Source organism: Raphanus sativus, chromosome 6 (genome assembly GCF_000801105.2).
Source record: "Raphanus sativus cultivar WK10039 chromosome 6, ASM80110v3, whole genome shotgun sequence".
Taxonomy (NCBI): Eukaryota; Viridiplantae; Streptophyta; class Magnoliopsida; order Brassicales; family Brassicaceae; genus Raphanus; species Raphanus sativus.
The window spans coordinates 21,112,106-21,231,921 of NC_079516.1; the positions used below are offsets into that span (position 1 = coordinate 21,112,106).

At 33.5% G+C, this 119,816-nt stretch overlaps 14 protein-coding genes, 5 long non-coding RNA genes and 2 pseudogenes across 35 annotated transcripts; 13 read left to right on the plus strand and 8 right to left on the minus strand.

Annotated features, from left to right (window-relative positions):
• The first annotated feature begins 4,769 nt into the window (after nt 1-4,769).
• On the plus strand, nt 4,770-9,286 carry LOC108832280 (disease resistance-like protein CSA1). The gene is given in 6 exon segments (XM_056988284.1): nt 4,770-5,263; nt 5,661-5,796; nt 5,798-6,829; nt 6,888-7,214; nt 7,452-8,348; nt 8,423-9,286. Coding segments are annotated over 6 exon segments (3,489 nt in total). The 3' UTR covers nt 9,026-9,286.
• A 307-nt stretch (nt 9,287-9,593) lies between these two features.
• Nucleotides 9,594-10,151, minus strand: LOC130495639 (uncharacterized). The gene has a single exon (XM_056987064.1). The coding sequence runs from the start codon at nt 10,149-10,151 to the stop codon at nt 9,594-9,596; it is 558 nt and encodes a 185-aa protein (XP_056843044.1).
• Nucleotides 10,152-17,058: 6,907 nt separating this feature from the next.
• LOC130496526 (uncharacterized) lies at nt 17,059-17,877 on the plus strand. Its single transcript, XM_056988634.1, has 3 exons — nt 17,059-17,189; nt 17,311-17,425; nt 17,522-17,877. The coding sequence occupies exons 1-3, from the start codon at nt 17,184-17,186 to the stop codon at nt 17,707-17,709; spliced, it is 309 nt and encodes a 102-aa protein (XP_056844614.1). The 5' UTR covers nt 17,059-17,183; the 3' UTR covers nt 17,710-17,877.
• Nucleotides 17,878-20,418: 2,541 nt separating this feature from the next.
• On the minus strand, nt 20,419-21,701 carry LOC108832281 (transcription repressor OFP15-like). The gene is made up of 2 exons (XM_018605769.2): nt 21,689-21,701; nt 20,419-21,048 (listed from the first exon to the last, which is right to left on the minus strand). The coding sequence occupies exons 1-2, from the start codon at nt 21,699-21,701 to the stop codon at nt 20,534-20,536; spliced, it is 528 nt and encodes a 175-aa protein (XP_018461271.2). The 3' UTR covers nt 20,419-20,533.
• Nucleotides 21,702-28,180: 6,479 nt separating this feature from the next.
• Nucleotides 28,181-29,993, plus strand: LOC108806472 (protein PHLOEM PROTEIN 2-LIKE A6-like). The gene is made up of 3 exons (XM_018578602.2): nt 28,181-28,528; nt 28,624-28,802; nt 29,128-29,993. The coding sequence occupies exons 1-3, from the start codon at nt 28,241-28,243 to the stop codon at nt 29,834-29,836; spliced, it is 1,176 nt and encodes a 391-aa protein (XP_018434104.1). The 5' UTR covers nt 28,181-28,240; the 3' UTR covers nt 29,837-29,993.
• Nucleotides 29,994-38,979: 8,986 nt separating this feature from the next.
• LOC108849284 (uncharacterized) lies at nt 38,980-40,033 on the minus strand. Of its 2 annotated transcripts, XR_008934883.1 has the most exons (3): nt 39,422-39,892; nt 39,163-39,330; nt 38,980-39,089 (listed from the first exon to the last, which is right to left on the minus strand). It is a non-coding gene; the product is annotated as an uncharacterized LOC108849284 (long non-coding RNA). The 2 variants fall into 2 exon arrangements; XR_001949156.2 differs by having other exon boundaries at nt 38,980-39,330; nt 39,422-40,033.
• A 1,834-nt stretch (nt 40,034-41,867) lies between these two features.
• LOC130496444 (uncharacterized) lies at nt 41,868-43,259 on the minus strand. Its single transcript, XR_008935589.1, has 3 exons — nt 42,703-43,259; nt 42,273-42,617; nt 41,868-42,092 (listed from the first exon to the last, which is right to left on the minus strand). It is a non-coding gene; the product is annotated as an uncharacterized LOC130496444 (long non-coding RNA).
• A 7,695-nt stretch (nt 43,260-50,954) lies between these two features.
• Nucleotides 50,955-54,333, plus strand: LOC108805745 (cyclin-T1-5). Of its 4 annotated transcripts, none has more exons than XM_056989265.1 (7): nt 50,955-51,191; nt 51,728-51,967; nt 52,261-52,342; nt 52,529-52,663; nt 52,754-52,929; nt 53,025-53,176; nt 53,271-54,333. In XM_056989265.1, exons 2-7 carry the CDS (start codon nt 51,741-51,743, stop codon nt 54,137-54,139), a joined length of 1,641 nt encoding a protein of 546 aa, XP_056845245.1. In that variant the 5' UTR covers nt 50,955-51,191; nt 51,728-51,740; the 3' UTR covers nt 54,140-54,333. The 4 variants fall into 4 exon arrangements, with proteins under 4 accessions (XP_056845245.1, XP_056845246.1, XP_018433185.1 ...); XM_056989266.1 differs by having other exon boundaries at nt 51,733-51,967; XM_018577683.2 differs by having other exon boundaries at nt 50,955-51,186.
• Nucleotides 54,334-56,404: 2,071 nt separating this feature from the next.
• On the minus strand, nt 56,405-59,031 carry LOC108811727 (regulatory protein NPR3). Its single transcript, XM_018583813.2, has 4 exons — nt 58,266-59,031; nt 57,226-57,982; nt 56,943-57,146; nt 56,405-56,851 (listed from the first exon to the last, which is right to left on the minus strand). Exons 1-4 carry the CDS (start codon nt 58,809-58,811, stop codon nt 56,598-56,600), a joined length of 1,761 nt encoding a protein of 586 aa, XP_018439315.1. The 5' UTR covers nt 58,812-59,031; the 3' UTR covers nt 56,405-56,597.
• A 3,954-nt stretch (nt 59,032-62,985) lies between these two features.
• Nucleotides 62,986-63,874, plus strand: LOC130496017 (uncharacterized). Its single transcript, XR_008935044.1, has 2 exons — nt 62,986-63,536; nt 63,684-63,874. It is a non-coding gene; the product is annotated as an uncharacterized LOC130496017 (long non-coding RNA).
• A 4,489-nt stretch (nt 63,875-68,363) lies between these two features.
• LOC108839220 (LRR receptor-like serine/threonine-protein kinase EFR) lies at nt 68,364-71,758 on the plus strand. Its single transcript, XM_018612030.2, has 2 exons — nt 68,364-71,057; nt 71,212-71,758. Exons 1-2 carry the CDS (start codon nt 68,396-68,398, stop codon nt 71,568-71,570), a joined length of 3,021 nt encoding a protein of 1,006 aa, XP_018467532.2. The 5' UTR covers nt 68,364-68,395; the 3' UTR covers nt 71,571-71,758.
• A 1,133-nt stretch (nt 71,759-72,891) lies between these two features.
• Nucleotides 72,892-74,086, plus strand: LOC108805737 (cytochrome c6, chloroplastic). The gene is made up of 6 exons (XM_018577670.2): nt 72,892-73,035; nt 73,133-73,268; nt 73,383-73,480; nt 73,568-73,599; nt 73,699-73,762; nt 73,831-74,086. Exons 1-6 carry the CDS (start codon nt 72,973-72,975, stop codon nt 73,966-73,968), a joined length of 531 nt encoding a protein of 176 aa, XP_018433172.2. The 5' UTR covers nt 72,892-72,972; the 3' UTR covers nt 73,969-74,086.
• Nucleotides 74,087-74,421: 335 nt separating this feature from the next.
• On the minus strand, nt 74,422-76,144 carry LOC108805738 (uncharacterized). Of its 2 annotated transcripts, none has more exons than XM_018577671.2 (5): nt 75,991-76,144; nt 75,668-75,890; nt 75,388-75,564; nt 75,091-75,315; nt 74,422-75,010 (listed from the first exon to the last, which is right to left on the minus strand). In XM_018577671.2, the coding sequence occupies exons 2-5, from the start codon at nt 75,878-75,880 to the stop codon at nt 74,648-74,650; spliced, it is 978 nt and encodes a 325-aa protein (XP_018433173.1). In that variant the 5' UTR covers nt 75,881-75,890; nt 75,991-76,144; the 3' UTR covers nt 74,422-74,647. The 2 variants fall into 2 exon arrangements, with proteins under 2 accessions (XP_018433173.1, XP_018433174.1); XM_018577672.2 differs by having other exon boundaries at nt 75,668-75,886; nt 75,991-76,134.
• A 1,903-nt stretch (nt 76,145-78,047) lies between these two features.
• LOC108811420 (uncharacterized) lies at nt 78,048-79,007 on the plus strand. The gene is made up of 4 exons (XR_001943302.2): nt 78,048-78,507; nt 78,629-78,709; nt 78,792-78,824; nt 78,940-79,007. It is a non-coding gene; the product is annotated as an uncharacterized LOC108811420 (long non-coding RNA).
• An 899-nt stretch (nt 79,008-79,906) lies between these two features.
• Nucleotides 79,907-82,561, plus strand: LOC130495641 (zinc finger BED domain-containing protein RICESLEEPER 2-like). The gene is made up of 3 exons (XM_056987065.1): nt 79,907-81,982; nt 82,068-82,395; nt 82,479-82,561. The coding sequence occupies exons 1-3, from the start codon at nt 79,907-79,909 to the stop codon at nt 82,559-82,561; spliced, it is 2,487 nt and encodes an 828-aa protein (XP_056843045.1).
• A 2,606-nt stretch (nt 82,562-85,167) lies between these two features.
• On the plus strand, nt 85,168-86,228 carry LOC108808057 (TIR domain-containing protein-like). The gene is made up of 2 exons (XM_056988262.1): nt 85,168-85,671; nt 85,816-86,228. Exons 1-2 carry the CDS (start codon nt 85,202-85,204, stop codon nt 86,060-86,062), a joined length of 717 nt encoding a protein of 238 aa, XP_056844242.1. The 5' UTR covers nt 85,168-85,201; the 3' UTR covers nt 86,063-86,228.
• A 1,717-nt stretch (nt 86,229-87,945) lies between these two features.
• On the plus strand, nt 87,946-90,339 carry LOC108838581 (uncharacterized). Of its 12 annotated transcripts, none has more exons than XR_008934706.1 (5): nt 87,946-88,326; nt 88,599-89,018; nt 89,331-89,437; nt 89,553-89,612; nt 89,715-90,339. XR_008934706.1 is itself a non-coding variant. In XM_056986816.1 (4 exons), the coding sequence occupies exons 1-4, from the start codon at nt 88,160-88,162 to the stop codon at nt 89,906-89,908; spliced, it is 495 nt and encodes a 164-aa protein (XP_056842796.1). In that variant the 5' UTR covers nt 87,957-88,159; the 3' UTR covers nt 89,909-90,339. The 12 variants fall into 12 exon arrangements, 2 of the variants coding, with proteins under 2 accessions (XP_056842796.1, XP_056842795.1); XR_008934707.1 differs by having other exon boundaries at nt 88,599-88,968; XR_008934708.1 differs by lacking the exon at nt 89,553-89,612 and having other exon boundaries at nt 87,949-88,326; nt 88,599-88,807; nt 88,903-88,968.
• Nucleotides 90,340-90,849: 510 nt separating this feature from the next.
• Nucleotides 90,850-91,471, plus strand: LOC108838582 (uncharacterized). Its single transcript, XR_001947543.2, has 2 exons — nt 90,850-91,034; nt 91,124-91,471. It is a non-coding gene; the product is annotated as an uncharacterized LOC108838582 (long non-coding RNA).
• A 160-nt stretch (nt 91,472-91,631) lies between these two features.
• Nucleotides 91,632-93,672, minus strand: LOC130496096 (sec1 family domain-containing protein MIP3-like; annotated as a pseudogene).
• A 2,357-nt stretch (nt 93,673-96,029) lies between these two features.
• On the minus strand, nt 96,030-98,567 carry LOC108812118 (heat shock 70 kDa protein 1). The gene is made up of 2 exons (XM_018584286.2): nt 98,269-98,567; nt 96,030-97,957 (listed from the first exon to the last, which is right to left on the minus strand). The coding sequence occupies exons 1-2, from the start codon at nt 98,480-98,482 to the stop codon at nt 96,219-96,221; spliced, it is 1,953 nt and encodes a 650-aa protein (XP_018439788.1). The 5' UTR covers nt 98,483-98,567; the 3' UTR covers nt 96,030-96,218.
• A 7,390-nt stretch (nt 98,568-105,957) lies between these two features.
• On the plus strand, nt 105,958-107,541 carry LOC108809451 (uncharacterized protein At4g15970-like; annotated as a pseudogene).
• Nucleotides 107,542-119,816: the final 12,275 nt, after the last annotated feature.

Consider the following 119,816-nt stretch of genomic DNA (forward strand, 5'->3'; position numbering starts at 1 on the left):
CTTTAATTCTATGTGTTTTCAAAACTGTTGAAATATTTTGAATAACATAAACTATTATTTCTATATCATATTTTAAATAATAATAAACTTTGATAATTTATAAAAATCATTAATATAAATTATTTTAGTTGATAAAATAATTATTTTATATTTACATCACATATTTTATTTTGAAATATCTACAACATTTAACCTACAACTACAACAAATTTAACTACAGCAAAAGTCTCTACAAAAAAATCTACAGCAACAACCTTACAGCTACAACAAACTTACCTATAGCTAAACTATTCCAATTAAATTTTCATAGCCACAGTCGAACCAATCACCCCTCCCATGTAAGATTCTATCTCCGAACCTTGTAAAACCAGTATATTAGTTTCCACCTGTACTTAAAAATACTAGAGGGAATGTTCTTGGATTTGATCCAGTCATATCTTGATTTAATTAATAGCATGATAAAAAAATTTTAATTATCCAATCATATACTTCTGATTCATGCAATCTAACTTTATTCTAAAGCAATTTTTCAAAATTTAAATGCAAATTTTTGTTGCATTATTAAAATATAAATTCTTATTTCATGTGGATAAAAATATACATCGAAATATAATTCAATGCAGTGTAAATTCTTAAGAACTTTTCTAGATAACTTTTTATAGAAAGAAATAATATGACATCTCTATAATATTATTTGAGAAGTCAGTTTCCTATGTGTCGCACTCACGTTAACTCTCACGGTGGTTGTTTACATTGATACCCTTAATGAATTAAAAATATTATATTTAAATATTATTATTGAATTTTTTTATTTAGTTTCCTTTATAAAATTTTCCAAATAACTATATAATAGAAAGTAAACGTTTATAAAGTTAAAACAAATTTAAAAACGAAATTATATGTATAAATAATAAGATTTCATTAAAAAGGAAAGTTCACAAAATAGTAATATTCTATTTTTCTAAAAAACAAATTTGATAACATAAAATATACTAATAAAATACTTTCTTTATAATTATATTTTCACAGATAATCTTGATATTATAAAAAGAAATGATATTTCTTATAAAACACAATTTTAATAAGTACAACCATATATTTTCAAAGTAATAGAAATATTTTTTATATATCTATCTATTGTTTTAGATGATTGCATAAAATAATTAAGTAACATAAACTGATATATATGTTTAGTTGACTAAAAATAATTTATAATTAGTATTATTGAAATGTTATTTTTCTTATATTTAGTTGATTGTAATATCTTTCATTTACAGCAAAAAATATAATTTAATAAATATTCATATAATTATTTAGAAATTATAAAAATATTTTAACTATTGTAAATATTGATATGTCTTCATGAGCTTCCAAAAAAATATCAGTTACTTATGTATATAATTTTCTATAGACCTTCACTTTATTTTCTAATATGTATTTAAAAAATAACATTTAGTTTGATATATATTATGAAAATACATAATGATAAATAAAATTAATTGACTTGGATTAATTATAATAAAAATAATCATACTTCCATTTTGAATATAAAAGAATATTTGTAACTCAATATACTCATAATATGAGTGACTCGACTAATCCAACTTAGATCTAAAATCATAGATTTAACTACAATACGAAAATAATTTTTTGTAATAATAATAATTTATTTTATAAATACAAATTATAGAAAGACTCAAAACACATTAACAAATGAAAATAAAATATTAACCAACTGCTACAATTTAGTTCTTTTGTAAAATTATATATATGCATGAGACTTGAGAATAATATCATTATACTAATTTACGTAATTTGGAATCAAACATTTTAGTTTATTCTTTATTTTATTCTAAGCATAATATATCTTAATTTATACATAATCTTCCTAATATATATTTACATATCTAAGAAAACAACCAACCTAAATGAAAATAAGAAAATTAATCAAAATATTAATAGATTTAGAATAAAAAATATTATAGTTGAATTCAGATAAATAGATGTAATCCAATATACCCAAATGATAGGTAAATCAACTAGATCTAATCTAACATATCTAAAATCATATATCTAACTAAAATAATATAATATTATTAATATATATTATGCATAAAAATTATAAATTAATTTAAAATTAAAATTAAATAGCAATAAATTATTATATATTTACCTTATAAATATTTATTTCCGTGCATGAGCATAAGAAAATCACCTAGTATCTAATATGTTCAAAGAACTTTCTTACTAAATTAATCTTTGTAAATCCTAACAAGGTCGGAGGTGTTATTAATATTACCCTCAAGAGACGTATCACATGGAGTCAAAAAAATATTACCCTCAAGAGACGTATCACATGGAGTCAAAAAAGATTCGATCATTACTAAAAAATAACTCTAAATTATTCATACTGTAATTTTTTTTTACGGCAAACGGCTATTTTATTACTCAAACTTGAAGTGGTATGAGTAATCAGACCGGAATAGAACAACCAACAAAATGTAACTTCCTATGGAAGGATCTAGCTGTCTTAGCTAAAAAGTCTGAAATCTGATTACGCGTTCTTGGTATGTAAGAAATCTTAAAATCCGGGAAGCATATGAGCAGTGTCTCTATCCTCTCTAGTTCCGTAGCAAAACTTGGCCAAGCAGGAGGTTCCTTGATCATTGCAATCAGTTCTTTGCAGTCTGTCCCGAAGTTCTGACATGTTGAGTGCTGAAACATATTCTCCATCGCCCATCGCAGTGCTTCCACTTCTGAATGCAGTGCTGATTCTCTTTTTGGAAAGTTCTGTGATCCTACGAGTTGCATCTTTCCCCCATTGTCTAACCAGACCCATCCACACCCACTAAATTGTTCATGAGATGTCCATGATCCATCCAATAAGCAAATATTGCCCAAGCTTATGACTTGGGGTTCTTCTATAATAATCTCTTGTACTACTGGCGGTATCATCTCATTGGCATTAAACCAAGCTTGACACTCACTCTCAGCATATCGGACTAGTTCCAGAGGATCTCTGTCTATTCCCCGAAAGAGTTTGTCATTTCGAGCCTTCCAGATATACCAAATTAGCCAAGGATAAGGATCTCTGTCTTGCTCTGGTTCAAGTGAACCATCTTTCTCCCAGAAGAGGTAGTTCATATTCGTGTAGATACTTGATGTTGGAAAGACGCCAGGATTAGTTGGAGTCGATGAGTGTAACCAAACTTGTAGAGCAGGCGGACATTCAAAAATAGCATGTGTTACTGACTCCTCTGGTTCACCACAGCGTGGATAGTAGTTGTCACATCTCATATTTCTCCTTACTAAATTTCTCGTTACTGCCACATGACCAGTTAACAATTGCCATACCAGATGGCCCATTTTCTTTGGCGCCTTTATCTTCCAAGCAAAGGCTTGAAGCTTTGTAATACTTGGCTCTAACACTTGCTCTTCATCTGCCTTCTTCAAAAGGTTTTGAGCAACCCAATATCCAGACTTGACCGTATATTATCCATGTCTTGTGAAGTTTCAGCAAAACATGTCAGACCTATGAATTGTGCTTATGGCTAAATTCCGTATAAGAGGTAATTCATACTGTACTTAAAAAATAAATCTTTGTAAGAAAAATTCTCTTCTCACCGTCCTCATAATGTATAGACAAAGGTATGCATTTTAATTAGGATCATATTCTATGGTTACGATAATACCATATATGTCTTTTGTAAACATCTAATGCAAACTTCAAAGTACGGCATCTTGGTGACTTATTTGTCAAAAAAAAAATAAACATTTTATTTTTTATTTTTGAGAATTGTATGAATATTCCAGAACTCGTCTGGATTCACTATGGACCAAATATTGCTATTTTCACCTATATTGCTAGATTATATATTACTATTGTTTTATATATATATATATTAAAAATAACATTACTCTACTATAATTTTATTCTTTTTATTTTCAGAATGATCTTTTAACTTTTAAATTTTATAGTTGTAGCTAAAATAAATATTTTAAGAAATATAGAGTTCTATAAAAATAGAATCACACTTTTTTACATAATAGTTTCTTTAAATTAAGAAACCTTAGCTTAAATAAAGTCAATCTTTTTATGGTAATGTTTCAAAAATTAAAAGTAAATATGTTAATTTTTAACTTCCATATATAAAATGTTCCTGTAAAATAAAGATAAAAATCTTTTTAGAATATTTCTCTTATTTTTTTGTTCAAAGAGAGAATATTTCTCTTATTTTTTTTGTTCAAAGAGAGAATATTTCTCTTTAGAGGCAAAATAGAGATATACAGTGTATGATTTTTTTATTATTATTATAATGGAACTCTGTTTTAGAGGAAAAAACTAAGAAAAATACATTAGAAATGAACTAAGATATACATTTAAAGACGGCAGAGTTGTGTTTGACATTTGTTGTCATATCAAGTACTTAAGATCAATTTATATGGGTATTCTCAACTTGAAATAAAAAGTAAACCAAATAGACAAGTGGTCTAATCAATAATTAATTTGTTTTGTTTTTGAACATTCAATAATTAATTTTCTGAGTTAGAATCTGTCTTCGAGAATAATTTAAGAGCGTTGGGGTAAGAATCGGTCTAAAGAATAAACTTTGTTCAATTGTCTTGAGGAAGAACGTACGCGGTCGTTCGAATTGGTTAGGGTATAAATAACAGCACGTCAAACATTTTATTTGTTACAAATCGATAAGAAAAAGTTCAGTCAAAGTAACAACAAACTCAAAAAAAAACACCTAACAAAAATGTTCAAGATGGTGACATCTTCTTCATGTTCCAACGTCAACGTAGGACCAGAAGTGTTCATCAACTTCCGAGGAAAAGAGCTGCGCAAGAATTTCGTCTCCCATCTCTATAAAGCATTGCGCCAGAGTGGGATCAATGCTTTCATAGACTCTGATATGGTTGTGGGCGATAAACTCACAACCCTTTTCAAAACAATCGAGGAGTCCAAGATAGCGTTGGCGATTTTATCGAGCAAGTACACGGAGTCACAATGGTGTCTGGAGGAGCTGGTGAAGATAAAAGAATGTAGTACCAATGGGGAAGGATGCAAAAATCTAGTGGTCATTCCAATCTTCTACAAGCTAGACATATCTATCGTGAAAGAGCTTAAAGATGATTTCGGTGTTAACCTATTGAATGTGTGGAGGGAACCAGGTGGCGTTCGAGACGACCGGATTGTGAAGTGGAACGAGGCTTTGCAGGATATGCTGAGCAGAGCGGCTTTGATATATGACGGAAGCATGTACGTAAAACAATTTGAAGTATTTAATTTTACTTTTACAAAATGATGATTGTTCTAGCTTTTAGTAATTAATCTTTGGTAGAATAGAAATGATGGAATGTGAGGAGTAAACAAACTGCAGTCCTGCTAACTTGAATAATCTTAGGGTTTAGGGAATATACGTTTACTTATAATGGATTTATTGGACGTTAGAATAACCTAGGGTATTTTTGGGTAATTTGAACAACTTTAGGTATTTTTAATGTTTTAGTTAATTTGCATTATAGGATGTTCCAAAATACACAAGGCTATCGCCAATTATCATTGTGGCATTTTCAGTAAAAGAATCGGATAGAAAAGACTAACGTCTTGTTAGTCAAACCACTATTAACTCCATTATTATATTTTTGTTTAACAGAGAGGAGAATGCTTTCGTGGCTAAGATCGTCAGAAAGGTTAATGATGCCCTATACCTAATTTGGGAGCAAAGTCAAGCAAACCCTAAAACACAGGAGGGAGGAGCAGAAGAAATCTCTAACCCTCCGAAATTCAAGAACATATATAGTATTGAGCAGTGCTGGAATAGGAGAAAAACGCCTGAAGCAATTGGAAGAAAAGTTGGATGTGGACTGCAATGAAGATGAAACTCGTTTTCTTGGAATTGTCGGGATGGCTGGAATCGGCAAAACCTATCTCGCCAAGAAGCTCTTTGTCAAGCTTGAGATGAAGTTTGGCCGTGCCTTGATTATTGAGTTCGACTGCGATAACTCGAATTGGTTGGAGAAGAGACTTGTGGAAGGTTTATTGAAGAAAGATGATCCCAGTTTAATATTCGCCGATGGGAACTCGCTTGAAGACTGGAAGAATCTTCTAATTGAGAAGAAAGTCGTGGTTGTATTCGATAACGTGAGTGACAAGAAACATTTGGAGCCGCTAATGGGGGTCTGTGGTTGGATTAAGAGGGGGAGCAGGATCGTTATCACAACACGGGACAAATCATTGTTGACCGAGGGATTAACTGAGTGTAATCTATACGAGGTCCCTGGATTGACTGAGCGAGAGGGTTTAGAGCTTTTCAGGGACACAATCGGCACTACTCTTGAGGAGAACTTCATGGAGCTATCAAGAAAGTTAGTGGGTTTTACAGGAGGCAACCCATTAGCTCTCGAGGCATTCGGTGAGGAGCTTCGTGGGAAAGACGAGGATCACTGGGAAGCAAGACTTACAACACTCACAAAAGTTTCCAGTGAGAAGATTGGGAAGCTGTTGAGAACCTGCTTCGATGGTCTAAACCAGAAGCTGAAAGATGCGTTTCTTGATATAGCCATTTTCTTTAGATCACAAGATGAGAAATACGTCAGAAGCTTACTTGAATCTTTCGACACTGACACATCCAAAGCTGGCACGGAATTTAGAGAGCTTGTAGACAAGTTCTTGATTGGCGTATCGGATGGCCGAGTTGAGATGAATAATATACTATCGACAATGGCTATGGAACTTGTTGAAACAAGTGGAGGAAAATATTTGTCACTTCCATCAGATTCTGCAGGATCTAGTACTGATGCCCTGAAAAACAAACAGGTAAGCGTTAGACTTTATTCTTTTCAAGAGTTTCATATGTGCTTGCAATAACTTCTATTGATTACTTGATCAACAGGGAAAAGAAGGGGTTAGAGGTATTATCTTAGACATGTCTAATATGGAGGAGAAGCCCTTGGACAACCAAACTTTTGTAAGTATGAGTAGTCTACTCTACCTGAAAGTCTACTACTCTCTCTGTACTATGCACTCTACAGCTGGGTGCAAGTTGAACTTACCAGACGGAGTTTACTTCCCAAAAGATAACATCCTCAGATATCTTGACTGGATGAGATTCCCGGGGAAGGAACTTCCATCAGACTTTGAACCGACGAATCTTATCGATCTTAGGTTGCCTTACAGCAAGATTAAGTGTGTGTGGGACTGTGCTAAGGTTTGTATCTCTCACTACTTAGAACATTTCCAATTCACTTCCACTTTGTTGTTCTTTATGACTCTATTCAGAGGTAGATTTCTTTCCAATGTATTTTTTAATAAAAAAACGCTATATGTTCTTATTTACAGAAAAATAAAAAAAAAAGGTGGATCGAAGATGGTCTTAGTTGTATACTAAAAAATAGGTTTCTATTTTTTTTATTGATGGTATAGAACTCTGCTTTTGTTGTGACAGGTTGCACCGAAACTGAAGTGGGTCGATCTAAGTCACTCCAGTGAGTTAACTTCCATTTCAAGTCTATCAGATGTGCCAAATCTTATAAGATTAAACCTGGAAGGTTGCATAAGTTTGAAGGAGTTGCCTGAGGAGATGCAAAAGATGAAGAAACTTGTTTTCCTGAACCTAAGAGGATGCACAAGTCTCTTGTCTCTTCCAAAGATCAGTCTGGATTCCCTGAAAACTCTCATTCTCAGCGGCTGCTCTAAGCTTCGGGCATTTCAAGTGATTTCAGAAAGTCTAGAAACTCTGTTCTTAAACGGAACTGCAATAGATGAACTTCCTCCAGCCATTGGTACTCTCCACAGACTCGAATTCTTGAATTTGAAAGACTGCGCAAATCTGGCGACTCTTCCTGATTGTCTAGGGAAGCTGAAGTCTCTTCAAGAACTCAAACTCTCTCGTTGCTCAAAGCTTGAGGTCTTCCCTGATGTAAAGGAGATCATGGAAAGCTTGCGGGTATTACTGCTTGATGGAACATCAATAACGGAGATGCCAAGTAGTGTCATCTACTTATCCTCTCTGCGGCGTCTATGCTTGAGCAGGAATGACCAAATCAGAAGCCTACAATTTGACATGGGTCACATGTTCCATCTGAAGTGGCTGGAGTTGAAGTATTGTACTAATCTCACATCTCTTCCGAGACTTCCCCCTAATCTTCAGTGCTTAAATGCACATGGCTGTAGTTCGCTAAGGACAGTCGCCAGTCCCCTAGACCTTCTGATGTCTACTGAGCAGATTCATTCCACCTACATTTTCACAAACTGTCATGAACTTGAACAAGGCTCAAAGAATGATATCATATCTTGTATCCAGAAGAAAAACGAGTTGATGTCAGATGATCGATATAATCAGGTATTTTTATATCATTTTATCTCTATTATCTATCCCCATATATCCACATTTTATTGACAACTTTTATTTTGCAGGATTTTGTTTTCAAAGCCTTGACCAGTACTTGCTTTCCTGGAGATGACATACCTGCATGGTTCAACCACCAAGTACTGGGGTCAGTCTTGAAGCTGGAGCTTCCTCAACATTTGAATACATGCAGGTTTACCCGGATAGCTCTCGCTGTTGTAGTCTCGTTTAAGGAGTACAGATACCAAAACAACAGTACTCTCCAAGTGAAATGCACCTGTGAGTTCACTAATGCATCCTTGAGTCCGGAGAGTTTCATTGTTGGTGGTTGGTCGGAGCCAGGCGGTGAGCCTCATACGGTTGAATCGGACCATGTATTCATTGGCTACACCACGTGGTTCAATATCAAGAAACGTCAACAGCTTTCATCAGCTAATGAAGTTTCCCTTAGATTTGAAGTGACAAATGGTACAAGTGCGGTTGCAGAGTGCGAGGTGATGAAGTCTGGCTTCTCTTTGGTTTATGAGCCTGAAGAAGCTGAGAATACATCTCGGGATGCAACTTCAAGTTTGGAGAAAAGAAGCTCTTACACAGAAGATGATTACCCAAGTGGTAGTCCAACCGGATTTGACTTTAAAAGGTACTTCAGTTTCTTAAGAAGAGCGCAATGACCTGCCAAATATTATATGGCGGTAAATGTCTGGGTATCAAGCCCAACAATAGAGATCACTTTAGACCAGAAAAAAACCCAATAGAGATCACATTTTGCGAGCTCTGTTTGAAGAAGTTTGGGTTTCGGTACTGCTCTGCTTACAAGTTCGACGTGGGTGCGTGAAGGTACATTTGAAGATGAAAAAAACAATGCCAGAGTTGAGGCTCTGAATCTTGAGAAAGAGACTTGGCTCGCTGAGTCATGTGCTCTGCTGATAACTTTTGATTCCCGTATGTATTCTTGAAAACTCATCTCCAACGTAAAAAAAGTAATCAAAATTGTTGTAACTTTTCTTTTAATAATATCATCGATATTGCTAGAGTTCCAACCGCTTTTTTCTTTTTTTTTTGGCTCGAAAGTTATGTTAGTTTCTTTGATCCCTTCTGCATTAAGGCAGTGTTTTTTTTTTGACATCAAAAAGCTATTATATTACTCAAACTTGAGGTGGTCTGGGTAACCAGACCGGAATAGAACAACCAAAGTAGCATAACGATCTATGGAAGGTACGAGCATTCCTAGCTGATGAATCAACTATCATATTTTCTGTTCTTGGTACAGCAGATCTTGAAGTCCGAGTAGCACAACTTGATCGTTTGAATCATCACCAATTCAGTTGAGAAGTTAGGCCATACTTGTGGTTCCGTCAGCATTGTAATCAGGTCTTTACAGTCTGTACTAAATCTCTGACAATCTGAGTGTTGTAACATTGTTTCCATTGCCCATTTCAAAGCTTCCAATTCCGAGTGTAGAGCAGACTCTCTCCTCCTCAAGTTCCTCGTCCCCATTAGCTGGATATTCCCCCTGCTATTTTTCCAAACCCATCCAAGTCCACTAAACTGATCCATAGAGGTCCATGAACCATCTATCATGCATATATCACCCAAGCTTAAGACTTGGGGCTCTTGAATAACTTGGACAGTATTCATATTCTCTCTAGCATTATGCCAAGCTTGGCATTCGCTCTCTGCATGCCTGACTAGATCACCTGGATCCCTGTCTATTCCCCTGAATAACTTATCATTGCGAGCCTTCCATATGTACCAGATAATCCATGGATAGGGATCCCTATCATTTTCTGGCTCCATGATGCTATTCTTCCTCCAAAACAAATAATCCATATTATTGTATATGCTCGTGGTAGGAAAAATGAGGACTTGATGGTGTTGATGATAGCGCCCATGTTTGAAGAGCTGGTGGGTATTCAAATATTGCATGAGTAACAGTCTCTTCTGGTTCTCCACATCTTGGACAGTAATTATCACATCTCATGTTTCTTCTTGCTAGGTTCCTTGTAACCGCTACATGTCCTGTGATTAATTGCCATAAATGATGGCGAATCTTTTGTGGAGCGCTCACCTTCCAAGCAAAGGCTTGGAGCTTAGTAATGCTGGGTTCCAGAACCTCTTGTTCACCCTCATTCTTCAGAATGTTTGTAGCAACGCAGTATCCAGATTTTACTGTGTATTGCCTATTTTTGGTATAGTTCCAGCAAAACGTATATGGTCGATGAGTTGGGCTTATGGCCATGCTCTGTATACTTGGTATGTCCTCATGATGAACATACTGTTCAAGCATACTTAAATCCCATTCTTTGGTCTGAAAGTTAATGAGGCTACTGACTGTCATTTCCGGGTGTACCACCGGGGCACTTGATCGCGCCGGTCTTGCTGGCACTGATGGAATCCATGGATCCTGCCATACTTTAATCTCATACCCTGGATGTACTTTCTTCCTGATGCCCAGTAGTAGTAGTTTCCTTGCTGCAATAATACTTGTCCACACATAGGATGGATAATCTACTGAGCATATTCGCAAAGGCGAACTCAGTCTATAATATCTACCTCTCATCACCCTTGCCACTAGTGAATCTGGGAACTGAACAAGCACCATAGCTGTTTAGCTAAAAGAGCTAGATTAAATTCATGGATCATACGAAATCCAATGCCTCTTTCCTCTCTAGGTTTACACATCTTATCCCATGTAGTCCAGTGTATCCCTTTTTTTGGCGGATTTGAGCTCCACCAGAATTGTGCAATGGCACTAGCAAGGTTCTCACATATTTCTAGAGGGAGTAAGAATCTAGACATCACATAGGTCGAAAGGGGAAGTAGGATAGACTTAATTAGTACTTCTTTTCCTCGCTTCGATTGGCATTAAGGCAGTGTTTACTGGGTCTTAATTAGAGTTGATAATAAAATAGTAGCATTATGCTATAAAAGTTGTATGATGTATAAACAGTATACTTTCATAAATCTACTTAATAAACTATTTTGAAAATTATTATAAATATAATTTCTTTATTTCTAAATAATATCAATATATTTATATTTATAATATACATTATTTTTTATACTTTTATTCATAATAATTATAATATACATTATTTTTTATTAAAAAATCTATTTAAAGAAATTTTTTTTAAATTACTTTTATATAATAAATTTATTTCTATTATTAAAATAATTTTTTTAATAAATAAAAATCTATTTTAAATATTTTTTAGATAATTTTTTTTTTATTAATGATCCTAATATAGGTTTTTGATATTATAAAATGACATAAATTAAATATAGTAAATTTATTTTAATTTTATATGTTTTAAATGTAAATGCTCTATCAAAAAGTTTGATATGAAAGCACTTGTACAAAGCATTTAGAGATTATTTGCATCTTCTAAATGTTATCCTAAATGATTTCACAGTAATTGTTGATTAGATAATAAAAAGCATAACTGTTGCGTTTGATCTTTGTATTTTGGTTGTTGTTTGATGCGATTGATCTAAAGCAATAGAAAGAGATAGCAATTTGTTTGCCCAGTTCGTGGATCTGCCACTACGTCTGGGGGGAGGCTCGTGCTCCCAATCCACTATCAGATCACCGGGAATAAACCTCCGGTGATGTTACATGTCTCTGATCACACACTATCTCTTTTGTTTACAGGTTTATAAGAGAGATAAGGGATAGAGAATACAAGAACAATATGATCGGAACTCCTCCGGCGAGCTTCGACTCCACGCGACGACGTACTCGCTCTTCTTCTTCTTCTCCGATCAGATCAGCTCGTAACGACTCTGCTTTCGTTTGTGTAACTGACATGTAACAAACTCTGTAACAGACTTGATCTTCTTGTTGCAGGTGACTTATATAGTCGACGGCCCAAACTCAGCTCGCCTCAATCTGCAATCCCCCCAAAGCCCATTACGCTTGTTACCAGCCTGATAGTGGAAGGCCCAATAGACTAGGTCAGAGAGAGTAAAGACTAAGCCCAACAACATTCTCCACCTTGGCTTTAGTCTCTCTCTCTCTCTTCTCATTCGGACACCACATCCGAAACCCTAGCCTCCTACCGAAACTCTCGACTCTCCTTGTCTCTTCCTCCGATCAAAACTCCACCTTGGAGTTTAAATCAAACCTCCATCAGCTGCTACCTCCTGCTCTGACCTCTGAGACTCTGACCTGACGCTGACCTTCTCGAAGACAACGAAACTCAACGGAATCCAAAAAACCCTTCTGACTCTTCAGGTAACTCCACCTTCTGATTCAATTCTATTTCTCTGATAAACCGTTAACACAACTGACCCTCTGTCTTTTGTTCCCGAGGTAACCACCAAGATACCTCCTTATGCTGCGAGACGACTCCACCATCACCTGCACAGCCGTAGGCGTCCAAGCCTACTCCAAAACCTTGATGCTGACCAGACTCTTCTCAAGAGTCTTTCCAGGTACCGTCTTTGTTAGGATATCAGCTAGGTTTAGACTTGTGTGAACCTTAACAACTGTAGCTTCTCCTGATGCTATCACCTCTCTGATAAAGTTGAACTTAGTACGAATATGCTTAGTCCTCTCGTGATAGCCACCGTTTTTAGCTAGAAAGATTGCCGACTGTGAATCACAATTGATCTTAACCGCTTCCTGCTTGTACCCCAACTCTTCACAAAACCACTTAAGCCACAACGCCTCCTTAGATGATTCTGTTAGTGCCATATATTCTGATTCAGTGGTCGATAGAGCCACGACTGGTTGGAGCCCTGATCTCCAGCTGACTGTGTTGCCTCCCACTTGAAACAGATACCCAGTAACTGATCTGCTTCGATCCAAATAAGTAGCATAATCCGCATCACAGAATTCCTCCACCTTGAAGTCAGATCCTTTAGTGAACGTTAGGCTGTAGTCAAACGTACCCCTAATGTACTTTAGGATCCACTTCACTGCTTCCCAGTGGTCTCGTCCTGGATTACCCATGAATTGACTAACCAAACCAACTGCGTGAGCTATGTCTGGCCGTGATCCCACCATAGCGTACATGAGACTCCCTATTGCGCTTGCATATGGGATGTCCTTCATGTGCACTGCTTCGATCTCACTTTCTTCTTCGTCCAAGCTCTTCAACTTAAAATGAGATCCCATAGGTGTAGTTACTGGCTTGCAATCCATCATGTTGAAGGTAGAGAGTACTTGTTTCAAGTACTTTCCCTGAGACAATTTCAGAATACCCTTCTCTCTGTCTCTGAAAATGTCCATACCAGTATTCTAGAAGCTCGCCCTAAATCTTTCATCTCGAACTCACGACTTAGGCTTTTCTTCAAACTCTGAATCCCTTCTGAATCCTGTGAAGCCACTAGCATATCATCAACGTAGATAAGCAAGTAGATCCTATCTGAACTCTCTGCGCCTCTGATGTAAACACACGGATCATAACAGCTCTGCTCAAACTTCTGATCCTTCATGAACTCATCGAAACGCTTGTTCCACTGTCTCGGCGACTGTTTAAGCCCGTACAGTGACTTCTTCAACAAGCACACCCAATCTTCCTTTTCTTCCACAACAAAACCCTCAGGCTGTTCCATGTATATTTCCTCATCAAGAAAACCATTTAGGAAAGCTGTTTTAACTATCTAGTTGTTCTAGCTCCAAATCCTCATTCACAACTAGAGACAACATCAGTCTGATCGATATGTGTTTCACCACTGGTGCAAACACTTCATTATATTTGATCCCTTCCACTTGAGAATAGCCCTTAGCAACGAGTCTAGATTTGTATCTAGGATCCTCAACTCCCGGAATCCCTGGCTTCTTCTTGTAGACCCATCTACAGCCAATAACACACTTCTTCTCAGGTCGCTTCACTAAATCCCAAGTACCATTCTTTTCCAACGAAGTCATCTCCTCTACATTCGCTGCATTACATTCCTTTCGCTCTCGTGTCCTCATAGCCTCTGCATAAGACCGTGGCTCATCTATCTCGATGTCTTGTGCCGCTGCTAAGGCGTAAGCCACAACATCAAAGTCATCAAAATTGGATGGCATCTGAGTCTCTCCGCGAACCCTATCTCTCGCAAGAATGTAATTTCCCAAATCCTGCTCTCCTTCTGAACCACTCTCTTCTGTAACTGAACCAGAAACCACTCCAGTTGAGTCTTTAGACTTTGTAGCAGTACCAGAAACTGAAGCCTCTGAATCGTGTAGACAACTCGTAGGACCCTTAATCAAATCTGGACTGAAAGAAACTTTCTTTCCTTTTCCTTTATCAGTTACCTTCATCTGATCTTCTTTAGAACCACCAGTCTCGCCCTCGGTCTCTTTCTTCTTCAATGAATATTTAAAGATCTCCTCTTCATGGAAAATAACATGTCTGCTAATCACACATATCCTCTCCTCTGGCATCCAAACTCTGAACCCCTTAGTCCCCTGAGGATAACCCACGAAGTAACCCTTTGTAGCTCTTGTACTAGTCTTCGACTTCACTGAATGAACATACGCAGCACACCCAAACCTTCTTAGATGTGATAGACTCGGCTTGAAACCACTCCATAATTCTTCTGGAACTTTGAAGTCAATAGCTGAGCTCGGTGACCTGTTGATCAGATAAACCGTTGTAGATGCAGCTTCTGCCCAAAAGTTTTTTTCCATCCCACTCTCTGCTAGCATGCACCTTACACGTTCCATAATAGTCCTATTCATCCTCTCAGCAACTCCGTTCTGCTTCGGAGTATAGACACACGTCCTATGTCTTTTAATCCCAAACTCCTTACAAAATTCATCGAACCTGTTGTTGCAATACTCCAAACCGTTGTCGGTGAAGACACTTCACCCTCTTTGAAGTCTGATTCTCAACCTCCTGCTTCCACTCCTTAAACTTTGAGAATGCCTCGTCTTTAGAGTTTAAGAAGTAGATCCAAACCTTCCTTGAGTAGTCGTCTATAAATGTGATGAAGTATCTCATCTCTGCCAAGTTTGGAACGACAGACGGAGCTCCCATAGATTCTAGTGAACATACTCTAGAACCTCTTTAGAAGTATGCTTCCCTTTCTTGAAACTCTGCTTGTGTGATTTTCCCAACACACATTCTTCACAGAAACCAAGTGAACTCACATCTCTGTTCTCCAAATAGCCTTGCTTCACAAGCGCTTCCATGTTCTTCAAACTCAGATGACCTAATCTAACAAATCTGTTGAAACATATTATAACAAGATCTTAACTGTCAAAAATTGTAAATAAATATTGACATTAATTTCGTAATTAGTGAAATGTTATTATACATTAATTAATACATATATATATATATATATATCTTTATAAAATGAAAAAAATCAATCATATCCTATTTTATCTATTTATAATAATATCTACCATTTTGAAAGAAAACCATTATATTGAACTAAATATGATAAATTAATTATTTTAAATTGATAAGTTAATATATTTTATTTTCATAAATATAAAACAAATATGCTAAAGATATAATATGTTGTTAGAATTGTTTAACATCAGTAAACTATATAATACATGTATAAAATTAATTTATCATAAAACAATTTATATACAGTAATTTATTATCTAAAATGAATAAACATAAAAAATTGCAAAAAGAAATCCAACGCTTTGAATTATGGATCAGGATCATAATAAATTAAACAAAAATAAAATTTAAATATGTTTTTTTGTGCATAAATTTTTTTGTTTTATAATCAAACGCAAATTCAATAGGACAAATATATAATAAAACAATATATACATATATGTGATGATTTGAAATAATTAATTAATTTACAGTTTAAAAATATGAAATTTTTGTATTTGAAAAAATTACATACAAATTTGAATATATATAAGTAACCTTAGAAATATATAATAAGTATATAAAACAAATGTACATATATATTCATAAACTTGAAAACAAATACCCGCACGGTTGTACAGGTAGAGATCTAGTTAATAGTTAAATGCGGGGATAGGACAACTACGTTTGTCTTATTTGACCGGGATGCAAAACACACACACCCAGCTGAAGAAAAACTGCATCAGAGGTTACTTCGTATACATTATAATTAATAATTTATTAATCATACATTCACATATTTACTTGATCAATATAAGATTGTGGTAATTCCAAGTCAAGATTGCCGAGTACAACTTCAAAGCTTCTTTCCAGACTTTTACGGTGACACGAATTATCAAAGAAAATTCTCTACTTTGAATAAAAGATGTACCGGGAAAGGTGATTTCTAATATAAACCCATCATCCATAATATATAATGACAGTAATATTTATTCAAAATTTTAAGAACTATAGGATATAATAACAACCAAAGAAAATGAACCAGAGATGGATGATAACATCTAGAAAGAAGATATAGAAGCTCCTCCTACTTTCCAGAATTCAATATTGGTTGTGAAATTGGGAAGGAAGGAAAAAAATGAAACAGAAGATGCAAAGAAACATTGGATAATTTGTCAAATGACTAAAATCTCAAAGTAAATTAAATGAAGAGAAAATTGGATAAAAAGGACACATCCAAATTGAGATTGTCTCATTAGAACTTAACCACTGGATTTTAGGAAATTAGGATTTATAATAATGTTAATACTAAACTACCCCTATTAAAACTGAATTATTGATTAACTAAAAATAAATATTAATTTTCTTAACACTAAAAAACGAAATACTAATTCCCGTGATTAACTATAATCCCTCATTAATAAAAAGAAACCCTAATCCCTTAATTTTCTTCTTCTGTCGCCTAACTCCTTCTCTCTTTTACCATGGCTTTTTTTGGAACACCTTCTACCATGGCTAAATCACTATTCTATTTCTCCTATCTTCTTCCTCTTCGTCAATGATGGTAAAATTACTTTCCCTACTCTTGATTTTTGACAAAAACGTTCTCAACATATATCTTCTGCATCTTTCAAGGATATATAGAAAACATCCATTCCTTAAGTAACCCATGTCACATGACACAGATGGTAGCGTTCCTCTCTTGTGGGGGAACTGATGATGAATGCCATATCGTTCTTTCTGATGATGTTGAAACCGTGAAAAAAGGTTGTGGTAAATATTTTGAGCCATTCCCTGAAGGTAACACATGAAACTAGTTTCTGGTTTTTAATAGACATACGTAAGTAATTCTTCTTGGACCTAAGTGCACATACGGTGTATACTTGTATAATGCAGGGTGTTTCTTTACCTCCTCTAGAGGCTTGACGAGCTATGGGTATCCATTTAACGAGCTAAAGCCTGTACTGAGGGTGGGAAGTTCAGGTCAGGTGTGCAGTGTGGCAATCAAGGTGGATTCTGAGGCTAAGAAAGAAAGCACAGTGCCTAAACTCGAAAGCATCCAGAATTGGTCCCAGCAAATTTAGAGGCAACATGTGATTTTGGCTGAGTTTTTTTTCTTACTTTGCTGGACTCCATGGCTGTGTTCCACAGATTTAAAGTTTATCACTCTTTCTCATACTGACCATTCTAAGTAGTAAGAACTCTATGGATCTACTCTGTTGCAGATGTACTTGGTGACATGAATCTATGAATAAACGACTTATAAACTTATGATTAAGTGCATACGAGTAATAGATATCTATATGTGAAGTCATGTGGTTAAATATAGTAGCGATGAGCAAAGTAAAAAAAACTGACATACATTTGTACGTAGTAAAACATAGAGCTCACTCTTACTACTTTGCAGCTCTATTTGGTAATAATAAGCTATTTACAGACATGTATGATTCAGTGCATGCATATGATGTTACATCAGTCACGAGTAAATAACTTCTTAACTTCACTAAAGTCGATGAAAAAGAGAGAAACACAAAGAACGAAGAGTTTGGGAGGAGGAGAAAAATGTGGAAGAAAATATTCTCTGAGATATTTAAAATAGATTTAGGAAACATCTATAACTGAATATGGAAATTTTCATATTTTGCGGATTTGTTTAGAAAACGTAACCTACCTAACTCAGAGCACAGTAGTATATGTGGAAATCATATTATTCATAAGGTGTTACATAAGGTAAAAGGTAAATAAGTTTAATTTCACAAAAAGTACATGAGGTACATCATAGAGTTGTGGCTATATGTCATTATATATCCTTAGGTAGAGTAAAGACGTACTGTTAGATTGTAACGTTACAAAATCTACCTAAGATATATGTGACAAGGAAATCTATATAACGTTATATACCATGGGTATAGCGATGTGTAAAATTTATAGTTCAATTTCTATATAAAGTAGATTCTAACTGCGGTTAAAAAACAAAATAAAATATGATTCCAAATTTTTTTTGAAAAAAAATAAATATATAAATTGTCATACTTATATTTTCAATAGTTTTTATATTTTTGTACATTTTTATATTTAAGTTTATTATTTTTTTCATGAATAAAGGATAAAACATGTCCAAAATTATCAAAAGTATGAAAAGTCTTAAAATGACCAAAAAAATTTAAAGTGTCTCTTTTTTTCAATTCTCCCTTAAATGAATTGCTATGATTTTGACGTTACTAGAAAAATAACATTTTGCCTCAACTGATCCGGTTATACGGCGCTTGTACAAGTTATCAGTAACAAGTGAATAAGAGATAACGTCAACCACTATATATCTGGTCCACGTTTAAGCATGTTCTTACTGCATATAAAGCTTAATGTTCTATTCTGCATACCAAAATATTATATGACATCAATTCTATTTCAACCCATATAATTTAGATACTAAACCTTATCTCAATCACATCCCAACTCTTAAATATTAAACCCTAAATTTTAATATGTAAACTCTAAACCCAAATATATACCATAAATTCAAATATAAACCCTAAACCCAAATAAAATGGAACAAAATACATAGCATAATACATATTGGTAAAATTATGAAATGTTTATGATTGTATGAAAGCAGTTAGTGTTGACTCCAACCATAATAGAATAGATTGTATGGAAGTAGTTTATGATTATATGGAAGCAATTTATGACTCCAACCACACAATCATAAATAAAATAAAATACTCTTTATTAATCGTTAAATAGAATGGAACATAATAATATAGTATAGTAACAAAATATATTGCATTACATCATATGAACAGAACAAATATAATACATGGTATTTTATATTTCTATTCTATATACATATAGTAGAATTGAACAAAATTTAACAAAACTATATTCATCTTTTTGTAACTTAATAGATCTTTTGAAAACTATCTTCTGTTTTGCAAAACTACTCTATGAAAGAAGTTGGTGGGAATGCTCAGATCAAAGAATGAAACAATTTACTTACTATAATTGAGTGGATATAAAACAGACACGACTAACGTTTATGTAAATAATTATTAACGTAAAGTATTTTTGTGTGCAGGTTGAACCGGTTACATAAAAGGGTAAACGAGCAATATTACATAATACATGTGATGTATAAATGAAAGTTAGGTCAATTGGTTACTGAACAAATTATTAATTTTTTTTTGCGCTGTACAATGCAAATTCCCAAGAAACAAGCTATGGATGCAGTTACTAATGTAAAAAGACCAAGAAGAGAAGGATAATATGACCATTGCTTAAAAACTTAGTGGGACTTATTGGAACAAGGATTTGAAAAAATACTAGGGATTTCATATATGATGGGATTTAGCTGAATTTATTTGGATTTTAAGGATTTCAATAGAGATTTTGATGAGGGATTTGGTAGATTTTTAAAATAAAAATAAAAATGTAAAATTGTCAAGATCTCTAAAAAAAACATTTCCTAAAAATCGACGTCCCTCATATTAATCAAAGTCAAAACAAGTTTTATACAACTACTTGGTCACATGGAGCAACACAAATAAAACGCAAGAGAAAACAGAAAAAAAAAGAAAAAGAAAATCTAACCTTGAAGTTTTTCAGAAAAGTTATGGATGATCTCAGTAGCAAAGACAATGCACGTATATTTTTTTTAGGAGTTTGATATTCAGGTATATATATGCAATTTTTATGTTAGCTAAAGAATAGATAATCTTAAGCAGTTCTTATCAATGCAATATATATCATATCCGTATATTCTAATCATTATCAGTATCAAGTACGGATAATCTTAAGCTGTTCTTGAACCGGAAAGCTCCAAGAAAGTAGAGAGATTATATAGCGTTGAGGTTAATTTTCCAGAACCAAAAGCTAAGGATTGACAGATATTCTCAGCACTATGTTGACCTGTTAACAATGGGGGAAATACCAGTTCAGTATCTTCTTTGCCTTCATCTCTAACAAAGAAGACAACGGCAAGAATCTTACAGACGTCGAGGAAGTCTCATTGGAGGAAGAAGAAGAACACGACGTGAAGAGTGACAGAGGAGACAACGGAGACTCGCCAAGACTCATACTGTTACAACAAGAAGTACTTACTTCTCCGACGGTGGCGCGTGTGGCCGAGAATCCGTTCACATCGTCTTTGGCAATGTTGATATTGATGGGTTCATTCGTGTGCAGTGTTGAGCTCAAGAGAAGATCTATAAAAGCGCCGAAGATGTATCGATGGCTGGTCTTGGCGTTGACTTTCAAGAACTGGAAGAGAAGCTTCTCGAGGCTTCTCCAGTCTTGGTGAAGCGTTTGTGCCTCAACCATCGCCTCCATGGATCTCTTGAAATCAGAGTAAGGGTCGTTTGATTCCAAGGAAAAGAGCATGAAACCTTCGATGACAAGAAGGCGTAATAGATGTGTTGGCAGATGTACTAGAGAAGTTCAGTGGGGGAGTTGTGCTGGTGAGTCACCTCGAGACTCATATAACGTGTCTGTGAGGATGAGAAGAAGAGTCAGTTGTAGAAGATGGAACCGTATCTTTCTTCGATGGAACATTTGTTTTGTTTATTTGAAATACCATCTCATTAGATGGTATTTGTTTCTAGTGAAATTTGGCTAAAAATCTTATTATCAAATAATTACAAATACTCTTGATGAATATTATGAGTGAAATCCCTATTTTCCAATAAGGGGAGATTTTAAGGGGTTTGAATAAATGATCAATTCAATAAGGTTGGATTTGATAGAACTTTTATAAATACTAGATACAATAAGGAGAGATTTGAACAAAAACCAAAATTCTCTCAAATCCCTAGTACAATAAGCCCCCTTAGTATCTGTTGAAACACATCTTGACCTTCTTCGTTTCGGGTTTTTTTTTGAATTATACATTTTCATTATTAATAATTTAGTGATTTTCTCTTGATATTTATTTGAAATAAATAAATATGAATTGAACCTTGTATGACATTGAAAAATTTAATATATAAATTTGTCCCAAAAAAAGAAAAATTACAACATCCACTCCTTTTATGTATATCATATGTATTAACTTTTTAAATAAGAAATAACCTTTTCTACTCATACTTTTGATCGACCCAGACTAATTTTTGTATATTAAACTAAGCAAATATTAAACAATATCAAAAAATTCCCAAAATACAATATAACAATTAAAACAAAACTAAAACAAACTTAAATATAATGCATAGTAAAAAATATTCCCTGCACAACAAAACAGCAAATAAAAAATTATAAACAGATTTTAGAATTAAAAATATAATAAAGTAATTAAAATTTGAATTAGGAATGACTACTTTAGTAACAGTAAAATTTGAATAATGAATGACAAAAAATAAAACCCACAGTATAGTAAAAACTCTATAAATTAATAATGTTGGGACTATGACATTTTATTAATTTATAAAGTTATTAATTTACAAAAGTTTATTTTTGGATTTTTTTGTTTTAAATTATATATTTTATATAAAATAATAATTTTCATATATACATTAATTAAGTTTTAGAATTTCAACTTTCACATTATTTTTATATTTTTGGTGTGTTTGAAATATGTTTTTTAGAATTTAAATTTGGTTTATATATTATTTTACTAAACATTATCAAAATATATTGAATTGTTAAGAAGATAGAGATAATGTTGTTGTGAATACAAAACAATATGATATTTGGTTTTGTACATTTATAAATTGTATGTATATAAATTACTAATTTATGGTTTTAATAGGACCATATATTTACATAGAGTTTTCTAAAAATATATTATCTTATTATTTATCGATTTATGTCATATTATAAACCGGTCCAACTTGGGATCAGGAGAATTTATTAATTTTATAGTGTTTATTAATTTATATAATATCAATTTATAGAGTTTCTACTGTATATAATGACAGTAATATTACTATTGATACCTACTAATCAAAATTTTGATAAAAAATAGTAAACAAATAACAATTATCAAACTAAACACATTTAACAAAACTTTGGCACAATAAAAATCTGCGGCATAGCGCGGATATTTCCTGGGTATTATATGACAGATGATCAAATGCCAAAATAGAAAAATATTCCTAATGATAATAATTTATCGATGGAAGTAAAAGTACTAAAAATGTCACCAAAAGAAGAGATTAGTGTGTGTATATATATATGAACTATACATTGCATAAAATTTTCAGTTAAAAATAATTAAACTGTATCAATTTTTTCAACATAAAATTTCTGAATGATGTTAATAAAAATGTAATTAATTTTCGATTATATAAATTTTCAGAATGGATTTAGAAAGGTATTAGAGTTTTAAGTTTTTAATATTTTCTCATTTTAAATATTATTTTATATTAGTGCTGTAAATACTTTTTTAAAAAAAATTAAGAGACCAATTTTTTTTCCGTCACTTCTAAGTTCTAACTCTATAAATGTTAGGACCGGCATGTCATGTGCACAAAAGAGTTGCCAAGACCAAATCATACCTTATAGTTGCCTTATTTCTTGTTTTTGGTATGATTTCATTTTATTTTGGGGTAAAAGCCCGATTTCTTGTTTTTTTTATTAATCCCGGACCTATGGAAAGGTTCAGACTAATCTCTAAGGGAAGGTGCAGCCCACGGATAAACCTGGGGTGTCCCCAATAATAATAGTTTGGCCGAGTGGTCTAAGGTGCCCGATTTCTTGTTGATCTAACATCTTTCCTCAAAATAAAAATGGCTAGTGTGCATTATGATTTTCAAAGGTTATGTAAACCCTTTGGCTTTGAATGTGAAGCAGGCTAAATACAGGATAAATGCAGGTCAATTTTTATGCAGATTGGACTGCAACTTTTTTACCATTCAACACAATTTTTGCAGAACAAAAATAAATAATGAAAAAATCTAAGATCTGCATACAGATTTATATTACACATCAAATTTTTGATCCACAAATAAGGAGAAAAAAGGAGCTGGACATTTGCAGATGAACAATAATACATATTTATTTATTTTGGTTATTAATTATTAATAGATAGCCTATTTTATTAATAGAGAATATATTTTATTAATTCATGCTATTCATTTTCAAACTAAATAACTTAAATCTTTACAATAAATTTTAATATTTTTGTTTATGAAATATTTTATTTTAAAACAGATTTACTTTGTAGAATATAAGTAATTTTATAAAACATTTTGAAAATATATATTTGTAATTATATTTATATTATTTTGTACTATCTATTTTTGCGTCAATAAAAATCAGATATAATATTTACATTGATATAAAACACATATATTATAGTTTCTTTTATTTTTATTCTTGTTAATAACTAATATAATTAAATAAATTAATACTTGTTAATATTTTTTCTAATATTTTGTATAACTTATTATAATGAATATATATATATATATATATATATATTTATTTATTTATTTATATTTCAGTATTTATAAATCTATAATTGTTTTGTAGAGTGTTTTCAAAACCGGACCGATCGGTCAAACCATAACTCCTTCATCTTGTATGTTCCAGGATGTTCTAAAAACTTGATTTGAACTAAACTGTCAAAACTCGTAAAACCGGTGAAGTTAAGAGTACGACGGGTGGGATATCCACTGGATTAATGATTTTACTATATTTATCCGGATCTGAAGTTTTAGGGTGTTGGATATCTTTTAAAAAATTGTGATACCCGAAGAATATTCGGATCCGGATTTAGAACCTTAAAATAAATAAAATACTATTAAAATATACAAAATATTAATTATTTTTTAAAAATATATAATGTTTTTAATTATTTCTATCTATACTATCAAAAATTTATAATTATATATTGATGGAAAGTATATAAATTAATTATATAATTGAATTTATATTTTAATTAATTAAAATAAAATAAAAATCCCGGTTGAAGCGGTTAGACCGTTCTCACCATGTCGAGTCACTGTCTGGTTCGGTGTTCAAAACATTTATATTGTATAATTATGTTAATCTGTATTTGATCTGATTGATTTGCATTTTAAGTTTGATTTGTATTTGATCTGCATTTGATCTACTTGGTCTTCTGTATAATTGGTTTGATATGCATTTTGTGATATGCGTTCTCCATTTGAAGTCTTTATCTAAAAAGAAAGATTTAAAGGTCAAGAAATTGTGTTCAAAAAAAAAAGGTCAAGAAATTGTTTTTTATAACTCATTATTTACGTAATACCAACTACCGAGGAAATAATTTTTCTTTTATTTGCCGACGTACAAGGAAACACAATTTAAATGCAGAATCAAGATACACACGCGTAAAAGATTTTTAAAAAGACATGTTTTAGCAGGGGAAAATGATCATTTAATTCCTCGACAATTTGAAATTAACACATTTATTCCCCAACTATTAAATATGTAAAATAATTCCTCAAGTGTATATTGACTTAACAAAATTAGACGTTTCAAAAGTCCACGTTAAATATTTAACTGCTGTTGTTAGTTGTTAGTTTAATTCGTTCCTCTGCCCTTTTTATCTTCTTCCCTAAATAAAAATAAAAACTTGAAAGTTGAAACTTTAAATAAAAAAAAACTTTGGGTGAATAAATGATTATAGCACTCTCCTGATTTGTTTGTGGGTTGTCACGAATTTCGTAATTGATGATATGCTGATTAATGACAATTACATTGAAGCTAAGAAAAAGCTTCTTGAATTTATGAGTGTTCTTCTTACTTTGCTTTGGGTTATAAAGAGCTCTAATGTCTGTAGTTGTTTCTCTTTCCTTTTCATAGAAGAATTGAAAACTGCAGCATACAGAAAAGTAACTGTTATCTCAGTTCTATTGTTTCCCTGATATTATCAGCCAACACATTTTAATCCTAGACGCCATTCATGGGTTTATAATACTTTTCAGAGTTAGACTTGAGGATTGTTTCAGAGTAACTATCTGCAGAAACAAATTAGAGATGAAAAAAACTAACAAACTCTTTGTAAGAGAGAGAGGAGAAGCACGAAATCAGAAACAATTTAAATACCTATCAATTAGTTATAAAATTTCAGACTCCGATAAACCGATCTTTAAGGAGTGTTAGCCAATATAAGAAGAAGTTCCGTTTCGTCAAAGAACTCGTCTGTGCTTTCTTCTTAAAATTGATTTAGGTTCAAAGCTTTTTAATTTTGGGAAGAAGGTAGGAAGAAAGGTGTTAAAGAAGGATTAATAAAACATATGGCATCTTCTCAAGTGTGTAGAGAAAGGAAATTTTGGGGGTCAAAGATATATGGCATTTCCTTGGATCATGTGGAGACTATGGAAGAACAGGAATGGACTTATCTTTGAAAGCAAGGAGTTTGAACCGCCTGATATCGCTAGAAAGGCCTTTGATGATTGGAACGAATGGACTCAAGCGCAACTTCCAGATGATCCTATGGCGGATTCCGCACTAAGCACAGGGGGTGACAGAATCATTCCGTGGGAGCCTCTGTTGAATGATTGGTCCAAGTGCAACATTGGGATCTTCTGGTGCAAAACGACATGTATAGCTGGAGTTGCGTGGATCCTTAGAGATTGGAAGGGACAGGTGATCCTACATAGTAGGTCATCCTTTGCAGGAATCCAATCTGCTATGGATGCAAACGCGGATGGATGGTTATGGGCTATTGAAAGTATGGGCAGCTTAAGGAGAAACAAAATCATCTTCGAGGTGGAAGCTGCAGACCTTTTGGGTGCTGTCACTCGGCCTCCCGCTTGGCCATCGTTCAGATGGATCTCGAAGAAGATCATTTGCTCCTTAAATTCTCTAGGTGACTGGAAGCTTGTGCAGACTAATAGGAAGGCTAACCTCCCTGTCTTCTTGATTGCAAAAAGCGTCATCTCTGAGAATTTACCTCAATCATATGTAGCTTGTGGGTTTCCTAGTTGGCTCTCTTCCTTTTTTGTATGAGGAAGCCATAAGCTTATTCCTTTTTGGTGTCTCTTGATTGGGGTGAATTCCCTTGGTATAGGGATGTAATGGTTATGTTGCTATAACAGCATGAATGAAAAGGTTTCTTTAGTGTAGAAAAAAAAAAAGAAGGATTAATAAAATAAATTTTTTAACAATATCAGCTAAACATTTAACGTAGACTTTTTAAATGTCTAATTTTGTTAAGTCAACATACACTTGAGGAATTATTTTGCATAGTCAATAATTGGGGAATAAATGTGTTAATTTCAAATTGTTGAGGAATTAAATGATTATTTTCCTTTTTTAGCAGTTGTATATGTAGAACACTTGGCAAAGTGCCCATGGCTAAACCCACTTTTAGTTTAAAAAAAAAAGATTAAAAAAGACCTGTTTATTTTTGCATGGTCACGGCTAGGACCAGGTCAATACTATTAAAAATGTTAGCCAATTAAAAAGTTTGTTATCATACAATACAAGGTATAGAGCAATAGTTTTCTTGTATAACTTACGGTTTGGTTGACCGATAACATCGGCCAATATCTACTCCAAGTGTGGAAATTTGAAATGAGTCTACTCGTTAGTGAATAACTAACTAAATCTCAATATTATTCATAACAAAGTGAGTGGAAATTTTAAACGAAACTGAACCAGAGAACAAAAGAACCTAATGTAAAGAGCAACTTTTCAATTTCTTTTGGACAAATCCTTAGTAGTGAAAAATACTTTTAGACATATCAAACACACACAAAAATCACAATCGAAACCTTTCAAAAGAAAAATTATAATCGGAACCATAAATATCCGAAAGACAATAAAATAAATCAAGCAAGGGGCTTAGTGGTCTTGAGTGAGATTCGGCCCCAATATGGATCCGGGTTCGAATCCCTCTGGCTATTGGAAAATTGACATTTTGGTATCGCCAGAGAAAGAGGACCGACACGTTGGCTGAAAACATAGGCTACAAACACGTGACTAGTCTACTCACTTCTGTGGAGGCGAGGATAATTCTGTATAATCAAGACAATAAAATAATTGAAATCAATGTTCTATTAAAGAGATGTACGATATATCCTAGTGTTGATATACACGTACGCTTTAAGACTCAAAACGTTGTAAAATCAATTAGTACCAAAAATCACTACACTTTTACCGACTCCTTTATCAGGTTTTCGATTTCTTTAGGTTTTCAGTTTTTTCACTTAATATATCATTCCTTCTGTCATTAAAGTAAATACTGAAAATGTGAACTGTTTTCTTGCTACCTTAATTAATAAGTATATTATGATATTATTTTGTCTTACGTTAAAAAAGGTCGTGATTATTGGATTTAGGTCATTTTCCGAATGTTTATTTGATTATCAAGCATGGCCCTGCTCATTTGCTCATTGCGTCAATGTCCCCTAGTCAGACAAAATTATACTCAACATGTAGTTTTCCTTAGTCAAAACTTGTTTATATGTATTAATAATAAACAAAAAGTAAGGTGTTGAATGTTGAAAACAATAGATTTGTTGAATTTGTTTTCACATATGACATCGGCTAAGAACATACACATGTAGTTCCGTGTGTAGACTACGGGGCAGGTATAAGACTTTCTGGTCTTCCAAGTTTAAATATAGCTTCCCACGACAACATATCAAACAAATTAAATTCTCGTTAATCTCTTGGTAGATCAAGAACCTCCATAGATCGGTTTAGGTCATAATGGACAAAAAACAACAATCACCACAGTATCAAGTGTTCTTAAATTTCCGGGGAGCTCAACTGCGCCATAACTTCATCGACCATCTCGTATATGCCATGAAAGGACGTGGGATAAATGTCTTCATCGACACAGATGAGCAAAAAGGTAAGGATATCAAAATTCTTTTAAAGAGAATTGAGGAATCAAGAGTGGCGCTGGCTATATTCTCGACCAAGTATACGGAATCATCATGGTGCTTGGACGAACTTGCTATGATAAATAAGCGTGTAGATCTAGGCATGCTTGAGGTTAGATTATATATATATTGAGTTTATATTTGTTTTGGATCGAGCAAAATCTTCCCGTCTTGTTTAATAATGTTTTAGTTTTGCTATATTGTAAGGTGCTTCCTATCTTCTACAAGGTGTCTACAGAAAGTGTTAAAAAACTTGTGGGAGAGTTTGGTGACCACTTTAGGCGTCGTGAGTGGGAATATCGTTGTGAACAATCCAAAATTTATGAATGGAAAAAGGCGTTGGAGTGTGTCTCTGCTAAGATTGGCCTTACCTTGGATGAGAAAAGGTATAAATTTCTATCTGTAGGGTTTTAATAATTTTAAACGCAAATATTGGATAAAATGTTTGATGATGAAATTTTTATGTAGATAGCGTCTTGATATACACGTAATTTACTTCCGCGGTTACAAAATATATACCCACTATGCGTATTAGAAAACAGTAGTGACATAGACAAATAAATGTTTTAAATCATTTCCTCATGCACCAAATTTGAATGTTACGGAAACTTATATAGATTAATAGAAGCATCCATCACAAAATGTTTTGTTTTATTAAGAGCCTAGTCTATCCAACTAATCTCATTTTTTTTACGTCACTCATGTTGTCAGTTCGGAGAGCAATTTTATCGGATTAATCATCACAAATGTCTTGGAATTGCTAGAAAAAGTTTCATCCAAAGAACAAACTACCAAATCTCAAGTAAAGCTCAAGATAACACAGCCTAGAGAGGGTGTTGGTCTCGCTACAGGAGGCAAGTCATCATCTTACCCAACCAATGTACCGTCAGGAAAAACTTCCATCAACCCGGCGTGGCTTGGTTCTGGTTCCAGTTTATCAGGAGGCAACTCATTAGGTCCCAGTGCCACTGTCGTCTCGGGATTTGGTTCACAATCTCTACAAGGTCCATATAGCATCATGTCTCATCAAGGATGGACAACAGGTCCCAGTGGATTTGGTTCACAACAGTCTCTACAACCCCCGATGCAAGGCATCTATGACATGGGCCAAAGTGCAGGTTCAGCTTCTGCCACAGGAAATGCATTAGCAGCCCAGACCAATCAATTAATAGGTTTTGGACAGCGACCACAACAACCTTATAGCACGGTTAGATCTAGTCTAGCTCCGAGTGGGCTCCAGAACAACCATAATGCTCAATATGGGCCTGGACAATTAACTTATAGCTCGTCCACATCCTACAATGGAGTTCCAATCTCTAAGCATGCCTACGTATGGAATCCTTTACCAGGGACAACAATGACCTCGACATTCCACTTCCCGCCGATGGACTTTGGAAGTTTTGATTCTGATTCCGACTAAAAGACCTATCCTTAGCCTTCACGAATGTTCGGTCTAAAATTAGGTATATCTACTTTCACGTTTGGTTTTTGCTGATGGCCTGTACCACATCAATAATGAAAGGAAACCATTTTTGTTGCTAGATTTGATGCATAATCGAGTATGAACAAAACTTACATTCACTCCTATGATGAACTTTTAAATTTACCTCACATTTAAGAACAACTAGATTTTGATCTACGCGTTTTCGCGGATGTATTTTTCAACAAATGTTCTTATTTATTTTTCATGTTAATATTAGGGCTGAGCAAAAAATCTAAAGAACCGAACTTGATCTGAAAAAGTAGTACAAAACTCAAACCAAAATTGATTAAATCCGAATTATTCAAAATTTTAGTATTTAAATAACCGAATCGGATCCCAACCGAAGTATTTCGGATACCCTAATATGTTTGAAATAGATTTAAATACTTACATATATTAATTAATTTTGATTTAAAGCATATAAAACATCCATAATACATATGATACTTTTAAGTTGGTTTAAATACTTGAAAATATATGTAAATAGTTAAAATTAAATATCTAAAATAGCGAAAGTATACTCAAAATATCAAAAATACTTCAAATAATTATTGATTATCTATCTAAATATTTAAATAAAACCAATTTATCTGTTAAGTTTAGGTATTCTGACATATATTATTCAGATTTATATGTAATATATATCATTTTGTTTATATATTTTGAGAAAATTAAAGTATATAACAAATTTTAAATTTTTTAAATAATTTAACTGGGTTATCCGAACCTGCAAAGATCTCAATAGAATTTAAATGAGTTATCCGAACCTGCAAAGATCTGAATCGAACATGAACCAAAATTTAAAAATATCCAAATGGGACTGAAATCTTTGACCCGGAAATCCAAAACTCAAACAGATCTGAACCGAATCCGAATGCATACCTAAACGCTCATCCCTAGTCATAATTCTATATCAAATATGGCATCATATAATTAATCGTATTTTATATTTACCATCATATAAGTAATCATATAACTAATATTATTTTATATGTACCATCATATATATTATATTTTAAAATTTTAATGTGAAATACAAAAACCATAATTTAAGTTGGTATATGAAACTGGGCTATTTGTATTTTTCTTATATATATTAAAAACAGTTTTAATAATGTTTCTTGGAAAATATTTTAGTAAAAAATAATTTTTGAATATATGTATATTTTTAATCAATTCTTGACATAAAAGCAACTTTAAATTATTATTTTGATTTAGAATATATATAAAGTTTATATTTTTTTATGATTACTTTAGACAAAATATGTTTTTAGGTAATTAGATTGGCCCATTATTGTTAAGAACCAACTAGTGGTCGATCCATATCCAGTTAGACCAAACCAAACCAAGCGAAGGAAGACCATGTACGAGGCGGCTAGAAGCTTTCCATATATGTATTGTAGTAGTTTTCCATTTATCCTTATGACGGTTTAACTACTTGTATAAATAGAGACCTCTTGTCATAAGATTAATCCTTTTCACAAATCTCTAGTTTCACAACACGTTATCAGCAAGATAGTCTCCTAACCTAGCTAAGAATCCGACACACATAAACCCTAAAACCCCAGTTGTTTTTCCGGCGGCTTCATCTCTCTCTCCACCGGCGATTACTCTCTCTCTCATCAAGATCATCATCCGATCAAGCTCCAGCCACAACTTGATCTTGAATCAAAAGCCTAAACCGCAGCCTCTCTATATACTTAGGTATTGTCTGTGATTTGCTTGATCTATCTATTCTAATTTGTTTTGATTCGTTTTTGATTAAGGTTTCTAAAGATACAAGATGTTTTTGCTCAACCTAAGACACAACCTGATGGAGATCCAAGTCATAAAGCCACGATCTCCTTGCTTGCAAATCAACTCCATTGATTCAAACCCTAAGCCGCAACCCTAATCTCTTCTTTTGTTTTTGCGATTTGTGTTTAATCATTATTCTAACTTGTTTTTATTCTTGTGTTTAAGGTTTAACCAATATCAAACTCTTGATTCATAAATTCCATCCGACCCTTAGCAAGATGTGACCAGCTCCTGATCTGTTCCGGTCATGCAGTTCGCGATTGATATACCATGGATTTTACCTATTTTTACCCATGGTATATAAGTGTTTTATATACTATTTACTATGTTTTGGAGTCTATTTAGAGTATTTACAGGTTCAAGGGACGATTTGGAGAAATATGGTGATTTTGGTACCTTTTGGAGTCTTTCGCAGTGCAGAACTACACAGACGCTTCAGATGTTTATCTCTCGATAGAGGCCTTCCGACCGTTGGATTTATCCCATCTTTTGACACAAGATAGAGATTTGAGTTCGCTTTCCAATGCCACCGGTCTGAGGTCAATCCGCATCCTGTAGCCGAAGTTATGCCCGTTTTCCTGAAGAGTGATCAGTCTGCCTCGCGAGAGGAAGCTGTCGAGAAGAGGATTGTATGTCGATCGATGCAACAGAGTGCATGTCGATCGACAGGGACATCAGAATGTGGGCTGAGTATATTTTATGACCAATTGAAGCCCAGGAGTCACCACAAAGTTACCAAAATACCCTTGACGACCAGAAACCCTATTTATGTTATTTCTAAGCCACTGTTGACGGCTACGCTTTCTACGCTTTCTTTTGATTCATTGGTCTTAGTTTAGGAGAGAAGAGAGGAACTCCTTCAGAGTCTTCTTGGAACTCCTTTGGTTTTTATATTTATTCTATTGCAATTTCATCTACTTATCTATGATTTCTGTGACAACTATCATGTCTGAGTAGATCCACCTGTTAGGTTTAGGAATCAGATAGGTTATAAGGGATTAGCCCCAAATATAGAATTGCTAAGTTGTGGTATTAATCATTGAGACTGTTCTTAATGCTTGTTCTTGAGTAATTAACCTGAACTTGATCATAGAATCATTAGGCACAAGCGAGAGCTTGGTCTCTTATCTGACTTGTCTTCTCTGATCTAGGATACTAGATAACAGCGACAGCTGGTTTAGAAACCCTAGCGAACATATATTCAACCCGCGCATTAAGCCTACTAGAAGCATGTCGATCGATATCCCGACAGGTGAATCGATCGACGAAGCGAAAGGTGTATCGATCGATACTCCTATAGAGTCATCGATCGACACTTTCTAATTGATCATCCCGACAGGTGAGATCATTGGATCTAGTAATAGATAACCTATACAACGAGAGTTGATATGTTATTCTTATAGTTGAGTTCTATAATATCATAATTTAATATCTATATTTTTATAATTCCAGCCTGAATAGAAACCCTAGATCTAGCTACCATCCTTCCATAAAACAACTCTTAGTTACCTTCTAATCAACTGCCTTGTTCACTTTGCTTTCATTACATTCATATTTACTGCTTTATAACTGTTTGCCTAGTTAAATCTTAATATATATAGTTTACTGTGCGCCCTAGCTCTCTGTGGATTCGATCCCTAAGTACTACAATCGAACCTCTTATTTGAGAGAGTAAGATCACTTGTTAGGGTAATTTGAGTGATATCAAATTTGGCGCCGTTGCCGGGGAGCAAGGATTCGCCATTAGACTTGATTAATAGGTTTATTCTAGGTTTTATTTACTGTTTTAAGTTACTTACGAAAATTTTTTCTTGTTTTTCAGGTACATGCCAATTAGTACCAGAAGCAGCAAGGGAGAATTGCTTTTCTTCTCAGACCCAACACGTTTGGAACGCTCGATCCGCAAAGAGAAACTCGCAGCATCGATCGATACCACTTATACATCATCGATTGATACTTGTGAAAGAGAATCGATCGACACATCATCTGCAACATCGGTCGATACCAATCTGCGAGCAACCATGAGCGAGATACTTGTGCTACAAAGGGATGAGAATGGGGACCTGCATGACCAGGATGGTCATCTGCGTAACGCAGCAGATGAGAATGCTCGACAAAGGACACTGGCTGACTACAACCGTCCAGAGGAATACTATTTCAACAGATCAGCCATTCGTCTACCAGATATCCAGACACAGAATTTCGAGCTGAATCCAAAGTACTACACCCTCGTGGCACAGATACCTTACTCTGGATTATCTCACGAGCATCCTATGGACCATCTAGAAAGGTTTGAGGATCTTATTTCTCTTATCTGTATGGATGAAGTCCCTGAGGACTACTTGCTTTGCAAGCTCTTCAAATAGTCACTTGTTAGAGAAGCTTCGCATTGGCTTAAGCAGCTACCACCAGGATCTCTTACATCCTGGCCCGACATCCAAAATGCATTCCTGTGTAAATTCTTTGATGAATCACGTACTGAAGAAATAAGAGATAAAATTTGGACATTCTCTCAGGGACCTGGTGGGAGCAGTTTGTGATCTTAAGAAGAATAGGATGTGCCTAACTAATGTTGATGAAAATGTCTTCTATGATCCTGTGGAGAAGAAGAAAAGTGAAGATTTGATTTCATACATAGAGATGTTTGAAGATCCAGCACCTCTAACATATGCAGATCGCAAGTTTGCAAAATCAGGATCAACATCGATCGACATTCAACTTTCAAGATCGGTCGACAATGAGCCTCACGAATCGACCGACACAGAGCCTTTAGAATCGGTCAACAACATCCAAATTTCAGAACAGAACGAGACTGAAAAGTCTAAGTCTAGGGGAAGACCTAGAATGAGGAAGAAGAAAATGAAAAGGAATATAGATGTATATTCTCTATCACTGGTCCCTTCTCAGTGTCAGGAGGAAAGTCTTGAGTGTAGAGTGTGCCGCAGAGGAGGTCCAGCTTCTTTTGCTAAGGTTAGAGTGCTATCTGATCCAAAACTGAGAGACAAAGGGGAAGCGTCTGCAAGAGCTTTCATCAACTGCATCAACCAAATGAGGAAGAGAGACACATAAACTTGTTTTGGAGTAAGTTCACATCCTCATCCAGATTAAATCAGACCTCCAAAAGTCAAGCTAATGACTAAAAATAAGTGCTGAGTGGGAGGCAACCCACTGTTAGGTTACAGGAGAAGATTCATGGAAGAAGCATTGATATACCAATATCGACCAATGGTTGCAAACATTGGTCGACAGAGCATTAATAGCATCGATTGATCGCCACTTAATTGTGTTGATCGATAGAGCATCAAGAGTATCGATCGCCACTTAACTGTGTTGGTCAATATTCACATCAAAGTTAGGTATACTGTTTTTCCTTGTTAATTATTGTCCTTAATTATGATTTATTCTTCCACCAATCTTAGACTGTATAACACTGGTAACAGTGTTGTTTACGTCTAGGAGAGGTTGTACTAATATTATAATTTAGATTAGCTAGTTAGAATAGGGACCCGAGTAAACGATTGCTATATTATCGACCGACGAGAAGTCGATATCTATCGACATAACAAATCTGCCACGACCGATAACAACACATTTGAATCGATCAACATCTATTCTGGTCAGGTATTTCGTTCTAACTTGTTAAATTGAGTACTTATGGTTTCTTTCTCCCAACCTCCGACTTGATAAACACCATTATAGTGTTATTTAAGTCTGGGGGAGGTTCTACTGATATTGTATTTTAGTTAGTGAAAAAAAAAGATCCAGGTAAACGATTGCTCAACACATTGCCCGATGAGATCAGCTCGATATCGATCTCCAACGCTTCATATCAAACGATCGATTGTCTCTTCATTGTGTCAAACGATCTCTCTAGCCATAGACTGATGGGATCAACTCGATATCGTTCGACAACGCTTCATCTTCAACGATCGATTGATACTTCATTGTGTCGATCGTCACCGACATTAGCGAGCTGGTATATCGTTCTTACTTGTTAATTTTCGTAATTATGCTTTATGTTTTTCATACCACCGACTGTGTTACACTGGGACAGTGTAATTTAAGTCTGGGGGGATTACTAAAGATTATCTACTTTATGAGTCTTATTTAAAACATTTTCAAAAAGTTTTTATTGAGTCAAGAAGGGGATATATCTTAATCGATTTATTACTTGTCATCTAACCACTCTTTAGACTAGTCTTAGATTTACTGACTGCAGAAGTACTAGAGATACTAAAGTGGATCAACCTGTCAACTATGTTTGCACTTGCTGAGATTGTTTGAAGGAATCAAAGCTGACCTCCAACACTAATACTGACTTTATTTGCTTGTCTTGGGGCTTGGTAATCACTGGATCGGAATCCTCTTACAAGTCTGGAAGGTATTGTCTGTGTGTTTCTGGTTCCCTTCCCTCTCTCTCTCTTCGGCATCTCAAGATCTAAGTTTCTAAAGAAAAGATTGAAATGATTTCTTGAGAGGCAGAGGGGTAGGAGTGTCTCCTGCGACCCCATTATTCTAAATCTCAGGGATGATCACATATTGTGGAAACGAGGGATAGGTAAATTACCTGAGACCCCATTATTCGCTACACTTTGTCAAATGTATGAGTTACAAATGCAATGTCAATGAGATAGACTAGATGACCTGTGTTGGCATCGAAACTGTTGAAATTGAAACTAATAAGAGATTCAGAGAAGAGAGATGAGGGGAGAAAGGGATCAGAGAAGACTTCCTGTGTGTTCAGAAACTTGTTTGAGTTGAGTCCATGTGTCCTTTGATCGATACTCCCAAGGTAAAGCCTACACTTTTATTTTTATGCAAGAAATGAGGTTAGTAGAGAGGATTGTCAGACAGGATCTGTTAGGTTGTGGAACTAGTGGAATTTGGTTGCGATACTAGGATATGGTATGATGTGCTTCTAAGGTTAAGATGTTTAATGATTTGGTTTGCACTACTAGAGAGATGATGAACTGAGTTTTTAAAATCCTTCGAGTCCCTGCTGTTTTCAAACCTCTTTCAGAGAGACTGCCCGGTTGTTTTGCTTGAGGACAAGCAAAATGGTAAGTCTGGGGAGTTGATATACCATGGATCTTACCTATTTTTACCCATGGTATATAAGTGTTTTATATACTATTTACTATGTTTTGGAGTCTATTTAGAGTATTTACAGGTTCAAGGACGATTTGGAGAAATATGGTGTTTTTGGTGCCTTTTGGAGTCTTTCGCAGTGCAGAACTGCACAGACGCTTCAGATGTTTAGCTCTCGATGGAGGCCTTCCCACCGTTGGATTTAGCCCATCGTTTGGTACAACATAGATATTTGAGTTCGCTTTCCAATGCCACCGGTCTGAGGTCAATCCGCATCCTGTAGCAGAAGTTATGCCCGTTTTACTGAAGAGTGATCAATCTGTCTCGCGAGAGGAAGCTGTCGAGAAGAGGATTGTATGTCGATCGATGCAACAGAGTGCATGTCGATCGACAGGGACATCAGAATGTGGGCTGAGTATATTTTATGACCAATTGAAGCCCAGGACTCACAACAAAGTTACCAAAATACCCTTGACGACCAAAAACCATGTTTATGTTATTTCTAAGCCACTGTTGACGGCTACGCTTTCTACGCTTTCTTTTGATTCATTGTTCTTAGTTTAGGAGAGAAGAGATGAACTCCTTCAGATTCTTCTTGGAACTCTTTTGGTTTTTATATTTATTCTATTGCAATTTCATCTACTCATTTATGATTTCTGTGACAACTATCATGTCTGAGTAGATCCACCTGTTAGGTTTAGGGTTCAGATAGGTTATAAGGGATTAGCCCCAAATATAGAATTGCTAAGTTGTGGTATTAATCATTGAGACTGTTCTTAATGCTTGTTCTTGAGTAATTAACCTGAACTTGATCATAGAATCATTTGGCACAAGCGAGAGCTTGGTCTCTTATCTGACTTGTCTTCTCTGATCTAGGATACTAGATAACAGCGACAGCTGGTTTAGAAACCCTAGCGAACATATATTCAACCCGCGCATTAAGCCTACTAGAAGCACGTTGATCGATATCCCGACAGGTGAATCGATCGACGAAGCGAAATGTGTATCGATCGATACTCCTATAGAGTCATCGATCGACACTTTCTAATTGATCATCCCGACAGGTGAGATCATTGGATCTAGTAATAGATAACCTATACAACGAGAGTTGATATGTTATTCTTATAGTTGAGTTCTATAATATCATAATTTAGTATCTATATTATTATAATTCCAGCCTGAATAGAAACCCTAGATCTAGCTACCATCCTTCCATAAAACAACTCTTAGTTACCTTCTAAGCAACTGCCTTGTTCAGTTTGCTTTCATTACCTTCATATTTACTGCTTTATAACTGTTTGCCTAGTTAAATCTTAATATCTATAGTTTAGTGTGCGCCCTAGCTCTCTGTGGATTCGATCCCTAAGTACTACAATCGAACCTCTTATTTGAGAGAGTAAGATCACTTGTTAGGGTAATTTGAGTGATATCAGCGATCCGACTTGTTACAGCTCTCGGTGGTCCAAATCTACACTTCAAAGTTCTACAGGTAAACTTTGAAACCCAAAAAGAACTCATAATCGAACATGGTTGATTGATAAAGGAATGACCATTAAAATTTTGCAAAACCCCAAATCAAACCCTAGCAAAAGTTCAATAGGTCCATACCCTTCCATGAGTAAATTGAAGCTGTTAAACCAAAAGTTCGATATGAGATTGTTTATCAATTAAAATAAAAACCATAATGGTTTCTGAATCTCAAAACCCCCTTGATCTGAATGATCAAATCGAAATCCTTAAGCCTAGAAATCGATCAACTCCCCAAAACATAAACATGATCGGTTTCATCCAAAACCACTAAAATTTTTTATTGACACTACAAGAAAAATCGGTATAGTAGCACACGAAAAATGCTATCATAGAGTTTTCGTAGCGTTTTTGTAAACGCTCTGACAGCCGCAGCTATGATAGACCCCCCCCCCCTATTATAGCGTTTTTCGTATGCTATAATAAATAGAGATATCATAGCGTTTAAGTTTTGCTATTTTAAAAGATTATAATAGCATCATCATTTTGCTATTATATGACTTTCTATGGTGTTTTTCATATGCCATGATTTAGTTTAGTTTATATTGACATAGATATAACGCTATAATTAAAATAAAATAACTAAAAATAATTAAATTAATTTATTAAAATTTAATTAATTACAATTAATAAAAATAAAAATAATCAAAAATAAAATGGCAAGTTAATTCGTAAATAAAAATTAAATTTTATTTATTGATTAAAATCAGTATACAAAAATTAGAGAACACATTAAACCAAAAACTAATTACAAACATTAAACCAAACCATAATTAACCTATGGTTTAAAGATAAACCTGGTTTAGAAATCTAAAAAACTAAACCGGTTTAACATTAAAAAAAAAATTAACCCTATCTCAGCACCAAACTCTTCGCCGCCGTCAACTAACTCCATCAATCTGTGCTCTTCCACCACCATCGAAACTTCTTATCTGTCTCTCTTCCCTTGCCTCTGAACCAACTCCATCTCCTCTTTTTATCTTGCTCGACTCAAACTCCATCTACATCCCTGTCACAAACTGCAGGTCAGAAAAACAAAATTAAGAAAAAGTTACATGATTGGACGGAATTGAGATTAACATCTCAGCAGGAAGAACACAAGTATTATACCTTTCCTTAAACTCTAGGTTTTACGGATCTACAGAAGTAGAGACACCAAAACAGTCGTCGTCTTCCTGTCTCAACCCGCGGTCTCTTCCTGAAAACTAGTTTTCTATACACAAAACCGAAAAAAGATTCAAACTTTCACGGCAAATCATTTACAAAAAAAACAGAGACGAAATCAGGATCGAGAGAGAGAGAGGTGACGAGTTTCTGACTGAAAGAAGGTGGAGGTGGAGATTAGGTGACGACAGAGAGAAGTTACCAGTGGTGGTAAATAAGATCCAATCATTAGCTCAATGGAGAAGAAGAAATAAGATAATTGATTCGAAAATCAAACCAAACCGCTCTAAGAACAAATTAGACAAAGTTGAAAAAGAGTAATAAGATTAACAACAACAAAAACGTGGAGAGGAAACAAAAGAAGAGAAGCGACAATTAGATCTGTGAAGAGAGAAGGAAGCGTAGATAGAGCGTTGAATTGTGTGAGGTCACACTGTGACAATCAGAAACAAACAAAAAATAATCTGGACCATTGATTAAATTGTGATCAATGGTCTATAATTGTGATCCTCAGCATTATTGTCTCGACCAATAGAAAGAAAGGACGAGGATAGATGGGGAGATTGATTTTGGGCCTTTGATTTAAATAAATCAATGGCTAAAAACACAGTAGAAATTACTTTTATTTGATTATAGTTATTATAAATAACTATAGAAACTTTAACTAATTTGACAAAAAAAAATTGATATCATAATTTAAAATTTAAAATCTGATTTTTGTATTTAAATTTTGAAGTTGTGTAATTGGCTAAAATATTAAAAATTAAGACTGAATGTTTTATGATATAGGTTTAATATTAGGTATGTGATTTAGGGTTTAGGGTTAAAATTTATAATGAAGTATATGGTCTGAGTTTTAGAATATACTTGGAATTTAAGTTTGAATTCATATTATAAGTTTGAAAGTATTAGATTTATGACTTTATATGTAATGTTTAAGTTTAGGGTTTAGGGTATTATGTTTAGGGTATAGATTTAGGATTTAGTGTTTGAGGTTTATAATTTAAATTTGAGATTATATTTTAAATGAATTGAATTTAAATTTAAGATTGAAGTTATTGTACGAAAGTATTGATTTTTAAAGTATATGTTTTGGGTATAAATCATGTTTAGGGTTTAGGGTTTTGCTTAGAAAAATACAATTTTTTATATAAAACGAATTTTTCTTAAATTCTAGAAATTAAGATTTCGATTTGATGTTTGTTAAATTTTTAAAATTTAGATTTGAAGTTTACATTTAGTGGATGTATGGTTTATGCTTGAAGTTAAGGTTTAGGGTATAGAATTTGATGGAGGATTTAAGGTTTTATGTTTAGAAATTATTGATTAATACTAAAACTTAAAATGTTGAGTTTTATTTTAAGATTTCAAATATATGACTTTGTATAAGTTTGAGGTTTAGGGTATTGGATATAGGGTGTTTGAGGTTTAGAATTTAAATTTAACATTCTTTTATTTCTTCATTCGTTTACTTCTTCATTTAACTTATAAAAATATCATCACTTTTAAGATTGTTCTGATCCTTTTCCATGAACTGAGCTCAAATATAATCAGTTACAATTCTTTATAATCAAAAGCATATAGATGACAAAAATGTTTGAAACATGTTTAGGGTTTTGTTTTCTAAAAAATCACAAAATACAAATAAAGAAATATATTTATATAAAATCTGAATGTGCTTACAAAATTATAACTGGTTCTAATATTTGTTTACAAAACTATATTTGGTTTTACCATTTCATCTACTTCTTCATTTTACATTTGCCTTAAACAAAAGTTCATCACTTTTAATCTTGGTTTGATCCAAATCTATGAACTGAGCTCAAATTACATTCAATAAATTTACAAAAAACATATATTTTAAATAGAATCTTTTCAAGTCTTACATTCAAGTCTTATACTATCAACATAACTCTTGCCAAGTCTTAATATTTCCAAGTCTTAATATCTTGTCTGGGTAAGTCATTGACTTACTAACTTAAGAGAAATGGAAAAAGCTGTCTGCACTTGAATTCATCAGTAGTAGATACAAGTATCAAAACCCATAAGTCAAATGCTAAGCGAAGAACCCATTTGGTCTTAAAGACATACTGAAGTCGCCATTTTTAAGTTGCTGAGGTCTTGGTTGATAGGTCCAAAACTGGCACATTTATCCATAGTTGAAGCCGCCACTAGAAGTCAAAACACAACAAAAACATAGCAAAGACAAAAACTTTAGTCAAGTGTTCTTCATGACCAAAACAGACAAGAAACAGAGTAAATACATAAACTATAACCAAGTAAAGACTTAACATTGTAACATAAAGCATAGAGATAGAAACAAAAAGAAGGCAAAAAGAAAAACTTTAGCCAAGAACCAAGCAACATCAGCAAAGGTTCTTACAATGGACGCAAAAGTTGCAGGAAGCAATGTGATATCAGTTCAAAGTGCAACTAAAACAGAGAAGTTAAACATGCCAAGGAGCTATGCAAATCTACTAATGAGTCCTCCTCCAACAAACAACATAAGAAGCAAAGAAACTACTAAGGTAACTACCCTTACGACTCTGAGTTGGAACCGAGGTAACAACTCAAAGAATCCAGAGGGAGTGCTGAGAAGTGATTACTTGAGTAAGACCTGCAAATGAAAGAATGAAAGTTAGTAAGAAGAAGAAGAGCAAAAAGGCAAGAAGAGGAAGCAAGGTGATAATCAAAAGAGAAAGAAGAAGTTTCATGTCAACATTACTAAAGCTGTAAATGAAGACGCACGTGGACCAGACCGTAACAACTCGTTAGCAAAGTTAAGGTATTAACAAACCTGCAAAAGAGACAAATCACAACAACACCCCCGAAGCTCGTAAACCAGCATTGAACCTGTAGCGCCAACATCGACATCACAGGTTACAAGAGGGAGATCAGGCTTCTTCCCTGAAGCTCGTAACCCAGCATGCATACCAGCAGTGTTAAACCCTTTAGCAGCTGTGACTTCACCCCCTATCTAAACAACAAGAACAAAAGATTCAACCTTTCGAACTTTGAAGAGATGAGAAGATCGTAATTACATATGCAAACTAAAAACCTGTTTCCACGAACCTTCAGGTAGAGAAATTGGAGCCGCTGATATGTTACCAGACGCCTCTTCCACGGTGGTTGCGACAAAGCTCTGAGACATGAAAAAAAAAACTCGAAAGTGTCAAAATTTTCTTGTTTATTGGCGACCAATCACACACTGAGGGTAAAGGGCTGACCTTTGGCGTGAAGAAATGGGGAAGCTTGAGGAAGGATGAGAGTGAGTGTTGGCAGTGAGGAGAGCATCGCAGCAGCGGCGAGGCGGAAATCTCCAGTTGCAACACCATAGCACTGGGGTTTCAATCAATCTAAGCAAAGTGGAAGCTGAGGAGGAAAAGGAAACGACTTTCTCTTGTCGAAGTTGAAGAAAGAAACCCAGATTAGAGAAATAAGTTAAACAATGGAAGAAAAGGAAGATGGAGAGAATGGTTTTTTTTTTTTGTCGACAGAATGAGGTTTTTTTCTATGAATTAGAATGAATGATTTTTTTTCTGTGTTACAAAAATTTTCTTTCTTTGTAAAGAGGAAATGAAAATTCTGTGTATAGGTGACAAAAAACTAAAATTTTGGCTAAGTGTTTTGCCTCCAAAATGAATTCCCCGCTATATTAGTGATTTTTGGGCTTTATTTAGTGAAAATATTTAGTAGTGCGAATTTAATGCTACGATAGAGTTGAAATCCGAATTTTCACATTTTTAGTAGCAGTTACCGAATTCGTGCTACCGCGAACTGCTACTAATACTCATATTTCTTGTAGTGTGAATCCGACTTGAATTCTTGATCTGATTGTCTAAATTTGAGTATTTTAAAATTGTTCTTGATGTTTAGAACTGCTTAGGATTGAGAATTACACAAATCCTAATTTTGTTTTTTAGAAATCCGATTGCAGATAGGCATTTTCCGATTAAAATTGTTAAGTTTTAGTCTATTTGCTAGATTATTTCTATGATCAATGTCGAATTAGACTTAGATCATTAGGGATTGTTAGACAAATTTTTAGAAATTTTCCTGATTGCTAGAATGCAAAATTTACTTTTTCTAAAAAATTCCGGTTTTGTGAAAATTGACTTTTTATGGTTGCTAGAAAATTTCCATATTTCTTTTAGAATAATGGAAGATTTCTAGAATTGATTAGAACCATAATTGAATGTTTTCCAGATTGCTAAAACTGCAAAATTAACTTTTCTAAAAACTTCGGTTTTTGAGAAATTACCTTTTTATAGTTGCTGGAAACTTTCCATTTTTATTTTGGAATACTAGAAAATTTCTAGAATTGTTAAGATTGATCTGATTTAATTTTTAGTCATATATTGCCTATTTAGATCAATTTAATTAGGAAAAAAAAGAAAAGAGAGAAACCGTACTTTTTTTCGAAACTCCAATTCTGACCTAATTTTTATTTTGGTATAAAAATTAATTAAAATTCATGATAATCTCCTAAAAATTCCCAAAGTGAGTTTCCCATAATTGGAATCCGACCTATAGGTCTGGAACTATGTGGAAACCGATTTTTCGGTCTCTGGTCAGAAATTGACCCCTTCAAATAAATTCTAAAAAATTAATTAAAATTTACTAAAACTCATGATAAATCCTAACTAAGAAAACCCTATAATCAGTTTTCCTTAAATCGTGTCTAATCACATAGACATAGTGAAAATTTTCATACTGAAAATTGTTTTCTAAGAAGAAAATTGTTAGGATTGATGTCTTTAGAACATCCAATGGTTGTGTGACCTTGATTTCATACTGGTGGTCGTGTGGCCTAAGCTCTAGTCGAGCAGTAAATTGTTTTTTGGTCGAGAGACCTGTGAACCGTATGCAATAATTATGTGAATTGATTACATGAATCTTGACTGACAATATGTTTCAGATGTCGAAAAAAAAAGATAGAGCGATCTACTTGATCCCACCATCTAAATGAGAGTCTAAAGAATCAGTATCTCACTAAAGAAAAACCACTAGAGCTTTGGACCGTCTTACAGCGGAGATATTATCACCAGAAAACCGTGCTATTACCAAAGGCTAAAAATTTAAGTGGAAGAACCTGAGATTCCAAGACTACAAGTTTGTGGATGAATACAACTCTGTTCTTTTCAAAATTGTCTCAATGTTGAAACTTTGTGGTGAAGAAGTAACTGAGAAAGAGTTACTAAACAAAACCTTCTCTACATTCCATTCGAGTAATGTGTTACTGCAACAGCAGTATAGAGAAAGAGGTTTCGCCACATATACTGATTTTATCTCCTGTTTATTATTGGCTGAGGCTAATAATGAGTTGTTAATTAAAAAAACAGTGAGATGAGACCTCCCGGTTCAGCACCAGTATCCGGTTCATCTAACTCGGCTATAGAAGCCAAGAAAGAAAGCAACCATGTCCTGCACAATAACAATTCCGGCAATGGCCATGGGAAAGGTTATGGACTTGGTCGTGGTAAATTTAACACACACATGCGAGGACGATGCCGTGGTCGAGGTAACTCGCCCGGTTTTAGCCGCGGTCGAGACTGTGGTCGAAGTGTGTCTTTCAAACCACAAAACAAATCTGATTGTGCCATATATATGGAATGGGTAATCACTGGGCTAAGAGTTGTAGAACTCTTGAGCATCTTGCCGATTTCTACAAAGAAAATTTGAAAACAAAGAGTCTGGAAGCCAACAGGGTTTACCGAGATGCTGAAGATGACATGGATCACGACCATACTGATCAAATGGAGTATGAAACTCATGAAAAAAGAAAATGATCAGATGGATTATGAGACTTCAGATGCCTTGAAATTTTTTTTCGACATCATAACTCTATGATAAGGATAAGAGTATATATGAGTTTATAAATGAGAGTATAGTCACTCGACCAAAGGCATTACCTAAAAGGGGCACAGATTTATTCACCTAATAAAAGACCCATTGAGTTGTAAAGACTTGAGTATGAATGGTTTCCGCATTGAACCAATGGGCAAAGGAAACAAAAGTTCCTTCAGATCATAAAGAAAAATCGCCCAAGGCATAGAAAAAAAAATGGTCGAGACTGTACTCCCTACTGATCTAGACAATACCAAAGATCAGTATGATAAATGCAAAAGGCCTAGGTAACCAGATTGGTTGACCCATGAAATTTTATACACTTTATGACATGACTGGATTAGTCATCCAGGTCTTTAAAATTGATGCAAAGATTGCTATTGCAAAATGCACAAAAAGTTATCCCATAGAATCTCACGTCGTGTAACGTGTACACAAGGGAAACTCATTAGACTATAATGTTCCAAGCATCCAAATATTATAGCATGTTCATGAGGGGGAGAAAAGACACCTGTGGTCCATGAACATACTACAAAACCGTGTGATATGGTCTATGACCATGGTAGAACTTTGCCGAATTTTTGGTACTACAAAGACCACTACCTAATGCTTGGGGACACATGGATTTACATGTATAAGATTAATATGCATCAGGCCATATAAGTGAGCATAGATATTTCCATCTCTTATTGAATACGGGTCATAAGCCAGACATATACCATCTTAAGTGATATTGAATTAACCACCACAAAACATATGTGCCGTCTAAAATGGAACCTCAAAAGAGGATTGTGAATATATGTTGGATATAAGAATGCTTTCTCCCACGATTTTATAAGAAACCTTGAGCCAAATATGGGTGACAGATTAAGGTCAGATTTACAGATTGTATGACTAAATCCGACTATCCAACATCAGGGGGAGAAAGAAATAAGCTGGTAAGTGTGAGCACTATAACAGGTAGTGCAACGATAATGGAAGGCTCTGGAAGATCAAAAATAATACTTCCTATGGGAGCACAACTTGAAATTGTTGATGAATTGTATTCCCCTAAGTCTCAAAGAAAATTAGGGAGGTGTATTGAATCTGAAATTTGAAGTGATTTGATTTTTAAAGAGTGTGTAGATGATTGCATGAGAATTAGAGAATTTGATGTGATTTTATTTAAAACACTCTAGAATCTCATCTAAAACAGTGATATTTGAAATTTTCTTTTTATAACTAAGAAATTAATCTCAAACACTCTAGAAACACTTATAGTACTTTAAAATCTCCAACTTAAATTTTGTTCAATAACATTGGATTTCAGAGTGTTTTATAAAATGTCAAGTTCAATAACACTGGATTAATTTTTTTAAAAAAATCCATGTTTGAATAACAATGGATTTGTCATTTTAATACAAATCACTTCAAATTCTTAGTTAAATACACCCCCTTGAGTTTAAAGATATTCGCATAAATATATATCATATTGAGACAATAAATGAAGAAAATATTAAATTTCTTCGTATTACAAGTATTATGCATGGCTCTAAGAAAGTAGTAGAAAGACTACCAGCATTTTTCACTGGATTGTATTACACTAAAATTAGTACAATTTAGACAAATGTCATAGTAAACTAGAAGTTTACTGAAAACATTACTGTTTGGCATGACTAATTAGGCCATACCAGTTCAACAATGATGTAAAAAATAATCACTAATTCATGTGGGCGTCCACTGAAGAACCAGAAGATTCTCCTAATGATTATTCATATTGCTAGTTGTTCTCAAGGCAAATTGATCACAATGCCTTCACCAGCCAAGATAATTTATGAATCAATAAACTTTCTGGAATGTATTCATACATTTGTGGGCTGATTCATCCACCATGTGGAACTTTTAGATATTTTATGGTTCTAATTGACACATCAACAAGATGGTCACATGTTTCTTTGTTATCAACTCGCATGCCTGGCGTTTGCGAGACTGCTTGCTCAGTTGATCAAATTACGAGTACATTTTTCAGATTTTCTCTAAAGGCAATTCGCCTAGACAATGGTGATGAATTTATGTCTCAAGCTTTTAATGATTATTGTATGTCGACTGGGATAAGTGTTGAACATCATGTAGCACATGTTTACACACATAACGATTTAGTTAAATCGTTAATTAAACGTCTTCAGTTGATTGCTAAACCATTGCTTATGAAATCAAAACTCTCAGTCTCTGCATGGGGCATGCTATATTACATGCAACAACATTGATTTGCATAAGGCCAACGATTAAACATCAATTCTTACCATTACAATTGATTATGGGTCAAAGCCAAATATTTTCCATCTTAAAATATTTGGATGTGCATGATATGTTCTGATTGTTCCACCCTAGCGATCTAAAATGGGACCTCAAATGAGATTAGGAATATATGTTGGATATGATTCTCTACCAATTATTAAGTATTTAGAACCATCCATAGGGGATTTATTTAAGGCCCGATTCGCATATTTTTTCATTTTAATGAGTCTGTTTACCAACATTAGGGAAAAAATAAACAGTTGGGATAAGATATTAATTTGAATGAATTATCATTATCTTATCTTGATCCTCGAACAAAAGAATGTGACTTAGAAGTCCAAAATATAATTCATTTTCAAAGCTTAGCAAACAGTTGCCAGATGCATTTACTGATCCGAAAAGAGTGACTATGTCACATATTTCAACTGTAAATGCTCCAATTAGAATCAATTTCCAAGAAGGAAAAAAATCAACCTGCTAATGAGTTAAGACACGTCTGAAGCGTGGTAGATCTGTCAGTTCTAAAGATAAAATCATCAAAAAAGAAAAGGAGCAGAAATTGGCAATAATGAAAATGAGGTAATAACTACGAACGAAAATCTCCAGAACAGAACATGACACAATAAGAAATTCAAGTACCTGATAATGAAGAGATCTCAACTAACTATGTCATGCCTGGAATGAAATGAAATCGAAAGCAAATCGACGTCGATGATATTTTTTTGCATACAAAGTAGCAGTTGATTTTGTGGATGAGGATCATGAACCAAAATCTATTGAAGAGTGTACATGAAGAAGTGATTGGCCAAAATGGAAAGAAACAATAGATGATGAATTAAAAAATCTCTTGCAAAGAGAGTAGTGTTTGGACCTGTAGTCCGTACAACTAAAGGTGTGAAACCAGTGAGTTATAAATGGGTTTTTGCGCGAAAGAGAAATGTAAATGGTGATATTATGAGATATAAAGCACGTTTAGTTGCACAAAAACTTTTACAAATACCTAGAATTGATTATAAAGAGACATACTCTCCTGTGGTGGATGCTACTACATTCAAATTCCTTATTAGTATGGCGATAAAGAAATGACTTGATTTTTGTTTAATGGATATAATAATAACTTACTTATATGGTCCATTGGATACTGATATTTACATGAAAGTCCCAGAAAGATTTAAATTGCTAGAAGCAGGAAATTCAAATTGTCGAGAAATTTATAGCATCAAGTTAAATTGATCTCTTTCTGGACTGAAACAATGGATGTATCTGATATAATCGCCTAAGTGAGTACTTGTTGAAAGAAGACTAGAAAAATGATCCTATCAGTCCATGCATCTTTATAAAGAGATTTGAGAAAGGATATGTTATAATTGCGGTGTGTGTTGATGATTTGAACATCACTGAAACTCCTAAAGATATTTCACAATGGAATACTTGAAGAAAGAATCTGAGGTGAAAGATCTAGGAAAACTAAGGTTTTGTTTGGGACTACAAATTAAGCACCTCAAGAATGAAATTTTAGTGTATCAAGAAACTTACATACAAAGGTGACTAAACGATTTTTTTATGGATCAAGCACATCCTTTGTGTAGTCCAGTGGTTGTAATATCATTCGATGTGAATAAATATCCCTTCCGACCTAGAGAGAAGAATGAAAAAATTCTTGGTCCTAAAGTACCTTACTTAAGTGCAATAGGGACATTAATGTACATTGCCAGTCATACAAGATCTGATATCATTTGCAGTTAATCTATTAACAATGTTTAGTTCATGCTCAACTCGTAGGCATTGGAATGGGAAAAAAACATATACTTCATTACCTCCAAGGTACGAAAGAGATGTGTATATTCTTTCCTAACCTATCCCCAGAAGATTTGATTGGTTTTGCAGATGCTGGGTACATGTCTGATCCCCACAATGTTAGATTATAAACATGATATGTGTTTACTTGTGGTGGAACTGTTATCTCTTGACGTTCGATGAAACAAATCATTGCAGCAACTTCTTCCAACCATGCAAAGATTTTAGCCATTCATAAAACTAGTCGCGAGTGTTTACGTATAGTTAAGATTTGTCATTCAATATATACAAGAAGATTGTGGTTCCAACAGTCATAAATGAGGACAATACTGCATGTATCGCTCAATTTAAGGATGGATACATCAAAGGAGACATGACAAAGGCACATTATACCAAATTCTTTTTCGTGTCGTTCAAGTTCGTTCAAGCGACAATTTGGCTGACTTATTCACCAAGGCACACTACCCACTGCTACTTTCAAGAAGTTGGTCTATCTTATCGGATTACGCCGTCTTAAGGATTTTGACGTCTGTATACACGAGAGGAAGTAATTACGCACTGCACTTTTTTCTCTTAATCATAGTTTTTCTCATTAGATTTTTCTGTTAAGGTTTTTTAACGAGACAATATCTGATGCGCATAGTAAACATCAAGGAAAAACATTATATTTATTGTGATGTTGATTATAGAAATTTTTTTTTACCAAAATTTACATGTACTTAGTCTCCAAGTTAAACCCTATATAAATCTATACTATTATTTGCGAAGTGATTTTTCGCAACAAAGTTCTCACGCTAAAAATTAAAGTGGTTAATATCGTTTATGCTTTTAATGAATAAATGATATAAATTAGTCAAAAATAAAAAACGAATTTAAAATATATTTGATTTGATAAATGATTAAAATTATTAATAATAAGAATTATCCAAAATCTAAAATATATATTTTAAAATAAAAAGATAATTCTTATATATATTGTGTTGTTATCCGAAAAATATATTTTAATTAAAAAGTTAAACACCCAAAAACAGAAAACACATAACTAAATATTAATCAAGTAAAAAAAAATTATTTTGTATAATTAAAAGAGAATACAGAATGATTTCGAAGACTTATTTATTAACAATGAATATAATGTAAAAATAAATTTCAAAATGATATAATAGTTAAATATTCTCGATGAAAACATTAATAAAAACTACAATTTTTTTCTTAATAATATATAAATTAATAAGTAATTATAAAATGTTTATGCCCGTGTATATGGGCTAAACAATTCATTATTCATGAAATAAAGATACTAATTTCTCTCTTTTCTTTTCTTCTGTGTTTTACTCGATATACCTAATGATTAAAAATATTAGTTTTTAGATATTTTGTTTGATTCATATTTGGTTCGGGGTAAATATCCGAATCTAAAAATTGCCATATAAAATTTGATAAAAAAAATGCCATATAAAACGTTGCACAAACAAAAATAAAGTAATATAAACCGTAAAATAAGACCCATCAAACTATCAAAGTATTTATATCGGATTTAATCCGGTCTCAATTATCTTGTAAGATCGTTTCGGTTTGGATTTTGGGTTCGTTTTTTTCTTTTTCTGTCCTACAAAATACGATTAGCTGCTGCTTATAGGGAGCGACAATAAGAAGGAAAGAGTAAAATCTCTTGCAGCTGTTTGGTCTTTTAATCTGACGCGCTTCTCGCGACTTGTAGAGTTAGGGTTTTGTTCAAATTCAGGCCTTATTCATCTTCTTCTTCAATTCGAGAAGTGATTTCATCGCAGGTAAGGTAAAGAGTATCTCTTTATCCATCTCTTTCCTTACTTCGTTCCATTGCTCTCTGTATTGAGGTTTTCCTGTTTTTCCTATCTTCTCGGCCAATCGAATTTTTGACGAAATCATCAATTTTCTGTTGATTTTTCCTAGAAATCCTTTAGATCTGATCTTTCGTTGCTATGGTTTTTCGTGTTTTGAGCTAAAAGTTTCGAACTTTTAACACTTGAATATTATCTAATAGGCGATGAGATAAGATATGCCCAATCTAAGTGTGTCCGATTCGTGGTGGCTGAGTTGCTAGTTTGAGCAAAAGTTTCCAACTTGTACTCGAATTCAACTTAATTGGCTATATAAAAATTTGAGTAATCAAAGTTGTCCCGTTTGTGTTGGCTTAGTCCGAAACGAGGTTGGATACGTCGTCTTAGACTTTGTAGTAGGCACTGTCACTATTCACAAGTGCACTCAGTTCCGTGTATCTGTTTGAAAAATTCTCTCAAGTTAGATTCCTGATAACAGCTAGATCATTCCTTGTTGATTATTTTATTTTAGAGAAGATACAATAATGGCTGGAGTACTAGCTGGGGAATGCTCGTACGGTGAGAGTGGAGTTTCGTCTCACTCAAGAAATTCTCACGAAAAGCAAGACGAGGTTTCCCGCTGGTACTTTGGTAGAAAAGAAATTGAAGAAAATTCACCCTCGAGGTTGGATGGTATTGACTTGAAGAAGGAAACTTACCTCCGCAAATCTTACTGTACATTTCTCCAGGACTTGGGCATGAGATTGAAAGTGTAAGTTCCCTTTTTTCCACCCCTTCTCTTTTAACTAGTAGCTTCAAGCTTGCTTGTTCATATTTATTCCAATGTAGAATCCATATTATATGCATTATTGTTTAGTATCATTTGGAGTCTGATGTGCTGCTGATGGTTTGTAAAAGTAGTGTTTTATTTTTATTACCAAGGAACATATATAGTTATTATTGGTGAATACCGAAGAGATTGTTGCCGAGTAGTCATGGTTTCTGCTCTGTATTTTTTTTTTCTTTTGTTCTCATTGAAAGTGGCTGATATAGTTTTCCAAGCAGTCCCCAGGTTACAATAGCTACAGCGATTATCTTCTGTCATCGATTCTTCTTTCGCCAATCACATGCAAAGAATGACAGAAGGGTAAGTTTATTGTTTTCTGCACCTGAAAAAAGTTGAATGCTTAAAAATTATAATAGACTTTACTCTGTGTTGTTGTTGGAATCACTATACTGTAGTCTGGCTAGGGTAGAGTTTGAGAAATTGCAATGTTATGGTTTATCCTTATACCTAGATCTTTACTGAGCTCGGCCCTCTTTCTTCACACAGACAATTGCAACTGTTTGTATGTTCCTTGCTGGAAAAGTTGAGGAAACTCCACGGCCCTTGAATAACGTTATTTTTGTATCCTATGAGATAATAAACAAGAAGGATCCTGGTGCTTCACAGAAAATCAAGCAAAAGGTATTCATCATACCAATGGCCCTTCTCAAACCTTTGTGTGTTTATTTGACGTTGTGGTTATCAATGTATTGATGTATATCACTTTTGCAGGAAGTATATGAGCAACAAAAAGAGCTTATATTAAACGGAGAAAAGATAGTACTTTCTACACTAGGCTTTGACCTCAACGTTCTTCATCCTTATAAACCCCTTGTAGAAGCAATAAAGAAGTTTAAGGTTGCCCAAAACGCTCTTGCCCAAGTTGCCTGGAATTTTGTTAACGATGGGTACGTTTGAAGTCCTGTTTCCTTCTAAAAGCTTCCAATATACTCTATGTGCATTTGTATTTTCGTCTTCATACAAGTGGAAAAGTGGCTTGCAGTCTGCGGACATCACTCTGCCTGCAGTTTCAGCCTCATCACATTGCGGCTGGTGCTATTTTTCTTGCGGCCAAGTTCCTTAAAGTGAAGTTACCATCAGATGGAGAGAAGGTTTGGTGGCAGGAATTTGATGTTACACCCCGACAATTGGAGGGTATGTAGCGACTCTTGTTTCCTTTTCTTTGACTCGCATCCTCTCCATGTTTGCATATGATCTTAAGAATGATCGCCCTTTTGGTATGTTTCAGATGTTAGCAACCAAATGCTTGAGCTTTATGAGCAGAACCGTGTACCTGCTTCTCAAGGAAGCGAAGTAGAAAGTAGTGTAGGTGGAGGGTCAGGGTCAGCTCATCGTCCAGGCTCTAGAAATGCAACGTCCACAGATGAGCATGTTGGTTCTAGGCAAGCATCAGCACGTTCAAACTCTGATAGTCACGGGGGTTCATTGAAAGGCGGTTTGGATCAGAACAATGGCAATGGGGATGTTGAGGTCAGTGTTGATCATCAAGTTAGTAAGGACAATGTTAGAGAAGTCCCCAATAACTCTAGACCTTTAGTTGAGGGATCTGGGAAGGACAATTCAGAAAGAGAGAGTGGAGAGCTTCCAGATGGTGGCGCTGTTCATAAATCTAGAAACGTTGAGACAGGTGTTGCCCCAATAGGCCAATCGCCAAAAGACTTGAAGTTGCTCCGGGATAAGGTGAAGGCCAAGAGAGAGAAGGCTAAGAAGTTGCTAGGTGAAAGAACGAGGAAAAATGATTTGATGGATGAGGATGATCTGATCGAAAGAGAATTGGAAGACGTTGAACTAGCTGTTGGAGATGAAAAGGCCAAGCAAAAGAATGTAGAGAACTCTGATCTCATGGGTACAGAACATGTGGGAGTGAAAAATGCAGAAGAAGAAGGTGAAATGGTAAACGATGGGTCTCAGATGATGCATAGCAGAAAGAGAAAGATGGGTAGCCCTCCTGAGAAGCAATCCGAAGGAAAGAGACGCCACAGTAGTGAGAACGGTGAAGAAAGCCACAAGTCGAACAGAGGTAGCAGTAGTAGTAGTAGTAGTCATCATGGTGATAGAGAGCACAGAAGGCACTCACAAGAGAGATACCATTCATGAGAGGTAATATGATTATTATTAAAACTGCTACTCCTGAATTCATCTTAGGGGTCTTTCTAAGGACCTTTGGCACTTTGATGATGCCTAACCATGTGAACCTGACTTCTCTATACGGGGTCGGTTCAGTCGTTGGAACCATGCTCTCGGTGTATTTTATGTTTGATTATATAAACTGTTTGTGCCATTTTGCACAATCCAACGGTTTTGAACACTATGATTCAACATCCTAGTGTTCTTCCTTTTAATAAGGATGTTGAGAAGCTAATTAGTTCTTCCTTTTAATAAGTACTCACGCTAGGGAACTTCCTACTTTCATTTGCTTCCATTTGGTTAAATTATAGCTCATTGGGGAAAAGTTTTGGGTCATAGGGACTCCACAATCACTTTGATAACTTATTTGTATTCATACGTTGCTCAAGTGAATTTACTTTTGATAGCTTCTCCAAAATATTTCTTACTACGACTTTTTTTTATGTTCCCGAATTATTACAATGTTTTACTATAAGAGTTAGTATTTGATGTGAAGGAGATACACACTGTACGAGACTGATGAAGTATGTAACTATTCTGTTATATTTCGTTTTCTATGTAATTGCTTGTGATCATTACTTTGGAATTGTAAAGACACATGATTTGATTTTATAAATCAAAATCAAAAAGAGAAAGAACAAGAAATCACAACATAAAAGTATCAGTAATAAATTGTTTTGGTGTGAATCAGAAGGAAAACAGTAAAAAAATGTTTTGGTAAAAAAGAAAACCAATTTGGTTGAAGGAAATATTCTTTTTTTTGTTCAACCTAGAAGTTTTTTACAAAAAGAAAGAAATATATATATATATATATAGAAGCAAACACAAGCACATTAAGTTATGGTATATTATTAAAAATGAGCTCCAAATATTATTATTTACTGATCATAACCAAAGAATTCATGCTTTTTCATACTTATTACTAGGACATATTTGTGGCGGAAAAATGGTATATTCCTATATTCCTATATGAACTAGTTGTTTCTGGTTTTTTCATACGTGAACTTTTAAGTCATGCCAAAAATACATGAACAACGGAAAATTGATTTATTTTCCTATGAATTAGATATTCCTGACTTTTTCACACGAATTTTAAAATAATGCCAAAAACCATATGAACAACTCTATTTTTTTTAAATTACATACACAAACAATCGATTTTAAACAAATTCTCCTAAAATCGTAAATGGTGTTATTTAAAAGTTAACTTGGTTTATGCCAGGTATAAAATCAGTTTAATTTGGGTTGATAAAAAATACTATGTCGTTTTATTCTTCTTCTTTTTTTTGTCAATTACTCTTCTTCTTCAGAAATCGTTTTATTCTTCAGCATCAATTAGGGATACTGCACCATATTTATAGTTCCTTATGAAAATACATGGAGATTAGTAAGCTAGTAGTCGTCGCTCTTCTTTCTTTATGCATCATGTAACACATTTTATTCTTCTACAGAACAATAAATTTTATTCCTAATCGATGATGAAGAATAAAACGATTTCAGAAGAAGAAGAAAAGCAGTTGACAAAAAAAAGAATAAAACTACGTAGTATTTTTTGTCAATATAAACTAAACCGGCCCTCTACCTGGCATAAATCAAATTAACATTTAAATAACACCGTTTACGGGTTTAGGAGAATAGTTTAAAATTGATAGTTTGTGTATGTAATTCAAAAAATAGAGTTATTTGTTCATGTGGTTTTTGAAATGACTTAAAAATTCATGTGTGGAAAAAACAAAAACAACTAACTCATGGGAAAATAAACCATTTTGCTTTGTTTATGTGGTTTTTGGCATGGCTTCAAAGTTTGTGTGTGAAAAAACCAGGAACAACTAGTTTACGGAGAAATAAGCCATTTTCCCTACTTGTGGCATACCTGTAACATTCTTGGAACACTGTCTTTTTTTTTGTCCTTTACTCTTATCCACCACCATTAGCCTCTTTCTCTTGCAACTATAGGGAAGAAAATAATCATGTTTCTCATCTGTGTTTGTGAGATTTCTTGTTTGTTTTAGTCTCATGTACCTGACATGACCAAAGAATTCAGCTAACATTTATTTACTGGGACATACTTGTGGCATACCTGTAACATTCTTTGAACATTGTTTTTTTTGGTTGTCATTTACTCTTATCCACCACCATTAGTCTCTTCTCTTGCAACTACGGGGAAAAAAATAAACATGTTTCTCATCTGTGTTTGTTTTAGTCTCATGTACCTGACAGTGTCTTGTATATGTCTATAAGTATATACCAAATTTATTTAAAACAAAAGGTTGCATGTAGTTAGAATGTTTTGGTTAACGAGCATTCCTATCTTTTACTGTTGTACAACTAAACTACCCATCATCTTTATTAAAACTAAACCTAATTTGATATTATACCTTTCCAACAAAGATATCTAATCACATTCAACTTATATAATAGTACAGTTTCATGTTGAGTTGTCCAGACCATCTCTTAAAGAAGGAGATGACGAAGCAGAAAGACAAGACCGCCCAATCTTAGACTCTTTGTCTTTGCTATATGCCTTTTGGACATCATCCTTAAGCTCTCTATATCTCATTCTCTTCAATCTTCTCTCCTGCGGAGATCCTTTCTCACTATGCAAGTCATCGTCTATGTACTCCTCCATGTACTTGTCTAAAACCTCTGAGCCATATGGAAAATACCTTCTACCAGTCTCTACTGCATTGTCAAACGTGTAGTTGAAGTCAGTCAGCCAAGAGATAACATAAAAAAATAAAAGAAGAGCAAATCTTTTCATGGTTCTTCTTACCTGTTTTCATTAGAGCCTCCATACGAGTAAGGAGCCGTTTGGTTTGCATATGAGGAGTTTCGTTTAAATCAACCTGACTCAAGTTTCCGGTTAGCCCATTTGAAGGCGGGTGAAGAAGACCAGTGAACTCGCTTGTACCTTCTACATTAGCAATGTCCATAGCCACATTAGCTTCTGTTGGAAAGAACAGCTGAGCAAGACCCACTGCAACAACAACAAAAAAAAAAGAAAAAAAATTGCTCAAAGGTTCAACACAAACATTACACAAGAATCTGTCAGTTACCTCTCTTTTCTAAGTATAACAGTCTCATTTGGAGATCTTCAGGCATAGAAAGGGAGGAGCACATGGGCGTCTCAGCAACCATAGGGTTTCTCCTAACCTCTCTTTCCAAAAGATCTATGCACAGCCTCGCTTTGCTAGCTTCCCTCTCTTTCGCCGTCTTGGTATGATACTCCTTTGGAGCTGTCAGTCTCCTACATATATTAACCGCACTGCGTCCATCAGACGCGAAAGCAGACGCATTGGCGCCTTTCTTAAGAAGAGATATGATGATGGAAGGCTCTTTACGCATGGCAGCGAAATGAAGAACCGTGTAACCACGCGAGTTTCTGTGGTTGACATCACCTAAACCGAGAGCAAGAATCTCAGCAACAACTTTGGGATCACTATACACAACCGAGTAATGCAGACCGTTGGCTTCATCTAGAGTGATGTCTGACTCGGTCAGAAGAAGCTTCACAAGCTCAACGTCATCTGAGTCCAACGCCTTGAGGATTTTTCCAACTCTCTCAAGCGTTTTATCTGGAACCTTGGGACTGTCATCCTCTTCTTGTTGAGGGGACTTGAGACGAATCTGTTTGATTCTCTCAGCTACTTCTAAGGGAACCTCCTTTTCAATACAGAACATGTAGAGATCTGACCTTGCCACTCTCTCAATACATTGATCAAGAAGCTGAGTCAACTTACAATGGAATGCAACCAAAAGAATAGGAATAACATTCTCAACTAGAGACTTCTCCACAAAGTTACAAAGCCGCCTCTGCCAAACACACACCATACAAAATACAGAAACCATTAATCTCTAATTCAATTTGCAGGAGTGGTTTGCATGTTGTTGAAGAAGGAAACACAAATGATTCAATTTTAGCTTTATAGTAAACACATTTTAAACAGAGCAGTATTCTTTGTACAAAAGTTTTTCTTATATTGGGATAAATTTAACATTCATTAAAAAAAAAATTAAGAAGATAAAAGAGAAAGCTATTGCTTTTGTTTGTTTTTTTTTTTTGCTAAAATTTTTAGCTATTGCTTTTGTTACACACCTGAAAAGAAGAAACAAGCTCAGGCACTTGGAAAAGAGAAGAAGCATACATCAACTCAACGACGAAACCAATAGCAGGTGTGCAAGAGTCATGAGCACAGACTGAGTCAACACAAGTGGAAACCTCCAAAGTAAACGGTTTTAACCTCCCGGTGTAGATATAACTCAGGAAGTAAACAAAGGCTTCATGCCCAACAGCTCCGTAAGAAGGCAACACTTCGTTCAAATGGTACTTTGGTCTCCTCTCAATCTTGGAACTTTTCTTGTCTTTCTTGAATAGTTCCTTGAAAAACTTGTTCCTTGCAGCCAGAATGCATCTGTGAACACCAACGGGAACACCATCGACAATGATCTCGGCGTCTGTGTAATCACTACTGTCTGGGCTACTGAGAAGCTGCTCGAGATTGGAGCTGAGTTTTGTTAGACTAACAACTTCGAGATTAGAAGCTGAGCTTGATGAGATATGGATGTTAGACCCAATTGAGACGTTAGAGAAATGAGAAGACGTGAAACTTAAAGATGATGATGGTTCAGTTAAAGTAGCCATATTTTCAATGCCTATCACTCCAAAGCTCTATTTTTTTATTCAAGAGTTTTGTAATTTACATTTCAAATAGGGAAGGAGAAAAGAACCAAACTGAGATCTATCGATCAAGGAAAAGTCAAGAAGGAAGGGATTATATAAAAGAATATATGAGTTTGAGAACAAAGAGAACACAAACAGATCAAGTGACGGTGAAAGAAAGCAGCTTCTTTGTGAAGATGTGATGTAAAAGAAGACAAAAGACTAATAATAATAATTTCAGTTTAATAATGACGACTTAAGTCTAGATTGAAATCATGGTCCAAAGAATGCATAAAGAAAGACTCAAATGAAAGTTGACAAACATAAATAAAGATTCCGTCATTATTCAAAGATTTTCTGGAGGAAATAAATTAAGATTAAACTACATATATACAAATATTTTTGACAGCGTTTCATATACTCCCTCTGTTCCATAATACTTGAAGTTTTAGGTTATGCACAATTATTAAGAAACTTGTTTTTTATTTTAAAAGCTATGATTAAAATATAAATTCAAAACTATTTAACCAATTACAAAATACACTATAGAATATCATTGGTTACACAGTTTTTGATAAAGTAAAAAGTTACATTGAAAGATGAAAACATCATCTATTTTGAAACATCAAAACTTCCTAAAACTTCATCTATTATGAAACGGAGTGAGTATGTGAAAAGGTTTTTGGCATATTTGTAGGGTTTTCTTTATCACATCATATTTGTAGCCTGTAGGCTGTAGGTTTATTTATTGTTTTCACCTGGAGAAGTAGCCCGCCCAAGTCAAGGAAATATTATAGAAGAAAGAGCCAATCGTGACTAGTGATGACGGAGCTGACGCAAGCAAATGCGAACGGCATATAATATGATGTGCTGTGATGTCAGTTTCGAGAAAGGTCGATAAATCATTTTTTTTTCCCTCAAAGATATTAATATAAATTAAAACACGGGCCAAGCCCAAATACACATCCAAAGCCCATACAGCCCAAGCTAAGCAACATGTAATCCAAAATGAAATACGGCCCAATACATTAAGCCCATAAACACGACCCACAAACTACAACCATAATGGTCTCCAAACCGGTCCAATCAGAACTGACAGGCTTCAAGCGAGTCCACGCATCAAGGAAGCCCAAACCACTTGTTGTGATCTTCGCACTCGGGACGCCACGTGTCCGGTCTGCCTCGACTTGACCGACTCCTCTTTGAAACGCCGTCGGCTGCAACATCACCGCATCTCGTCGCGTCGGAGCTCGGGATACCAACGAGCCTCCACACCGCAACCATCTCTCAACGCTTCACACTTTCACCGGAGCTCCGATTACCGCAGAGCCTCCATCAAAGCCGCCTCTCTCTTCCACGCTTAGCCGTTACCTCGGAGAGCTTCTCGATCTCATCGAGATCTCATCCGACTTAGCAACGCTGCGAGCCAAATAACCACACAACCAAGGACCTCACACCAGATCCACCGCAGAAACCCGAACCCGATTCAACAAAATGAACAACTGAAGCCGGCGACGCAAGGTTGTGCGAACCTTCACCTCCCAGAAGCAAAACCGACGACGGCGGAGCTAGAAGAAGCTTCCTCCTCGCGGGAACAAGAACCGGCGGCGGCGGAGCTGTAGGAGCCTCCGCCTTCCGGAGTTAAAGCCAAACCCAACAAAACGGTTTCACCACGCCTCCCTTGCACACGACCACGTCTTTACTCCAGAGGTAAAGCCACCGCAGGCGGAGTCGAACCAGAGCTTAGACAAAACGGAAGGAGAAGAGGACGAAGGAGAACCAACATCCAAACATCTTTAGACAACACTTGGGGGGCTCCGGCGACGGCACGCGCGCGTGAGCAGCGGCCGTACGCCGAACCCTAATTGAGATCTGCTTTCTCTTTCTAACTTTCTCTCTCTCTTGATATGGGTAGATAAATCATTAAACTATAGCTAGTGGTTCCGATATTATCGATTTTATAATGGTTTTTTTTTTTGCTTAAGTGAATAGAATAATATTGACAAAAATAGAATAATATGTTTTTGTTTAATTTTTATAATGTTGTGATACCCATAAAGTCATTATTTACATACTTTTATATATTCTACTCTAACTTTTCAAAAGAAGTAACAAAAGAAGTAACGTGTGTTTGAAAGAAAACTATATTGTTAAGGATATTTTAAAATTTTCTATCATTTAGAAAAAAATTGAATTTTAACGTTCCTGATGTTAAATGATTTTAGACTTACCTTAAATGATTTTAGACTCACCTTAAATTTGTTAAATGATTTTAGACTCACCTTATTTAAGGTGAGTCTACAAATTGAATTTTAACGTTCCTGGCAAGTGATGTTAAATGATTTTAGACTCACCTTAAATTTGTAGATCTAATTTAAATAAATAAAAATTAAAAACAATCGACCAATCAAATTATAACAATTTCTTGAAACTTCACCTATGAGCGACACGTCACCAGAAATCACTAAAGTGACTTTTCATTTAATATATAGGGGGATTTTGATTAAAATTTCAGATATATAACATTTACAATAGCGTTTAGTTTTCGATCTGAAATGGTAAAGCGCTTACACTTAGTAAACTAACGCGACTAAAAGAATTATTTTCCCGCGATACCAAACATAGATTTTTAAATTCATAAACACTATTAAAAAAGCGAGTGTTGGTATACAATAACAGAACTGTCAAAAACGCTATAATCTGATGCTATTAATACCGCACTTCTTATAGTGTCAAAACGCTGTAAGGATTTGGAGTTTTAGATAGACGATCGAGTATACATGAAAATAAAGACATTTCCAGAAGGATTTGAGAATCAGAAACTAAAGAGATTTATGGAACCATATCCTATTGGGAGAGGACTGAAGCAGTTGTTTGCAGACTGGATTTATCAGCAGAGTTATTAAACTTCCAAGACATGTTTCATGTGTTTATTTTAAAGAAAGTCGTGAGAGAGCAGAAGTTACAGCAGACGTCAGATGATCTCAGAGAGATTGTATGCATCTTGTCAATCAGTAGTAGAGATCATGAATCGTCAAGTGGAAGCATTTCAAGAAATGTCGTCTGTGTCTGTCAGAGTTCGTTGGGAGAGAGATGGGGTTTAATAATAGACTTCAGAGTCCGAGCAGATTGAATATTCGGAGTTTTGTTACGAATTGGCCAGTCGGCTGATGGTTTGAATTCGGAGACGAATTACTTGTAAGTGGGGGAGAATTGTAACGACCGAATTTCGGTTTTAGGAATTGTTAGCACGCTAAGGCCCATGCACATTCTCAAAAGCCCAAAATAGTTTTTAATAAAAAACCATCCAGCCTTGTTTTCTCCACCTGCAACAAGAAAAAGAAAAATGAGAAGAAAAGAGAGAGAGAGAGAGTTTAAGAAAGAAATTGGGAAACCTTTGCAAGGACTGAGTCACCACCAGAGACCGCCGGAGCCACCGCACCGCAGGACGTTGTCAACCTCGTCACCACCATTCACCTTAGTAGTCGACCGCCAGAAACCGTTGGCAACCGCCTTGCAGTTAAGTGTAGTTTTGTCTGTTTAGTAAATCATCCATAACTTTCTGACCGTTAAGAATTTCGTGCATACAATATCACCATCATATTCCTCTTGTCGAGACGAAGCCGTAGGCGACAATTGCATCGCAATCGGAGCCCGTACGAAGCTGCATGCGCCCCCGTCGTCACTCTCCTCCACCGCCACTGCCAGCACTCTCCTCCACCGCCGCCGTCCACTGCCGCCATCCGCTGGTAAGCCTCTATCATCACTGCCGGTAACCGTCACCGGTGACTCGGTCAACTCGACCTAGTCAACTCAGCGAGTCAATTCGGTCGACTCGGTAAACTGATCGGTTGACTGGTTTGACCTAGTTTAAATTAATTTCAATTCGGTTAGGGTAAACCGGCCGGTTAGGTCAAATTGATTTCTGGTGAAGGGTTAACTGGATTGACCTTTGACCATCGGATTAACTTTTTCGTAGATTTTGACCAGACCTGTTTTTATCCGTTCGATGACATTCTGACTCAGAATTTCGCCCTTATTTTAGATTTAGAGTCTATTTGAGCAGCTGAAGTTCATACACACCACTTTTCCCTATTTCTAAGGTGAAAGCTATTTTTGAATTTCTCGTACACGGCTTAGGATCTCGAATAAGTATAATTTATTTTTAATATGTTCCGTCTGCGTGAAATCGAGTATGTCATTGCTTGTTTAGTTATTTAGGTTCTTTGCTTAAACCGAAACTAGGTTGTTAGATGTTGTGTATGGCTAAGAGCCTAGAGGCACTAGGGTTAAAGTAAATTTGTAACTACCGGGAAGGTAAGGGCTTTGTAATAAAATAAACTACCGGAGGAAGGTAGGGTTAAGGTAATAATATAACTACCGGAGAAGGTAGGGTTGAAGTATCAACCTAACTACCTGGAGAGGTAGGGTTAAGTTATATTGTAAACCACCGGAAAAGGGTGGGGTTAAGGTACGCTGACCACGGCGGGTTATAGAAAGCGGGGCTGAGGGCCATGACGGTGACCACGAGGGGGCGGGGTTGGAGTCAAGGCGCTGGGTAGGATCGAGTTCAACGCCTATTCTTGGCAGGAAGTGATTTGCCCGGGTGAAACCTCATCTGGACCAGGATGTTTGAGCATATCGGACGGCTGATTGCATAGGAGCACGTTATGTAGGACTGGAATATGATTCCTTGGAAGTGCATAGGTCCTAATTTTAGAACATTTCTAACTTGATAAAACTAGTTGTCTAGCTCTTGATTGCTTGCTGCTTTAAGTCGCTTGAACTGAGTTAGTGAGTTGTTGGAACCCGTCTTCACTGAGTATTCCCAATGCTCACCCCCTCACATTTCAGGTACAGATAAGGATGTGCAGGAGTAAGGATGGAGTGGTGCCAACTTGAAGTGTTTTGGATTTTTCTTTATTAAAAATTTAAACTATTTGTTTTCTTGTGATCTTTGGATTCTTTTTTTATTCTACTCTCGGCTTTCTTTATCTATGTTTTCCAAAAACACTTAAGTAATAAAAATGGATAAGTTGAACCCAGTTTATTACACCTTTTCTACCTTTAATTTAAGGGACGGTAGTGGACACATAGAAATGTCAGTTGTTAGACATGTCTGTCCTTACTCCTGCGCTCGATAACCCCGGTTAGTTGAACCCAGTTTATTGCACATTTTCTACCTTTAATATTTAAATTATATTATATATAACAAAAATATTTTTTTCACGTATTAATGGGAACAAATAAAAACTTAAACATTAATTAGTGGGATCAAAAGCCAAATTTTAACTAAATTTTATAATAATTTTAGAAAAACATACACTAAAAAAAATTTCCCCAATTTTACTGGGGTCACTTGACCCCACCACCACCGCTGTGCCTCCGCCTCTGACAACGGGTGTCTCACAAACTTTCATATTTTCATTACGTATTCACTTTGTTTTCTTTTTGCTAAAACAAACCTCAAATTCTTTCAACCGATCTTTGAAAAGTCTAGCTCGTATGTCGTATCTATCATATACGTATTGTGCAAGAAAGAGAACAAGTCGGGAATAAGAATAGGTCAAGGTTTCGTTTTCCTTTTCTTTAATCGAGAATAATAATCCAGTGACGTGTTTTTTTCTTTGAATGTATTTGAAGAAAAACTGATTGGTTATTAATCGGAGGAAGTTTTGAGGTCGTAAAAGTTACACGTTGATTCATGTACTTGAAAATGTAGATTCGAAATGATTTTTTTTTTAAATGAAAATGATTACAAAGCTGAAATGATGTTTAGTTTCAGTGGTTGAGTTTTATGGGTGGTTTAGAGCATCTTTGTCTTCGCTCTATAATTTACTCAATTTACTTCAAACAGAGTAAATTATATAGTGGGAATGAAGATACCCTTACGATACCTCTAAAACAAATATTCTAGTATAAGTTTTTCTCTTTTTTTTTTAAGGGTGGTGTGTACACCTTGACATAAACCCAACTATTTTTTAGAGGGATTGAACAAACCAGTAATCCAATTTCAAAATTTTAATTAGAGCTTGATCCGCGCATCCAATATATCTAAAACAAGTTCAAATATATGTAACAAAAATACCATATTATATATGATTCAGCTTTGTATACAATTAGTTATATAGCAACACATCTAAAATATATAACACTAATCATGAAATACAAATATTAATATATGAAAAAGTAATATTTGTTTGTAATGAAAGTTTTGTTTTAGAAAAAAATCCTTGTATATATGATATCTATATATAGATATATATAGAATATGAAATGTATATAAGTATAAAACATGCACAAGATTTATATGAAAATTATTTAAGAAATATTGTATGAAAAATAAAATTTCTTTTTTTGATAGAATTGGCCCTTAATAATTTTTTTAAACATTTTGTTTGTTAATTAAGTAATTTATTTACTGATAAGTTGATCTTATTTTTAAAAATATTTTAGGTCAAAAAATCATTTATCACATAAGAACCTAAAGTTTAGACGAATATCTCATGCCTACTATTTGGTTACAATGAAACTATGTGAGCTCGGTTTTATATCATGATTTAACAATTTAAAGTTAATTATAGTTATAAGAAGTCTATGTTCACGGGCCAATTCTATCTATTTTCAATATTTTTCTCTTTTTTATATCACTTTTTTATTTTGGTTATTGCTTGATATAAATATTGATTTTGGAGTTTATTCTCATTTTTTCTTTTGTTTTGGCCTGAGATTTAGAAATGTTTAAGATCTAAAATTATTAAAGAGATACCTAGTTAGGTTAAGATCTGCGTCTTGTGCAGAATAAATATTTTATATTTATTAATTATTTTATATTTTCTACATATTATGAAATAATAATAAATAATAATTATATATTAATTAACTAAGAAATCAATTACTATTATGTAATAAATTGGCATGCACATATAAATTAAACGATCACTTTTGTTTGTTTGCAATCATTTTAGGGTAAATATATCAAAACAATCAATCTTATCTATGTATATGATGTATAATTAAATATAAATGATATTAACATAGATATATAGTATATTTTTAATATGAATATTTATTAAATGAGGTTTCTACTCATATTATTTTATGATTATTTGCATATTTGTGTAACAAAATTTTAAACCAACGAATTGTCTTTTAATGTGGGATGTTTAGTGGTTTTAATAATTTATAATCATTTTTTAAAAAAATAATAATGATTTCAGAATTAAAATATTAACTTTTCAATGTATGTTCAATGGAAATATCAAAATATAAGTATGTTATTTCATATGATATATAATTTAATTTAAACGATATGAAACATATATACTATTATAATTAAATTATTTATTCATATGATTTTATAATCATGTATCTTATTACATAAAAAAAATAAAACTTGATCACAAAACTTTATGTGAGACTTTTAACAGTTTTAGTAATTTATATTCGTTTTAGAAAATTCAAATACAACATATTAAAAATCTAAATTTGTATTATATGATTAATGTAATTGTGTAATTTATTTTAATAATAAAGAACTAAAAAATGATAGAGAGTATACAGATTGTTATCAAATCTTTATTATTTAAAATCATTAACTGCAATATATATTTTTTAATCACATTAGATAATTTTGTAGGTTTTATTTTTAAAAAGAGATAATAAATTTCAATTTGATAAATGAAAGGTCTATAATGGACATACTATTAATATAACATTCCCTAACAATTTATTTTTGGATTAACAAAATTCTCAATTGATTCTCAAACCGTGTAAACAAAATTAGCATTACAATTACGTGAAAATTCAGCAGCACACTTTTTTAATTAGTACAAAATATAAATTATATAACTTTTTAAATGTTTCTCATTTAATATATAAAGGATTTAAATGCAATTGTTTACAAAATAAACAAGTACTAGATATTGACCCGCACGGGTGTGCAGGCATTAATTCTTACATTTTTATACATCGATATTTATTTTTCATAATTAGCTAGTGCTATATGTTTAAGATGTCATGTAATATAACTAATTATATTCGAAAGATCTGGACCGAATCGTGTAATATAATTATTTTGATACACTATCCGAACCCGTTTTAGACATATTGGTTATTTAGATAATTTTAGGTTTCTATACATCAAAACAGAAGTCCAGATCTAAAAGAATCCAACTCAAAACCCATACACAATTTTATAATATTGAAACATACCTAATTTTATAACAAAAAGAAAACAATATCCGAAAGAAACAACTTGTACCTAAATGAATAACTAATTTTCATGCCTAACTGATTTTAATTGAAAAACTCTTTCTATGTGTTTGGCTAAATTAATTGAAATAAAAAAGTTCTTTTATTTAGTAAATTATTATATGGAGTGAAAATTTAAGTGACGAAAAAGTAACACATTTTTATTATCTTAATTTTAAGTTATTATTTTATTCACAAAACATGTCTTTGAATTATGTTTTGACTACATAATTTTCCATCAAATTGAAACTAAAATAAAAAAAAATTTAATAAAACAAACTAAACCGAACTTTTAACCATACATAAAATCTAATTATTTCTATTTTTGATTTTTTAATTGGCACAAGTTTATATTGATTAATTAATAAATAAAAATCTGCACTATTGTTGTTATGTCAATATAATTAATTATGTGAATTATTGTTAAGATAATATATTTAATGAAATTGTTAAACTAAGTAAAATATGGAAATGCAATTAATGTAATATTGTTATCCATGTTTCCAAACAATTTTAATTTAGACTATTATTCATGCTTCCAAACAATCTCAATGTGTACTTTAGTTTTAATAATATAGATGTATATGTAGCAAACGTAGTGGATACAACAAATTTACAATTAATGCATACTGTAAACATAATATTCTAAAACTTAGCCGAGTAAATGCTAAATGAGATAATAAGATAATTATATATTTAATTAAGTTTTGAGTGTTCTTCAATAAACGTAAACAATCTGTAAATTGATTGTTTCTGCTCCTACTCAATCAAGATTTTAAATTGAGGAAGACAATTAAGTTGTGTTAAAAAAAAAAAAAATGAGGAAGACAATTAAGTTCTGCGCCAAGATACTAGTCTGAACAAAAATGAAATTCTCGCTACAGTTGTATTGCAATAACTACATAATTGTTGACTGGTAACTCGAATACGTTTTGTGCATTACACCGCCAACAGAATTGTTGACTGGTGACTCAAATACGTTTTGTGCATTACACCGCCAACAAACTAATACAGATTGATAGAACGGTACGTTTTGTTTAAGTTAACAAGTTCAAGAGAGTTTCATAAAAGTTTGATGTAGGCCACACCCACACAGTGATAGATTGTCATGTTCGTAGACTTTTGTGTTGATTGTTAGACATCATGTGGTTACGTACGTTTCCTTGACCGATACTAGAAGACTCCAATACAAATGTGTTCCCACCAAACGCGTACAGCGTACTCCAACAAATCACTATAAATTGTGCCGCTATGTAGATTCATTTTCAAATGCAACAGCCAACAGAGAGAAATAACTAAGAGAGATCATAACAATGGGTTTGAGTGTTCATCAGCTTCTTCTTTTTCTAATTTTTTACGTTTCAACATTTTCCATTGTTGGCGCAGCTTCTTTGTCATTAAATACGGATAGAGAAGCTCTTCTCTCGTTCAGATCCCAAATTATCCACACCCCACAATCACTTTCTTTCACTTGGGACCAAAACACATCTCCTTGTAACTGGACTGGCGTGACTTGCAACACACGAAACAGAAGAGTGGCTTCCATCAACCTCTCTGGTCGTGGTCTCACCGGTTCCATAAGCCCAAGTATTGGTAACCTCTCTTTTCTCAGATCTCTTCAACTTCAAAATAACCAACTTGGAGGTCTAGTTCCAAAAGAAATCACAAATCTTTTTCGTCTAAGGGTTCTTAATTTAAGCTCTAACAGCTTAGAAGGATCCTTACCTTCCAACCTAAGCAAGTTAACAGAGCTACGAGTCCTTGATCTAACCTCAAACATGATCACGGGTCTCGTTCCAAACCAACTTGGTGATCTGAAGAACCTAACTATTTTAAACTTGGGAAAAAATCTGTTGCATGGACCCATTCCACCATCTCTTTCAAACATTTCATCTCTCACCATTTTAAGCCTAGGCACAAACTCTCTTAGTGGTCCAGTTCCTAACGAATTGGGTCGTCTTCAAAGCCTACAAGTCCTTGATCTCACCATAAACAACCTCTCTGGCACAATTCCTCCTTCTATTTACAACATGTCGTCTCTAGAATCGTTGGTTATTGCTTCAAACAACTTTTGGGGTCAGTTTCCTAGCAACATAGGATACACACTTCCAAAACTCTTGGTTTTCAACGTGTGTTTCAACAAGTTCAGCGGAGAGATTCCATCTTCTTTGTACAACCTCACAAATATTAAGGTTATCCGCGCTGCACACAACCTCTTAGAAGGGACCATACCGTCAGGATTAGGCAATCTCCCATTCCTAGAAATGTACAACATTGGATTCAATAAGTTAGTTTGGGGTAGAGATCAAGATCTTGATAGTTTCATCAAGTCTCTGAGTAATAGCTCCCAACTTCACTTCCTTGCATTTGATGGAAACCTTTTGGAGGGTGTTATTCCGGTGTCTATTGGCAGTCTTTCCAAGAATCTCTCCAAACTTTTCATGGGAGGAAACCGCTTCACGGGTAATATTCCTGAGTCCATCGGAGATCTGACAGGACTGACTCTGTTCAACATCAGTGACAACTCAATCACTGGTGAAACCCCTCAAGAAATTGGGAAACTGAAAGGTTTGCAAGTGTTGGAACTCGCGAGAAACCAGCTTACTGGAAGGATACCAGATTCTTTTGGTGATCTTGGCGCGTTAAATGAGATCAATCTGTCGCACAACAAACTAGAAGGTAGGATCCCACCATCATTTGGAAACTTCAAGAATATGTTGTCCATGGATCTATCCAGCAATATGCTAAATGGAAGCATACCAAATGGAGTTCTTAACCTACCTAGCTTGAGTGCCGTCTTGAATCTATCTAGCAACCTATTTTCTGGTCTAATCCCTCAAGATATAAGTGGCCTCGAAAGCCTTGTGAGTTTAGACCTCTCTAGTAACAACTTCTCAGGCCACATTCCTTCATCTATCAAAGATTGTCAAAGCTTGGAGAAGCTAAACATGGCTAGGAATAATCTAAACGGACCGATCCCGGATGCATTAGCAGAAGTAAAAGGTCTAGAGTTTCTTGATCTCTCTTCAAACCAGCTCTCCGGTGTTATTCCTCCAAAACTTCAAGATTTACAAGCAATGGAGTTCTTGAATATTTCATTCAACAATCTTGAAGGATGGGTCCCAAGCGGTGGGGTTTTCAAAGATCGTTCTAAAGCTTATATGGAGGGGAATCCAAAGCTATGCATTCACGCCCCTTGTCGAAGAAAAACTCGGACGCACAAAAAGGTTTTGAAAGCGAGCATTATTACATGTGTGGTAGGTCTGATTGCAATATGTGTAATAAGTTTCTTGATTTGGAAAAGAAAGGAGAAAAAGTCTGCCACATCTACCTCATCATCAAATTCACTCCGCAAGGACCGCAAGGAACCGTTTATGAATGTCTCATATGATGAGCTCAAGAGAGCTACTGATAATTTCAACCCTAGAAATCTTCTTGGTGTTGGAAGCTTTGGGTCTGTATTCAAAGGGGTGATACGAGGGGTTGATGTTGCGGTGAAAGTCATCGATCTCAAAGCAAACGGATACTACAAAGGCTTTATAGCAGAGTGTGAGGCTTTAAGGAATGTAAGGCACAGGAATCTTGTGAAACTAGTAACTTCTTGTTCAAGCATAGACTTCAAAAACAACGAGTTTCTGGCTTTGGTGTATGAGTTCTTAAGCAATGGAAGCTTAGAAGAATGGATCAAAGGTAAAAATAGAAAACCTGATGGGAGTGTTGGGTTAAGTCTTGAAGAAAGAGTGAACGTAGCCATTGACATTGCCTCTGCATTGGATTATTTGCACAATGATTGTGAAGTTCCTGTGGTTCATTGTGATCTGAAACCTAGCAATATTCTTCTAACCGAAGACATGGTTGCAAAGGTCGGCGATTTTGGGTTGGCTCGTGTGTTGTTTGACGCATCCGATGATCGTCATCACGCTTCTATAAGCTCCACGCATGTCTTGAAAGGCTCCATTGGTTATATTCCTCCTGGTTAGTAACTTATTTATATATCTTATAAGAAACCTACATATTCTAAACTCGTTATTACTCATTGTTTTCAATATTTTTTTTTATATATTTTATATTTTCAAGCTGATGTGGATGTGGTATTGTTTTTTTTTGTGTGGTATTGTTATATATGCAGAGTATGGGCTTGGAGAAAAGCCATCACAAGCAGGAGATGTGTATAGCTTTGGAGTGATGTTGTTAGAGCTTATGAGTGGGAAAAGCCCAATGGACGAGAGCTTCGAAGGAGATCAAAATCTGATATCATGGATAAGTTATAACTTTCAAAGCAATGCAATTATGGAAGTGATCGATCCCAAACTTATGGGACTCATCGATGTCTCTGGTGCACAACTTCATGCAAAACTTGATTGCCTTAAGAAAACTATTGAGGTTGGCTTAGCTTGTACTGCGCATGCAGCTGGCGAGCGGATGAACATGAGAAACGTGCTACGTTTATTGAAAGAGGCCAAGGACATGCTTATCAAGGGAATATAAGTTTTCTTTTGTTGGGAATATATGTTTATCTTATCTCTTTTGTTACAATTTTTGTTTAATAAGGTTTGTAATTCTCTTGCAAAAAAAAAGTTATTGCTTGTAATTTTGTAGAAGTAAGGAAGTTGAATAGCAGTAGTATTGTGGCAAAACTTCAAAAACTCGTTATCTTAACTAATGTCTATAAATCATATTGTGGCTTGATTTTAATGGCAGCGTATACAAGGGACATACATGCCAACTACATACGCAATTGCATATAAACAATCAATTCAGCCAGTAAGAACATCTTGGGTTAAACCTAAGTCTTTTCAAAGGCTACATACTCAATTTAATATACATTTTCTAAATTTTTTTAAATACATAATTACACTATATTACACCTATTCTTATTATATTAATAAATACAATTCTTTCAGTACTGATATCATAGAAGTTTTTATCATTGACAATAAAATGAATTTAAACAGATTTAGGGTATGACTGGTTTAAACAGAGCGGTTGCGGTTGCGGGTGCGGGAATTTGTGGATGCGGATGATTATGGTTTCAAGAGTTATGTAGTTTTTTGTATGACTGACATAACGTTTAAAAATTGTTGTGTTTGCGGGATATTTGTGACTGGTTGATTATGAGATATTGTAGCGGTTAATAATAAATTATTAATATAAACATATCATAACATTATAAAAGTATAAAAACATACAATTGTGATAAAATATAATAATAATCAATATAATATGATTAATAATAATATTTTGTTTATTTATTTAATTTTTAATTGTTTGAAAGTTATAATTTTAATATATTTTTTGAAGATTTATATTCAAATTTTTTTAAAATATTTTGTTTCGTTTGATATATGTTTATATCTTTATGTATGTCTGTATATTAATTTTTTTTAAATCTAATGAATAGCTATAATTTAAAGTTTTATAAAAAATAATGATAATGTTTGTGAATTTAAATTAATATATAAAATGTGTATATATTTTTATTTATAATATTTTCATTTTTAGTTTTTAATTCTTAATTTTAAAATATTTATAAATTTTTTTTATCTACTCTCAATCGTCCGCAAACTTTAGCTGAAATCAATTTTTGATTTTAATAGGTTCAGAGCGGTTTGAAGCGATTTGTAATAGTTTATATGATTGTTTTGAAACGATTTCCACAGAAGCTGCATTTGCGGATGGCAGCGGTAAAGCAGTCATGCCTAGTCAGTTAGTGGCTGACAAAACAGAACGGATTGAGTGAGAGTAGATTAAAAAATTCATAAATATTTCAACTTGTAACCATTCCGGTTTTCTCAACTATACCAAATAGGTAACCGGTTAAACCGTCCAAAAAGATAAGACGGGATATTCCATTCATCATCCATCTAACAATTCGCAAAAAGAAAAAAAGATGAGGCTTCACTCTTCTTCTGCCTCTGCTCGCAGCTGCAACTTATTTTGTTCCTCCCACAAGGTTCTCTGTCTCTTTCGTCTACTGTCTTTATATTTGATATGAGTTGTTTCATAAACAGGACGCTGACATTACATTCATATATACTACTTTTCGACAGGCCAACGCAAGAGAAAGCAGCAAATGGAAGTTTCAAGTTCCTATAAAACATAAAGATTCAGAGTTTCTGATCAAGAGGTTTGCTCCTCCGCTCACGGCGGTTCTTCTCGTTGTTTCACCATTCTGTAATCCTCCAGGTAACACAAAGAAGTTTAGAGCAGTCCTCTGCTTCTTCTGAAACTGAAGAAAGAAGTTTAGAGCAGTAGTCCTCTGCCTCTGTATTGGTGATTTCTTTGTTTGGTGATATGTAGAATCTATTGGCCAAACTTTGGATATACAAAGAGGAGCAACACTGTTTAATAGAGCTTGTATTGGCTGTCATGATACAGGTGGAAACATTATTCAACCAGTGAGTTTTAGACACTTAATGAAAAAAAAATCAATCATGAACCATTCTTTGTTCTCTTCTTAAGTTCATATCCTTTTCTCTTTCCAGGGCGCAACGCTTTTCCGAAGTGACCTCCAGAGGTAAGAAAACGAATGCTCTATCCTCCCAAGAGATGTCTTTTGTAATTCTATCAAATCTTTGTCTCTTATGGTTTGCTATGGTTTTGACCTTTCTAACAGAAATGGAGTTGATACTGAGGAAGAAATATACCGTGTTACCTACTACGGAAAGGGAAGAATGCCGGTGAGATCTTCCTTTCAGTTAGCTAAATAAATCTGAAGAGAACTATTGTCTAATGATTTACTTAACAGGGATTTGGGGAGAAATGCACGCCCAGAGGACAGTGTACCTTTGGACCGCGGTTGCAGGACGATGAAATCAAGCTTCTGTCTGAGTTTGTAAAGCTCCAGGCTGACCAAGGTTGGCCAAACGTAGCTACTACCGATTAGCTAGTTTTTTAACAAAGATTAGTAAAAGTTCAATACAGTAAGAACATGCAGCGTTGCATTATATGTTTTAATGTACCTTTAATGTCTAAGATTCAATCTATGTGTGTCAAATAATATAGTAATGTTTATGTAGTGAAACTGTGAGAGCCATCTGTTAACTCACTAAGCTTTATTTTCTTTAACATCTGGTTCACCTAACTGCAACAAAAAGCCAATCTCATCACCTAAGTCACTACTCTTTTAAGCAAAGACAGGTTCTTGGATTTTGAGATTCTTGGGTTCATTAGTATTTTAATGGAGTGAGGATCTGTTGTTGCTTGAACTTGGACTTGGACTAAACTGATGTTCTTCAATCACAGCCGCTGATTCCAACACGTCTTCTATTTGGAACTCCGGATGAATGTTAAAGTTATCTTTCTCTCTAAGAACTTGCTGTACATTCAAATTAATGTATTTACTGACTTGCAACATATCCAAGTATTATTGACTTTAAAACTAATCTCGAAACATACAATCAATTTGCAAAATTCAGATGTAACATGAGTTGCAACACACACACACACACACACACAAGTATATTATTGACTTTAAAGTTGAAATACAAAGAGACATGTTTCTTTGAAAGCTTTTTTATTTCTAGGACAGGTGATAAACATTGACCTTTGATGTTTGGTCTTTTTCAGGAGGAGAATCTGTCGCGGTCATGAGGCGAAGAGTAATCGATGTTTGGTCCATGAGGGATGATCCCAAACGGGTTTAACGTAGGGTGGCTTCCGTAGTAATGTTGCTTGATGTGATCCATTTTCACAGTGCTGCTCATTCCATTGATTTGGTATACATCTTTTATGTAGTTGAAGATATTCGGATACTCTCTTAAGAGTCTCTTATTACATTTGAAGTGAACCGCGTAAACCTCATCAAATCTTATAAGGGTGACGAATAACCGAACATCTGCTTCGGTAAAAGTGTTTCCACAGATGTATCGTTGTTTTTCGAGTATTGTCTCACATCTCTCTACTGCTTCAAACACTTGGTTCACTGCCTGCATTAGAAAAAAAAGAAGATTCTGTTGTTTTTTTCTTGTTTCTACTTAAAAATAAAACATTAAGGATCTTCTTGTACCTCATTGTAAGGTTCTTGTTTCCTAGCAAACCCACACCTATAAACACCATTGTTTATTCCATTGAAAACCCATTCATTAGTCTCGTCGATTGCTTCTCTAAGATGAGAAGGATAAAGGTCCAGCGACGGGTTTTTCGCAACGCCGTTGAATTCAGTGTTGAGCATCCTGATTATCTCTGAGCTCTCATTGTTAACCACAGTCTTAAGCTTCTTATCCCACAGAATCTGAAACAATAAAAAGAGACTTTTAACATTTTCATGAAACATAACAACAAAAGATCATAAAAAAAAACTTACAGGAACAGTGTACTTTCCCACATAGTTGGGACTAGCAATCTCATAGAGGTCTCTCACAGTCTTGGCACCATTAAGATAATCAGGCCCAGCTCCAGGGAGCTCAGTGTCTGAATCAGGGAAAACCCATCCTCTATGGTCATCAGTTTCTTTAGTTCTTCCCCAAATTGTGTGACACGACTTAACAAAAAAAAGAAAAAAAAAAGACAATGCTTTTAGCCTTAAGATAAACTATTCAATAAAGAAACAAAGGGGGTATGATGATGATGATTAGTACACTGACCGAGAAGGTGATAGCTTGGTCAAGACCTTTGAGCATCAAGAAAGAGAGACATCTACAAGCCCATGGACAAGCGTAGGAAATGTAAAGATGGTATCTTCCGGATTCGGGTGGGAACAGAGAAGCAGGATCTTGTGAGACAAAGCTACGGAATGTTGATGCTGTTCTTACAAAAGCTCCAGATTCTGATGTCTCATCAACCCCAGACCTAGCCATGACTATCTATCTATATGCTCACACAATCAAAAGATGATTCCTTTTTTCAAAATTTTCAAGAAAAATCACATGATCAAATCTCACAATCAAAAGATAGATTATTTGCTAACCTGATGATGGTGGTGTGTGTTTGAAGACAAGATCTACCAAAGATAGACAGTGAATGTTGCTGTTGTTGAACGATGACTTTTTTTTGTGGCGATAAGGTTAGAAAAGGATGTTTGTGTGTGTTTTTATAGTGGAGGAGAAGGAAGGAGATAAAGACTTTGCCTTTTGTCAGTCACTCGTCATTGCTTTTGTCACGCCCCCCACCCCAAGAGTTGTTGACTCGGCTGCTTTTGTCACGAGTACAGTGTCAACTCAATTCTGGAAAAAAAGGCTGACGACTTTTTTGAACGGTTTATGCGTCATGGACGAACCGGGTATTTTGTAACGGTTTGAACCCGGCTCTAAACCATAAAAATGATTATCCAAAACAGAATCAAAGATGAAGAAGATCTGAAAAGAAAAGATGAGCAAGATCATAAAAATGATTATCCAAACAACTACTCTATTGTCCACTTCTCTTGGTTGGTCAGATGAGAATCATTGAGAAAAGGACTCATGAATTCATAAGAAAACCAACACTGTATACTGTGTTTACCATAGTTCCACAATGTCTTATAATCATTAAAGACCCCGACCCGCCCACGGCTAATGGGCCACCCACGCCCGCTCACTCGGCCCGTAGATCTCATCCTATCTGACGGTCAGTCCATTAGTTTTTTCAAAGGCTCGAAATCATTGTTTACTGACCATGTAATTACCACCCGACCTTTCCCCGTGTTTTGGCCTCACTCGCACGGTATCACAAATCACTTCTCGATAGGTCACCCATCTTTTCACTACTCCAGTTCAAACATGTTTAACTCTAGAGTTTTAAACAGATGTGTGACGGAAAAAATAAGTCGACTTTGGTGACATAGGTAGTCAAATCAATTCTCTTAAATCTTTTCACATATCACAACTCGGGATGTTACATTATTCGTCACATACTGTTTCAGTGACCAGTTGCTGGACAAGTGTTACAGGTCTCTGAGATTCTCTTTTCGAGAATGTCATTCCAACTTCTTACTTGTTTTGAAGCAAAGAGAGAGATTTTTTTTTAAATGAGCACTTGGAAAGGGTGCAGAGTTTTATATCTAATCGAATAATCTTGAGCTTTAGCATATGATCATGCACACACACACACATATAGTTTAAAAAAAAATCAAACAGAAGTATTTTTTTCATCAGATACATAGGCTTAAGTCTAATATGAAATCACATTGAATGCAAAGAAAACTTGACATGTTGGAGAAGGCTTTGAAGACATTGTAAGACGGTTCTTGTATAGATCAATCTCTTGATTAGTCATATGAGAATAATGTCTCACATTTAGAGCATGTGCAATGGTGAGTTCTTTTTTGCTCGATTTTCAATGTTCTTTTTTATTTTTTATTAGTTTTTTTTTCATTTAATTAAAAAAAAAAACCTAGCTAATCGTAGGCCGCCACGTGTTGTGAAGCCTGCGATACAGTAACAAAACTCAACTAGATCAATCTTAATCCTTAGTTTAGTATTTTTCGGCTTCGATCCGGCACAGAAACCAAAAGAGATAATATTTTAATATTTTTATAAGGATTGGGCCTATGTACCCCGTGTTGCACATGCTCTTAGATAAAGTTTCTTGAGGACAGCTGAATTCTCATGAAAGTAATTTTCTAGTTTAACCCCGTTCTCCTCCCCCATAATCATTTCTTTAAACTCAACACATTCAAGAGTCGATGATACCTGCACATAGGTAAGTAAGATTGATATCCCTTCTCTCCCCTGAAACAATAGAAAAGTCCTACAAAACAAAAACTCCCGACTTATTACCATACTTCCGCAATCAAATCATTGGTTCAAACAGATTATTACCAATATAAGGTTTTGCAGATTCGCAGCTCTCAAGATAAACTGGCAACAAGTGTAACGATGAGGTGGAGAAGGTAGCCTGCAAACGACATAGGTTATGGAACTCCGGAATCTTTTCCAGTTTGGAGTAACCATAAATGATCTGCAAGAGAGACTAGGTAACAAGTGAGAATATATTTTCACAGAAGATTAAATTGTTTTGTATGCATCACATATAGGAATGTCAAAGGTGGGCTTGGACCGCGGGCCGAGCCCAAAAGAAGCTGGGGCGGGGCGGGTTTGGGCCGACAAATTGATGACCCGCGATGTTGCGGGCTTGGCGGTTTAGGGACTGTGCGGGATGGGCTTTGAGCGGGCCGGGCCTATAGAATCCGCGGGTTAACCTAAAGAGACCGCAGTCTTCTTCTCTCATTTCCTCAGCAGCTCCGCCACCTGAAAAAACAAAAGAGAGAGAGAGAGAGAGAGACGAACGCGACTCGGCGCCTCAAGAAAGAGAGCTCCGGCCATGGTTTCCTCCGGTGAAGCTTCTTCTAGTCTTCCATTCGCCTTTAATCTCCTCCGGTGAAGCTTCTTGGAGCCGTAACTAGAAGTTTGTGAAGTATCTGTCAAAGAACTCCGCTTCCACCGTAAACCAAGATCCATCTCCGGCGAAGGTTTCTTCTGCGACGGTGACCCCATGCATGTCACAGGTAATGAAAGATCGTTTTTTCTATGTAGTTACTCGTTTAATCTGATGCTATGTAAAATCGTTTTTATCTGTGGCTAAAGTAAAAGCTTATATGACATGTTATATTTGTTTGTGATTTGTAGATACTGAACCAGAAAGCTATGTAGACCGGTTCCAGAGATTAGGACAGAGGACATATTTTTTTTTTCTTGGCGTTGAAACTGGTAAGTTTCTTGTTCTTGGCGTTGAGATCATATTTTTTTTTATTTTTGTAGTCTAACAGTTTTACTTGTTTGCACTTTTCAGGTGGTGACCGAGTACGCGGATGGTGTCTATTAGGTTAGTAAAACCAGTGTCCTAATGTGTTTTGTTTATGTTTTTGTTCTTGTTTTGTATTAGTCTCTGTGATGTCTCTGGTTATGCTCAGTATCTGATTAGTGTTTTGTTTTTGCAGGTGAAAAGAATATATGATTGTAAACAAGTAGGCGGATGGTGGCGACGGTAAAAGCTGCTGTAGGCTCAAAATGATAGAGAAGGTGTTCACTTGATGTATGTTTTGGTCGTACACCAGCTTGGACCGTCGCCACCACCTGCCTCCTTGTTTAGTGAAGAAGATTTCAACACCGAGCTGCAAAGATCACCGAGCTGCAAAGATTGTAAGGTGTTACCACTCTGAAACTTTAAGCTTCTTGAATTATATAATAGGTTGATCCTTATTTGAGGTCATTTGTTTTTGTCTCTGATATGTCTTTTCTTTTTGTAGGTGAAGAAGGAGGAAGCTCGTAATGACCGTGAAGGCTGTGTAAGTTATCTATAATTCTTAGTTTCATTTAAACTATCCTTGATTCACTCTCTGGTTTGTGTTTTTATTTTGTATGTGTTGAGATGATGAGTGATGGTGAACAAGGAAGGAGACTTATGGAGTTATGGTGAGCAAGGAGATGATGAGTGATGGTGAACAAGGAAGGAGGAGACCAGTACATACAGCAGCTGCTCCAGTATAGCCGCTTTAAGGACCTCAGGTTAGTAAGCTCTTTGTCTCTTAAACGTGTACGTGTGATACTTCTGTGATAAAAACAATCTTGTTTAGCTGGATTTGCTTAGGTTATCGGATCGAACGTAGATAGAACACACTCTTGTTTAGCTGGCTTGCATAGGTTTGTTGTGATCACTGCATTTGTTTGTCACTTGATGTATATCGTAATAGAAAGTGATTGGTTTTGGTGCTTGTCCTCAAGCAAGTTTAAATAAAATATTATCAAAATTTTAAAAACCCTAATAGGCTAAGTTTTAATTATATGTTAATTAATTTAAAATTTTCCAAAATATTAAAAACCCTAATAGGCTAATAGTCCCACGTTCACACGACTTCACCTCAAAAAAAAAAACCTAACGCAAAGACGCAAGCAGAGACAGAGACCATGGGATCAAGGAGCGATTCAGAAGAGCAGTTCACGATGGATACTAACTACACTCCACCATCAACATTGGACTTCGCGAGTCAAGCTACTCTAGATGCTCTTGCTGCGCTTGAAGGGAGCTCTGATCCAAGGGGAGAAGGTGGTGTAACTTATGATGCTATTGGTGCAAAGACGCAAGCAAGCAAAAGAAAGGTGATGAGCCTTGACGATGAGACTGATGATTCTGATGTTGAAATCACTCCACCACCCCAAACAAACATGCCTCGCAGAAAGAGCAGATTTGGAACAGCCACGGGGAAACCCATGTTGCAGTCCACAATAGATGGTGGCATAGGCTCGTCCTCACAGGCGTGTAGAAAGAAGAAGCCTGTACCTGTGAAATCAGTGATTCGGGGACGGAGAAGAAAGCCATTGACTCAGTCGCAAAAGGGCAAGGCCAAGGCTACCAATCCGCAAAAGAAGAAGAAGGTCGAGGAGATACCAGACTTTGATGACTCATTGGAGGAAGAGGAGTTGGATGAAGAAGAGGAGTTGAATGAAGAAGAAATCGAAATGGACAATAGGCAAAGATCAGATGTGTGGCCTGATTTCACGGTGGTCCACAAACCGAATGGGACGATGAAAGCTCAATGCAAGCATTGCAGGAATGAGTATGCTTGGCATTCCCACTCGCATGGAACCAGTGGGCTGAGAAGGCATCGTTTTAGATGTAAGGTGTATCAAAGGAAAAATAGAAATCAGCAGAAGATCAATTTCGAGGGGAAGTTACACTCTGGCAAGTATGATCATACCGTCTTTCGGCAGATGGTAGCTAAGACGATAGTCCAGCATGATCTACCATACTCGTACGTAGAGTATGAGAAAGTGCGAGAAACTTGGACGTATTTGAATCCTGATGTGCAGACCATTTGTCGAAACACGGCTAGATCAGATGTATATCGACTATATGAAAGCGAGAGAGACGCATTGAGGAGAGACTTAGCTACACTTCCTGGTCGAGTATCATTGACATCTGACTTGTGGACGTCAATAAAACGTGAAGGGTACATGTGTGTGACTGCACATTACATTGATCGGAACTGGAAGTTGAACAGCAAGATCATCACGTTTTGTGCTCTAGCGCCACCACACACTGGTATGAATGTTGCTATGCAGCTTCTTGAGTCGATGAAAGAGTGGGGAATTGAAAAAAAAATCTTCTCAGTCACATTGGATAATGCTACAAGTAATGACTCGATGCAAGATATTGTGAAGTCCCAGCTAATGTTGACTGATGACTTGGTGTGTGGAGGAGAATTTTTCAATGTAAGATGTGCAGCTCACATACTTAACCTTATAGTGCAAGATGGGTTAAAGGTTGTTAAAGGCGCTTTGCACAAAGTAAGAGAGAGTGTGAAGTATGTGTTATCATCTACATCGCGGGAGGTGTTGTTCGGAAAAGCTGTGGTTGCTGCGAATGTAAAAGAAACTCGGGGGCTGATATTGGATGTCTCGACCAGATGGAACTCCACTTACTATATGCTGCAAATTGCAGTAAATTACCGTAAGGCATTTGAGAAGTTTGAGTCATTTGACAAGCGAGGTTTTACAATGGCGCCCACAGCTGAAGAATGGACAAGAGCAAGTAATATCTGCAATTTTCTGGGGCCGTTTGCTGTGATCACAAAGATGATGTCTGGCACTAATTACCCGACATCTAATTTGTATTTCTATCAAGTCTGGATGATCCATAATTGGCTCCGGAATAATGAGGAAAGCGATGATGAGGTTGTCAGATTCATGGTGGCACCAATGAAGGAGAAGTTTGACAAATATTGGGATGATGTCAGTGGTCTTTTTGCAATGGCAGCAGTCTTTGATCCGCGATTTAAGCTATCAATTGTTGACCATTGTTTAGGGAAGCTTGACATGAGAACAAAAGATGTTAAGGTGAAGAACTTGCGTGAGAGGCTAAGCATTCTCTTTGAGTCTTATGACAAAAAATCGAAGGCAAACTCCCCTTCTACGGAGCCACGTGAGACGGTTCCACCCAAAACATGTGAGCCAGTGTCCACTGAAATGTTTGAGAACTACACTGTGAGTGTTCCTTTTACAAGTAACTAGTATGTTTATTATTTTTCAGAACTGCAGGTCTTAGATATTTTTCTAAAAACTTTTATAGGATTTTTTTGCATTTCGCAAAGTCAGTGGTGTTGGGAGTGGGAAGACACCTCTAGAAGCATATCTTGATGAACCACCATTGGAAGTTTCCAGTTTTAAGAGCTTGAATATTCTTGACTTCTGGAAAGATAATGCTCATCGCTATGGTGATTTGGCTGGTATGGCTTGTGATCTATTAAGTATTCCAATCACAACAGTTGCTTCCGAGTCTTCTTTCAGTATTGGATCAAGAGTCCTCAACAAATACAGGAGTCGTCTACTCCCAAAAAATGTGCAGGCTCTGATATGCACTAGGAATTGGATCAGGGGATATGAATCATATCAAAATGGTAATTAATCTAGATTATCAAGCATATATTTTTTTTTTATGAATCAAAATGGCTTTTACTAACTTCAATATTAATACTTGCAGAAGAAGAAGTATTTGGTGAAGAAGATAAACCCCCATCAGTTGAATCAGCTGTTGGTGATGAAGTGGAAGTTGCAAAAGTGTGATTTGAGTTGTTGTTTATTTGACTTGCTGTTTCTTTTCATTTGGTGTTTTCAGTTGCTGTTTTTTTAATGACATTGTTTTAGTACTAGCAGCTTTGAATTGGTGTTTGATTTTAATTTTATAAACTCAGAAAACAATAGCATTTGGTTTTTTATGAAATTATGAGTTATGTTTTGATTCAGAAAAAATAATTATGTCTTAAACTTTTCACTCTTGATCATGTATAACAGGACATAACAAATTAGTATGTTTCTAAAGTGGACACGACATATGATATTCGTATATAATCATCAAGCTGAACTAATACCATTTTTTTCCAAATTAACAGGATATATCGCCATTGGATGCAGATTGAAGTTATCCCGCGGGCCGGCCCGTTAGTACCAGGACTTTAGGCGGGACGGGATTGGGCCGAGGCATTGGAGTACCGCAGCCCGCGCGGAACTGGACCGCAATGAACCGCAAGTCGACGAACCCGCTGCGGTCCGGAACGGGACGGGACGACCTGTTTGACATTCCTAATCACATAGTATATGTATCAATGTATGTACATATGAGTCGGCAGGCCACGTGGACAATGAGAGAGAGAAGATTTCAAACATTTCATTTTATCCAAAAAATATCTGAGTTTGTTATTATTTTTATCCCCTTTTTATCCCCTTTTCTCTGTAATTCGAACTTGGATCTCATCTTCTTCGTGAATCTTTTTTTCTTGTGATTCTCGTTGATTTGAGTGAGGATTCGGTGTTTTATGAACATTAGAATCTATTTCGTGGTTATCGATTGATTGAGAGCATAGTTTTTCCTTAACAAAGGTATCAGAGCTTCGTCTTCCTCGGAATCTATGGCGGAAACACGTTCGCAGGCATTGTTACCGGAGGTGAAGTATCGTTTGGTTCTCGATTTCAGGAGCTCGAAAGACAAATCGCTGATCAGAACGAGCGTCTTCATACTAGTTTACTCAATATAAACTATAAAATTGTTGTATTTAAAAATATCATATCAAACAATTATTTAAACGGATAAATTTTAAAATATATATTATCATTATAAATAAATACATATTACAAATTAAGATCACATCTATACTATTATTTATGAAGTAAATTTGCTTAATTGTCATGTTCTCCATGATTTTATGTAATTTTGCTTATTTGTCATATTCTTATTAAGTTTAAACTAAATTATCATTGATTTATTATTTGTTTTGAGCCGTGTCACTAAATAATTAATTTAAATAATAGCCTTGATGAATATTCTATATAAATAAAAACGAATTTTATTTTATTAATATTAAATTTATATATTATATTAGCTTTTCTTATTTGTCATATTTTATTAGGTTTTAGACTTTTAGATAGGTTATTAATTTATTATTAGTTTCTAACTATTCACTAATTTATTTTAATGATATAAAGTTTATATGCTATATGCTATATTAAATAATTGATTACAAAATAATATTTTAGAACTATAAAAAAAGATAATTCTTCTATATATATTCTTTTTTGTGCCTATCTGAAAACAATATTTTTATTATAAAAGTTAAAAAAAAATTAAGATACAAAACAATTTATTATTAAATATTAGTCAACATAAAAATAAAAATATATTTTCTAAACTATCTCTAAGATATGAGTGTTTTAAAAAAACTTAACACAATAATAATTATATATTTTGATTAAAAGTATTTGACATATATAAATATTTTGATGTTTGATTTAACTATTTAAAAACATAAATAATAATTTATTATACTGATTTTATATTAATAATACATAAACTAATAAGTATTTATAAGAAATTTATGCCCGCATGTGCGGGCAAAACACCTAGTTCCTAACTATATAGCTAACTAAAAAATTCAAAAAAAAATCTATACTTTTTTGAAAATCTTGCTAACCAAATTTAAAATCCATATATTCAATATCTTTATAATCTTTAGTATATCAATAGTATTTAGAATGTTAACAAGAATCAATTAAAATTAAACAATATATTAATAAATCAATTAAGTTTCCGCCAAGACAGTGATCTTTTCCTAACATGAATTATAAAATATTTTCACAATATATACACTTTCTCTATATTTGAAAACTACAGATACAAATATACAAAACAAATATTCTATAGAATAAATTGTCTAGAATCTTTTTTTTTCTTACAAATGTTATAACTAATGTATTAATTTTTAATACCATACTAATTCATATTTGTCTAATTTTCCTACTTTTTAATTCATAAATTAGTTTTCTAGATATTTTATACATAAATCTAATTATACAAATGTTAGATTTGTTTATATGATATCTAATATACATATGTTATATAGTTTACTTTAGAACGCAAAATAAAATAATCGATGTAGTCAAACACATTATGATCTTTTAAATGTTATATTAATACACCTTGCAAATCATGTAAAACATCTATTCTACAAAACAATGATAAAAAAAAAAATTGACACCCGGAGCGGGTCTTAAAATTAAAAAAAGAGATCACAAGCTGTAGGTTTTCGAAATTAATTAATCTCAAAGAAGAAATACAACGTGCTTAAGATTCTGTTTTCAGCTTTTGACATTGTGTTCCTTTTAATTAAGATCAAGAAAATATCAAAAACAAGAAAAAGTCTCAGGTCTCCAATGGCAGAGCCAGAACCTTACCAACGTCCTCCTCAGGTGTTCATCAGTCTCCACGGAGATGAATTGCGTGACAGCTTTATCCGATATCTTGTGTGGGGACTAAGAGACGAAAGACTCAACCTTTTCATTGACAGAGGAGAAGCAAATAGGAGAGAGATACGAAACGTTTTCACAAAGATCGAGGATTCAAACATCGCGGTCGTCATCTTCTCCAAGAGGTATACAGAGTCAGAGATGTGCTTGAACGAGCTTCAAAAGATTCACGAACACTCTGAACAAAAAAGACTCTCGGTGATTCCTGTGTTCTACGATGTGAGCAAGAGGGACGTGAAGAGCCTCGAGGGTGAATTCGGCAACCATTTCAAGGAAATGAGGGAGAAATATAAAAATGATCCCCTCAAGATCCTGACTTGCGAGGATTCCTTGAGTTCAATAGCTGACAGAAAAGGTTTGACCTCAGAAGAACACGGGTAATGATTTTCTTGATGATTATTTTAAGTAGTGAGGCACAAACTGTTATAACAATATCTAATCCATCATCTTGCACACATAATCAAACAGTTCTCATCCATGCTTGTTAGGTCTAATCGAACAGTTCTTATCCATGTTTACAGAACGGGATTAGGTCTTGTCAGAGAAATAGTTAGCACAGTTAAAAGCAAGCTACTAAACTCCGCTGGAGGAAGAAGAAGACAAAGTATTTCGATAGGACTAGTGTTTGTTTTGGCTTCAACTGCGGTTTTCCTCTTTATTCTCTTCATAGCGCGTAACTTTTGCGCTGATGTGAGAATTTACAAGGCTGTTAAGTTGCTAAGTGTTCCGGTCTTGGTTGGTGTCTTGCACCAGCTCTATCGTCTATGAACACATCCTAAGAGCATAAGCATCGGGGGTTTCGCTTGCGTTATTCTTTGCAATAGACTTACTTCATGTATGACATTAAGTATTCAAGCTTGTTTTTTGTGGTATACTTTTTTTATATATAGTTACATTTCTGTACTTTGACCAGGCAAAGGTAAAAGAAACAAAATCGATCGGAACCCTTCATTTATAAGCTTCCATTGACTTTATAATTATGTTGCTGGTGGGCTTGGCGTTTTTTTAACCCAAAACTTCACCCTTTAACAATATTTTCACATGACAAATTATCATAATTGACTTGTAACATCTGAATTTCTCAAAATAAAATAATAAATAATAATTTTATAAGATCTTAATTTATTATCAAAAGTCAAACTAAACACTATAATTCCAACAGATAGCCATAAATCCAAAAATATAATAAAACTCGAAGATATGATAACAGTATTAAAAAAACAATAGTCTGAAAGATAAAATATTCAAAAGCACTAATCCGGTAGCAATTATTCATACTCATACTAGTCAGTTTCATCTGAAAGGGAGAAAGAAAGGAGGGATGAGTAACAGGGAAATCACTCAGTGTGGTATGAGATGCTAAACCGCAAACTCCTAACTCAGTATATAGCACAACGACCATTACGCCTAACTATAGAATAAAACAAGTACGGTGTCTGATACACCATTTTAAACATCCAATGAGTTGATAGTACATGCTACTCTATACACCCGGAATTTCCTTATAAGGATAGATGTATCTCCAGACATACAATAATCCATTTCTGCAGTCCCACAATCTGCACGTCGGCGACTGATACAAACATTTTTGTATCCCTTCAATCTTACTGTTCGTCGGCGACTTACACAAACGTCGTCTCTGTGCACCCGCAATATGCTCGTCGGCGGCTTATACAAACGTCTTCGTACACCCTCGATCCACACAACGGGCATATATATATATATATATATATATATAGCAGTTTTAACATCAATCATTTTAATCATCAATTGAATCTTCTGTTATCCTATTTCTAATTTAATAATCAATAATAATAATAAACAAACAAGACTCTAAGACAGACTCGATTCACATAGACGAACATGTTTCGAAACTAATTTTTTCATAATAATAGTAGTACTAAACTAGTTTAGAATTTAACGGAGTAGCACTCACTTTAGCCAAAACCGTAGATGAAACATAAAAGCTCGAGAAATAATAAGCTTTATCCAACAAACCTCGGTCTAAGCTTTATAAAGAATTACTTGTTGAAAATGTATATGTTAGTTATGATTGAATTCTCTGAAATGGACTAATATAATTTGAAATGGACTAATATATTTATGTATCAACTGGTTTGACTAAGAAAAAATTGTGTTATTATCTTGGATCAAAAAATTAAGTACTTTTTTTTTGTTGTTGAAATGTTAAATTTATATATCAATAAAAGAAAAAAAATGTTTACAATACAGAGATTTTTTAAATGTATTGCACTACATCAACTTAATTTCCTCAAAGCCATTTCTGCACTAGGAGACTGGTAAATACAATGGTCCTGAGTCGGAGGAGATCTTGTTTTGGATGGTCCTGTCTAGCGACTTCACAAGCTGAGCTGGCGAGTTCCGAGAATTGTTATGTTTTCGACCATTACGTTCTCTCCAGAGTAATAGATTGATCCTTGAAAGGCCAGCCGAAACAAGCAGCCGAATATTATGTACTTTTTAAACTGGAACGTGTTTTATTGGCCATGAGAAGAGTTGTGTTTATAAATTAAATCAGCCAATAGGAAGAGAGATTTCATCCACGTCAGACAGGTTTGATCCAAATCGATATTTTTAATTCTTAAAAATCGGGCCTTCTGCGTTTGGGCTTTTAAATCTCAAACACATATACAGTCCAGGTGAAAAACACATGACACATCGTCTTCTCAGCTTCTAACTTCGTCCAATCTCCGTTACCCAACCTCCTCTACAATCAAACCTTTGCTTCAATCTCCTCTTAATGGTTTCTTTCCACCTCCCCTCTTTCTCATTCTTTATATACTGTTTTTTTCTTTCTGTTCTACAAACCAAAACCCTAGAACCTGCTCTATTTAAGCTCAAGCCATGGCGATCAAAACAAACGGCAAGTTCTCTGTCTCCTCTGCCAATGATCAAGGAGTTATGTTCTTCAAAAATATCTCACCAGGTCCCACGAAACCCAGTTACACTACCTATCTGAACCCAATAAAAAGATCCTTATTGGTCTGGAAATGCTCCTCATCGACGAACAGGTTCGGGAATTCTCCAAATTTAGTTTCCCCTGATTTTATAAACATCTTTGTATTTTAGAGTATATCTTTCATTATTTATTTTTCTTCTTATTACTTCTGTCTTTTATCAAATTTTGTATGTGTTTTTTTGGTCGTCTATCAAATTTTCTATGTTAATATATGGTCTCTGCTTCTTTTGTTCAAACCTTTTTCGGACAGTTAGAAACCATCCGCGCCTGAGTATATATAATAAATGGGCGCAGTCACTCATGTCTGTGATTTTTTTTTTGTAGGAGAAATGTATATGTAAACATGATTGATTTGAGATTACTGAACTGGTCACTCCACCACCATCTCTAATAGCTGGAGTAGAAAATTGGGAGATTTATACATCTAAAATATGGTGGTGTTCTGTGTTGTACATCTCAGCATATATATATATATATATATATATATATATATATATATATTCACTAAAACGTCTTTGTTTGCATGCCAAAGAGTATTGTGTTTGTTTATTTGCTTATATGGTTCAGGTGTACTATATTTAGCTCTGATTTCTATAAAATTCTTAAGTTGTTTGGAATTTCCTTGCAGTTCTTCAACTAATGTTGCTCATATTTTGGTTAGTATCAGGTACCTCAATATTGACACATCTGGAAGGTGAGCCAGGTTCTGATGTCTTATCACAGCAATAAATATTGCTAAAAAGAGTAGGCTTTATAATGCTTCCTTTCAATCTTTAATTACTTACTAGAAATTTAGACCATACTAACGCCAGAGAAGAAAGATGGGATTTTACATCCTGGGTTTGTTCAGTTAATCTAATTGTTCTTTTGTTCAACCGTGGATGTTAGGGTATTCAACTATAATCATTTTTAATTAAACAATAGTCTTGAAATAATTTATCTCCTGTCTACTCTTTGTTTGATTCCAAAATTCAAATTTGTGGTCTTCCATATGGAATTCATGTTGCAGTGTTGTGATAAATTGGTTCCAATATATATTAAATTGTATGGGATCAGGCATGTGCGGAAGAAGAGCTCAAACAAAGTCGGTGAAGCAGCAAACCAACATGGAAAAAAACATATGGTTACGGAAAGCTTTAAATTGAAAAAGGAAGAAAGTGTTGGTAAGTGAATATATCTGTAATTTGTAAATGAGTTGCAAGAATTTTTAGGGAGAACCACTCATATTTGCTTGACTTATTTTTTGCTTGACTTATTTGTTGGTTTTTATTAAAACAGTTTTTTGAGACTGTCAAGTCTCAGGTTGGAAAATATTGCATCTATCAGTTAAATGATTAGGTATATAAGGGCACTATTTTGGGTTTCGTCTTTCTTTATTTATGTGAAGTTACATTGGTATGCCTTAAATTATCTACATATTTTACTCGCTTTTACCCGCAGATGAGAGATTGGATTTAGGTGACAGTGAACCAGGGTTTGATGCTGATCATGAATATGGTGAAGGGGAGTTTGAAGAGAGAGAATTGAAGCAAGAGGAACATGGGTTGGTTAATCAGATGGATGAAAAACTTGAGGAGGAAACAGAGGCCGATGAAAATGCAGGTGAGTTTACCGACGACATTGGGAGGGGCTAGAGTGTCAAAGTAGTTATGTGCATGCTTATGATGAAATTAAGCGTGGAGAAGCTGTTGATGTGTAAGAAGAAAGAGAAGAGCATCATGATGTGCTCCATGACAGACGCTCGCTTAAGAAGTTTGAAATATTTGTTAGAAGCTTGGACAAAAGTACTACGGAAGAAGTTTTGAGAAAGTGTTTGTCCTGTGGCGCAGTGACTGAAATAAAATGAGGATTATAATGAAATGCAAGGGTTATGATTAGGCAAAATGAGATATCCAATAGTAATCTTCTATACTTAAGTATTAGATCGAGAGTTTGTGTAACTTTATAGTGTACATAATGCTCTTGGTCATCGTATGTTCAACCAGTATGTATAAGGATTGACCATATTTAGGCAAGTCTATGCATGGATTGACCATATATTATCAAATCTGATGTTCTTTTATTCTTTCAAGTTCTCATCGACAACTTCATGTTTTTCTTCTCATATATAAAATTTTATAAAAGTCGTAATCTGTAACACCAAATCTATAACACCAGCGTACAATTTTATTAAATTCTGTAGATGGAATAATCTTTATGAAACAAAACTATTGGAATAATAAACCGTTCCAAAAAAAGAATTATGAGAGGCACATATGTTAGATTACGATAACCATGCACAACCTGGTTAATGTAATTTAAATAAATACATTTAGTTACACATCAAGCGAACAATATATTTTAATATATAAATACTATTGGATTTATCTTACGTTTTATATGCATATATATTGTCTAACTATCAAATTTTTATATAAACAAGCTAGTCCAAATTTTTGTTGGGATTATAAATAAAAATATAACAGATCGAATATGTCAACTAAACGAATTAGTGGGGTTTAGAGTCCTATTTTTCCTATTATGTCTACAGTGACCTATTATGTCTATAGATTTGAAGCGAACAACTATCATTTAGTCGTGCATATGTCTTATGTGACTTTGTGTGCAACGAAAACCAGTGGTCTAAGCATTAATCATTTTTTTCATCTCTTTTTCCTATGGTGCAGTACTGTTACATTCTATTTACTTTATTATTTGTATCCCCGTCTTTAACGTCGTGCCGCGTGAGTCTATCTTCCTCAGAATTCATTTACATCTCGTGTGAGTCCCCTCTCTCTCTCTCTCTCTCGTTCTTCTTTTTTTTCTTTCTCATTAAAAAGAATCGATTTTGATCGTATCTTTTTATGCAGGCAATGGAATCCATCATGAATCAAGTGAGCTCCAAGATCCGCACGTTTTCTACATCTAAGGTGGTGACTTCCAAGCCCGTGTTCTGGCCTTCAATGGCTGGTGCCTATGCCATTTATGGCTATTGGGTGTATTTCCAGATGGAATGGCGTGCGTTAGAGAAAAAGAAAACTTGATGTGTTGTCTCTTGTTCTAGGTCTTGTTCTAAAGGAAGCTTAATGTGTTGTCTCTTGTTCTAGGTCGTGTCCTAAAGGAAGCTTGATGTGTTGTCTCTTTTTCTAGTTCTTGTTCTCTCTTTGTTCTCTCTGTATTGTGTTTGACTTCTGTGGTTAAAAGAGTGACCTTTAATCTTTGGATACTTTTGGATGTGTTATCTAGGTCGCAACTTTAATCGATCTTTAATATTATTTGGATACTTTTGGATGTGTTATCTAGGTTGCAACTTTAATCTTTATATATATTCAAGTTTTTCATGTCTTTGATACTTTTGGATGTGTTACAAAGGGTACAATACAACCCATTAAAAAGCAAGCAAACAGTTGTTGTTCAGCTACATTTAACTTATGAACTACATGGAAAGCCTTCCTACAGTTGAGGAATGGTATTATAAAAAGGGTCTCTCATCTTTGCTCAACACTTTTGTTATAAGCCTGTAGAGTAGCCCTTTGTTTCCAGATGGATCTCTCCGGATCTTCCCTTAGTGGTACACTCCTTGTTCTTAAGACTTGATAACTAGTGGAGAAACCTAAATAAGCTGTCTACTCTGTCACGCAAATCCAGTTTTAGCTGCATATATCATAGGACTCGTTTGCTTTACTGTTATCACTGTCATCTTCATCTCCCCATTTCCACCATGGTCCATGGATCATCATCAAGGGCATCAATGTCTAACTGATCATCAAGCTCTTCTGTCAACCCATTTAGAAACTTGAGATTCCCAGCAAAAGGATTCTCGAGAAGAGCATCGAAAATTCTCGCCAGCGAGAATGTAACCAACTACTGTAAGAAGCAGGGCATCACGGAAAGACAGAAGCCCTCGTGATGATGAATCTTGCTTCTCATTCTTCTTCTCGCTTGGAGTGTTTTGTTTATCAGGTCACTGATTTGAGCTGCCACACCCTGACTCGTATCACCAGCACTTTTACATTTAACACCATCTCCGCACTGCTAAAAGCAGCGTCCCACTTGGAACTTGGGAATTCATCAAGCGAAGCGGCTGTAGCTGCCGCTAACTGAATAATCCCTTTGTTTCTCAACAAAGACAGCTGGCTTTGGGACAACGCCTTGACCATGGCCTGGAGCTCTGGTTTCGTGGCGTAACCAGGCTGTGCCCTCACGTTAACAGAGATGTTTTCACGACGCAGAGCCTCTTGAAGCCATTTCTTCACCAGTACACTTCCTTCTCCTTTCGATCCGTTTAGTAGCTCAGTCCAGTTGGTGGTCGATTTCTTGTGGCCGCATTCGTTTTGTGGATCACAAGTGTATGTAAGAACCCTTCTGTCGTAAATCTTCCCAACCTTCTTTGATACATCACCAAGTGAAAATATCACCAACTTCAATTCCATCTACAATGAAATGGTCACAAAATTCAGATAAATGAACAGAAGAAGTCTTGTAGTGTTTTTGCTTTCATCTACATCATGAATTAAGTTCAAATTGATTTCTGCATTGTTGACTTACCTTAAGGGCCAGCTGGTAGAGAAAATGGGCGGTAAGGGTTGCACCAGGAGGAACATCATCAGTATCCAGTGCTTATTGGAGGCAGTCCAAAACTAAGAGAATCCTCATGTTGACGGGACAAGGAGGCTTCTCGGCAACTAATCCTTGGGAAGGTAGACAAACGCTCTGCATAATCTGATGAATCATCTACATTTTCACGTGTAATAGGCTCCATCCTGAGGGATTCAAGTGCGGAAGAGAACTTAGGAACCCCTTTGCCTTTAGGTATTTGGTTGCTTTTCTTGGTAAGTTCATTGTAATCTTGAACAAGTAAGGTTTCGTATACGCGTCTGGACCAAGTGGTGAATCAGGGCAAGCTGAGTGAGAGCCCTAACAGTTCAAAGTGTATTTACCGTAATTAGATAAGAGACTCAATTCCACTTAAGACTGATAATATAATAAACACCTTGTATAAGCCTAATAGCTTTTCGATCAAAAAAAAAAAAAAAAAAAGCCTAATAGCTTATGATTGTTCTAGAAATGAAATAAAATTACCAATACAAATGTACCCTACTCTTCTGTTCCAGAAACAAATGAGACCAAGGATAGAGTTACACCTCTGAAATAGAAATGAAAATGGTCACACAGTTCAAATATTTCGCTCTCACCACTATCCTCTTCAATTCCATCAAGCCTGACCCATCTGGTCCAATCTCCATTGCCACCATCACACACACAGCAATTGAAAAACTTGAGATCTTCAATTGATCAAAAGGCACTTAAAATTTCCCAGGAACCCTAATGGATTGGTGGAGTTCGACACTCGAATTGAGATCGAATTGAGACACGAGATAGCTACATCACCACTTTGTTTCCCCGGGAAATCTCATCGTAGGTGGGCTTTGTCATTTTATTTTGAGATTGGGCCTCTACCCTCTTGGGCTCGAGTATAAAACGGTGTCGTTTGAATGTTGGCAAAATGCAAATTTTACAAAACTCGGTCAATAATTTCTTTTTTTTTCTCGGCTGGGTCAATAATTTCATAATTGTAACAGAAACCCTAAAACACTCATGTTAATATGATACTGAATTTTTTTTTCTTCATGTATCTATATACTGTACTGATATAATATGTTGTATCTAATCTATTTAAACAAGAATACATTTTGTACTTAGCCATGATTTTTGCTCAGTAACTATCATTTAATGTCATTCCTTTTAATTAAAAACTAGATTTTTACCCGCCCTTAAAAAGGGCGGGTATATTTTTTGAAGGAAAAAATATTTTATGTAATAAAAATTACGATTTTTGATAAATTATATATTTTAACTTTTTATGAAATTTATCTTGAATTTAACTATATGGCTTATTTTTGTTATTTTAAATATGACTAAATTTTTGAAGAATCTAAATAATTCTAACCCGTAATATGATTTTATTAATTTCACCTGAAGTTAAACTTATTTTACACTGATTTTTTTTATTTATATAAAATATTTTATATCTTCAACACTCTATGTATTGAAAAATTCATTTGTGCGTTTCAAATTATTTTCTATAATTTTATTAAATTTAGTTTATGTGATTTAGTTGTTATTTTAAATGCAACTATTTTTAAGGAGTTGAGATAATTGAGACATGTATTATGATTTTGTTGATTTAATCATTTATTATTTCAACTTGATTTTATTTTGAGGTTTCATTTAATAAATGCTTTCAAATAATTAATAACGTGAAATATTTTTTGGAAAGATATGGTGCAAACACTTAGGAAACAAATTTTCAAAAATGATAAGAACTGAATCATATTAAATACTCTTTAATGTAATTGCAAAATAAATACTTTTGATTGGTTGCAAATAGTGCTGACAAAAAAATATAGGTAATTTTTGTAATTACTTAAAAATTTCAGGGGTAGATTTATAAGCAGTCATCTGCTTTTAATAATATAGATAGATAAATGTGTGTATTATACAAAATTCATAGACAAATTATTCTGTATATGAAAACTGAAACCTAAATAAACTAAATTATCAGTATCATATATATTACATTATAATAGGATGTTGAGTTCATACTAATATAATATCGTATAAGAATACAGTTTAATTGCTTTGAAAGCGCATGATTTTCTTTTGTTATAGTCTAATACAAAAATGAAAGGATAATATGCATTTTATTATAAAATAATTTTCATTATTGTAAGGCAATTCTGACATAGACTGTTGATTTCAAAATGAAAATGAGTTTTGCTTACCATATATCTAAACATAGTATTTTGATATGGCTTATCCTGGCGATCAATGACCCGTAGTTTAGTAATGGCTTTATTTTTTTATAATGTCAGTTGAAAATATAAAGATTTGACGTGTGCTTTCGAAAGGCCGAACTAATTTATGATTTACAAATTATTATAAAACATAACTTCTATATTTTTTCCATTTTAAAACTTGTTTACATAATTTATGTTAAAAATCTTTTACGGTTGGTCCTTTCTTTTGGACTTGGGTTTGCGTTTTGTTTATGTTGTTTGGGCTTTGTTCTGGGCTTCAGCCTTTTAATAAAAAATCTCAGATGGCAAAAAAAAAGTTTAGCCTTCATATGTGCTGGTTGATACATTTCATTCGTTTATCTTCTCCTTCCACATGTGGACATGCTATACGATTCCCTACCATCTAGATTCTATATGACATCATCAACATATCTTTTTATTACTTAAATAGTAAAACATCTTCAAAAGGTGGTTCTAGTAAAGCATTTAATAGCTTCGTATTATTTTTAGCCGTTCAATCAATTTTTTTTTTCCAGTTTGTCATTGGAAACAGAGTTTCTTTTTTTCGACACAGATTTCTAAACTAATTCAAAGGTTATATTATTTGTAAATATGATTTTTGTTGAATAATTACATTACATGCAACAGCAAAAAAAAAGTTTCTCTTTATCTTTATCCTTTTTCTTTTGAACATAGTCCTTGTTTATCCAATCTAATAAACTGTCAAAAAACAATCTGATAAACAAACTGGAACAAAAAAATTTTGAGAAGAAATGTAATATAGAGAAGAAGATAATGAAAACAGCTATTTGGAATGAATCTTAATTAGTACACAGATCCTTGTACGCTCCAAATAAAAACTTAACAAATCAACTAGTTGTTTGTACGAACAACAGTTGATGACTCCCCTTACATTAGCCCCACAGGAAAACAACATAGAATAAAAATAAGATACATATCCATATCCATGCGGGTATTTGAGAGATTAAATCAGCTTCCAATCTCTAGTTTAAAAATACATATCCATGCGGGCATGACAATTGATTACTCTAGTTTAAAAATATAGAAAAAGGTTCAACAGAAATAGAGAGGTACATGGCTCAAAATAGAACCAAACATAAACCGATACTGAAAATCAAGCCAAAATCATGTAAACATAACAAGATTAGTCGACTTCCTCAATCTTGGGGCCAGCACCTCCGGTAGAAGGAGGAGCTTCATCGTCATCCATTCCAGCGGGACCACCTGCCTCACCACCAGCTCCTTGGTACATCTTCGCAATGATGGGGTTGCAAACGCTCTCCAACTCCTTCATCTTGTCCTCAAACTCATCTGCTTCAGCAGTCTGGTTACCATCAAGCCACTGGATAGCTTCCTCGACCGAATCCTCAATCTTCTTCTTGTCTGCAGCAGGAAGCTTCTCACCAATCTTGTCATCACGAATTGTGTTCCTCATGTTGTAAGCATAGTTCTCAAGAGCATTCTTGGCCTCCACCTTCTTCTTGTGCTCCTCATCTTCAGACTTGTACTTCTCAGCCTCTTGGACCATCTTCTCAATCTCGTCTTTAGACAAGCGACCCTTGTCGTTGGTGATGGTGATCTTGTTCTTTTGACCGGTGGTCTTGTCCTCGGCAGAAACGTTGAGGATACCGTTTGCATCAATATCGAAACAGACTGTGATCTGAGGGACACCACGTGGAGCAGGAGGAATGCCAGAGAGCTCGAACTTTCCGAGAAGATTGTTGTCCTTGGTCCTAGCCCTCTCACCTTCGTAGACTTGGATCAACACACCAGGCTGGTTGTCGGAATAAGTGGAGAAGACCTGCTCCTTTTTGGTCGGGATAGTTGTGTTCCTTTGGATCAAGGTGGTCATGACTCCACCGGCAGTCTCGAGACCGAGAGAAAGAGGAGTAACATCCAAGAGAAGAAGGTCCTGAACCTTCTCGTTCCCTTCACCGCTCAGAATAGCACCCTGAACCGCTGCACCGTAAGCCACAGCCTCGTCCGGGTTAATAGACTTGCAGAGCTCTTTGCCGTTGAAGAAATCTTGGAGAAGCTGCTGAACTTTTGGGATACGTGTAGAACCACCGACGAGAACAACATCATGGACAGTGCTCTTGTCCATCTTAGCATCACGCAGACACTTCTCAACAGGCTCCATACACTTCCTGAAAAGATCCATGTTGAGCTCCTCGAACCTAGCACGGGTGAGTGCAGAGTAGAAATCAATCCCCTCAAAGAGAGAGTCAATCTCGATGGTGGTTTGAGCAGTGGAAGACAGAGTCCTCTTTGCTCTCTCACAAGCCGTCCTCAACCTCCTCAAAGCTCTTGGGTTACCACTGATGTCCTTCTTGCTCTTCCTCTTAAACTCTTGAACAAAATGGTTAACCATTCTGTTGTCAAAATCCTCACCACCGAGATGGGTGTCTCCAGCTGTAGCTTTCACCTCAAATATCCCTTCCTCAATGGTCAAAAGAGACACATCGAAAGTACCACCACCAAGATCAAAGATCAACACATTCTTCTCTCCGACACTGGTCGCCTTCTTGTCAAGACCATAGGCAATGGCTGCTGCAGTAGGCTCGTTGATGATACGCATCACATTCAAACCAGCAATCACACCGGCGTCCTTTGTGGCTTGACGCTGAGAGTCATTGAAGTAAGCAGGAACTGTGACCACAGCGTTCTTGATGGTGACGCCAAGGTAAGCTTCAGCGATCTCACGCATCTTGATGAGGACCATGGAAGAGATCTCCTCAGCAGCAAACTGTTTCTCCTCTCCTTTGTAGCTGACAACAATCATGGGCTTGTCGGCAGGACCAGGGATGATCTTGAATGGCCATAGCTTCATGTCGCTTTGGACGGATGCGTCACTGAATCTCCGACCAATCAATCTCTTTGCATCTGTAATAACCAAAGACAAAAAAAAACAGAGCTTACTCAATCATTCAAAGTTAAATAATAAAACAATTAAGTACATGAAAAAAAACAAATTCAATATGAGTTTCGTAATAATCAAAGACACTTAAAAAATAGAGCTTAGTCAACCATTCGAAGGTAAATCAAAACAAAAATTAATTAAAACCCTAAGATTCACAACCGAACATGAAACCCTAAGATTCAAAACCCTAAGATTCAAAACCGAACATGAAACACAGATCTAATAATTCACAGCTCTCGAATTCGAATTAGACAAGGAAATAGAGATTACGTACCGAAGACGGTGTTAATCGGGTTCATGGCGACCTGGTTCTTAGCGGCATCACCAATCAACCTCTCGGAGTCGGTGAAAGCGACGTAAGACGGCGTCGTTCTGTTTCCCTGATCGTTAGCGATGATCTCAACACGGTCGTGTTGCCATACTCCGACGCAAGAGTAGGTGGTACCGAGATCGATACCGATAGCTGGACCTTCTCCTTTACCCGCCATTAAATCAGATCGAAGAATAAAGCTTTGGAGGCGGCGGTGGTGAAGGGAAGTAGGTTTAGAGTTTGTGTGGTGTGGGAGAGGGAGGTTCGTTAGTGTTTTGAGTTTATATAAGGATGAGGCTTCGTGTGTTCCAGAATGTTCGATGAGTGTTTTTGGGCCGTTTGATCGATCTGACGGTGGTGAAGGAATGAAGGTTTTCTTTTCCAAATTTGACCCCGTGAAAAAAAGGAAAAATACAATGTGCAAAACAGAAAAAACACAATTGGTTCGAATAGTAGTCGGCTTATTATTTGCCACTTGCATATAGTGTATGTTATATTCTATCAATAAATTAAAAGAAATTAGAAAGCGCACTTTTTGCAACTTTTGTATTTCTTGCTGTAGAATTTTAAGATGTAAACTAGATTTATGTTTAATTTGCTAATAATAGGTTAGTCTATGATGTTGTCGTTTGTGAAGAATCAATAGTTTGGGTATATTGTCTGAACACCGAATCAGAACCAAAAAAACTGATGCCGAACCGAAACGTAAAAGTTTGAATGTTTTTTTTCTAAAAGCACATTTTTAGCAATTTTTTATAATAAACTTAAAGTACACTTTTTGCCAAAATAAATAGTAAATTAATATTAATTAGTTAAAAGTAAAAAAAAAATATATATTTCTTGATAGCATTTAAATTATGCAAAGTTTTTGTGTGATTACAAATAATTGTCAAAATTTCATAATATCATAATTTATTATATATTAAAATTGAGTAAGCCATATATTGTCTACATCAGATTTAAAAACAAAAATCGAAACATGTCAAATTATAACAAAGTTTATTATTTTCTAAAATATCCAAATTTCCAAATATCAAAAAATTACAAATGTTTAATATTTTCTAAAATTTCAAAATTTACAAATGTCAAATCATTACAATTTGACTATTTTCTAAGATGTCAAAATTAAGATGTCAAAATCATTAGAAAAAATTCTTTCAAAATTAAATATAATTCCATATAATTTAAGTAAACTAAAATAAGAAAAGCAATTAAAAAGAGATTAAATTGATAGATATATACTAATTTGAAAATTTAATATATATTTTTAAATAATAGAATTCAAAAAACCAATGCTATGAGTATTCTAAAAAGATATGTTTTAAAATTTGAAGCTACATAATATTAAAAGCTACAAAAAATTTGTCCACCAAAGAGTTAGAAGTTCGTGAACATATGGATCGACATTTTTGTTTATAGTTGGTTACAGGCCCAGCCCTGACCTAAAGCTCATAAAGCATGGGCTTTAGGCGCCAACGTTTATCAATATATTAGGGGCGCCAAATTGCAAAGATTCTATTTAGGCTAGTGGTTCTATTGTATGTCACTTGTTCTCTAGGTGGCAGTTTCGAATCCAGAATTTTGTTTGCCTTTTTCCCTAATAATTTCCTTTTCATAATGATTACAAATACTACGTGCTTGATTTCTAAAATAATCTTGATTTCCTTTTAAAATCTAATAAAACATAACTACAAAATATTAGATTATGCTCTCTCTTTGAAATTCAACAAAAAATTCAAGTTAAAACTAATGTTAAACTAATTTAATTAAATTCTAGTTGTTTTCATTTATAGATATAAAATCTATATAAGAAACGTGAGTGTCGAGAAATATTGTCAAAAACTATAAGGATGGTTGAAATGTTAGAACTTTTATACGGAATGAAAAATAACATAAATATAAAATATATTAAAATTAACATGTTTTATAAAATGAAGTGCATAAATATCAATGACTTTCCCATTTTTCTTACAAAATAATTGAATAATTGTGATCCTCTTACTTTTAAACGAAAAGAATATTGGTAGCTATATACTGTATTTTAATAATGAAAATAAATTTAAATACATTTTGTATTATTCTGATTAAATGATTAAAAATGCCAAAATAAAATATTATAGAGAGGCATAATTTTCTTAATGTGCTTTAGGCGCCAATAAACACAGGACCGGCACTGGTTGGTTATAACCAGAACTGTTTTTCTTTGCTAATATAACCACAACTGTAAAAATGTTTAGTTTCTTCTAACTTCCAAGAAATATCCGAGAAGCAAAATATCTTTAGAGGACAATGACCATCATTGAAATTCAAGTAGATAATTAAATTTGGCCTGCACTAGTGCGGTTTTGTATTATTTTTTCAAATATTGAACCAAAACTGACTAAAAACTATTTTCCGAATCATAAAAATTGAGTTTTCATGTTTTTATGATTTGTTATTTTTCAAATTAAAGTATTTTTTTAAATGTATTTAAAGATAATGTGTGGTTTAGATATTATATATTGAGAACGATATGAATTCAATGTGTGGTTCGGTTTCGGTTCGGTTCTTCGTATTCGGGTTTTTCGCTCAACCTAATATTGACATAAAAAAAAATCTTAACATATTTTCGGAAAAATACATACGCGCGGGCGCACGGATCAAAATCCAGTTACATTTTAAAGAATAAACACATGTGGATAAAATTGTTTTCTTTTGATTTGTGTATAAGAAAAGTATCGTTTTGTATAATGAGTTTTCAAAAATGTATAGCTCTTAGTGAATATTATGTGTATATTAAGGTATGACAACTAAAAATTAGATTTTATAAGCTATATTCAAGATTAAATGTCTTTTGTGTATAGTAATATGTTTTCTCAAATGATATTAATGAGTTTTTAACCTTGGGCATTTAATTAATAAATAATTTTGATTATTATCACCAAAACCCATAATCTTTTAGCTCTATTTGTAGTTATAAACGCAAATCAAAAGACTAAAATACTATTAGTGAAAATTAAATATTTATTTTTGAAAAATTAAAAGTATTTTATGTAAAAATAATATTTTTACCAAACATAAGAAACAAAAATAGTTCTATTTTAGTAATACCTACTTCCTCTGTTTCGAATTAGTTGTTGTAGAGCAAAATCATTCTTTTCAAAATAAGTGTAGTTTTATGATTTCAATTCAAAATTTATTGGCTTTTTATTTTAATCTATTTTATATTAGTTGAATATGGTTCGGTGTATTAGTAACATGTTTTTATCTAGTAAATATAAAAATTATATATTTTATATATTTTGAGATTAGTATTATATATACTATTAATTATTTTTTAAAAAAATAAAGGCAAAACGCTTGTTTCATTACGTTTTGCCCATGGCCGACCTTGCCACCAATCAAGAATATTCTCTTACTTTTCTCCATTGCGGTCGAATAAGGAATTCAATCAAGTATCATCTCTTAGTGATTCACAATTTAATAATAAAACTAGATCATGACCCGTCCGAACGGGCGGGCTTTTTATTGTTTTGCAAATTCAGATTGTGTTTTTTTATTGTAACGTAAGTTTTGCTATAAAACTTGTGTTTTGATTTTTTTGTATATTATGAAGCTAAATTATTGAAAATAATTATACATAATTTCTTAGTGAGTTTTATTTTATTCTGACATCTAATATATTTTCTGTAATGGTTCAAAACAATCTGTTATTTATATTGATGAATTGTCGGGTGATATTGTCCAGAAGCGGTTACAACTTGAAAAGTGTCAATAGTTTTCCACTCTCCAACTGGTAAGTCGCGCTGAAGACGGAAAATTTGATTCCTTTTGTAAGATGCTGCAATCTTTACACTAAATTAGATAATGAATACTATAAGATGATTACTGTATTCTTGTTCGTTTGGTATAGTCGACTGGTTGAAAATAATTTTGTGTATATATTCTAAAATTGGATCTGATCTCAGTATCATTATAAGACACAATCAACAGTCATAATATAATCAAAGTATATAGTTTGTGTATATAACAGTCATCGCTAGAATATTAAAATTGGAGCATGTATAATGTATTCTTGTTAGTTTGTTATAGTTGACTGGTTGAAAATAATTTTGTGTATATATTCTAAAATTGGATCTGATTTTAGTATTGTTATAAGACACAGTCATAATATAATCAAAGTGTATAGTTTGTGTATATAAGAGTCCATAATCACTCATAAGATGACCGATAAATTAGACAGAAAAATGTATAGTTTGTGTATATAACAGTCCAAATATATATGATTTAGTATGTATGATAATTATTAAGATAATGACCACATGCTTGTCTAGTATACTATACTAAATAATATACTAAATCATGTATATTTGGTATGTAATAACTACCACATTTAATAAGATGCATTTAGTATGTAATAACTACAGGTTCGTCTAATATAAGTTATGGTACGGTAAGTTAAATATGAAATAAATAGATTAGGCGTTAGTTAAGTTAAGGCATTTAATAAGATATATACGAGGTCCATATTAAAAATTCCACCTAGCAAAAGTCACTACGTTTCTGTTTTAATAAGATAGATACATGATTCAACCACTTGTGTTTTTTTTTTCTGAATCAGTCCTTCTTAACTACAAACTAGAGCTGGACCCGTCCGACCGGATGGGTAATTATTTTCATTTTTAATATAAATGAATATTGTTTAAGTATCTATTGGTTTATATTTTTAAATATTTATCATATTTTCAACAATCAAATAGTTTATATGCTGTAAAAATAGTGACTCATACCTGTTATTAAACATTTGACAAATTAATATTGACCTATTGATAGTTTGAGTAATACTTCTTGTAACATTAAATTGTTTGCCAAATGTAAAAAGAATTTAAATATATTGATCAGATATGGATAATATGGTAAGATTTAGATACGTTAGAAAAAAAATATTTGGTTATAACATTAAACATTGTTTTACAAGTAATTCAAAGATATTTAAATTTAAGTATTAATTTTTCTTGTTGAAAATAATTAATAACAACCAAAATGGTTAAACATTTATTTTAGATTTTTTTGAAAAATATATAATTTTAGGTGAGATTTAATTATATTAAAATAATATCCAGTTACAAATATTTCATCTTGTTCTATAAGTAGTTTAAATATATTTAAAATCTTAGAATATATAGATTTTATTGTTCAAAATAATTAATGGTAAATTAAACATATATTTTAGGAATATTCATAATATTGTTAAATATCAAATTTAAACTTGAATTTTGTTCAAAATAATTAATGGTATTGTTAACATCGATTTTAAATATGAACTAGAGCTTGACCCGCACGCCCGTGCGGGTGTTTATTTTTACTACACTGATTTAAAAGTATTATTAATATATTATGTTGTTTTGGGTTCAATTTAAAATCAATTGCATACAGTGACTTGTGTTTCAGGATTATTTGCAATATATGTTGATGTAGGAGAATTTCATGTTTAAGAACTCTATTGAAACCGTTTTGATTTGTCGTATGTATCTTAACAGAGCCGATCTATAACGAAAGAAGACGAAGATCTGTTTTACATACGCCAGTTTCTCATAGTACTGGCTTTCAGATAATATGAATACAAAGAAGAAATACAACAATATTGGAATTTTTTGACATAGTTATCTTATAGGCTTGCCACCCGAGTATCTACAACAGTTTCATCTGCAAGAATACTTCAGAGTTTCACGTCTTTTTTTTTTTGAACTTTCAGAGTTTCACGTCTTTAATAAGATTAAACTTCGGTTAGTCACTATTTTTCTGTTTGTGTGTTTTGGATGCAAAGAAAATAAAAGGGGAAATGCATATATATATATATATATATAAGGACGATAGTCGTAGTGATTTTTATACCTGGAACATTCTTTTTTAGACTCATAATCGGAAATAAATTTTATAAAAATTAATAAAGAATGAATGTTTAAAACAGAGTGAATCAAGTAAAAGATATATGCTAGATTTAGGTATCGATTGTAGTTAATATTGCTGAGATTACTGTGAATAACTTTTAACATTAAAAATATTCTTATTGTTAGTTACAGAATATTTAAGATTATGGACTGAGTTTTTATATATATGGAAATGTAGTTATTAGCAGTTCTTTTAAATATTCGATGGTCTGTTTTGTTAAGTTTAGATTTTTAGAACTAATTTAGATATCTATGTCGCGTTAATATCAATTACGTAGTGTACAATTTAAAATCAAATGTAATTTTTTTTCCAATTACTAAACCGGTTTGATAAATTGTTTCTATCACGAAATCTTTAATCATAGAAAGATCAAACCAATTACTCTGTCAGCCACAAAAGGCGATAGTATACAATCCATGGCCAACGTTTTAACAAACCATCTAATGGCCTGTTCATGCATGCTAGATAGAGCTGGGAATCTGAATCTTTATCCGCGGGCCCCGCTTCATTTGATCCGCTGCAGGGCGGGTGCGGGTCAGCAAATTCGAAAAATATGCGGGGCGGGTGCGGGTGCGGGTTGAGCATATTTTCTGCGGGGCGGGTGCGGGTTGATCGAATTTACACTGCGGGTACCCGCCAATCCGCAAAATAAAAAAAAAAAAATTTTAAAATTTTTGTTTATAAAATTATGTTTTTATTAAAAAAAATAATAAAAATTTCGAATATTTAAAATAAAATTATTAAAATATATTATTCTTTTACAAAAAATATTAATAAAATGTATAAAATAATTATTTTTTTATTTTTTTATTTTACCCGCGGGTCCTGCGGGTCACCCGCTAATTTATGCGGGGCGGGGCGGGTCTTGTTTTTTTCAGTTGCGGTTTAAACGGGTCGGATTTTGAAATCAAAAAATGATTCGATCCGCAGCGGGGCGGGGCGGGTCGGGGCGGGTCGACCCGCAAACTCAGCACTAATGCTAGAAAAGAAAAGCAATGAAACCCAACTAAAATTATAGGCAGCAAAATTTTAGGTCTTTTTAACTGAAACAATTATACTGTCAAAAAAATAGATAAAAGAAATTCCCAGTTCGATATATAATATGAACACAATCAGTGAATATCTAGGTTTGAGTTAGACTGTAATTGTAAAACTCACAGTTTTGATTTTTTTTTTTGTCAACCTCGTAGTTTTGATAATATGGACGAAGTGGCACCGAAAAGTTAATGGCACGGTTTGATCTCAACAGAAAATATTTAACTACAATAAATGATTAATAATTTTATTTAAAATAAATCTATCTTAATTACTCAATGGCATAAGGATGTAATTATTGAGGAAAACTTAGGGCTAAATACAAATGTACTTCAGTTTTAATAGATTAGATATTCCTAAAAATCAGCTCCTTTATTTTAGGAAACATATTAAATACAAAAATTAAGCTGAAAGTAATTTAGGAAAATGTTTAATAAATAGGAAAAGACAATGATTACTTAAATATAGGTTGATTTAATTACTTCAGTTGCATGCAATTGTAAATAAAAGTGAAAACGAAGGAGTATTTTATATGGGTATTTCTCTTTTAATAATATAGATATAATAATAATAGACAAAACATAAAATAATAATGCCAATGATGACTTTTTTTTGTAACAACGCCAATGATGACTTCTTCTGGTTTTTTTTTGATAAAAGATTTTCAAAATGATGACTTTTGGCTTGCTCGTAAGTTATTATAAGAACCGACAAAAAAAACGATGACCAACAAGAAGAAAGGAAAAATGAGTTCTTCATCTTCCTCCTCTTCTTCTCCGTCTCGCAGTAAACTTCTTGAATTGATCGGACAAAAGGAAGTAACAAGAATCTTGATTCTGTTTCTTGGTTTGACTGCTTCATGTCTGGTCTTATACAAAACAGCTTATCCTCTGCAACGACTCGATGTCAACAACCTCAGCTCCCTTGTCGCTTCTCCATCTCCACCATCACCAAACTCACCAGAGATATCTCCAGAATCAGTAAGCTCTCATTAGTATTTGGATCTGAGTTAAACTCTGTTTCTGATATACTCGGTTAAACTGATTCTTAGGGTTTGAATTTGTAGTTTAATTAAGTCTATTTTTGTTGTTGTTTCAGGCTAAACCAAAGATCAGTTTCAAGGAGATTTTGGAGAATGCATCGACAAAGAACAATACAGTGATTATAACGACACTGAATCAAGCTTGGGCAGAACCAAACTCGTTATTCGATCTCTTCTTAGAGAGCTTTCATATAGGACAAGGAACACAACAACTGCTGACACATGTGGTAGTGGTTTGCTTGGATGGCAAGGCGTTCGAACGATGCTCCCAACTGCACCCTAATTGTTACCAAATTGAAACCTCAGAAACTGATTTCTCAGGAGAGAAAGTTTACAACACTCCTGATTATCTCAAGATAATGTGGCGCAGAATCGAGCTTCTTACACAAGTTCTTGAGATGGGTTTTAACTTCATATTTACGGTATAAATCTATGGTCCTAAACTCTTTAACATAATTTTTACTTGGAATCATTTAAACCCCTACTAGCTGATCTAATAATTTTAGCCACTAGGTCAACTCTTCCATGGTGTATGGTCTGAATCTTTTTTTTTTTGGCCAAAAGGTCTGAATCTTGATTCCTATGTGATTCATGTATGTAAAACCTATTTAGGACGCAGACATAATGTGGCTTCGAGATCCATTTCCTCGGCTATATCCAGTAATCCAGATGGAGACTTTCAAATGGCATGTGATAGATTCTTCGGAAACCCTTTCGATTCAGATAATTGGGTCAATGGAGGCTTCACATACGTGAGATCAAACAATCGAAGCATTGAGTTCTACAAGTTCTGGCACAAGTCTCGTCTGGACTATCCAGAGTTACATGACCAAGATGTATTCAACAGGATCAAGCACATGCCTTATATCACTGAGATTGGAATCCAAATGAGATTCTTCGATACAATTTACTTTGGTGGGTTTTGTCAAACGAGTAGAGACATAAACTTGGTTTGCACGATGCACGCAAATTGTTGCATTGGATTGCAGAAGAAGCTTCATGATCTGAATCTTGTTCTTGATGATTGGAGAAAGTACCTGTCTTTATCGGAACATGTGCAAAACACGACTTGGAGTGCTCCAATGAAGTGTTTGGAGGATTGAGGACTTTGTTTTGTTTGGAGGATCGATGATTTTTTGGTGAACATTATCTTAAGAATGAAGTGTTTATTGTGGTGTAAATGATTACTCTCTAATCTAAATAATAAAAAAAAAAATTCTGGTTATAATTCTCTGAAATTTTGATAAATGCTAAAATCTTTTTGAGACGAAATAATTTGAAAATTTTATTTTAAAAAGTCACTTTAAATTTACAATGCAAGACACTATTCACATTTCACGCACTTTCTCTATGCGATTTGTCCTTCCAACCCTCAACTAAGTCACAACTACACATTATTAACTCTTATTAACTAATTTCAACTAAACATTACTGTACAATACACACATTCAGATAAAAAAAAAAAAAAAAAAAAAAAAACTGAAAACACAAACATGTGTCTTTTATCTCCCTCATATTCTCACTTTGGATTTCAGATTCACTTTTCAAGACTCTTCCTTTCCCATGCTCAATCCTTAATATCTAACCTCATTTCCTTCATCTTCATCAATTTGTAGAAAACCATGAATCCAAAGGATACACAACTTGTCTCATTTTAAGATGATCAGATGAAGACGACGACATGACGGAGAGCAGGTACGAGCGCTCTCGTGGCGTTGCTCTCTCGATGTTTTCTGATTGGAGTAAAGCTATGGTTTATATCAGTTTATAGTAAACCTCTTGAAGATTGTAGTCTCAGTGACAAAAAAAAAAAAGATTGTAGTCTTAAGGTAGTAAAGCTTTGGTTTGTATCAGATTTTAGTGAAGCTCTGGAAGATCTCGGAAATGAGGGTTTGATAGATAATGATTTGGAATTGGAAAATGGTTTAGCTCAGACAAAGGGTTCTGTTCTTGAAACCTCTGGCGCCTTAAACACCGGAATTCATCACAAACACTTTCAGTTCTCTTATACATGTTGCATTTCCCTTAGAGCTGCTGTAAATCTGCAACATAAACTTTGTAACTCTAGAATAGTTTCTAATGATAGAGATCATCGTCATCAACTTGCCGTGAAATCAACAACCGTTGACCTTGTAATGATAGGTATGAGACAAAGATTCAAATTTTTTTCTATATTTCTGTTTTTATTGATAGTAATTGTGTTCCCTTTTCATTTGTTAATTTTCAAAATGTATACAGTAGATTATGCGTATTACAGCTGTTTGTTTCTTAGGTTTCTAGGAACTACGTGGGCCTTTATATTTGTGAGATTGTAAGAGAGCAAGTCCTGACTGCGATGAGATTTACTTTATTTGTATTCAGGCTTAGAGTTTGACTTAAGTCCCTTGTTAAAATAGCAAACTTCCATAGAGGTGCTTGGATGAAATATGTATATATCCATGAGACGGTGTCCACAAAATTTCATCCGTATCCAATTAACATGAAACAAACATTCAATCTAAATGTTATAGATAGAAAGATGTATGTCCACGAGATATCACATCCACTAAAATTTTTCATTACGCCTCATTTGCTTTCAACAAATTTAGTTATGTTAATTTGATGTATCCATAATTCATTTGACCATGTTTTAATATTCATGTCCACGGTTAATCTATAACTCTATTATCCATAATAAATGGTTTAGTAGGTCTTGTTTAGGTTCTCATAGGGGTAAGAGTGCCATTATGAAAAATGAAAAGCGAAAGTTCCACATCTGCAAATTATGATGTTATCTGTGTATATAGACCGCAAATTCTCTAAAGTTTAAGCCCATAGTTTAACTTGTTAAAGGGATAAAATCAGCATAAACTAAAAGACACATGTGAGAACCACATGAGATAAAATGGGGAAGAGAAACCACAGCATCGAAAACCTTCCATCTCCTCTACTCCACCGGCAAGCAAACCGAACCAACACCAGCTATTTCCCCATAAGTCTCAGACCCAATCGATTTGAATCTTCATCTCATTCACTTTGAATAAACATAGGGAAAGACCAAAACAACCTATGCTTTCCACAACTCAATACAACCACCACCAAAAAAGTTTCGCCAATAGCCTATCTCAAAGGCCAACTTGAGGACGACATAGATATTATTCTCTCCATTAAAGAAGATTAAGGTGTAGCAGAGACAAAGAAATCAATTGTTGGCAACCAGATTATATCTTATCACCTACAGAAAGAAAGATAAAGAAAGCACAAAGCATAGGTTTATGTTTTCGTACGGTGGAGAAGCCGAAACTGAAATCAAAATTTTAAGAGATGTGATTCTTATCGATCAGAGAAAACGTACAAACAATCCAATCTTTAAATCGTAAGAAAAAAAGTTTCTGAGAGTGAAGAGAGAAGAAAATAAGAGAGACTTTAGCAAATAATATGCAAGATTTAATGAGGTAGTATCGTTGGTTTTTTTTTCTTTACCTAGTTTACCCTTAATGAATTCTAGTTTTTAAGATAAAGTTGATGACACAAAAAGTAATATGCCAGGGGTAAATCCATAAAAGAGATCCTGATTTAATTATATTAAGTGGTATGACACATAACACATTCAAATAATTTTAGAAAAAATGGCAACTTTTAAGTTTGTAATTGGCAAATTGGGCGACCTTAAATTCAAATTGGCAAAATTGGGCAACTTGCCTTTTCAGCCAATGTGAAATGTTTTAGAAGGGTTCGGTTGGATTTTGTTATTACTGTTTTGCCATTTCGCATTGTTCCTACAAATTTTATTTTTTATTTATTAGATTTGATTAGATTTCAAATACATATGTTTGTCATTTTTCAGTTTTAGCCATATTATATAACTTCATTAATTATAAAATATAAATAAAATAATATATTATTTAGGGGTATAATAAAATATTTAGTTGTTTTTAACATGTGTGAAACAACCTTACGACTATACAATAAAACGAAGGGAGAACTAATTTTATTGAATCTGTGTTGTTAGACAAACTAATATATGTTTATTTCAACAAATTCAAAAAATATTTTATATTTAACTTATTAAAATTAAAAAAATTTAGATGCAATAAAATAATGTTTATTGTTTAGTAATTTATTTGATTTTAAGACAATTTAAAAATATTCATATACACTAATATTTAAGAATTTAGTACTGGGTATTAATAGATATGATAAAATGAACAATTTCATATAAAAAAATATATATTCGTTTTTAATATGTTAGATTTAAAGGTATCTATATATCTAAATATGAGTTCACTTTTTTTATGCAGCCAAATCATCAATTGACTAAAGAAAGATGAGACGCCTCAAAATAAGTATTAAATTTTTATAAAATCTTTTAATCATTATTATTTTAAAAACTTGACCAAATAATTTAATAATGCATCATATAATCCTAAATATTTTAAAATTAATTGTACATTTTAAAAATTAAACTAATTTTTAATCATAAGTTTATTTTAAAAGATACTAGACCTTGACCCGTCCGACCGGGTGGGTATTTATTGTTTGTTTATTTATTTATTTTATTTATATTAAATAATAAATTTGTAATATTTACACATAAATCCAGATTGAAAATTAATTTTGCAGCTGTAATAAAAATTAAAATTAAAAGCTTAATAAAATATGATGATATAAAATTTAAACTTTTTAACTAAAATAATATAGAGCTGGGTCATAATTTTTCTAATTCTAAAATCTTAGCATCCCAAATAAAATAAATTTATAAACATATTTGGAACTATAATTTTTACTAAAAATTGTTATAAAATAATTTATCGTTGTTGTTGTTTATTTCTAGAGCTTGATCTGTGACTGTATAAATATTTTCTTTCATTTAATTTTTTTCTTTTTACTAATGGTATAATATATATATGGGATTAGTACACGATTGTTATATTAGTATACGGGTCAAAAATGAAATGTTATATATTAGACTAAAATCCGGTTTTTGAACTAACCCGGACTCGGCTAATGAAGGAGTCACGGTTGAACCGGTCCGACCGGTCGGCCGGTCCGGTCCTGTTTTGAAAACCTTGATATTAGTACAAGATTTCAAATCATGTATAATATTAATAGAATGTAGTTGCAGGATCACACATAAGTGATGGCACAATAATTTTCCTACTATATCATATCAATTTTTATTATCATTAAATGTGGTAAATTTAGAACTAAGAAATGTATTTACCAGCATTAATAAAACTATAAATAATTTCAAAATTGATTTAATAGAAAAAAAATTAAATTTTATATTAGGACAACACATTAACTCAACTAAAAAAGACAAACATTAAAATAAATAACTTAATTTATTTTAGGACAACACATTAACTCAACTGAAAAAGACAAACATTGAAATAGAAAACTTAATTTAATTTTCAGTGGCATAAAATGTAAATAACTACAAAAATTTAGGGATATTTTCAAAGTGTACTTCTATTTTAACGATAGAGATTTTTCTAACAAATAATATAACTACATACTGGAAATGTTTTCTCAAACTATGGTTAATTCACCAAAGTCAAAAGTAGTCAATCTTGGGTTTGTACGTCACGAACATTACCAAAATGGATGTTAAACTTTTGACTGGATTAAAGATATTTTAAAAATATTTTATGATTATGTTATAATATTTAGCTTGCTAAGTAAAAAATATATCAAATATTGATTTAGGTAAAAGAATATACCTATATTTTGTTAAGTAATAAATGGGTAATATATATGTTTTGATATGAGCACGATTTAGGCAATATATATTGAATTATATTGTTAACAAATTGGCAAGATTTTCCTTGATTTTATCAAAACTAGTTACAAACATGAAATTTATGGATAATAATTAGTCAATTTTGAATGTAGACTATATGGTTTAAAGTTAAATGAATGTATCCACTATTTTAATGCAATAAATCCAATGCATAGTGTCTCCATCTTCATCTTCTCCACCTACTTAATGTAACAAAAAGTTCTTAAAATGAAACCATTATTTACAAAGAAAACATTGTCGATCTGTGCAGGCTATCACAATTAAAGGAAGAGGACTAAAAGTCTAAAACATATCGTAAGCAAGTTCATTTAAATCAAACACATCCCTATATATTAAAAGAGAATCATTACAACATTTGGGGTAGCCATGTGTCATCACCACAATGATTTTTAGAATTCTTAGAAAAACAGGTTGGTCAATCTAAATATATAATAATGTTTTTATTAAACTAATCAAAAATTAATTATTAATGCTTTTCATTCATTCTTTAAATAAAAATACATTCCTTAAATAAAAATACAGAATTTCCTAATGTAACTAAAGTATATATGTCAATTAATGATTTAAATAATAGAGATTTGATAAAAATTAGTGTCTTCTATCATTTTTTTTTAAAAAATTAACTTATAAAAATAAATAAAACAATCACATTAACCATATAATAAAATTTTATATCTTTTCGTATATGTCATATTTTAAATTTAAAAATGACTATAAATTACTAAAATTGTTATAAGTGTCTCACTGAAATTTTTGTGATCTATGGTTTAAAATTTTTGTTATGACAAGATATAAATGATTACAAAATCATATAAGTAAGAAGTCTCATTTTATCAATATTATATATATATCATTTAAATTAAACTATATAGCATAAAAATACGTAAATATTTTCATTTCTAAATTTGCTCTGAACATTTTTTTTATTTGATAAAATCTTTGAATAAATAGTGGCAGCTTAATATTTAAATTTGAAATTTTTAAAGAAATTATAAATTTCTAAAATATTAAACATCTAACAATAAAAAAAATTGTTATCCATGATTTAAAGTTTGTTATAAAAGATACAAATAATCAAAAAATTGTAAGAAATTATTTAATAATATCATTATTAAAAATATACTATATGTCTATTCTATATCATTTAAATGTAACTATTTACCATATGAAGTAGAAATATTGTTTGTTTGGATTAATAACATTTATTTACGTGTGCACACCAATTTAATTATATACATTATAGTTACTGAATTTGTAAATATTTGATATCTGCTTATTATTTTATAATATGTAAAAATATATATAAAACATAAAAATAATTTATATATAATGTTTATTCTGCGCAAGGTGCGGATCTTAACCTAGTTTACTAACATAAAAAGCATGGATATTCATAGCCACATAATTGATATCATCCTTTATTTGTATGTTGTATAGAGCACAACATACAGTACACGATTCATGTAGTATGTATGAGTTGGACATAAGGTACACAATTTACGTATTAATTCAGAGGTTCTACTTTGTTCGTCAAATCTATAGTAAGTTTGTTTAGTAGTTGTTGGCAATGTGAGTATAAATGTAATATTATTATGAAAATAAAATATAAGACAATTAAATGTGATTATTTCCTAGTAGATGATCCAAGATAAAATATTATACATGAATTGAGTTTGTGACTTCTATTTTAATAGAATAGATTATGCTCATTTGTCTTTGGTACCGGACATGACCAACTTTCTACAATATCTCACAGAAACTTTTGTTCTAATATTTTTTTCATTTACTTTTTTTTTATTAATTAAAAGTATTTGTAATTTTGGATGGCCCATACTAATTTCAAAAGGAAGGACTTTTAATTTACAGATAAACCTTCTCTCAGAATCAATACAATTAAAACAGCAGACATTTTTTTGACATCCCCTTACCTTTTCAAACTATTTACATGAGTGCCATTATCATTTATTTTTAAAAACAAATATTATGCTAACTATTTAAATTGAGAATATTTATTTCCTATTAATATGGAAAATTTGGTACACTGCAGATCCTATTTTCCTATTAATATGCAACATAAAATAATTAATGAATTTTAGTACATTAACAGTTTTTAGTATATTCGACAACTTCTTAAAAAATAGTAACTTCTAAATATTTGACTACAAATAATCGTAAAATAAGTCTTATATGTTAGAGACAATATCTTAATAACTCTTTTTTACAAATATAAAAATCCTATTTAACTACTAAAATTAATAGATTGGCAATATCCTATTAATACAAAGTCTTCAAATAATATTACAATCCGATATAACCAATAAATTATATTAGCTTTCGAGATATATGATCAATATACGTGGTATTAGTATATAAATTCATATATCATTTTTTAAAAATGTAATAAAATTTTAAATTATAAAAGTTATAAAAGGTAAAAATATGTTTAAGTCATGTTTTTTAAATTTATGCAGACTTTGTACCCGAATGCTTTAGTCATTGGGTTATTGGGTCGGTTGCAAGTAAAATGTATGTCAATAGTTTAATCAATTCAATATATAATTATACATATCAATATTAGAAATACAATAAAAATCATGTTAAAATTTTAGTAAAATTTTTAAATATATTTTCTTAATTTTTGTTTCACATAAATATATAAAAAACAATTAAACAGTTTTTGTAACAGCTGGAGCTACCACATATAATAAAAAGTACAATAAAATTGAAATAGCTAAGTATTTAAATATCTAATGAAAACATTGAGATTTTATTTTAAATTTAAAAAATAACAAGTTAAATCAAATTGGATTACACATCGATCACTTTTCGATTAAACTGGTAGCATCGGGTTTTAGCTATTTTGCGGGTTTATTGAAGTTTTAAATAATGGTTATTTCTTAAAACCCAAGCTAAATTATATATCGGATTAACAGATTTACCGGTTAGATCGTGAGTACGGATTGAATACGGGTATGGATTGAGTTTTAAAAATGTGGATTTAAATGCAAAAGATTAAATAGACAACATACCATACACTTTATAATATGTTAAAGGAATTTCACATCATAAAGTATCCCGCTCCCGCGCTTTAAAAAGTGCGGGTCAAAATCTAGTATTCAATTGAAATCCAATTCATTGTCACATATCCACATATTTTTAGTTTCATGGAGTTGATTCAAACCTGATCACTTAGCTCATCAGAATTCACCAGCCATTAGACCACGCATTTGTGGTTTTCACATCATTTACATTCTTCATTTATGTTTGCTAAAGAAATGTCTAATTTGTCTTATTTTTAATTATTATTTCCATAACCATATGGACGGTTCATGTTATCCTATTATATGATTGTATACTAAGTTATATATTGCAACTTAAAGTATAGTAACAAGAATAAAATTTATTAGGAGTACAAACTCAAGTAAAACATACTTAATTTTATAAAAATAAAGGAATCCAAACCATAACATTTTAACGATATAAACTTATGTGGATAAAATAAAATCTAACAAATAAGAAATCATGTATTATGTTAATTTCCTGTACATTATTTCTGAAGTGATTTTTCAAAAATGGCTTACATGTCATTATCATATTTATTTTCAGAAAAGAAAAATGACAAGATTTATGAGAATATGACATTGCATAGCTAATTTTGAAATATGGTATAGCTAATTTTTTAAAAATTTGAAACTTTAATTTATATAAATTATATTTTCTGTTAAGTTCTCGAAAATATAGTAATAACTCATATATCATTATCCTTTATACATTATTTGAGAAGTGATTTTGCCACATGTCATCTCTACAATCAGTTTCACAAATTAATATGATATGGCTAATAAAATTGATGACATGGCTTCTAGAAAAATATGACATGAATTATTTCATTTAATGTTGATTATATTTTTGGTAAATTTTTAGAATATGATAATAACTCATACATTAAATTTAGCATTGATATTTATTTTTGGTAAACTTTTTTATATGGTAATATCTCATACATTATTTATAAAATAAATATATTCATATATAACATTACAAATTTCGAAATATTATTTTATTAGTTATACAATTTTTATTACTAAAGCTTTCAAAAATTTCTACATTTAAAAACAAATTAGATTTTCTAATCGTAAAATCATTAGTTTCTTTATTTACAAATTTATAAATATTGTTTAGTTTAAATTTTTTTATAATTATACAATTTTATATCATTTTGTCACTTTTATACAAATTTATTTAATATATTTAAACCATATAAATATATCGAAAATACTATCTAAGATTATAATTTAAATATACATATATATATATATATATAATATATTTTTAAACAAACAAAATCATTTTATCTTAATTTAATATGTTAACTAAATCAAATCTATATTTAAATATTGGTAAAAAATAATAAAATCTATATATTTAATAAACTTTATTTTTAAATCTATTCTATTAATTCTTCAACATGACCAATTGATAGAGGTTATGTCTAACTACTTATTCTCATGTTTTACTTTTTTTCAAAAATGAAATATAACTTCTTATTTTATATAACTGCACATAACGTTCTGATTTAGAGTTAAAAGTTGTAATTCTCTATATACGTTGTAAAGAAACGAAAACTTAATCCCTATTTTTCGGGGTAGTGGACAATTTAACAACCACATATAATTTCTGATATCAACATTAATTATAGTTAAACTGCTTCTTGCTTTTTAACTGTTTTTACGGGCTTAACAAAATAGTATATATAATTGATATTAAAATATTTGAAACAAGTAAAAAGAAAACAAGAAGCAGTTTATATAGTTTTATAGCAAACGAGAAGTCATAGGACGGTTGTATAATTTTTATAAATTTAATTTCTTTAACATATAAAACTACAGAAATGTTACAAATAAATAGGCATACGGACATAATGATTAGGAAAAAACGAGCATATGACAGATCAATTTTAAATTGCTATTAGATTCTGATATGTCCCTAAAAGTGCGGGTATATTTTTTGTTTTATATTTTTTAAAAATTTAAATTGTTATCTGTGTTTTTAGTTATATTTTTATAATATTTTTTTAAATGATTAATAAGTTTTAATAATTATATTAAAATAATTGGACCACACTTATATCAATAGGTAATGTTCATGTTTAATAGTATTGATTAAAACCTCTTATTAATCATTTAAAACAATATTATACAATTAAAACAAAAATGTGACCTTAAACACACAAATATGACTTAAATATAAATATAAAAATTAAATTATAACAAAAATAAAACAAAAAATATATCCAATTATATTTCTAGAAAAATTAAAACAAAACATATACCCGCCCTTTTAAGGGCGGGTCAGAATCTAGTATAAATTAAATTTTAAAAAATTTCATACTGCACATGGTGCAGGAAAACACCTAGTTAACATTAATAAAACAAACTAATAATATATTTACAATATACAATATTTCCATAGATAAATTTTAGAAATTAAAAAAAAAATATATATATATATATATATATTTTTTTTTTTAAAAGAAATAATTAGAAGTGTGTTTTAAAAAAATCCAAAATTAAGATATTATTAATTAAGTCAAAATTTTGTAATTAGTTAAATGTTTGAATTTTAACCAAAACGTACTAAATGATGTAAAGAAACAGTTAATTTATGTTCTCAATTTTGAATTTATTTACTTTTAATCGTGATAGATTATCAAAATTGAGCGATTGATGATTGATTTATTAGATTAATTAATAGATTGATTTTTCTCAGTTCAAAATATCTTTTATTGAAAAAAATCCCTAAATCTTATTTGTGATGAAGTTTTTTAAAGATTGCTTCATGTCATCACTATATTCATTTTCACAAAAAAGACATAGCTTTTGAAAAATATAACATGGTATCAAAATAATTTTGACATGGACAGTTTTATTTATGTAAATTTATATTTTGGTAAGTTTTATAATTTTCCAAACATTATTTGTGAAACAATTTTTCAAAAATTGTTTACATGTCATCATGACATTCATTCTCAAAAAGATGATATGGCTCTTAAAAATATAACTTTATATTAAGTTAATTGTGACATACACAATTTCATTGATATATATTTATATTTGTAGTTAGTTCTCTGAAATATGATAGTAACTCATTTACCATCATTTGCATAATAAGAGTAAACTATTTAATAATATATTTAATTTGATTATAATAAAAATTTATATGTTTATAACTTCAGAAAAACATAAGCAAAATGTATGCAAAATATAATAAATGTTAAGAAAAAATATATCATTAGGATAAAATTTGAAAGAATTTCAGAAATATATATCTCTTCGTATATTAGCACATATATATGGGAATCTTATAAAAAGTATTTTTATCGTCAGGAACATTTCTTTGATAGCTAATGGTTAATTAGTGCAAATATATTTAACCAAAAAGATTAATTATGGCGGAAAATAGTCTATTTATGGAACAACATATCATAGTAAGTACTTAATTTATTAGTTAGGTGACTCGACTGTTTCATTTTATATAATGTAAGATTTTTTTATGATAAAAATGTTTCTTAAATGTCAGTAAAAACTGAAACATATGCTAGTTTAATATTGAACATTGTAAATTTGATCTAAATAATAAAATAATTTACAATGGTATAGTGGGGCGGAGAGATCTTAATCCGAAACACCTCTGGCCTGAGCACAATAACTCAGATGGATCCAGGGAGTTTCCTAAGAAAGGTTACAGAAAATCTGCCTATTTCTGTAACCTCAACATCGCTGACGAACACAATTCCCTTCAACCAGTGGAAGATTTCAACCTGCAAGCAGACTGCAGACCACGAAGATTTATATATGATAATGAAGTCGAACACAGAGGCCTGTGGGAATAACTTCTATTTCGGGGGTCTTGGTCATGGACCTGTGAGTTCGGCCTGCAGCTTCTTTTGTTTTCTTGTTTTCTGCAGTCTTGTTAGTTTTATAGTTTTTTTTTTATAATAATTAAACTATGACAGTAGTTTGTGGAACTCTGAGTGAGATTCTTCGTCTTCAATCTAGTTTCATACCTATCTCTTTTATTTTATTTCGAGATTATAAAATTGTGATGCAAGCAACGTTAGATAAAGAAGCTCTGTTTAGACTCTATAATAGTTATCAGCTTAATGCAATGTGTTAAAAGCCCACGGACATCAGATTCAGACGCATCCAAACGCTTTAAATTGCACACTTTGACAAAACACTAAATTCAGACCCCCCCCCCCCCCCCCCCTTCATTTTACTTTTAAGCATGTGATCAAAATTTCGGTAAGTATTCTACGGAGTTTAGCAGTGTTATTGAGAGTAGTCTTTATAAGGGGTTGTGAAGGGTTCTTCCTTTCCGATTGTTTTCCCTTTAGTTAGGATATTTAGGCATAATACTTCAACAAGGTTTAGTTCATATACATCTAGTTTATTTGGTGTTTACATCACTACTATTATTAAAACTGAAAAAGAAGTCAAGAAAACTCACCAATACAATCCAGTGTTTAAAGTGTTGATGTCAATTTCTCTCGCAGTCTGTTGGAGATGCTGTTTTGGAATATAATTTTTGAATATAGTAAGTTATTTAACTATTAAATACTAGATTTTGACCCGCGCTTCGAAAGCGCGGGTTTTGTTTTTGGCTATAGACAAAATTTTACATGAATTAGTACTTTGTGGTTGTTGCACATTATTATTTTAC

Coding starts and splice junctions, on each gene's coding strand:
- LOC108806472 (XM_018578602.2), top strand. CDS start 28,241: ATGGACAAAAAACAACAATCACCACAGTATCAAGTGTTCTTAAATTTC. Junction 28,529..28,623: donor TAGATCTAGGCATGCTTGAG/GTTAGATTATAT, acceptor CTATATTGTAAG/GTGCTTCCTATCTTCTACAA. Junction 28,803..29,127: donor CTTACCTTGGATGAGAAAAG/GTATAAATTTCT, acceptor TCATGTTGTCAG/TTCGGAGAGCAATTTTATCG.
- LOC108838581 (XM_056986815.1), top strand. CDS start 88,160: ATGGCGATCAAAACAAACGGCAAGTTCTCTGTCTCCTCTGCCAATGAT. Junction 88,327..88,935: donor TGCTCCTCATCGACGAACAG/GTTCGGGAATTC, acceptor TATTTTGGTTAG/TATCAGGTACCTCAATATTG. Junction 88,969..89,330: donor AATATTGACACATCTGGAAG/GTGAGCCAGGTT, acceptor GTATGGGATCAG/GCATGTGCGGAAGAAGAGCT.
- LOC108839220 (XM_018612030.2), top strand. CDS start 68,396: ATGGGTTTGAGTGTTCATCAGCTTCTTCTTTTTCTAATTTTTTACGTT. Junction 71,058..71,211: donor CATTGGTTATATTCCTCCTG/GTTAGTAACTTA, acceptor TTATATATGCAG/AGTATGGGCTTGGAGAAAAG.
- LOC108805737 (XM_018577670.2), top strand. CDS start 72,973: ATGAGGCTTCACTCTTCTTCTGCCTCTGCTCGCAGCTGCAACTTATTT. Junction 73,269..73,382: donor ACCATTCTGTAATCCTCCAG/GTAACACAAAGA, acceptor GGTGATATGTAG/AATCTATTGGCCAAACTTTG. Junction 73,600..73,698: donor TTCCGAAGTGACCTCCAGAG/GTAAGAAAACGA, acceptor CCTTTCTAACAG/AAATGGAGTTGATACTGAGG.
- LOC108811727 (XM_018583813.2), bottom strand. CDS start 58,811: ATGGCTACTTTAACTGAACCATCATCATCTTTAAGTTTCACGTCTTCT. Junction 57,983..58,265: donor AGCTTGTTTCTTCTTTTCAG/GTGTGTAACAAA, acceptor TGTGTTTGGCAG/AGGCGGCTTTGTAACTTTGT. Junction 56,852..56,942: donor GGAGGCTCTAATGAAAACAG/GTAAGAAGAACC, acceptor TTGACAATGCAG/TAGAGACTGGTAGAAGGTAT.
- LOC130495641 (XM_056987065.1), top strand. CDS start 79,907: ATGGGATCAAGGAGCGATTCAGAAGAGCAGTTCACGATGGATACTAAC. Junction 81,983..82,067: donor AAATGTTTGAGAACTACACT/GTGAGTGTTCCT, acceptor AAACTTTTATAG/GATTTTTTTGCATTTCGCAA. Junction 82,396..82,478: donor ATATGAATCATATCAAAATG/GTAATTAATCTA, acceptor TAATACTTGCAG/AAGAAGAAGTATTTGGTGAA.
- LOC108808057 (XM_056988262.1), top strand. CDS start 85,202: ATGGCAGAGCCAGAACCTTACCAACGTCCTCCTCAGGTGTTCATCAGT. Junction 85,672..85,815: donor TTGACCTCAGAAGAACACGG/GTAATGATTTTC, acceptor CCATGTTTACAG/AACGGGATTAGGTCTTGTCA.
- LOC108805745 (XM_056989265.1), top strand. CDS start 51,741: ATGGCTGGAGTACTAGCTGGGGAATGCTCGTACGGTGAGAGTGGAGTT. Junction 51,968..52,260: donor TTGGGCATGAGATTGAAAGT/GTAAGTTCCCTT, acceptor TTTTCCAAGCAG/TCCCCAGGTTACAATAGCTA. Junction 52,664..52,753: donor CACAGAAAATCAAGCAAAAG/GTATTCATCATA, acceptor TCACTTTTGCAG/GAAGTATATGAGCAACAAAA.
- LOC108805738 (XM_018577671.2), bottom strand. CDS start 75,880: ATGGCTAGGTCTGGGGTTGATGAGACATCAGAATCTGGAGCTTTTGTA. Junction 75,565..75,667: donor ACCAAGCTATCACCTTCTCG/GTCAGTGTACTA, acceptor TTTTTTGTTAAG/TCGTGTCACACAATTTGGGG. Junction 75,011..75,090: donor AACAAGAACCTTACAATGAG/GTACAAGAAGAT, acceptor TTTCTAATGCAG/GCAGTGAACCAAGTGTTTGA.
- LOC130496526 (XM_056988634.1), top strand. Junction 17,426..17,521: donor TTTTGAGCCATTCCCTGAAG/GTAACACATGAA, acceptor TGTATAATGCAG/GGTGTTTCTTTACCTCCTCT.
- LOC108812118 (XM_018584286.2), bottom strand. CDS start 98,482: ATGGCGGGTAAAGGAGAAGGTCCAGCTATCGGTATCGATCTCGGTACC. Junction 97,958..98,268: donor CCCGATTAACACCGTCTTCG/GTACGTAATCTC, acceptor TGGTTATTACAG/ATGCAAAGAGATTGATTGGT.
- LOC130495639 (XM_056987064.1), bottom strand. CDS start 10,151: ATGGAGCCAGAAAATGATAGGGATCCCTATCCATGGATTATCTGGTAC.